The sequence below is a fragment of the Ceratotherium simum genome, chromosome 26 (genome assembly GCF_057802395.1).
Source record: "Ceratotherium simum simum isolate JZ-2026a chromosome 26, ASM5780239v1, whole genome shotgun sequence".
Lineage (NCBI taxonomy): Eukaryota > Metazoa > Chordata > Mammalia > Perissodactyla > Rhinocerotidae > Ceratotherium > Ceratotherium simum.
Window position 1 is genome coordinate 3322348 of NC_141925.1, and position 119675 is coordinate 3442022.

Consider the following 119675-nt stretch of genomic DNA (forward strand, 5'->3'; position numbering starts at 1 on the left):
CCTCTCAGGTGGAGCAGATGCTGGTCAACAAGCTGACTGTCTACAGGGCTTGCCATGAAGTGGCTCTGGGACCCTGGGAAAAATGTTTTTGGAGTCTGCCTGGAAAGGCTGCTTATGGAAACTCAGCTGTCCTCCTGAGTGAGTCAGGAAGGTTGTGATCCAAGAGATAGCATCATGGCTTTGAATGATGAACCTGTTCGTTTGTTTCTTGGCTTTCATCCTTCCTGGTGGGCACTCAGGGCTGCCCCTGGGGAGAGAAGCTTCATTCCGCATGCCCTAAAGGTCTTGGGTGGATGTTTCATCATCTGTAAAATGGAGACAATACCTACCTTTCAGGGTCACTGGGAAAGTAAATGAGGACATTCAGGAAGGACTGTAACGCAGTGCATAGCATATAGCAGACACTTAGCAAATATGCGTTCACTCATTCCATTCTCAAAGTCCCGTTGTCCTGTGTACGTGCCTCTGCTGAAATCTTTATCAAACCATCTTGTAATCACACATCTTTTCAAAGGCAGAGGATGTATCTCAGTCACCATTTGTACCCACAGCTCTTGGTACAGTGCCCAGCTTTCTTGAAGTGAGGGAAGAAGTAAGGAAAAGAATCCAATATCCAAGCTTGGCTCTCATCTCACTCACACTGCTTTTTTTTTTTTTTTTTTAGTAATTTTATTTATTTATTTATTTTCCCCCAAAGCCCCACTAGATAGTTGTATGTCATAGCTGCACATCCTTCTAGTTGCTGTATGTGGGATGCGGCCTCAGCATGGCCAGAGAAGCGGTGCGTTGGTGCGCGCCCGGGATCCGAACCCCGGGCCGCCAGCAGCAGAGCGCACACACTTAACCGCTAAGCCACAGGGCCGGCCCTCACACTGCTTTTTATTTATGAAACTATCATATTGCTTGTTCACGTAAATAAGATTTTTGAGAGGATACCAAGATACTGGTAACAGTCGTTACCCGAAGAACTCTGGTACTCCAAGTCAGAGGGAAACTAACTTTTCACCATATATCCTCTTGTTCTGCTTTTAAAAATTTACCGTGGGCATGCATACTTCTAAAAACATGTGTATGTCAGAAAATCCCCCCAAGTTAAACCAAAATCAAAATATCATGTTAGGAACATCTGTAAAAATCATATAAAGAAGTATAAATGGTTAATAAAAATAGGAAAACGTGATCAAACTTACTAAGAAATACACATTAAAACAATGAGATTTTTTTCACCTAGATTACAGAGAGGTAAGGATGATAATACCCCATATTGGTGAGGATGTGTGGGAAAGGAGCCTTCTCACTCTTGGTGTAAGAATAAACTGGTAAAATCTTTCTGGCAGGCAGCGTGGGGTTTGTTTCCAAATTGAAAATGAGGTCAATTAAAAATAATTTCAGCCAACATTCTGGGACTTTTTCATAGGAAAATAATCTGCGAAGTGTGCAGGCTTCTGTATAAGGTTGTAGGTTGCAATATTGTTTATAATCTGAATGTCTGGGTATTGGTGGGAAAACCTGATGACCAGCCCCTGCTATCCCTCCTCCCAACCCCATTCCATCTACTGATAGAGAGGTGAGTAGGGCCATGGGGGCGAGGGGTCACCCAGGGTTGGTGTAAGAGAGCAGTACCTGACTTTGTTCCTCTGTGGGCTGGAAGAGAGCCTGGAGACCAGAGGGGAGAGGTGAAAATTTAAATGCCTTAATTTCTGGAGAGATCTTGGCCTTGGAGACTCATGGGCTGCAGAGAACATTAATTCTTATTTGTTACAGTATGTATTACTTCCATAATTAGCAGAGTAATTAAGCCAGGGCTCTGGAAGGGCAGAGCCTGCCCATGTAGATGGTAGCTTCCTTTGCTGCTTTATCTCCAAGGCTGGGAGAGAGTTTTGCAGCTGAGGAGACAGGAATTGAGAGCTTTCCTTAAAGCGCTCCATGGAGGACTGCCTCTGGTTGGAAACTTGGAATGTGGCTAGACTACACAAGTAGAGACTGCTGGCTCTCCCCACTGGTAGTGCCACTAGGAATGTCTCTGCTTGACCCATGGCCAAAAAGTGAAGAGTCATGAATAGGCAAGAGAAAAATAATAATAAGCCTGAAGTGACCTTGCAGCCAGAGGAAGGAGGAGCAGGCAGAACTCTGAGAATAGGCAGCTCCTGGTGAAACAGAACTTCTGGAGAAGAAAGATGACAGCTTTACCCAAATACAAAGACTGGAGGAGATTTGATTACAGCAAAACTTTCTGGAACAGAAAAGTGTGTTTTTGTTTTGTTTCGTTTTTTAATTTAAGTTCAGTAAATTAATTGAAGAAGAGGATGCTCATCACAAAGCCAGCCGTCTGTTAGATCAAGTGGAAGAAATATCTCAAAACATATCAAAAACAGAGAAAAAGAAACCAGGAAGGCAATGACTCAGAGGACCAAGAGTACTGAGCTTGGTGCTGATTAGACGTTTCTGAACCAATCCCTGTGCTCAGGAGATGCCCCCTTCCACTTACTGGGTTATCTGAGCCAATCACTGAGCCAAGGGACAATGGGCTGACCTTAATTGATTAAATCAATTAGGGACCTTTTTTGGGGGGGGGGGAACACCACACACACAATGGGAGAGGGTGAGATGTTCTTTTTAAGAGGACAACTACCTTGAATATCCGTTGTAGTAACACACGGTACCTGACTGAAACAATTGTCCTGAGGATGAATAAGATCCTGTGTACGTGCATCCAGGGCACATAGTAAGCCCTACAAAAATAGTTATCATTATTATTTTCTCATTTGTGTTTAAAAAAAGTGTTTTTAAAGTTTGAATGGACATATATGCCCTTCTCAGTTTTGACAGTTCATCTTAAAGGGCTGTACATAGACCCTGGAATCAGCAGAATGTTGTTCCTCTGTCATCACCTAGGAAGTGCTTCTGAACTTTAATGTGCATATAAATCACCTAGGGATCCTGTTGAATGCAGATTCTTAGTTAAATTCAAATTCTGATTCAGTCTATCTGGGTGAGTGAAGCACGAGGTTCTGCATTTTTAGCAAGCTCCTGGGTGATGCTAGTGCTCCTGGACCACAGACTACACTTTGAGTAGCAAGGACCTAGGTAGAATTTTGCCTCTCCTGTGCGATTGAAGGGGCTTACCACTGCATCCATGTGCCATGGATGGGAACATGGGGAAAGGGGAGAGGGAGGACGAAGAAAGCAAGCAATTTCCTCTTTTTAACCTCATCTTTTTATTTTAAAAACCTCAAACCTTCTGAATGTTTGAGAGAATAATGCAGTAAACACCTTCACCTAGCTTCATCAGTTGTTAACGTTTAAGCAATTTCCTTCTAAGGACATGACACAGAAATTGCCTACATCGCTTTCGCTCTTGCCCATTAGTAAAACCTTAGGCATATAGCCTCACCTTGCTGCAAGGGAACTAAGGAAGACAAGCCTAGCTTGACAGCTATTTGCCTGCTATAGGGAGTGGGATTCTGTTACTACAAGAAGATGTGATAAAGCAGTTATTTAAAAAAAGGAGAAGGCTGAGGACAAGAAGAAAAAGTAGAAAAAGGAGGAGAGGAGGAAGGTGTGGGACAATGGACACTAGGGGACAATTAGCCACCTCTGACACACTGACTGGCCAAGTCTTGTAACCAGTTGTTCTCTTCAACATGGATTCTGGAAAGATTGAAACTAAATTTGCAGTCCATCTCTAGAAAGTATGTAGGACTTCAAAGTATACATTTTACACACCCACCTCACTCTTGACTGTCCTACCCTCATTTATCTTGCCATATTGTATGGATCTTTCTAATCAATCTTAAATCTTTTTTTGCAACGAGTTTAATTACAAATAATTTATTTTTTTTTATTTTATTTTTTTTTATTTATTTTTCCCCCAAAGCCCCAGTACATAGTTGTCTGTCATAGCTGCACATCCTTCTAGTTGCTGTATGTGGGACGCGGCCTCAGCATGGCTGGAGGAGTGGTGCCTCGGTGCGCACCCGGGATCTGAACCCGGGCCGCCGGCAGCGGAGCGCACGCACTTAACCGCCAAGCCACGGGGCCGGCCCTACAAATAATTTAATAATGACACACTAAATATATTGTGTAGACTGCTCAAAATGTTCTGAATGGGCCCAAACACGGTTTACCACAGCATCTTTGCTTACAATAGCATGTTTGCAGTACTTAAACCTGTAACTCTATAGAGTTGTAAATAGTATTATATTGATCTTCATTTTGTGCAAATGATTTTTCAGCCTTTTTAAAAAATAGGAACTTACAGAAACTGTTATAAAAAAGGAAATATAAATACAGGTTGCTTTACACAAATCAGGTTTCCACCAGCCACTGCACATCACATTATGTACACAATAGATGATCCTTATTTTATATCGCCTTGTTACACTACTGTTGATCTATTTATACCAATTACCTTTAAAACTTCTGATCTTTTCAGGTAACTTTTCCTTGTCAAAATGTTATTCAAAAGAATACGCTTTTAACATTTCTAAGATAGTCTTATTTAGACTGTTTTAATCTGTGATAATGTTTATTCTCTTGGATATGAATTAAATCCTTTTAGCGTTGATCATTTTGGCCTTTGGCTGTAAGCAGGTCTTTATCCATCCTTTGGCTATGTGGACCATTGTAAGTTATTTGAAAGCAGAGAGTAAACTGCTGCTTTAAAGTTAACATCATTTTCTCATAACCCATTTTCTCAACATGGGTTCCCTAGTAACAAAATTTGAGTTAGATCATGTGACATAAACCCTTCTGCAACTTAAGGGCAACTGACCCCTGCCCACAGGGGTCAACCCTCAGCGACAACCCTCAACTGTCTTTCTGCCAAGCCGGGTGGTGCTGCCCGCCAGCTCGGGGTGGATCACTCAATCACGCTTCCCTGGCTCGACACTAGGACAAGCCCAAGCCCCAGACCCAAACGAGGGGAGTGCTGGCCGAGAACTGGAGGGCTGTGAGCGACGCCCGTCTCTGGGAGCCCGCCGTCTGCGCGTGCGGCGCTCAGCCGAGCCCAAAGAACCCGAGCCGGCCGGCTCCCACCCGGGGCCGCGCCACCCGCGTCCACGCCCGCAGGCTCGGGGGCGCTCAGGGGCTGGTCCGCCTTGACTCGGCGCCTCCGCCGGCTCTCAGAGGCTCACTGGCCCCAGCAGACGAGCTCCCACGCCCATGGCCAGAGTCGCCGGCTCTCTGCGGCCCGGCTCCTCGCGCAGCCTGCCCGCTCCTAAGATGGCGGCGTCGGCGTCAGGAGGCGGCGCCCCACGTGGGGGCCGGTGGCCAATGGGCTTCCGGTCTGCGCCTCCGGCCCGGCGCGGGAGGCGGAAGTGCCGCGGGCCACCGCCTCCGTCCGGGCTGCAGCCCCTGCCGGTTATATAACTCGTTGCGGGCTCCGCGCGGCCTCGCTTCCCGGCTCCCAGCGACCCCAGGATGCGCTGAGCCCCACGACGCCGTCCGCTGCCGCCGGCTCCCGCCCGAGGTGAGGTCACCCGGCTCGGGCCTGCGGTGAGGGCGCCGGGCCCGGCCGGGCACCGGGGTCGGGAGGGCGGAGGGCGCAGCTCGGGCCAGGGCGGGCAGGGGGGCTCGGGGGCCGGGCCGGGGGCGCAGGGGCGAAGCGGCCCTGGCGGGGCGCGGGACGGCCCGTCCGGTCGAGGGAGGGCGGGGCGCGGCCCACGCCAGCCGGTGCCCGGACCTCTCCGCGGTGCTTCAGGCCGGCCAGGGACTCGCGCCTGCCGGGGGTGAGGGGGGCAGCGGCCCTAGACCCCGGAGTGCGGAGGGCGCGGGTCTCAGCGTTTGGGGGGAGCCGGCGCTTCTGCCTGGGGCACCTCAGTGCCAGGCCCCAGGAGGAGTTGGTGGGGAATTTGCAGCCAGAGGGCAGCGTGCCCCTCGCTACCCGCCGGGTCTCGCTCGGGGTTAAGGATCTGGCCTTTTCTCAGTTCAGCGATTCGCCGCCGCCTCTCCCGGCCTGGCCTCGGGTTTGGTACTTGTTGCACGGATTGTAGTTATCAGCCGACTTGTTTGCCCGCCGGTGAACTCCTGAAAGCCGGGGGCTCTGTCTTGGTTGTCTCCACGTCTTACGCCTTCAGCTGTACCTTTTGGTATTACGACAAATCAATTCCTTATGTTTCTGGTAGTTTACAGACTGTCCATGCAGACCCGACAACTTTGACCCACTCGGCCGAATTGGGCACTTCCCAAGGAATAGAGGGAATCTGTAGCTTCTGTGGTTTGTCCCCCTGTGAAAGTTTTCAGGGAGGCTGTGGGCCTTCTCTGGACCACCTGCAACAAATATCTGTGTGCCCAGTAGGTGAGGGAGCCCAGGACCTGGAGATGAGGCAAGGAGTTACTCTGCAATAAATGTGGACATTAGCTGGTTCATTGATCTGTTTTCACTTGCCAAGTCCTTGAGCCTTATGATATTGTTACTCGTTTGTCCTGAAGGAAAAGGATAACAGCCCCACATGTTAGTTCCCTGTGGTACCAGGAGTGGTTATTAATCGGAGTGTCAGAATTGGAGGGAACGTTGTGGGTTGCTGATGTTTTACCAGAGCACTGAAGGCAGAAACCCTCCAGTTAATGCTTAACTGACTGAACCCGGAAACTTATGTGACTCCTGGCCATCTATAGAGATACCACAGTCCCTCTAGTACTTTGTGATGTAGAGATATGTTTTAGAAGTTCTTTGGCCAATAGTACTGGCCTGCGAGGCAGGAAGAGAGGGAGTCTTGAACAGCATTGAATTAAAGGGGCTGAAGCAAAAACATGTATCTTCTCTCCCTCTGTCCCTCTCCCTCTGTCCCTCTCTCTCTCTCCCTCTCTCTCTCACACACACACACACACACACACACCCTGAATTGCTTTAAGCTCAGTTAGAGAAGATGGGATTAAAGACTAGAAGAAACTCAAAGGTCGCTGGAATATGAGTCCCAGTCATCTTTCCAAATGGACAGATCAGTCATGGCAGTGCACATAGGTCTTCATCTCTCCTATTCTAGGATTTTGTAGCCATCAGAATTAATGTGCAAATTGGCTCTTTGAGAATGCAGTGTGCCTGAGCTCCTTCTCTGTTGGGCCATGGTTTGCTGAGTTCCATCCCGCTGAGCTTTCAGACATGCTGGATTTCTGTGAGGGCAGTTAAAACCTGTAAGTAACGAAGTCAAGGCATAGTCTGGTGTCAACAAGCCAGAATAAAAAAATACAGACACTTATTTAAAAGGTCTGAGTGTGTCCTATCTTTAGCCTCTCCCAGTTGTAACTTGCAGTGACTTTGTCACCATGTTTATTTTAACCACACCCACTCATAGACTTCAGATATGACTTGTTGAAGTTGCTTAGCAACAGCGTGCCTCTGTCTGGGTTGGAAGGAAATTCCTGGATGTTAGACGATTTGAGAAATAAAAGATACTTAGACCTGAAAGGAGACTGAGAAGGGTGATGCTGTCATTGCTGACTGGGTGCTGTGTCCTGGAGACTGTCTGAGCCTCAGTGTACCTGTTAGCAGCAGTGTGGCTTCTGGAAGGCTGAGATGTGTTTAGACCAGGTTAATACAGCATTGTTACATTGCAGCAGCAACAGGGAACACAATGTGGAGAGGAATCCTCAGAGCTTGGAATTCAGGACAGTGCATGTCTTTGCTCTGCTAAAATAGCCCAGAAGTCCCACTTTGTTGGTGACAGCTCTCCTACCTGAATAGAAAGCTGGCTGCTTATCAGGCAATGTCTTCTCTTAAGTGCTGGCTTCTCCATTTCTAGATCTTATCTCTCTCATTTCTTTTTTTTTTTTTTTTTTTTTTTTTTTTTGTGAGGAAGATCAGCCCTGAGCTAACATCCATGCCAATCCTCCTCTTTTTGCCCAGGAAAACTGGCCCTGAGCTAACATCCATGCCCATTTTCCTCCACTTTATGTGGGACGCCGCCACAGCGTGCCGACAAGCAGGTGCGTCGGTGGGCGCCGGGGATCCAAATCCGGGCTGCCAGCAGCAGAGCGCGCGCACTTAACCGCTACGCCACGAGGCCGGCCCCTCTCTCATTTCTCTCAACATCTCTTTCTGAAAGGAATCCACAAAGCCCTAATGGTTTATCCATCTTGGTTCCTCGCTTGCAGAAAGCGAGCCTGGGATGTAGACTCTTCATTGAAGCTGATCCTGCTTATGTCCATGTGCCGTGCTTTCAAGTAAAATGCTGATCTGCAAAATGATGCTGGGACTCCTGGGGCTCTTTCTGGCTAAGTTCAAATGCTAAATTTGATTCAGCAAATATTTGTAAGTGCCTTTGATAACTCCAGGATCAGGACTCCTCCCCTAAAGATCATTCTTTTTAGCATGACCTCTGATAGGAGCTGGCTGGCAGGCCAGTTCAGTGTTGTTTGAAGCCCAGATGTCCTACACTGGTGATTAAAGAGAGACCTATGTGTTTGAAAACCCAATGAGCATATAGTAGGGTTAATATGCTGCCACAAACCTTAAGGCATTTGCTCAGTGTCTGTGGGGTGATAGGAAGGGGGTCTGAACAGGGAGCCAGTGCTTTCTGCAGCAAGTGGTTTGGGGTCTCTGTCAACAGTTGAACCAGTGCTTGATGGATCCTAAGTGCCCTGTTGTGGAGGCTGGCAGAAACGTGACAGACACCTTGAGGTGGTCACAGCACCGAGCTGAGATGGTCAGGTAGAGGGGGGAGTAACAGTAAATGAGGGTCAGTCCTAGTTTCATCCTGTCAGCATTTCCGACTCCCGTCTTTTCACCTGAGACCAACTTCCAGCTCACACAGGGCCCACGTGGTACAGAGGGACCAAACGTTCTAAATAATGATGGTGGGAGCCACCTATGAGTGTGACAAAGTAGAGATTTTTAAGTATCTCTTCAAATTATAAGTAGAAGGATCACTCATTTTGCCCCAAAATAAACTCTCTTAGTGACCATGCCCTTGGAATAGCTTGCCATTTTGTGCACTGATGCCAGAAATAAATGTTCTAAACACAAATTCACAGTTGTGAAGAAGCAAAGAGGAGGGGGTTGTGGACGAGAGACACAGAACAAATGTTTGAGAAAGTCTTTGTTCCCTTTGTTTCCACAGGAAGACCAAAGAAAGGTATTTTGTCATCCTTAAAAGACCACATTAAAGAAAGAAATTCTTTTAGTTCTATTTCTTTTTGGATAGTTATTGTTATTAAAAATCAAATTGTGTTCCTCTTTTTTGTTTCCTGCATTCTTGAAATAGAATCTATTTGGGCAGCAATTTATTGAAATTTGAACCCATCTTGAAAATAACTGTGAGAAGAAAGCAAGTTCATTTTATAAAATAGTCTATAGATAATTGTCCCTTAGGTACTGAAAAGAATTCTTATCTGGAAAATATTAATGCAACAATATATCCATAATTTCTCTAGTCTCCATGGGAGTGCTGATGGATACTTTTTTCAAACTTGTTTCTTTTTGGAAGATGACACCTTCTAACTCTAGTTGTAAACTATTCAGAAGGTCTTGCTGGTCAGGTATTTGCTTCTCTTTCTACTCTTAGTTTCAAATGACTTTGCTTCTCCTCTGCCCTCCCATTTTTTTTTTATTTATTTTATTTTTTCCCCCCAAAGCCCAGTGGATAGTTGTATGTCGTAGCTGCACATCCTTCTAGTTGCTGTATGCGGGACTCGGCCTCAGGATGAACGGAGAAGTGGTGCCTCGATGCGCACCCGGGATCCGAACCCGGGCCACCAGCATCGCAGCGCGCGCACTTAACCACCAAGCCACAGGGCCGGCCCATGCCCTCCCATTTTTAACCTTTTCATTGAAATATACATACAGAAAAGTACACTGCTTGGTGAATGGTCATGGCCTGAGTGTACCTGTACACCCGCCACCCCAGAAGACCCTTTGGGCCCCATACCAGGCAAGCCCTCTCCTATTAAAAAATTTTATTTTCTTGCAGGAAACACAAGAAACTATTAACAGTCATTTTATAGGGGGTGAGGTGAGTAGGGGATTCTTAGTTTTTTGTTTATATTGCATGTGAATTCTTATTTTACTGTGTTCATGTGTTCATAGTAAAACAAAAAGGTTTAAAAGAGCATTCCCTTCCCTCAAGAAAAGGGAAATCTTTAAAAATCTTTTTTTAAATGGTTGTCCTGAAACTTATATTTTTAAAAATTGGGTTCTATATAGCCACTCAAATTGCCTTTTTTTTTTTTTATAATTACAAGATTGAAATCTTTTTATTATTTTATTATTATTATTATTATTTTTTTTTTAATGAGGAAGATCAGCCCTGAGCCAACATTCACGCCAATCCTCCTCTTTTTGCTGAGGAAGACTGGCCCTGCGCTAACATCTATTGCCAATCCTCCTCCTTTTTTTCCCTTTTTCTCCCTAAGACCCCACTAGATAGTTGTATGTCACAGCTGCACATCCTTCTAGTTGCTATATGTGGGATGCGGCCTCAGCATGGCCGGAGAAGCGGTGCGTCGGTGCACGCCCGGGATCCGAACCCGGGCCGCCACTAGTGGGGCGCGCTCACTTAACCAATAAGCCACGGGGCTGGCCCCCTCAAATTGCTTTTTAATGATTATACAGGAACCTGTTAAAATGTTTTTACAACTCTGTTCGGTGTCTTTGTCCACAACCACCACATCTTTGCTTCACTACAACTGTGAATCTTTGTTTAGAATATTTATTTCTGTCATCAGTGCACAAAATGCCATGCCATTCCAAGGGTATGGGTTTAAAAGTTGATGCTAAGAGAGTCTGTTTTGGGGCAAAATGGGTAATCATTCTACTTATAATTTGAAGAGACATTGTAAAATTTCCAAGTTGTTACTAATTAAAAACAGTCCATGAGATTTTTTTTTTTTTTTTTTTTTTTTTGTGAGGAGATCAGCCCTGTGCTAACATCTGCCAATCCTCTTCTTTTTTTGCTGAGGAAGACTGGCCCTGGGCTAACATCTGTGCCCATCTTCCTCTACTTTATATGGGACACCGCCACAGCATGGCTTGCCAAGCCATGTGTCGGTGCACACCCAGGATCCGAACCAGCGAACCCCAGGCCACCGCAGCGGAGCTCGGGCACTTAACAGCTTGCGCCACCAGGTCGGCCCCCATGAGATTATTTTAACATAAAAATGTGTTCATTATTCTCACATTCCACGTGAAAGTCTTTATTTTTTTCTGATAATAAAAATAACCCAAGCTCATTGTAAAAAAACTCAAATAATACAGAAATGAGTGCTGTAGAACACAGACATCTGCCATAATTCCAGAGGCAAATGCTGACAGGAGGTTGAATTACTTTTTCAAAATCACTTTTGTTATAAAAGTTAACCTCGTGATCAAATGTTAATTTATACCAAATTTGACCCACTTTCATATTTAACATCTAATTGATTCTGAAGGCTCTTAAATGCAAACCCAGAGAAGCAGAGATTAAAAAACATAGGACAACAAAACCCTGCAGAGAGATGGAAAAATGGAAGGAAGGAGAGAAAGGCTGAGGGGCTGGTTTGCTGAAGGGGCAGCAGCGAGGGGGTGCTCAGGGTTTCTGAAACCCAGCTCCCGTGTTGCTGTACTTTTTCCTTTGAAACTGAGTAGCTGCCATGTCCATTTCACCCACTTCTACCAGGCAGCGCTGAGGGTTGCTTGTGGCCATTGAAGTTCTCTGGGGAGGAGCTCACAGGCTCTTCTCGGGTTTCAGTGCAGATTAAATACACACATTTGACTACCCTTTGATTCCCACCACCAAAAACCTAGTATTTACAGGTAGCTTTGTTGTTGTTTGTTCTGTTTTGTTCTTAAACCAAACTAGTTGACCCACTCACTCGATCTGAACTGAGAATTATATTCTGGGTGTGCCCTGTCAGGCGGCCTCCTACCAAGATCCCAGCTTGAAAAGCCACGGGGTGAAGGCGAGCTTCATCACCAGGAGGTGTTTTGTTTTTTTTTTTTAAGATTTTATTTATTTATTTTCCCCCCAAAGCCCCAGTAGATAGTTGTATGTCATAGCTGCACATCCTTCTAGTTGCTGCATGTGGGACGCGCCCTCAGCATGGCCGGAGAAGCGGTGCGTCGGTGCGTGCCTGGGATCCGAACCGGGCTGCCAACAGTGGAGCGCGCGCACTTAACCGCTAAGCCACGGGGCCGGCCCTTCACCAGGAGGTCTTGATGGCCCATCCAACCCGCCTAGGCCCCAGTTCTCCGACGTATCTCAGCGTGAACATGTGAGCTGGCAGTGGGGGCTCACCTGTGCCCTTGTTTTCTATGCCAGGAAGCTTTCAGGTGAGGGGACCACGAGGGCTGCTCTTGGCTCCACATCTCTGGCCCCTACTTCAGTATCCCCTTTTTCTCCTGAGTCATGTTCTTCTCTATTTTTCCTTTTTATCCTTGTCTCACCCCAAACCTGGGCTGTCTTTCCCCAATTCTGAGACTGACCAAGTGGGGCCACAGAGGGCAGTCCCTTGGCTGCCCACCTCCCCCACAACCTAGTCCTCCCTCTGAGTAGAAATCACCTGCTCTGCTCAACTGCTCCGATGTAGGTCCTTAGAACAACTGGGGATTCTGCCGTGACCAAGATTAGCCTCCACACCTTCGGGAGGAGCGTCAGGGTACAGGTGGCCTACACGCACAGTGGCCCGAGAACATGCCCTCTGCATCTGGTCATTTTACCGTGGACTTGAGGTAAAAAAGCAAAGTGGAAAAATAAATTTAAAACAAAATAAGACCTATTTCATCTTGGGACACAATGTAAAGCTAAAGAGCAGAGCTCCGAAATGCGAGATGCCCTCCCCTGAACTGTGTGGGGACCTTTGTCTTTGCCTTCTCATCCTCCAGAATCTGGAGAAGGGTCGGAGCTTCAACTGCAGGTCCCCCAAGTTTACGGGCCCTGGCAGAGAACTTGGCACCTGACAGTGATGGCTACTTTTGCAGAGGGCTTGCTCTTCGCCAACTGATGCGGACATCTTGTACACTTCCCACTCATCAGATGAGCACTTCAGTCCCACTTTGTAGCCCCGTCTGCGGCTCAGGGCCAGCCCACAGCAAACAGAGCTGGACAATTACTTTGAACCCAGGTCTGTCTGGCCTAGAAGCCTTGCCTTCCCCATGGACCCTGCTGCCTCCTGCCTTACAGGCCCTCAAGAAACTGTGAATCAACAACCCTTTTTGTTTGTTTGCGGTCAGGGCACCATCTGATGTATGTGGGATGTTTCAGGCCTCTTTTTCTTCCATCTCCCAGAACTCTTGATTTGGGAGCTCATTCTAGATGCCCAGACAAAAGCCTTTTTATGGTCTGCTTCCTGGGTGGGGTCCCAGGGGCCACTTTCGCCATGTGTCCTGACTGTGTGCTCCAGGGCTCTCCCACTGCCTGCCCCCAGTGCAGCACAGCTTCTCCTGGCTCACGCTGAGACGATGCTCAGGTCCAGCAACCTCCCTTCTAGAGAAGTCACAGAATCCACGCTTTGTGGAGCCGTGCCTGTGGGAGCCTTTGACTGAAGTCTCCCATTAAGTGGAACTGAAGACTTCCTTCCAAGTTGAAATTTTTAGTGAAGAGGTGCCACTAAGCATAAGAAGTTGCCAGCATTGTTCATAGAGACAGAGAGTGGAATGGTGATTGCTGGGGGCTGGAGGAGAGGGAACAGGGAGTTAGTGTTTATTGGGCACAGAGTTTCAGTTTGGGAAGATGAAAAAGTTCTGGAGGGGGTCGTAGCGGTGCTTGCATAACAGTGTGAATGTACTTAATGCCACTGAACTGTATACTTAAAAATGGTTAAAATGGCAAATTTTATGTTGTGTATATTTTACCACAATAAAAAAAAAAAAAAAATAGGGCCAGCCCGGTGGTGTAGTAGTTCACGCGCTCCACTTCAGCGGCCCAGAGATCACAAGTTTGGATCCCGGGCGTGGACCTACGCACTGCTCATCGAGCCATGCTATGGTGGTGTCCCACATACAAAATAGAAGAAGATTGGCACAGATGTTAGGTCAGGGACAATCTTCCTCAAGCAAAAAGAGGAAGATTGGCAACAGATGTTAGCTCAGGGCCAGTTTTCCTCACCAAAAAAATTAATTAATTAAAAAATTAAAATTAAAAAAAGATAAAAATAATTGTCAACATTTAGACATCTTCCTTTCTCTTTATAGGACCCTGTGCATCTGGGGTGCAGTTTGGGGAGGATGCAAGGGGATAGTTCGCCGCCTTTTCCCTGTGGCATGAGATCATCCCTTCCATGCGGTTGTGTTAACCCCTCCCTACCCAGCCCAGTAGACAGCACTTTTCATGTTCACTGATGTGCTGTTGGCCATGAATTCCTCGAGCAAGAGAAATGGTTTCTGTGAGTATGTAGGTAACGGTGCAGGAAAGCACACACCCTGGCCCCCCTGGTTGCCCCACCCCCAGTATAATCAAATTTCCAACTGTTTGATGCTGCTACCCTAGTACCTAGAGCAGGGCCTGGACTTTCAGTACAATTTTGGTAAATAAATGACTAAATGGATTCTCAGTATAAAATGTAGGGGATGATAGAACCTTTGGCCCAACGGAAAGGTGGTCTGGACCTGGGACCACAGCGGAACCGCCTGTTGTTGTCTTATTTTAAAACTGAGGTATAATTTACCGTGTAGCCACATGCTCAGATCTTAAGTGTGCAGATCCATCGGTGTGACAACCACTGAAAGAGAGGTAGAACCTCGCCATTGCCCCAGCAAGTTGCTATACACCCCTTCTCAGTGTCCCCCCTTAACCACTTTCTGATTTCTGTCACCATTGATTCCTTTAGCCAGTTTTAGAGTTTTGTACAAGTGGAATCCTCCAGTATTATCAATTCTTGTTTGAAGAGATGTGTCTTAAATTGTATGTGACAAATGTCTGGGCTCTCCTCAGAGCATGATGGGTTGGGTTTTAAGAGGGAGGCTGTTTGGAACTAGAGTGCTAGGTGTTTGTTTCTTGTCACCCTGTAAATTATTCATGTTCCTCCCACACTGAGGTTTCCGAAGGAGCCCAGGCTGATGTGGAGATGGCCCGCTCCCCATGGGCAGCTCATTTGAACAGAGGAGCTACGAAGAGTGCTCCCTGTGTCCCTCACTCTCCCCTTTTAGCCCATTAGCCCATTTTACTGACGTGCAAGGCAGCACCCTGTGTTCGTCTCTGGCTTGTTTTTCCTTTTCTCCCGCATCCCCCCTAAAGGCAAGAGCTTGGCGTTCACTGTTGTTAGATCTTTCAAGTTGATAAACCTGGTGTCTGCGGAATTTCACATTCCCTAGGGCCGGATAGTCTTTAATTCTTGTGTGGAGGACGAGTGTGCGCTAATCTTCTCTTGTGCTTCACTTGAGAAGAAGTCTGAAGTGCCAGAGAAAGACCAGGCGGTGCTTTGTCGTAGGAAGAAGGGAGCCGAGGGTTCGAGAAAGGGATGGACCGAGGTGTGAGCTGTAGAGAGTTAGGGGAGGTGATTCTTGAGGGAGGGCTGCTGGGTTTCAGAGAAGGGAAGCTGCTGGTTTGTTTTGACCGGTGGGTGTGCTGGAGCAGAAGCTGGGCTGAAGCGGAGGGGGTGGAAGTGGGAGTGGTCAGGAATAAAGCAAGAAGGTGGTGGCAAATGTGGTATTGCTGCGGGTCATTACGTGGTCAGAGGGGGAAAAAAGGTGGCAAGGGGGCTTGTCCAAGAGAGGTACTTGCAGTGCATTTACGGCCCATCGGAGGGGAGTTTGTGCAAAAGAGAAGATTGAAAATGTTGGGGAAGGGGGTGCTTAGGCCAGGGGTGGAGGAGATGTGGAGCTGGGCCAGGGATTGGGGTGGCCCTTTGGAAGTAGCCATCTCATTTTTCTTCCCAGTGACAGAGAAGAAAGCTGAAGCATGTCGCGGGACAGGGATGCCTCTGTGACATCTGCACTGGGATTTGACCTGGGGTCACAGTGGCTCTAGCATCCCTGCAGGATGGGAGCAGAGATGGCACATCCTGCTCTGGGAGCATGTGGAAGGCACAGCATCCAGAGCATAAGTGGAAGATGGCCTAGCCTCAGCAGCAGGAAGGACCCTTTTGAACCAATGGGAGCAAAAGAAGAGAAGAAAGGGGAGGTTTCAGGGGGAATGGAGGGTGCAGCGTGGTCATGGCTGGCCTGAGCCCTGGAAGTCTGCTGAGGTCAGGGGTAGAGTCCAGAGCACTTCCCAAGCCATTACGAGGGCAGCGTCGAGGGGGTGGGTTAGAAGTGAAATGTGGCTTGTCTGGGATCAAGAAGTAGTGGCTTTGCAGAAGGGAGAGGCCCTGTGGACCTGGGGCGTCAGGACATAGTCTGCAAAGGAGAGGGGTCTCCAGGAAATAGGCCTGTTTCCGGCTTTCTTACTTGGGGGCTGTCTTACTTGGGATGGGAGCATCATGATGGTGCCGGGAAAACCCCTCCAGAAACTGGAACAATTCCATTCCGATTCTTGGCAGTGGAAGGGAGATGGCAAATGCTCCTATGAACGTTGGGGACATCTTGGCAGCTGTTCCTCTGCTTTCATTCTGTCCCTCTGGCTGAGTACTTGGAGGCACTTGGCAAGTATTGTCAGTGAGGGAACCCCCAGGTGTCCAGACACCACCCCCTTCCAGCCACCTCTGAGTCCTCAGGGAAAAGTGGCCTTCAGTACAGGGACCAGAGAGGTCATTTCAGCACCGAAGGAGGATGAGGCTCACAGACAGCCTCACGAGGACGAAGTTTGGGGAAGGAGGAAGGATGGACCGAGAGGTGAGCATTTGGGTCTTGGAGAATCCGGTTTCTGTCCCTCCTTGAATTGCCCCCCCCCCCCCCACAGCGAAGGCCAAGGACAGGTTGCAGACCAGGGAAACCCGTGAGGAGTTCTCACTACAAACCTGACATTTGCAGCTTCATGTTTTAACTTAAAAATTCAAGTGAATTTTGCATTCTCCTGTGCAGTACGTCCCTGCTGTTGTAATATAGACGCATCCGTGCCTTTGCAGGGAAATGAAAGATGGTGTCTGCAGCTTCAGTGCCCATCCCACCAGCACCCCAGGGCTCAGAACGGAACCGAGGGCCTGACTCAGGGGCCTCTGCTGTGGCTTTGCCTGCTGGTCCCTGTCCTCAGTGACTCTTCAGAATCCTTGTCCCTTAAGCCCTAAGGGTAGCAATAGGAGATCAGTACTTGGTTGAAGGTTCCAGATGAACAAGTGGGGTCCCCACAGATGCCAGATGTGGGTCCCCTGGCCTGCTCCCCCAGCAGTGGACCAGCTGCTTGCCATATCAGCCTCTCTACCACTGCCATCTCTAAACTGGCCCTCTCTGACACCATTACTTCCTTTCACAGGCACATGGGCCCCAGATGCTCCTTTTCCTGTGCTTCCTGCCCCCTTCTCCGCCCCCTGTCCATTGTGGGGGACAGATTAGACACTGTCATATGCTGTGTTTTCCCTTAGTTAAATGTGATGGGTTTCTATTTTTATATTAAGGCGACTAAGAACCGGCTTTTGAAAACATGGAAGTACTTTTAATAAGGATTCGAGAATCCACAAATAGCTGTGTGTCTTGGAGCCTAGTGTTTTCCTTGAAAGTCAAACAGGGAACAAATCCTGCCCATTTGGTCAAGAGCCTTGCCCCAAGGATACTAGGGGAAAAATTTATAAATCCCAGGACATAAAAGATGCTCATTTATTATGGATCTCAATGTAGAGTGTTTTTTTAATCTTTTAAAATCAACTTTATTTAAATTTAATATACATACAACAGAATGCACCCAAGGAGTTTTAACATGTGTGTATGTTTTTTTGTGTGTCTATGTGTATATGTGCGTGTGTGGGTGGGTGGGTGGGTGGGTCTGTGTGTGTAACCCCCGCCATCAAGATACAGACATTTGCATCCCCTCAGGAAGTGCCCCACCCCCACGCCCCCAGCCTCTTTGCAGTCGTCTGCCACAGGCAACCATAGGGGTCAAGACCTGGCTTCCTAGCATTTACTCTGCAGCAGCTCCAGCTCCTCAGGTGCCCCCGGTCTGTCTGTGGCCATCCAGACCCCAGCTCTGCTGGCTGGTTTTGCTGGTTGCCTGCACTCATCCTGCCAACTCTGGTGGAGTGACTAGTGAGAGTGAGCTGATGGTGTCCTGTCCTGAAGCTCCTTCCCCAGGGAGCTCAGAGCACGTTTGCTGTTGGTTGAGAAAACAACTGATGAGACACCTGGAGCTCTGCCAAGGGTGATGAGGGCAGGCTGTCATGTCACCCCGTTTCTCAGGCTGGCTTGAGCCCGTCAAGCCCCAGACAAACCATCTGGAGCCGGTTTTCCAGGGAAGAAGATGATGTGGAGTCTTCTGGCACAGGTCAAGCATTGGAGCTTAAAGCTGATTTAAGATTCTTCCAGTGATTTGTGGTTCTTGTTGACTTCCTGGCTGGGCAAAATATGAGCCTGATCTTTTCTTTCTGAAAATCGTCTAAGCAGCTACCCTGTGAGAACTCGTAGACAACACAGACATGCTTGGCTGAGACTTGATAACTTTCTTTGGTCACTTCATACACTTGCCAAGCCAACAACAGATTTTTTTCTTTGAATATAAAATACTAAAATTGGTCCAAATCTGGAGTAAGCTACCAGATCACCCTTGGCGAGCCGGCGGCTCTTCCTCATCTTTATGTCTGTGCCTCCTGCCAGGCTCTCTGATCTTCAGCCTTGTCTTCCCCAGAGCACCCTGACCCCCTACGCTAGCTGGCCTGGCACAGCAGTGGAGCCCCCCAGGAGGCTGGGTCTGGGACAGCCCCACTGAAAGAGCCCCACCCCAGGGCACCATCGTGAGTCCCTGCAGTTGGACTTGCAGGCTGGAAAGCTTATGATTCTTTCTAGAATCTACTATGACTTTCATCAAAAAGAGTCTTTTTTGGGGCCGGCCCGGTGGCACAAGTGGTTAAGTGCACGCGCTCCGCTGTGGCGGCGGCCTGGGGATCGCCGGTTCGGATCCCGGGCGTGCACCAACCCACCACTTGGCAAGCCATGCTGTGGCAGCGTCCCATATAAAGTGGAGGAAAATGGTCACGGATGTTAGCCCAGGGCCAGTCTTCCTCAGCAAAAAAAGAGGAGGATTGGCAGATATTAGCACAGGGCTGATCTTCCTCACAAAAAAAAAAAGAGTCTTTTTTGGGGCCGGCCTGGTGGCATAGCGGTTAAGTTTGCATGCTCCGCTTTGGTGGCCCAGGGTTCGCAGGTTCGGATCCTGGGTGCAGACCTATGCACCACTCATCAAGCCATGCTGAGGCGGCATCCCACATAGAGCAACTAGAAGGATGTACAACTATGACATACAACTACCTACTGGGGCTTTGGGGATAAAAAAGGAAAAAAGGAAGATTGGCAACAGATGTTAGCTCAGGGCCAATCTTCCTCAAAAAAAAAGAAGAATCTTTTTTATCCATTTGCACACCAAAGAATCATTCACTTTCAGGATTAGGGCTGGTTTTTGTTTTGTTTTAAACAGCTTTGTTGGGATATAATCCACAAACCATACAATTCACCCACTTTAGATGTATAATTCAATGTTTTTAGTGTATTCACAGAGCTGTGCATCCATCACCACATTCAATTTCAGAACATTTTCACTACTGCCAAAAGAAACCCCACACTCTTAGCCATCACCCTCTACTCCCAACACTCCTTCCCAACCATAGGCAACCACTAATCTACCTTGTGTCCCTATGGATTTGCCTATTCTGGACATTTCATGTAAATGGAATCATAAGATATGTGGCCTTTTGTTTCTGGCTTCTTTACTCAGCATAATGTTTTCAGTGTTCATCCACGTATAGCACGTGTCAGTACTAAATATTCACTATGTGGCTAGACCACATTTTATTGTCCAGTCATCCACTGATGGACATTGGATTGCTTCCACTTTAGGGCTGTGTTTTGGTGAGCCCGTAGTGGACTCCCGCTCGCATTCCATTGCTCAGTTTAGACTAGGGCTCGTGTCCTCACTAGGGTGCTGAGCAGAATTTTTATAGATCATCCTGTTTGGCCATTTGGATTAGGCAGGTGGTGATGTATTTGGGTTTGTCCACCAGAATTTTCTCTGAAGGTTGTTGCAGCAGGGAGAGGAGGGCCCCTCGGCTCAGGAGCCGTCTCTGGGAAAGCTGCACTGAGGGACAGGGGTTGCTCTTGGATGATGTGAGGTTGTTGACTTTGTCCCAAAGGCTCCAGGTTTTGACAGGGACTTCCTGTGTTTCCCAGTTTTCTTGGCCCTGAAGGGAAAGGGAAGGGGTGTCACCCTAAATTGGCCCTGTGGTTGATACTTAGCATCTTGGGCAGTTTCAAGCACTGCTCCTAAAATGGTGCCCTGTGTCCTTGGGCTACTTGCGAGTGTCTACACTGTCGCTCTTTAAAAACCTCAGTGGAGTTTGAGAGTTGGTTAATTTGAGTCCCAAGCACTATTTCCTGTACCCGTAGCACTCTGAACCAGGCGTCTAACCCACCTGGGGTCCAGAGTGCAGGTCAGTCAACCAGCCACAGCTTGCTGAGAACTTGCGGTTCCCAGTGTGGAAGTGTGCAGAGGCTGCGGCAGCTGCTGCAGGGTGTGGCGGTGCTTTCCATAGCTCCCCGGGCAGAACACCAAAGGCACCTGGAAAGCCAGCCATCCATATCTGAAACTCAGCCTCTGTGGGGAACTTTGGTTGGTTGGTTGTTAATTTTAATTAGGAACATTTTCAGACATCTACTTGGCATACCCATCATCCAATTCAACTATTATTAAGGTTTTGCCACTATTGCTCCAATTAAATTAAATTCCAGAATATTCTGTCATTTCACCCCTACATATCCAGAGTACATCTCTTAAGGAATATGGATATTTTCTGCATAACCACAATGCTGTTCTCAGACCTAACAAGATTAACAACACCTTCAGTTGTACTTCTGGAGGTTTTTTGTGGAATCTGTCCCGTCTGTGGGGGAAGGGAGGGTCGCCGCGCAGTGGGAGTTGTGCAGAAACCTTCAGGGAAGCGGTGCTTTGTACCTGCAAACATGGCGTGCCGGGCTCCATCTCCCTTGGCGAGTGAACCCCTTGAACCCTTACAGTCGTGTTCCATGGAGCAAAATGGCCTCTTACCGGGCATGACGGGAGCCTCGTCCTAGCCAGTGACAGTTAGGATATATTTTGGTCAGAGATGACTCACAAAACTCCAGACTTGCCATTTTTGGTCGACTAGTCCATTTCCCAAGAGGTGGCCGGCCAGTTGAGAGGCATGAGGTCCCTGAGGTCACATTCACCAGAACGTCCTGGGCACCATCGGGGATGAAGGCTGGATCGGGCGGCCACGGAAGGGGGTGCTGAGCACTGGAATGGCCCTGCTTTGTGGGGACCAAGTGGTCAAGCCATTTACAAGAGAAAGGGCTGGACAGTGTCTTGGCTTCTGAAGGCCCATCCCAGTGAAAAGAAAAAGAACGGGTGACATGGGAAGGTCAGAGTTGCTGCACCTGGGGGTATTTTTTGATGTTTGGTTTTGTTTTCTGTTTGGAACTGAGAGCTCAAACAAGCACAGCCCAGCAGCTGTGGTGGCCCTTTCTCAGCAGGCCTCTTACGTTAACTTTTGTGATGGCTGTGTCCCTTCTTTTATCATCTAAAAACAAGGACATAGATGGAGAGAGACTTGTCTGGATAGCTCAGCTCTCAGAGGTTCCATCAGGATCTTGTGTCCAGAGATTCTGTCCCCTTCTAAGTGACTAGTCCTCTCCAGCAGGGCACCCTCTGGGGACACTGCCCCTTTCTAGGGTGCAGGTGGTACCTCAGCTGCTTCCTGATCTAGCCCTCAGGGAGGAACACACCAGTTTCTTGTCCTGACGAGCTTTTCATTCCACCCCCTTCAGAGCCCTTCCACATGCAGGACAGGTGAGAGCAGCCGGTGCTGCGGGGAGGGTCACAAGATGAGCCCCCGCCTTGCAGGCACCACATGGGCAGTGTGCAGGCGCTGGCTTGTAAACATGGAGGAAGGAGGAGAAAGCAGATCTCCTCACATTTCAACTCTTGAGCCAGTGCTCTGCACAAGTCATTCCACAGCCTGAGGGGCTCCTGCCCTTGGCCGGCCCTTGGCCTGACTCCCCAGCAGCACCTGGCCCTGGGGGGCTGCCAGCCCATGGCTGGCCCTTGAAGGAGCCCTTCTTCTTGCTGCGCAGAGTATGCCAGGGTCATGTCCAGGGCTCAGAAGCTGAGCAGCTGCCCCGCTGGCCCTGTGGTCAAGCCTCAGGGTAGATTTCAGCCTCTTGCAGGTGGCAGGTTAGGACACACCCTTCCCGGGGACCCCTGTGGGAATGCCTGAAGTCATTGAGAACCAGGCATGAGTGGGGCTCAGGGGAGCAGGTGACCTTGAAGAATTGCCTCCGGCACTTCACTTGGGCTCCCTCAGCTGTGAGGGCTCAGCATCTGGTGCCTTTGACCTTTGGGCATCACCTGAACTATCATGGTGCCCACTCGCAGAACTGTGGTTTCTAGAGTAAGTTTAGTGAGTGATGAAGTCCTCTTCAGGGCCCCTCCCAACCCCAATGTTTATTATCAAAAATTTCAGGGGCCTGGGGCTGGCCTGGTGGCGTAGTGGTTAAGTTCGGCCCAGGGTTCGCAGGTTCGGATCCCGGTCACGGACCAATGCACCACTTATCAAGCTGTGCTATGGCAGGTGTCCCACATATAAAGTAGAGGAAGATGGACACGGATGTTAGCCCAGGGCCAGTCTTCCTCAGCAAAAAGAGGAGGATTGGCATGGATGTTAGCTCAGGGTTAATCTTCCTCACCCAAAAAAAAAAAAAAAAAAAAAAAAATTTCAGCGGCCAGCCTGGTGGCATAGTGGTTAAGTTTGCATGCCCTGCTTCGGCAGCCCAGGGTTTGCAGGTTCGGATCCTGGGCGTGGACCTACATACCACTCATCAAGCCATGCTGTGGCTGCGTCCCACATAAAAACTAGAGGAAGATGGGCACAGATACTAGCTCAGGGGTGACCTTCCTTACACACACACAAAAAAATTTCAAACATATAGAAAAATTGAATGTATAGACAATAAGTTCCTGTATCATATCTTACCTGCCACCTAGGTTCAACAGTTAATAGCATTTTGTCATATTTGCTTCCTAAGTAGTCGACATTTTTTTGAACCATTTAAAGTTAATTTTAGACTTCATGGGGCCGGCCCAGTCGCTTAGCGGTTAAGTGCGCGCGCTCCGCTGCTGGTGGCCCAGGGTTCGGATCCCAGGTGCGCACCGACGTACTGCTTCTCCGGCCATGCTGAGGCCGCGTCCCACATACAGCAACTAGAAGGATGTGCAACTGTGACATACAACTATCTACTGGGGCTTTGGGGGAAAAAAATAAATAAAAAATAAATAAATAAATAAAATTATAAATTATAGACCTCATGATGCTTCACTTCAAAATATTTCAGCATGCATCTCCTAAGACTTTCTACATAACCACTATACTCTTTCACATCTAAGACAGTTAATAACAATTTCATATCATCATCTGCTGTCCAGCCCATATTATTTATTTATTTATTTTTAAAATTATTTTATTGTGGTCATATTGGCTTATGACATTGTGTAAGTTTCAGGTGTACATGATTATATATCAGTATCTGTATAGATTGCATCGTGCTTACCACCAATAGTCTAGTTTTTATCCGTCACCATACATATGTGCCTTTACCTCTTTCACCTTCTCACCACCCCATTCTCCTCTGGTAACCACTAATCTGTTCTCTTTATCCATATATTTGTTTATCTTCCACATATGAGTCAAATCATATGGTGTTTGTCTTTCTCTGTCTGACTTATTTCTCTTAGCATAGTACCCTCAAGGTCCATCCATGTCATCACAAGTGGCACGATTTTTGTCTTTTTTATGGCTGAGTTGTATTCCTGAGTTGGCTGAGTTATATGTGTATATGTATGTATACCACATCTTTATCCATTCATCTGTTGATGGGCACTTGGGTTGCTTCCATGTCTTAGCTATTGTGACTAATGCTGTGATGAACACAGGGGTGCATAAATATAAATCTCTTTGAATTGTTCACTTCATGTTCTTTGAATTTATTTTTATACTTATTTATTTATTTATTTATTTATTTTTCCCCCAAAGCCCCAGTAGAGAGTTGTATGTCATAGTTGCACATCTTTCTAGTTGCTGTATGTGGGACACGGCCTCAGCATGGCCAGAGAAGTGGTGCGTCGGTGCACACCCAGGATCCAAACCCGGGCCGCCAGCAGCGGAGTGCGCGCACTTAACCGCTAAGCCACGGGGCCGGCCCCACTTCATGTTCTTTGGATAAACACCCAGTAGTGGGATAGCTGGATCATATGGTATTTCTTTTTTTTTTTTTTTTTTTTGTGAGGAAGATCAACCCTGAGCCAACATCCATGCCAATCCTTCTCCTTTTTTTTTTTTTTTTTTTTCCTTTTTCTCCCCAAAGCCCCAGTAGATAGTTGTATGTCATAGTTGCACATCCTTCTAGTTGCTGTATGTGGGACGCGGCCTCAGCATGGCCAGACAGTCAGCACGTCAGCGTGCGCCCGGATCTGAACCCGGGCCGCCAACAGCAGAGCGCACGCACTTAACCGCTAAGCCACGGGGCTGGCCGCCATATGGTATTTCTATTTTTAATTTTTTGAGAAATCTCCATACTGTTTTCCATAGTGCCAGCCCATATTTAAGTTTCTACAAAATGTTGTTTTGACTTTTTATTTTTTCCAGTAGGGATTTACACGTTACATTTGGTTGTAGGTCTCCTTGTGTCCTTTAGTCTACTTTGGTTTTTTTAATGACCCTGACTTTTTGAAGAGACCAGGCCAGTTATCTTGTAGAATGTCACCATTCTGTGTTTGTCAGATGTCACGGTGCCCTTGAACTTATGCCCATGTGCCCTGTGAAGTTAGGTCTGGAGGCTGGGTTGGCCTCAGGCCCAGCATTCTAGGCAGGAACACTGAGGGCTTTGTATTTCGCACTCTGGGCCCATCACTGGGGGAAGTGTGACTGAGGGATCTATAGGGTGAAAGGTTGGTTTTCCTTAGCCATCAGTAAGTCCTGGGGGCACAGGGGCTTTGCCTCCATGCCTCACACCTGCTTCTCAGCTCCCTTCACCACGTGGTGTAACAGCCTTGGATGATTGCTGCTTGCATCAGCAGTTCCAAAGTGGTGACTTTCCAGTTCTATCATTATTTCTACTTTTATTGGCTGTCATTCTTCTGTAAAAAGAACTTTTCCTTGACCATTCAGGATGAACTGCACAGTTCCTCCTCAAAAGATGGGGTAAGTGCAGGATCCTTTGCCTTTTATTACCAGCTTTCAACATAAAAAGGCTCCTGTGTTCCCTTTGTCAGAGCCCACCACTTGGCCTTCCTTCCTGCCTCCCTCCTTCCTTTAACTGAAACAAGAGAAGCTGCTCTGTCAGCAACCTGGATTGAACGTAGTTTCCTGATTTAAGAGTCCTTGGCAACTCATGACCCCTGATTTGAACTTTTGGTGTCTTGCAAAGTCTCTTTTTGTCCTACTCACGAGCCTTCATCTACTGGATAGGGGAGGAGAAGTGACCCACCCAGCAAGCACCACTTCTCCTGGAGATCCAGCAGGTTATCAGCCCCACCCAGGTGGTTCTGAAGGGGAACGAGGCCTGGGGCTGCTGAACCCCACATCATCTGTCATTGGCAGCCACTGGCCCAGGTCGGGAGAAGTTGGGCTGGTGGGTCTGTGTGCTTTCTGCAATGGAGAAACAGCAATGTGAGGGAGACGTGAGACTGGCCACGGAGAAGTGAGGCTGGTGTGGGGCTCTCAAAGGGGCGGAAAGGAGAGAAAAAAGAGACCAGAGGCGAGCTGTCCTCTGCAGGGCTCAGGAGCATCCCATGTGAGTAGCCAGGGGACCTGGGGTCCCCATCCTGCCAGCCCTTCCCGGGCCTTGGTTTCCTTGTCTGTGGGGGCGACTGTGACACCTGGCACACAGAATTATTGTGAGGGACAGAAACACTCCCCGCAGTTACTGAGGAGACCGCTGTCCATGGGGGACCATGTGGTTTTCCTGTCTTGCCTGCCTCCCAGGTTAGTATGAGGAGGAGGAGGAAGTGAATGTGCCCTGAGGTCATTCGGCTGCCCTCCTGACGCCACCTGTCTCCCTCCCTGCAGGTGTGAATGACAGAGGTGGTGCCGTCCAGCGCCCTCAGCGAGGTCAGCCTGCGCCTCCTCTGCCACGATGACATAGACACTGTGAAGCATCTGTGCGGCGACTGGTTCCCTATCGAGTAAGTTGAGCATCGCCTGCTGTCCCCAGCTGCAGGTGGGAGGAGTGGGGGGAATGTGCACAGATCCGTGGGTGCTGAAGCTGGAGGACTTGCTGCGAAGGTGAGGATGGCATAGAGGTGCTGTGGGGCCCGGAGTCACCTCACCTGTCAGTGGACCCCAGGTCCTGCTCCCTAACTGCCGTTGGGCTCTTTCCGCATATGCATACAGTCATATGCTGCATAACAATGCTGACTGCATGTATGATGGTAGTCCCATAACGTTAGTACCACGTAGCCTAGGTGTGTAGTAGGCTGTACTCTCTATTTGTATAAGTACACGCTATGATGTTTGAACAACGATGAAATAACCTAACGATGTGTTTCTCAGAAGTTATCCCCATCGTTAAGCAACACCTGACTATATAGCTTTTGTAGTGAGAAAAATAGGCGCAAACTTGTTAAAATTAAAAATAAACTAAATCCTGCCGACCATCATATTTCCGTGAGTCTTAACCTCAGACTGGTTGTTTAAGCCACTACTGGCAGGAAGGGAGGGAAAGGGCGACCCGTACATCTCGGTGGGAGTGTGAATTGTTGCAGCCTTCTGGGGATGTGAGCTAGCCGAGGCTTCATAGGTTAAAAAGTAAACTCTTCAACTCAGCAGTCCCACTGCTGGAAAGTCATCCAGTAAGTATGTAGATAAGACCCTGCTGAGAGTGACCTGGCCGGGGTGGAGCTGCACTGGGCCATAGCCTCTGTGCCTCCTGAGATGCCCGGCCTACCTGCCTCTCCTCGCAGCTTCCTGGGCCTGAGGCTTCAGGTTCCAAAGACGGTGGAGTGAACTGCAGTCCCATCAGGCTGTGTGGTGGCAGCTCCATGTCCCGGCTGCCACGCCAGCCGAGCACTCCTGGGGTCAGAAGATGAGAGTGTGAAGAGGACTGGGGAGGAGCTCGGGTGATGCTCAGGCCCTGTAGAACCTTCCAGTGGGTGGTCAGTGGCCTCTGCAGAGTAGAGCACCTCTCGACTGTGTCACCCAGAGGGTACACCACCCTCCTCCAGCTCTTGGTCTCAAGAAAGGCATCCCAGGCTACCCTGTTACGTCTGTCCCAAGTGAAGAAACAAACTACACACCCATAAAGCCTCACACGCCCCTGCCCTCCTGAGCATGTCTCCGTGGCTGTGGCTGAATCTGCCTTTTCATTCCTGCATCCTGGGGCTTTGCCCTAAGTGTTCTCTTCCCTGCTCCCCTTGGAGGGGTCTTGGGGAGCAGCCCTGGCCACACCCTGCCCTTGAGGGCTTGTCCCTGCCCCTGTCCAGGGAGGTGCCATGATGCAAGTGCCACTCAGCTGTGAACGTGGCGTTCCCCACACCATTCCCCTGTCTTCAAGAAGTCTCACAGAATTTTTGGAAATTACCCAAGTGTCCGTGGGCTACCAGGGGCCATCAATCTTAACTCATCCAGCTGCCCCTCCAGGCACCGCTGTCCTGGAGACACTATCATCGGAGTTTCCCCCCCCATCATCTCTTATGTCTTATAAAATCATTTTTCCCATCAAATTCCCAGTCCCACCTGGGTAGATTACTGCTTGAAGAAGGCCCTTTGGTGGGGCTGAGTGATGGGCAGACTCCTTATCAACCCGGGAGCAGTAGGCAGAGCAGCCTGGAGTCCCCTGTGGCTCCGCTGTCTGAAGCAGGACATTAGTTGGCCTTGACCTCTGGCGGGTTCACTTGAGTTCGTTCTCCCCCTCAGGTACCCAGACTCATGGTATCGTGATATCACCTCCAACAAGAAGTTCTTTTCCCTCGCTGCCACCTACAGGGGCGCCATCGTGGGCATGATAGTAGCTGAAATAAAAAGTAGGACCAAGATACACAAGGAGGTAAGTCTGTGCGGCGATGACTTGGCAGTCACGTCGATGGACAGGCCTGCGAGGGCTGTGTGGAGTCGCGCTGCCTGCTCTGTGGCCCTTTCTCTTAGGAGCCCAGACCGCACATGACTCATACCCAGTTGTTTTCTTTCTGTGTGTACGTGGTACATTCTTACGTACATTAAATAAAGGACCTAACTGCAGGCTTCATAACAACTGTCATTTTGTAGTAGGGAGGAGCGTAAACGATACACTGAGAATCCGCGAAGTTGTAAGGGACTGCGAAAATAGTTGTGATTTTTATCGGCGGCTGTGTCACAGAAACTACTAATACTGCTGTGGCTTGTTGAAGGAAATGCTAAGTTTCAGTTAGAGGTCAGTGAAAATAAAGATATAATTTCTTTTCATCCAATTTCATGGACCCCTCCAAGATCTGTCTAAGAACGCCTGAGGGTCTGTGACCTTGAGTTAGCAAGCCCTGCTCTAAATATGAAATGTGAGGCCACAGCAACAAATGCATTGTTCCATGTGGTTGACTTGGATCAAGATTGTGCCTAATAATTTTGGTTGTCTTAGTGACTGAGTAGTGTTTACCACGAAGGTGTATACTCTAAAGACAGGAAAAACCCACTGACATCTGGAAAATGGTTCTGTCTGTTCAGCTTCAGGTTATTTCTTTAAAAGTGCAACAAGGACGTCTCCCTTTTAAAGACCTGACACATTCAAGTCTACCCCATTTTGCCTGTAATTAGATTCTGGCAAAGTTGGTTTCTTTTAAGAGTAACTTTTTCTATCCCAGCTTCCTCCTGAGCTTTTTCTTCCAATTTTCAATGCCAACATACAGCAAAAAAGAAAGACATGGTCGTGTTTTCAGAAAGTGTCAGCATCCTTTTGATCTTTCCTCTTGCACGGGACAGACTGGCCCACCGCCCCCCTTCCATGACTTGTTCCCAAAACCCCCTCCATGCAGCTCTTCCTGAGTGCCCTCCAGCAACTGTCCGACCCTACACTCGTGGTGACTAGATCTCTATGCTCCTTTGAATGTGTTGGTTTTCCCATGAGGGCAGAGCTGCTCCCTCCCCAGGCTCTCAGGAGAGGAGAGGGAGCCTTGGCATTTGCACCCTGGTACTTGCTCAGGCCTTGCTGAGAGGCTGAGTGAATTCAGCCCTGGGCTAAAGCAGGGCCTGTTAGAAGACACCAGTCGGGAACGAAGTGCCTGCCTCATCTCCCTTACCCTTCCATGGCTTCAAGTAACAAGAGCAATAATGATGCTCTCCCCTGAGACCACTGGGCAAGTTCACCTGTGTTCTGGTTAACTAGGGGAGCAGGGATAGACCAACACCACACCCGGCACGTGGGAGCCACTCAGTGAACAGTGGATGGGACCAGAAAGGCCAAGTTGCCAAGTGTCCTTTTCATGTCCAGCTACACACACAGCAGCTCCTTCTTGTTCTCTATGAGGTAGAAGAACATAAGAACCTCATGGTGGGCAGATTCATGACTCTTCCTGTCCAGAGTTACATCTCTGGAACCAAGAGACATACATGAGGTGGCATGCTGTGGAGTGTCACTCTGCCTGGCATGGGCACCAGAGGGTGGTGGAGGGGCCACCCAAGTCCCTACCCCTTTACTCCAAGACCACCTGGGGGCAGTGTAGGACCCTTTAACTAAACCTTTTCACACTTGGTGTTTGTCTGGCTGTCTTGTCTCTGATGTATCAGCTTAAGTGCCCACACAGCACACTCGTTTCCTTTTTTCTGCCATAACTTCACTCGTGTGGCATCAGTGTCCTTCCTTGTCACCATCCCCAAGAGAAGTGACTGTGTGTGTTCTTACTTTAGCAGTTTTTTGCCAGAAGGGCCCACACCTTCTCGTTTCCATGGGGAGGCGGGGTGACTCTCCATTATCCTCTGTTCTGTCCCCTCCCACTCCCGTGTCCCCCCAGGTGTCGTGGCCAGGAGTGTGGGGGGGTTGGTGCATGAGAAGTGCCCTACAGTGGGGCCAGGTGTCTCAACTGGTAACCTAACTTTATTTCTGACTTTTTCTTTAGGATGGAGATATTCTAGCCTCCAGCTTCTCTGTTGACACACAAGTTGCGTACATTCTAAGTCTGGGAGTAGTGAAGGAATTCAGAAAGCACGGCATAGGTAAGGGGCAGCAGAGGTCAGGGCTTTGACACGTATACGCCAGCCACCTATGTCCTGTCACTTCCCACGTGCCCTTGATTCTAGCTCATAAACATCCCTCAGTCTCTTCCTCCTTTGTCCCTCGGTCTTGGGTCAGACCTTCATCCTTCCTCCTCACCAACAAGTCTCCCGGCCCCACCCTACCCATTGGCCTTCAACACGTGCTCTTTCCATACATTCACCAGGTCTTTCTGCAATGGCCTCATTCCCAAATCTGACAGGATCAGATTAATAACAGTTCTTAAACATCCTCATTAAGGAATGGGCACCTCTTACCATGCCTATCACCACACACACAGCTTATGTCTGGTCACAAGGTGCTCTTGATTTAGAGTAGAAAACACAATTGAAGAAATAGTCCCAGCTGCCATTTATCGGATGCCCATCACGTGTGGGGGACTATGCCACAGGCATGTCTCCAAGTTCCCCTCCCAGTCAGCCACACAGCCAGCGAGTGGCAGTCTTCATTTCTAACCCAGGCCTGTCTATTCCATGTTTTCCTGGGCTCAGGTTTACACTCTTTGTTGTCTGAAAGGTTAGTGAGTCTCCACTGCAGGTCCTGCCCCTGGGAGGGAAGTACCCAGCCCGCTTCCGTGGTCCCGGACAACTGATGGTCTGCAGCTACCAGGCCCCATCTGGTCATGGGTTTTTAGGGACTTTGATAGTGGGTGATTATGGGAGGTAGGTCTTTGATACAGTGGGCAGAGGGATCTGTAGAGATCTCCAAAAAGGTCACTTCCTCGTCTGCTTCATGCTGCCTTCCCCCCTGCCCTGTCCTGTGTGACCATCGCCTCTTCTCGCACAGGTTCCCTTTTACTTGAGAGTTTAAAGGATCACATATCAACCACCGCCCAGGACCACTGCAAAGCCATCTATCTGCATGTCCTCACCACCAACAATACAGCAATAAACTTCTACGAAAACAGAGACTTCAAGCAGCATCACTATCTCCCCTATTACTACTCCATCCGAGGGGTCCTCAAAGATGGCTTCACCTACGTCCTGTATATCAACGGTGGCCACCCTCCCTGGACCATCCTATATCCTTTCCTTTTCGGGGGCAGGGGATTGTGGCTTCCTAGCTGCTGTGGCAGGGCCTGTGCACCAGTTGGAGCAGTGGGCACCTTCAGATGACGTTCACACAGCCAAGCTCACGGGGTGCATTTCCCTGACCAGATGTTGATGTGGGTAGATTGGGCTTGCACGTGTTGAGAAGTGATGGTCTGTTTGTACATATTGGGAGAGCAGGTGCACTCGGTGTTCCCCAGACTTCGGCTGGTATGAGGCGTGAGTTTTACCCTCTTGGCCCACAAACCATCCATCCATTCAACAAATTGAGAGTCTCATGTTCCAGGAGCATGGGAGATACAGCAGTGAAAAAAACAGACAAGAGCCCCTGCCCTCAGGGGGCCTGCGTGCTGGTGGGGGAGAAAACAAACAAGTGAGATGGAAAGACTTGTTGGCTGGTGTTCAATGCTTCGGTTCAACCTTCCTTATTGGAGACCGTGACCCAGAGGTGTGTCCCTTCTCCACTCCCTCCTCTTTAACTGTCTTTGATCCTTGACAGGTAGGAGGGAGGCCAGGAGACTTCCTAATAGTCACAGAGTGTGGCCCAAAAAATACTGTGTGTGAGAGAGAGAGTGTGTGTGTGAGAGAGAGAGGGAAATTAAATGAATGAGTCTAGGATTTATCCACTTCATAGGGAAATAAATGGGAAAGAGAAGGGTGGCTCAAAAGCCTGCAGGCCTCCTAGCTAGTGTGAAGATGGGGCTCTGTGGGTATCCAAGGGGTCAGCACTGTTGACCCCCCTCCTTGTCACAGGGACGGGGCCCTGCCGCTCTGAGCATTGAGAGTGTGGGGGAGAACCAGAAACACTTGCTCTTCTGCCAGACCCCTCCCCACAGTACCCATTCCCTGTCTGTCAGCCTTAGTCTGGGTGTCCATGTGCCTGAGGCCTCACCCAGAAGGTCCTCTTGTACCCACATGCCGCCCTTTATAATTTTGCACAGTGGAGGCCCTTCCAGCTAATGAGGCTTTCCAGCCCTCTCCAGAGGCTTAGCAGGCTCTTGGCCTCCTTGAAAATGGCATGCCATTTGCACATAGTCCTGCAGGTCACTGTGTGGGCCCCTGCTGACAGTGCCACCCAGGGGTAGGTGGGCAGACCAGTTGGAGTCTTCCTTAACAGAGCCCCACGGACTATATCCAGCACCTGGGCTCTGCGCTAGCGAACCTGAGCCCCTGCTCCATCCCACACAGAATCTACCGCCAGGCCCACAGCCTGCTCTGCAGCTTCCTGCCATGGTCCAGCATCTCCACCAAGGGCGGCATTGAGTATAGCCGGACCATGTGATGCCGGCCAGGCAGCCTCCACCAGGCCCACCCCTCTGCACCCTGCAGAGCCCACCTACCTAGCCATTTGACCTCAGCTGTCCTCTGCAGAGGAACTGGTGGCGACCTGCCGGGCCCGTCGGCCTGCCCCAGCTGCAGGCCCGGTGCTACGCGGGCTCGGGAGCAGAGCGTCACGGGGTGCACCTAGTCCCTGACAGGTACGCCAGAGCAGGTGGTGGGGAAAAGGGGAGCAGAACCCAGAGGATGATGGTACCAAGAAATCAAGGGCCTGGCACTTTCAACAACAAAAACAGAAGGCCCTGGACAGGCACCTACTGTGCAGTGATCTTGGAAAGCAGCACCAAGGGCTGAGGTAGTTCTTGACCAACTCTCAGAAACTTCAGGAAGGAAAGCAGAGTCCCTGAGCCGCTGGCCAGAACTTAATTTTTGCACTTCCTGAACAACATTTAAAAAAATAATGCATTCACATGGTTCAGAAACTGAAAAGGTACCAAAAAATCAGGCCCCTCCTACCTCCACCGCTAGCCACTCAGCTTCCTCTTCCGAGGGGCGTCCAGCACTACTCTGTCTCAGGCTGCTTCCAGAGATCCATCATAGACCAGTGGCATCGTCGGCTCAAACTGAAGCTCCTATGGCCTTGCCCTGTGGTGGGTACCCCGTAGATGAAGGCTTTGCTCAGAAATGGCCGCTTCTGAGTGCCATGAGTGCCACAGGGAGCTGGTGTCTCAGACCTCAGAAAACGTCAGAGCTACAAGGGGTCCTGGGGACTCCAGGGTCCACCTCCTTGTGCATGGTGGACATGGCCCAGTGTGGTTTGGTGGCTTGGGCTGAGCTCACCCAGTGGTGCTCCTGGCCACCTGGAGCCAGAACTCCCAGCAGTGCCTTGATTTGCCCAGCTTTGGGCTCCTGGGCAGACAGTGCAGGATAGGGCAGAGCATCTCTGCAGAGGCCTTCACCCCTGCTCCCCTCTTCTCTTTCCCACAGGCTGTTCCAGCCCTCCTTCTCAGTCTGGAAACCTCTGCCTCTGTTCCGTGCCCTGGTCGTGCCTCCATGTGCGCCCACCAGACCCATGAGAATGAGTGTGGTGATGGTCCCTGTGGTCTGTTTCTTCTGCTGCCCCAGGAAGAAGAGGGCAGGAAGGGGCTTCCCTCACCGCCCCCTCACCGCCCTCTTCCCCTCCACCACCTGTTCCTTCTAGCTCTTTCCTCCAAAGCCAGAATGAACTTCGGCTGGGAGGGAGGAACCCAAGTGTTATGGACAGAGTTGACCGTAAAGACACAGGAGCCTCAGAACAATGAGGGGGTGAAATAAAGGGAATGCCAGAGCCTCGTCCAGAACCAGCCCACAGAAGCCAAAGCCAGGGGCGTGGAAAGCAGTCCCCGCCTCTCCATGAAGGGCTGGTGCACAGAGGGCAGAGCAGAGAGGCTTTTCACCCAAGCTCAGACCTGGGGCTTAGCTCCCTGACAAGAGCTGTCAGATAATGGGACAGATCCCCACCCTTCTGTGGGAGGCTGAGTCCTCCAGCAGCCTCCCGCTGTGGGCTGCATACTGTCCTGGACAGCACGGAACTGCTCATCGGATCGGGGATGCTCCATTCAGCTGAACTGCCACAAGGAGCCAGGCTGAGGACAGGGGCTGGCAAAGTTCCCGGAGTCCTCTCCCCCAGCCCCCCAGGTCCCGTGAGCTGCAGCTCCGAGGCCCGGCCAGATGCAGAAAGGAGGAAGCTGAGCATGACTTTGATCAAGTGGGGCCTGGCCTTTGGGGCTGAAGGCAGTCATGTGACTTGTGGTCCCTCAGCCCCTCAGGGCAGAGACAAGAGAGGCTGTCAGTGCCGGGAAATGTGTTTGCGGACATCGCTTGCTTCTGACATCCCCTCCACCCTCATCCCCCAAAGCTGCTTGCTGCCTGCCCAGCCCTCCAGAGTCAAGGGGGTGGTGCAGAGTCATGCCCAGTATTGCTGCTGTGTCACAGAGCCATCACCACAGAGCACCAGCCTGAGAGCAGGAGGAGAAGGGGGAACAGCCCAGGCAGGGGCCTCAGTGACTGGCATCCTTCCCTCCCTCAGAACATCTGGCCCGGGGCTCCTCTGGCCTCAGGGTTCCTGAAATGAAGGCAAGTCCCAGGCAGGAAAAGCATTCCTTCTCCCTCAGCTGCTGACCGGTCCGCCTTTGCACTGATAATGGCTTCGTGCTGAGGCCCAGATCAGTGTTCTCTTTAATCTGAATCATCGGTGATCATGTGATTTTTATTTCTGCCCTGCGGGGTAAGGGAAGAGTCTTCTAGAAGGTTCTGCCTTGGACATTCATAATGCAGCTCAGAGGCCTTGCCCTGCCCCCACCTCCCTACCCCTGTCTCTTAATCACTGCAGTATCCAGCCCAGTGTTGAATGGATTGTAGTGTTTTGTCTCATTACAAACAATTAAACAGACTTCCATTGGTCACATCCTGTCTTTCCAGCCGGCTCGGCTCGCTGCACTTTGGGCCCTGCCCCTGCAGATTCAGCCGTGGCTGAGGGCGGCCCCGGAGCTGCTTGTCTATTGTCAAGTCCCAAGGATGGCTTCCAGGTAAAAGGGCTCGTGAATGGTGGGCCCGAGAGCCCAACCCAGGGCTGGCCCCCTCCAAAGCCGATGTGTGCTGCTCCCCGATGGCTAGGCATCACCCAGATGGCCCTCCCTGGGGATCAGGGCCTGAGGCACCTGCACAGCTGGGTGTTGGGGAGCCTGTGGGGCCAGAGTGGGGGCTGGTGGCACTGCATGGAGCGGGAGGTTGGGGAGCAGCGAACACCCCCCGCAGGGAGCACCGAGGAGCTTGCCTGGTGCTGGTGAGTCACACCTTGGTTATTTAGGCATGTACCTTGGTCTGTTCACCATGTTGATGGGTCAGCTTCAGGATTAAGGGGTGACTCCTTGGGGCCCTTCGTCAGTTGTGTGGCCAAGTATCAACTTGCCTGAGGGGGCGGGGGTTCTGGTTGAGCCTTGCCCTCCCAGCCCATTGAGCTTCTAGGACACAGTCTCCCAAGAGCTGAGACTGACTCCTAGTGGCCCAGTTCCAAGCCTACAGGCCATTCAGGGAATGGGATTGGGGGGCCCCAGGGTGGTCAGTGCACATTTCTGTGAGCATCTGCTTTATATCAACACCCTGTCCCCAGCTCGCCATGACAGTGGCTTGTCTGCTTCTCAGCCTCTTTGGAGTGCTTTTCAAGAAAGCTTTGGGAGGTTTAGGGAGGGACCATTTAGAGGCCAGCTCAGCCAGTTTTGGAGCGGACACGTACAACAGGTGACCTTCGTGGGGGAAAGACCTGGGCTGTGGCTCGTCTGCCCTCCACGCATCAGCTAGGGGCAGCTCAACAGGGGCCGAGGGATCCATATCTGAGATGGCCTGGAGCTCAGCCGAGGCCTCCCCTGGGCTGGATTCGTTTCCCACGAAACGTTTCCCACGTGTGGGGCTCCTTATGTGGGACCTGACTTTCCCCAGCCCCTGTACTGGAAACTACTAGGCCTCCTTCAAGCCCAGAAGTGACACTGTCACTTCCGCCACATTCTGTTGGTAAAGCAAGACCCAGAGCCAGTCCTGAGTCAAGGCGGGGTGACTACACAAGGGCCAGAATACCAGGACGTGGCTTATTGGAGGCTACTGGTGGCCACTGACCACAGCCTGGGGCAGTCTGTGCTCCTCTCTGAGCCTCAGAACTTAATTCAAAAGGGAAGGAATTGGGCCCCTAACTGTCTCCAAGGACAGCATATTGCAGCTTCTGGCATGGCCTCACTTCTGCCCGGTGCCCTCAGCTGGTGCCTAGAGCAGCCTCCTTAGCGTCTGTCTTGAGCAGTGGTCCTTCAGGTCCACCCGGCCTCAGCCTCCGGGGGGAGTGACAGTTGTGGCAGAGGGAGAAGGTGGCTGCCGTTTCTGTCACCCATGTGGCTCATCTGGTGGACCAGCTGGGTGGCTGTGTCCCTCCCACACCTGGCCATTCGCAGCTGGAGTGTTCAAACCCCTGCTTTCTCATCGCTCCTCCTCCTGGGGCTGCTCTCCAGCTGTTGCAACCTCAGGCTCCCACTGCCCAGGGCCACACCCACACTTATAACAACCTGAAAACCATCCAGGGACCAACGTCTCCAGAATCTGCCATCCCAGGGACCTATGAAATGCCTGAGGGTGGAAGCAGGGCATGGGGGCAGGGAAGGGGCCTGAGAGTATTCCCCATGTCTGGGAGGAACCCAGCTGTCCTGGTGTACGGAGTGTCCTTGACACCATTACGTATGGTCTGGAGGAAGCCCATGGGAGAGGCAGCTCAGCCCTAGCCTGACCCGGGCTGCCAGGATTGTGAGGGTCATTGAGGCAAACCCAGGTCTTCCCATCCTGTCCCCACAGGGCTGAGGCCCAGTGATGTAGAGCAGGGGGTCTCAACCAGACTGATTCTGCCCCCCAGAGGACATTGGACACTGAAGATGCTTTTGGTTGTCACAACTGAGAGGAGGGAGCTACCAGCATCTAGTGGGTGGAGGCCAGGGGTGCTGCTAAATATCCTACAACACACAGGACAGCCCCACAACTAAGAATGATCTGGCCCCAAATGTCCACAGTGCCGAGGTTGAGACGCCTCAGCATAGAGAAGCCAAAGCCGGGGTGCCTGGAGTTGACCCGAGCTGGGAGGAGAAGGGTTGTGCCCATTCTGCCGGGAGGGACAGGACAGCCAGGGGTCACCATGGAGCAGTGACCTCGACCAAGCCCTGAGTGAGGGGTGGCGTGGGGTCCAGGCCCACATTTCTGCTCAGGTTGGGAACTTGCTGTCCTCTCTAAACCCGGTCTACCTTCCTCTGTCCTCAGCCACCTTGGCCAGAATGCCATGCCCTGCGTTTAGGCCTGCTGAGACTCTGTCCACCCAGGAAGCCTTCTGGGAGTTTCACCAGGAGGAGGACAGCTCCCTCCTCAACTAAGGGTGGGAGTGCCTCGGATCCACCCTGAGATCTACACCTTGCTCTCAGAACACAGGCGCCAAGAGGCTGTTTCTCTCTGACTGCATTGCCCTGATGACAGACAGACTGAGAGACAGAAGGTGCAGGGCTTGGCTTTTATTGAGATTAGACCTGCGGGCTCTGGCCAAGTCTCGGCTCAACCCGGCCTCCCGGGTACAAGTGACCGACTTGAGTTGGAGCAGGCTACAAGAGCACACCCAGGCTTCTATTTTTTCTGTCCCTCCTGCCAGGCCTCCGCCTCCCTCCCGCCTCGAGTTTTCCCCAGGCTGGCCCAGGCTCTGGTGCTGGGCAGCTGCCAGGGTGTCTCGGTATGGGGGTGCTGCTGTGGGAGCTAAGCCACTCCTCTCTGGACCTGCCTCCCCATCCTCCTGGGCTATCCTTTCCCCTCCTGTCCCGATCTAGGAGAACCAGCCCTGGCACTCAGATCCTATGGCCTCTCCAGAGCCTCAGAGCGGGTTCTCTTGCACAAGGGGCATGTAGACTCCTCTGAGGTCCCCCAGGACCTCTTGGGCCTGAGCCCCAAGACTTTGGGGGGACCAGGCTGGGAGGATGCACCCTTGGCTGGGTCCGTGCTGGAACTGGAAGCTGAGGAAAGGGGGGAGAGAGAAGTCACTCAGAGGAACCCAGGGGAGGCGGCCTGCCCATCCCATGACCCCCAGAACCTGGCAAGGAGGGGAGGAGGTGGTTCTTCTTAAAGAGAACCCATGAGAGAGGGAAGAGGAAGAAGGAAACAGATGGTTCAAGCTGGAAGGATCCTCATCTAACCCAAGCCCCTCATTTTACAAATGGGGAAACTGAGGCTGGGGGAAGGGAGCTATCCAAAGTCCCTCATCAAGTGCAGAGCTGAGACAGGAACCCAGGAGGCTTGGGAGTAGAGAAGGGCCCATCTGAGTCTATCTGAGTCCCCAGTACAACCCTTCCCTGGGTCTTCCCCTCCTGTCCCCAGTTCTGCCTCACCTGGACAGGTGCTCACCTGTATTTCCCAGGCTATCCCTGGACAGTTGAGCTTCCAGAAGGGCTGAGCAGTGGCTATTACCTGGGCCCAGAGTCTGCTGCATGCCCTCGGGCTGTGGGAGGCAGCCCCCAGCCATGAGCCGGCCCAGCCAGTGGCTCTCACACTGGCTGGCGAGCTGCATGTGACCCGGCAGGTAGAGAGCCAGGCCCCGGAGGTGGCGCAGCCGGAAGTTCTTGGGCTTGCTTCCCTGGGCACTGGGGCACTGCTGCTGCTGGGCCCCCAGTCCCCCCTCATAGATGTTGGGTGGCGTGTCGGGGTGGCTGGGGTGTCCTTGGGCCCAACTCACTGCATCTGTGGAGGGGAGAGCAGGACGGTGGTGGCTGCCGGGCCACAGCAGATGTGAGGGGAGAACGCAGTCACAGGCTCATGTGATGGGCTCCATACCTGGCCTGCTGAGCCTCAGCTTACCTGTCTGTCAAATAGGCTCAATCCCCCCCTACCGCCTCCTGTGACCCAACATATTACTCCTCTTTTCTCTCCCAACCAACAGGGAGGTCTGAGAAGCCTGAGCCTTGGCACCAAATTCTCTTTCAAGCCTTTCCTGCCACCTCTTTTTGCCCCCTACCCTAGACAGAGCATTCTGGTGCCAGGATAGAAATTGCACAGTGGGTCCAGGATCACACAGCCCACAGTCACACTGTCTGGACCAGTGGCCATTCCCCTCTCCCAAGCATGCATGTTGCTGAGGCCACCCTGGTGGCTCTGGGCCCAGGTGGGGACAGGAGGCAGCTCTCCTCCTGCCACTACTCCCCACAGCCCGGCACCTTCTCTTATGCGCAGCTCAGAGAACGCACAGACCAAGGCTTCCATGGAGGGCCAGCGTGGTGGAGGAGGAGCTGCTGGGCCTCCTGTGCAGCAGGGCTCTCTCCTCTCCCCTGCCTAGGGGGTGGGTCTGCAGGTATCCCTTGGCAACCAGCTCTATGATGTCAGAGGGAAGGCTCCCAGCCTTCCTGGGACCCCTGAGTTTGGGGAAGGATGATGCCCAGGGCAGTGTCAGGGTGGGAGGAGAGCAAGGGAAGGAGGCAGAACCCTAGGGGAGGTCCCCAGTCCCTCTGGCTTGGGACAGGCCCCAGAGAACAGACGCAGCTCTTGCAGGCTGGAGGGTCACTCCCAGGGGCGACCGCTTGGGGTCTCAGTTTCCTCATCTGTGAGTGGAAAATGAGGGTTTAGGGGTGCAGACTTGGTGAGACCTGGGTCAGTGCTTTGAGCATACTGATAAGGTAGTTATGGGTGACTGGAAAAGTCACTTAACTTTTCTAACTGTCCATTTTCCCTGAAGTAAATGATGGAGTATTGTGTGGACCAAGTGTGAGGAAGGATGTGGAGGAACTGGAGCTCTCAGATACCACTGGTGGGAATGCAAAATGGTACCACCACTTTGGGAAACAGTTTCTTAAAAAGTTTAAACTTTCAATTCTCTCTATTCACAGATGACATGATCTTATATATAGAAAAAATTAATTCACACTCAAAACTATTTGAGCTAATAAAACTATTAGAGCTAGTGAAGTTCAGCAAAGTTGTGAGATAGAAGATCAACACACAAAAATTAATTGTATTTCTATGCAGTAGCAAAGAACAAAAAGAAAAAAACAGTTAGGAATAAATTTAACCAAGGAGGTGCAAGACAACACATTGCCGAATAAAATAAAGACGACTCAAATAAATGGAAAAATATCCCTGTTCAAGGATTGAAGACTTAATAATGTTAAGACAGCAATACTCCCTAAAGTGATCTACAGATCCCTTCAAAATCCCAGTGGCCTTTCATGCAGAAACATAAAAACTGATCCTAAAATTCATGTGGAATTACAAGGGAGCCCAAATAACCAAAAACAATCTCAAAAAAGAAGAAGTTTGAAGACTTAAATTTTCTGATTTCAAAACTTATTTCAATGATACAGTAACCAAAACAATGTGGAACTGTCATAAAGATAGACATCTAGACCAATGGAATAGAATAGAGAGCCCAAAATTAAACCCATATATCTATGGTCGATTGATTTTCAACAAGAGTGCCAAGACTATTCAATGGGGAAAAGTCTCTTCAACAAATGTCTCTTCAACAAATGATGCTGAGACAACTGGATAGCCACATGCAAAAGAATGAAGTTGAATCCCTACCACACACAATATACAAAAATTAACTCAAAATGTATCAAAGACCTAAATGTAAGAGGTAAAACCATATAATTCTTAGGAGAAAATGTAGGGGTAAATCTTTCTGACCTTGGATTTGGCAACTGATTCTTAGATTTGACAACAAAAGCACAAGCAACAAATTAAAAAAATAGGCAAATTGGACTTCATCAAAATTTAAAACTTTTGTGCTGCAAAAGGCACTATCAGGAAGTGAAAAGACAGCCTACAAAATGAGAGAAAATATTTGAAAATCATATATCTGATAAGAGCGTAGTATCCAGAATATATAAAGAACTATCACAACTCAACAACAAAAAGACAAGCAACCCAATTTAAAAATGGGTGAAGAACTGGAATAGACATTTCTCCAAAGAAGATATACAAATAGGCAACAAGCACATGAACATCATGAGTCAATAGGGAAATGCAAATTTTTTTTTAAATATGCGTCATTCTTTTTTTTTTTTTTTTTTTTTTGTGAGGAAGATCAGCCCTGAGCTAACATCTGCCAATCCTCCTCTTCTTGCTGAAGACGACTGGCCCTGGGCTAACATCCGTGCCTATCTTCCTCCACTTTATATGGGACGCCGCCACAGCATGGCTTGACAAGCAGTGAGTTGGTCCTCGCCCGGGATCCGAACCCCAGGCCACCGCAGCGGAGCACGTGCACTTAACCGCTACGCCACCGGGCCAGCCCCAGGGAAGTGCAAATTTAAACCACAGTGAGATACTATTTCACACTCACGAGGATGGATATAATAAAAAAAAAAAACAGAAAATGACAAATGTTAACGAGGATGTGGAGAAACTGGAACCCTTCTACACGCTGGTGGGAAAGTAAAATGATGCAGCCACTATGGAAAACAGTTTGGCAGTTCCTCAACAAGTTATGGAATTACCATATGACCCAGCAATTCCACTCCTAGGTATATACCCAAAAGAATTGAAAACATATTCAAACAAATACTTGTACATAAATGTTCATAGCAGCATTATCCATAGTAGCCAAAAAGTAGAAACAATCCAAATGTCCATCAGCCAATGAATGGATAAACACACTATGGTATGTCCATACAAGAAAATATTCTTCAGCCATAAAAAGGAATGAAGTACTGACACATGTTACAACATGGATGAACCTCAGAAACATTATGCTCATTGAATGAAGTCAGACTTAAAAGGCCACATATTATATGATTCCATTTATATAAAATGTCCAGAATAAGTAAATCCATAGACAGAAAGCAGATTAGTGATTGCCAGGGATTGAGAGGAAGGAGAAATGGGGAGTGACTGCTTAATTGGTACGAAGTTTCCTTTAAAATGTTTTGGCACTAAATAGAGGTGATGGTTGAACAACATTGTGAATGTACTTAATGCTACTGAATTGTACACTTAAAAGGGTAAATTTTATCTTATGTATATTTTGCCACAATAGAATAAAAATAACTGAACAGTCCTCCTCATAAGTGTCAAGGTCATCAAAAACAAGAAAAGTTTGAGAAACTGTCATAGTCTAGAGGAACCTAAGGAGACATGACAAGTAAATGGAAGCAGTGTCCTGAATTGAATCCTGGAACAGAAAAAGGATATCAGGTAAAAAGTAAGGAAATCTGAATAGAGTATGCACTTCAGTTAATAATAATGTATCAATATTGGTTCATTAGTTGTGACAAATGTATCATACTAATGTAAGATGTTAACAATAGTGTAAACTGGGGGATAAGGGATAGATGGAAGATACGGGAACTCTCTGTTCTATCTTCAAAACTTCTTTGTAAATCTAAACTATTGTAATACAGTCACGTGTCCCTTAACGACAGGGATATCTTCTGAGAAATGCATAGTTAGGCAATTTCGTCATTGTGCAAACATTATAGAGTGTACTTACACAAACCTAGATGATATACCCTACTACCCACCTAGGCTATATGATACCAATCTTATGGGATTACCGTCATATACACAGTCCGTCGTTGACCAAAACATCGTTATGCCGTGCACGACTGTATTAAAAGTGTATTTAAAAAGAAAAAATGTTAAAATTTACTTGCAGGGGCCGGCCTGGTGGCGCAAGCAGTTAAGTGCACACGCTCCACTGCGGTGGCCTGGGGTTCGCCAGTTCGGATCCTGGGCGCGCACCGATGCACTGCTTGTCGAGCCATGCTGTGGCAGCATCGCATATAAAGTAGAGGAAGATGGGCACGGATGTTAGCTCAGGGCCAATCCTCCTCAGCAAAAAGAGGAGGATTGGTATCAGATGTTAGCTCAGGGCTGATCTTCCTCACGAAAAAAAAATTCACTTGCCTTATGACTCTGACATGCCAATCCTAGGTATTCACCCAAGAGAAAAGAAAGTATATGTCCATACAAGGATTTCTACATGAGTATTCATACCAGCTTTATTTGTACTAGCCAAAAACTGGAAATGTCCATTAACAAGTGATGAATAAATAAACTGTGGTGTGTCCATACAATGGATATAATACTCAACAGTAAAAAGGAATGAATTATTAATACATGCTACAACTTGGATGAATCTCAAAATAATAATGCCAAGTGAAAGAAGCCAGACAAACAGGAGCATATTTTGTATGGTTCCGTTTATATAAAACTCTAGAAATATGCAAATCTACAATGACAGAAAGCAGAACAATGGTTGCCTGGGGTAGGTGGAATGGCAGGAGGGAGATATTACAAAGGGCTGGAGCATAAGAAAATAGGACTGATGCATTTGTTCTCTATCTTGATTGTGGTGATGGTTTCTTGCATGTATACACTTGTCAAAACTTACTAAATTGCACACTTTAAATATGTGTACTTTATCATATGTCAGTAAAGCTGTTAAAAACCAAGGAAGGAGGCTCTGGCTCCCTTCTCAGTGTTCCCTCCGTGCTCTGCCAACTATAGTGCAGTCTGCCCCAAACCGCCCACCACATCTCATTTAATCCTGGAAGCAACCCTATCAGGCATTATTACCTCCATTTTAACATTGAAGAATCTGAGTCGCCAAGAGGTTAAGTAACTTGTCCCAGGTCACACAGCTGACTGCTTTGCTTTAGGGACAGTGCTGGGAACTTGTGCACACCAGTTTGCCCTAATTGAAAGCAAAACTGGTGGACTTCCAGTGGCCTATTGTAAGCACACAAATCAGGAGCCAACAAGCACCTGGCCCAGAGCCAGCCTGGAACTGGGCATCCCAGCCAGCACAGAGCATGGAGGGAGGGCAGGGGACAAGAAACAGACGACAGGGCCTTTCCTCCAAGACCATTCACTTCACTGGAGTAAGCCGATGTACTCTCACTCATTCATTCATTCAGCAAGCCAGTCAGTCAGTCAGGTATTTAACAAATATATTCTGAGAGCCTACGTAGTGCCAAACACTACTGTAGTCTTGGGGAGAGAGTCCAGAGTAGGACAGGACAGGTATCTGCTTTCATGGAGCTTACATGTCCAGATCAGAGACACAGAAGATAAGCAAACGAGATGTTTCCAGATCATGCTAGGAAGAAAATAAAACAGGGTGATGTGACAGGGAGGGGCTGGGAAGGGTCTGCTTTGGTGTAGGTGGTCCAAGAGGACTCTTCACAAAGATCTGAAGTTGGGAGAGCACTCTAGGCAGAGGGAACTGCGTGTGCAAAGACCTGAAGGCAGGAAGAAGATGGGCATGTTTAAGGGAAAGCAGCCCAGGATAGATGGAGGGAAGGGAGTGAGGGGAACAGAAGAGGTGCAGCTAAGGAGTTTGAGTTTTATTCAAACTGCAACGGGAAGCCATTGGATAGGGTTTTTTTTTAAAGGCTTTTTTGCTTTTAGTCATGCTTATTGAGATACAATTTTAGATATGGTAAAATTCACCCTTTTTAGTGCACAGTTCTATGAGTTTTGACAAACACCTGCTGTCATGTAATTGCCACCACAATCAAGATATGGAACAGTTCCATCGCCCCCACACCAAATTCCTTTACACCTAACTCCTCCTGGCAACCACTGATTTTTCTCTTCTTTTCTTTTTCTTTCTTTTTTTTTTTTTTTTTGTGAGAAAGATCAGCCCTGAGCTAACAGCCGTCGCCAATCCGCCTCTTTTTGCTGAGGAAGATTGGCCCTGGGCTAACATCCATGCCCATCCTCCTCTACCTTATATGAGACGCCACCACAGCATGGCCTGACAAGCGGTGCATCGGTGCATGCCTGGGATCCGAACCTGCAAACCCCAGGCCTCTGAAGCAGAGCACGAACACTTAATGCTAAGCCACAGGGCCGGCCCCAGTCTGTCTCTATATTTTCGTCTTACCCAGATTGTCATATAAGTAGAATCATACAGTATGTACCCTTTTGAGTCTGGCTTCTTCCACTTAGCATAAGGCACTGGAGATTCTCATTGTCTTTGTGTATATCAGCAGTTTGTTTCTTTTTTTATTGTAATCCATTGTATGGATGTACCACAATTTGTTTATCCATTCAGAAATTGAGAGACACTTGACTGGTTTCCAGTTTGGGGTGATTATGAATAAAGCTGCTATTAACATTTGTGTACAGGTTTTTGTGTGAAGGTAAGTTTCTGTTTCTCTTGGGCAAATACTTAGGAGTGGGATTTCTGAGCCATATGTTAAGTGTATGTTTATAAGAAACTACCAACTGTTTTATATAGCAGCTGTACTCTTTTACATTCTCACCAAAAATGTATGAAAGTTCAAGTTGCTCCACATCCTTTCCAGCTCTTGGCACTGTCAGGGTTTTTGTTGTTTTAGCCCTTCTAATAACTGCCTAGTGATATCTCATTGTGGTTTACTGTATGTTTCCCTAATGACTAATAATCTTGAGCACCTTTTCATTTGCTTATTTGCCATATATCTTCTTTTGTGACATATCTGTTTAAATTAGTCTACTTTCTAATTGGATTTTCTTATTATCGAGTTTTGAGAGTTCATTATGTTTTCTGGATACAAGTTATCAGTTGTGTTTTGTGACTATTTTCTTCTAAACTGTGGATTATCTTCATTTTCTTAAAAGTGTCTTGAAGAGCAGTTTTAAATTTTGATGAAGTCCAATTTATTAAAAAACATTTTTTTAAGGATCATACTTTTGGGGTATCTAAGAAATCTTGCTTAATCCAGTCACAAAGCTTTTCCCCTAAGTTTTCTTCTAGAAAAGTTATAGTTTTTAGGTTTTACATTTAAGGGTGGTGGGGCATTTATTTGCGTATGGATTTCCAATTGTTCCAAAACCATTTGTTGAAAGACTACTTTTTCTCCACCGAAGTGCTTCGTTACCTTTGTCGTACTGACCACGTATAGATCTATTTCGGGACTCGCTTTAAGGTCCGGGCGTTTACGACGTGTCTGTTACCTCACCAACACCAACGCAGGGGCGGAGGGCGTCCCAGTGGTTGGCAGTCCCTCCTCTTCGCCCACCCTTCACCTCAGCTCAGTTCACCTCCCCAGCCCTTCCTTGTCGCCTGGCCCCCACCGTGGCAGCCCGGGAGGGAGGGCTCCCAGGTGAGCCTGCAACTGACCTGGCCACGAGTTGAAAGCGACGCTCACTACGGAGACACCCCACGCCTCAACCAGGAGTAGGAACACTTCCTCGCCGGAAAAAGTTACGGTTGCCCGGACAACCGCCGGCGCGCGAGGGCACGGGCCGATTTCCGGCCTGTCGTGAAGCCCGAGCCAGCGGCGTGTGCGCGGCTCCCAGCCAGGTCACCTCCCCCCGCCCCACGGACAACTCAGGCCTCTGCTCCGCAGCCTGGGGCCCCGCCCCTTGACGCCGCCGACTCTTCTGACTCGGGCGCGGCCCGTTTACACATGCCGGGGAGAAGCGTGCTGGGCACCGGAACCAGGAGGGAGACTGGCTTCATGACGTTATCGTACATTGTTTCTAGGGGAGTCGGGGAGGAAATGAGTAGCAGTATGTAGAGCGCCTAGCACAGTGTCAGGCACATAGTGGGTGCTCAAAACGTGTCAGCCAGTGCCAAATGTTTGTGTGCAACGTGTGTGAAAGGGGCCCCTATACCGCAGGCCCTGTAGCTCCCCACCAGGACCGGGATCCAACGTTAACTCCCTCAGCATCCCTGGGACGGCCCCCTGTCGTACGCATGCGCACGCAGCTCGGCCGTTTCGCATCTGATCCTTTTTGGTCCAGGCCGCGCGCTGTCCAGGGTTCCGTGCGTTGCCATAGAAACCGTGAGCGCTGAGGGGCTAGCGGCGAAGAGGTGGGGCTACGTGGGACTCGAGCGTTATGTCTTTCCGCGACCTCCGCAGTAAGGCAGCCCTGTCCCCTGTCACCTGCGATCCTCCCGAGACTCGGGGCTCGGGGTCGCCGGGTCCCCTGTCCGCGCTCCCGCCAAGGCTTGCGCTGTGGGAGCCCCCCTCTAGGGCCTCTGTGCCGTAGGGGTGTCCCCGGCCCGCGGCAGCCCCCATGCTGAGCGCCCCGCCGTGCTCATAGCGCTTTCTGTAACGATTGGAAGTTCTGTATCTGCCACCGGCTACATGTGGCTGAGGGACCGAAGTTATCTTTTGTCTAATTTTAATAGTTTTTTTTTTTTTTGGTGGGGGGAAGATTGTCCCTGAGCTAATATCCCTCGCCAATCCTTTTTTTTGATTGGGGAAGATTGGCCCTGAGCTAACATCCCTCGCCAGTCCTTTTTTTTGATGGGGGAAGATTGGTCCTGAGCTAACAGCTGTTCCAGTCTTCCTCTGTTTTGTATGTGGGTCGCCGCCATGCATGGCTTGAGGAGCGGTGTAGGTCTGTGCCCGGATCCAAGCTACGAATCTGGGCCACCTACCGGAGGGCCCCGAACTTAACCACTATGCCGCTGGGCTGGCCCTTGGATATTATAGCCACGTGAGGCTGTCGCTACCATACTGGAAAACAGAGTGTTTTTGAGTTGGGTTTGCTTAGAGCTCAAAGAAACGAACAACAAAACCGAGGAGGAGGTGGTGAATCATGATGATTGCAGCTAGTGTTGTTTGAGTTTTTGCGATCTGCCACGTAGTTGCTGTTCTGTGTGTGTGTCATTTCATTTACTCCTCTGAGCAGCTCAGTGCACCTGTGTTTAGAGATGAGGAAATGGGCGCGGAGAGGTCAAGTAAGTTGGTCCAGGGACACAGGTGGTAAGAGCTGGTGCTGGAGTTTGAATTCGGATTGTCTAACCTCTGAAGGCTATATTCTTTCTAAAGGGGCTGGTGAGAAGGGAACTCGAATGCCTTTGATAGGAGGGTGGGGAAGTGGAAGAATGGGGGTAAGAGAATTAGTTACTACCGTTCTGGGAACACCTGTTGCACACCAGGCGTTTTACATTCAGTGTCTCATCTTAGTCCTCACTTTAACAGTGAAGTAGGTGGTATAATTCCTGGATGAAATGCTTTCAGGCACAGAGAGGTAAAGTAGCTTGCTTTAGGTCACACAGCTAGAACTGGGTGGAACCAAGCATCGAGATGTAGGACTTTGTGAATCAAAAATCTCTTGCCTTTTATATACTATCATTTCCTGAATCTGAAGCAGTTAGCTAACTGGCTCCACCTGCATATGTGTAGCAGGTGATTGCCAAGTTGATGTGATCTAAGGGGCCTCTATAAGGCCAATTTTCTTTTTCCTTTCCTTTTTTTTTTTTTTGGTGAGGAAGATTGGCCCTGAGCTAAGATCTGTGCCAATCGTCCTCTGTTTTTTATATGTGGGATGCCGCCACAGCATGGCTTGATGAGTGGTGTGTAGGTCCACGTCTGGGATCTGAGCCCATGAACCCCCCAGCCACCGAACTGGAGCACATGAACGTAATCACTATGCCACCGGGCTCGCCCCTGTAAGGCCAATTTCCTAACTTAATTGCTGGTGTCTGAAATTTCACCATTAAAGATTACCCCTTTCAGTTATGAATTGCTCTTTTTCTACAAGGTAAGTATACAGGAAGAGGCATCAAGGCATCATATTTTATGATCCAACTATAGCCCTGTAGTGTGAATTATGTCCTCTGGGATTTGAAGGTTCTTAGTGACTTATGTTGTCGAGACAGGTTTCTCCTCTCGTAGTTCAGAGAGGCCAGCACTCTGCTAGGGGACGTTAAATGGAGCTGTGTTGGGAAGAAGGGGATTACTGAACATTTTGACCTTAAATGAATGCCATGCAATCTGTAGTAAGAATCTTTCTCAAATTGTCTCCACTTTGATAATAGTACTGCAGAATTAACAGAACTTGACTACTACTTATCGAGAAGAAGTATTTAGGCAATGCCTGACTGATGGGAAGGTTGCTGCTTTATTTTCCATCACTCTATTCAAATTTCCCCAAAACTGTGACTGAGGCCCTCTGTGCCCTTGCTGTTTCCTCTGCTCATACTTTCTCTTCTATTATCTGCTGAAATCCAACCTAATCTCCAATGCCCTGGTAGCTTATTTGTGAATGTCGTTGGGACATTTTGAATATCCACTTTTGAGAAGAGTGAGGACAGAAATTACATAGTCAGAAGCACACTGAATATACATCTTGGCACATCGTGGGAACTCAAAAAATGTTTGTTGTGTTCGTTTCCAAGACCTGCTTGAAGCTTAGTGACCGCAACCTCCATTATCAACAAATATTAGTATTAGTGTGTCTTAATCTGTTTTGTAATAAATATAAATATTGCTCTATAGTTCAACCATTCTCTTTAAGATTTCTCTAAATACAATGCAAGTAATCTTAAAATTTGTATTATAAGGTCCTGTATGCTCATTAAAAACAAAAAACTTCATGAACACGAACTTCACTCTACCACCATCACCCCCAGAAATAACCACTGTTATCATTTAAAAATATTTTTTCTTGGGCCCGGCCCAGTGGCGCAAGCGGTTAAGTGCACACGCTCTGCTGTGGCTGCCCCGGGTTCGCCGGTTCAGATCCCGGGCATGCACCGACGCACCGCTTGTCAAGCTATGCTGTGGCGGCGTCCCATATAAAGTGGAGGAAGATGGGCACGGATGTTAGCCCAGGGCCAGTCTTCCTCAGCAAAAAAAGAGGAGGATTGGCAGATGTTAGCCCAGGGCTGATCTTCCTCACAAAAAAAAAAAATTTTTTTCTTTATGACATTTTATAAGGCTGAGTATTTCTCATTTTGAGTAGTAAAGAGGAAGATATTCGAGAGAAATGAGATATCAAAGAGATTAAATTCACAGTCAATCCCTAAGCCTTATTTTAACATACAGCTTCCACTTCGTCTCCTCTTGAACTTAAATAAATGTTTTTGAGGAAGAAGATTAGGTGTTTTAACTTTTAGCTCTTTTTTTCTTTCCTTTTAGAGAGTTGATAAATAGTTCATAAAACTGTTGAGAATAGATTGGGAATAAGGGAAAGCAAAGAACGTATCTAAGTTAATAAGTAGTTGCTGTTTGATGGGGAACTGACTGAATTGCATTTTGCATTGGACAGATTTTACAGAGATGATGAGAGCCTTGGGATACCCTCGACATATTTCTATGGAAAATTTCCGCACACCAAATTTTGGACTTGTATCTGAAGTGCTTCTCTGGCTTGTGAAAAGGTTAGAACTGCACTTTATTAAGGTCTAAGAATGAATGCCAGATTTTATTCATTAGCTACCTAGAAACAGGATATGGTTGTGAAGCAGAAGGAAGAGTTCAATAAAATTTGAGTTCGACAGACTCAGTTGAAACCTGTTAGAAATCAGTTGAGTTTAAAGAACACCACATGTGGGAGAAGGGAATACACCGGGCAGTGGTAAAAGGAGAATATTTCTCAGTAGGAAGTGGACACTGGGGCGCTGGTCCAAGTTCCTCTTTATCCCTCACCTTCATCAGGGACTGACAGGGACACCCCTACTCACTCTAATGAGTACACTGGATTAGAAATAATTTAGATTTCATTTTGTGTGAAAAATCTAATATGATTCAGGGTTGGCAAACTTTTTTGTTAAGGAGAAAAGTAAATATTTTAGGCGTTGCAGGTTACCTTAGATCTCTGTTGGGTAGCCTACCTTGTGTTTTGTTTTTTATAACCCTTTAAAAAGGTAAAAAGCCTTCTTAGCTTGCAGGCTGTACAGAATGAAGCCAAGGGCTGCAGTCTGCTGACCCCTGGTGGGTCATCAATAACTCGAAGAAAGTAACGCCAACAACTCTGCTGCTTCTCAAAGCTAACTAATAGGCCCTGGGTCAAGGGCTGTCAGCCAGAGTAATAGTTCTGATTGTTTTAATTCAATTTTGAAGGGTCTGAGAGAGATTTAGTTTTGTAAGCTGTAAGATAGATTTAATTTTGTAAGTTGATTTTTTTTTTTGAGGAAGATTGGTCCTGAGCTAACATCTGTTGCCAATCTTCCTCTTTTTCTTTTTTCTCCCCAAAACCCCAGTACATAGTCGTATATCCTAGTTGTATGTCCTTCTAGTTCTTCTGTGTGGGATGCCGCCTCAGCATGCCTTGATGAGCGGTGAGTAGGTGCGCGCCCAGGATCCGAACCGGCAAACCTCGGGCCGCCGAAGCAGCACATGCAAACCCAACCACTATGCCACCGGCCTGGCCCCCAGATTTGATTTTTGAAATCAGTTAAACCTGTTCTTAGGTGAGGATTTGCTCCATCAGATGTTTGGGTTTTGTGTTGCCTTTGAAGTCTTTCTTAATCTCACTACTTTAGCTGGGGACTCGGAGAGCTTCCTGTTCCAGATCCACTGTCCTCTCAGTTGTCCTCTTTCTCTTTGGTCATCTTTTTCCTTAATTGTGTCTTCTCTCTCTCTGTGATAGGTATGAACCTCAGACTGACATCCCTTCTGATGTTGAGACTGAACAAGACCGAGTTTTCTTCATTAAGGCGATTGCCCAGTTCATGGTTAGTTCATGGTTATTTGATGGAGTTGTAAAATTAAATACATTAGAAAGAGATGAGTCCTAGTTAGGACTGCTTTTAAGTTTCTAAACCCATTCCCTTACTGGGTTTCTGTGGAGCCATTTACCAGCAAAATTTTTTGTTTTTAATTCATCATTTGTTAAGAATTTTATTTATTTTTGAATAGGTAATATATTTTCATGGTTCAAAATTTTTTTTTTTTATAATTTTATTTATTTATTTTTCCCCCAAAGCCCCAGTTGATAGTTGTATGTCATAGTTGTACATCCTTCCAGTTGCTGCATGTGGGACGCGGCCCCAGCATGGCCAGAGGAGCGGTGCCTCTGTGCGCACCTGGGATCCGAACCCAGGCCGCCAGTAGCGGAGTGTGGGCACTTAACCACTAAGCCACGGGGCTGGCCCAAAGATTTTTTTTTTTTTTTTAAATCATGAAACGATACAGAATAAAATAACTTTCTATCCTGTCTGCCATTGGCCCAGTTCCATTACCAGTAATCACTGTTTTTAGTATCTTCTAAAAGTTTTTATGCATATATAAGCAAATAGAAGATATATCCTTTCTCCTTCCTTTTACACAAATGGTGGCATCCTCTACACCACTGTTTAGAATCTTGCTTTCTTCACTTAACAAGTACATTTTAGAGAACTTTCCAAATACATGCAGAGTTTCTTTATTCTCTCTTATACTTGAGTAGTATTGCTTGCATGGATATGCCATAATTTATGTAATTTATATAGGTAGGCATTTAGGTTGTTTTTAACTTTTGCTCTTTGGAAAAATGCTCTAACAAATAACCTATGCATATTATTTTGTTTGTGAGTATATCCCTAGGATAAGTTCTTAGGACTGGAATTGGTAGGTCAAAAGATAATTGGTAATTTTATTGTTGTTTACCAAATTGCTCTTCTTCAAGATTGTATCAATTTACACACCCACTCGCAATCTTTCAGTCACTTGAAAGTTTCACTCTTAATATGATCAGGTTATATCCTAATTGTTGGCAGGGACGTTTTCAAATTACCTGCATGGGATTTGGTTTAGATTTTATATGGAAAGGACCTTAAGTTTTTTTTTTGTCTGAAAATAGGCCACCAAGGCACATATAAAACTCAATACTAAGAAGCTTTATCAAGCAGATGGGTATGCAGTGAAAGAACTATTGAAGATCACCTCCGTCCTTTATAATGCTATGAAGACCAAAGGGATGGAGGGCTCTGAAATAGGAGAGGAAGATATCAGCAAATTCAAGTTTGATCTTGGCTCAAAGGTAAGGACAACGAAAGGCTTGTAGTGAAGGACAGAATATTTATTTCTCAAACTCTAAAACGAAACATGTCAGATACTCACAGCACCACTTCTTTCCTTACTCCTTAACTGAGGGCAGTTTGTCAGTTTTGTGCTCATTAGCATTTGGATAAAAGAGGAAGTCACAATAAATTAATTCAACTATTTCTTGAAAGCCTACTCTCTGCCAGGCACTGTTCAAGTACTGGGGTTATAGGCATGAACAACAAGGACAGAAATCCTCTGTTCCTACCGCTCAGTTGGGGCAGTCAGATTGCAAACCACAAAGCACAAGGAATGGCAGGTCAGATGTGATAAATGTATGGAGAACAGTGAGGCAGGGAAGGGGCTGGGGAATGCTGGGAGAGGTATCTTAAATAGGGAGGTAGGACGGCCTCAAGGACTAGATGAGGTTTTCAGCAGAGATCTGAAGGAGGGAAGGAGCAAACCATGCAGTGGAGGGGGAAAAGTGTCCTCTGATCAAAGCGTGCTTTGTGTGTTTGAGGAAATGCAAGGGGGCCATGTGCCAAGAGCCAGGAGGAGAGGCAGTAACACACCCTTGGTGCCTGGAAAGTCACTGTAGAGACTTTGATTTTTACTCTGAGGTGGAAAATCATTGAGTTTTGAACAGAGAAGTACATGCTTTGAAACTTCGTGTTAAAAGGGTCACTCTGGCTGCTGGGTTGAGATCAGACTGAAGGGGGAGGCAAGAGTTTGGAAGCAGAGAGACCTGTTAGAAAGCAAATGATGATGGTGACTTTGTTTTTTGTTGTTGTTGTTTTTTGTTGAGGAAAATTTGCCCTGAGCTAACATCTGTGCCAATCTTCCTCTGCTTTGTGTGTGGGACACCACCACAGCATGGCTGAGTGGAGTAGATCCACGCCCAGGATCTGAACGAAATGAACCTGGGCCGCCAAAGTGGAGCGTGTAGAACTTTAACCATTTGGCCACAGGGCTAGGCCCTAGATGATGGTGACTGAGCAGAGTGGTTGTGGGAGAGGTAGATGTCAGGAGCTCAGCCAAGCTTGGGGAGAGATAACTGAGCTGCCTGATATCAGAGAACTTGATTAAAGCAACAAGCCAAAAATGAAAGCTGTCTTTAATCGCTTACTGTGATGGTATAAGCAAGAGGCTAAAACCAGAGGAAAACCCTAGGAATGAAAATGCCAGGGCTAAGAATGCAGATATTTATAGGAACATGGCCAGCCAGAGGGCCTGAGTGCAACTGAGGCCTTGACTGGGACTCCCTTCAGAGACTGCAGTGTACTGGTGTGCCCCAAGTCTGGTGGGTGGTGGGGGTGGGGGTCGTGGCAGCTTTCCGCTTGAGGCCTGCCAGGTCAAGCATTTGTAATTGCCTGTGGTCAGGCCTGAAAAATCACACATAGGTTTTTAACCGCAAGCCAGGCTCCTCAGTGGAAGGAAGTGGCGAGAGGTTAGAACATATTATGAATATGATAATACAAGGAAGATCCTAAAGCAGCACTCTCCGGTAGAAGTTTCTGTGATAATGGACATGTTCTGTATCTATGCCATACTGTACAGTAGCCACTAGCCATATATGGTTAGCACAACTGAGGAACTGAGTTTTAAATTTTATTTAATTTTAAATAATTTAACATTGAAAATGGCCACATGTGGCTAGTGGATACTGTATTAGAGGTCATAGCTCTAAAGTTTTTGGTCTGCATACCTACAAGGATGAAGTTGCCATTTACTGAAATGGAGAAGAGTTTGGAAGGAGCAGGTTTGGCAGGAGAGGTTTTAGGAGTTTGGTTTGGGACATGTTTAATTTGCGATGTCCATGTGCTGTCTGAGTGGAGATGTTGAGCCTCAGCTCATAGATGGTATTAAAGCTGCGAGCCTAGGAGGGAGTGTGAAAAGAAAAGAGGTCAGGGGACTAACTCTGGCACACACCAGTGCTGAGAAGTGGGGAAGATGATGAGACTCCTGCAAAGAAAATTGTAAATTTACTGCTAGTAAGGTAGAAGCAGCTAGTGCTAGTGGGAGTGGAATCATGGAGGACTAAGGAAATGGGAAGAAACTCGTCAGCTATGAATGAAGAGGGAGAATTGTTGCTGGTGGTTTGAAAATAAAAGAGAATTAGTTGTTAAGGAGAGAGGAAGAGTGAGCAGAGCAGGAAAATGTTTGGGCTCTTTGGAAAATGTAGCATCTTCATGGAAGAGAGTGTGACACGCATGTCCTAAGAAAGGAGCTTGTGCACAGGGCTAGATGCTAAATCATCATCATCTTCATAGCAATAGCTGCCACCCTTGTGGGAGCCGGTATGGTTGTAGGGACCTCAGGCAGACTAACTCATTTGAGCCTCACAGCAGCCCTGCGAAGTGCAGTCTAAAGGCAGAGAATGAGGGGACAGGGAGAGTTAAACATAGGGCATCAGAATTCTGCAATAGGAAGTGTGTCCTTCAGGGCTCCCCTCCTTGGTCACCCTCCTACTGTCAGGGTCCCCTATTGTGACCTAGTCCAAATAGGAAACACATCAACTTTCACCCTCCTACCTGGTTGCAGATTACATTTGACTTGACATTTGGGTTTTCAGAGACACCCAGGTGTCCTGGAATTGGTCTAATTTGTACATAGATCAGTGTTTCCTAAACTGGTGTCCTGGCAGCTCTCTTCCACAGGATGTCAATATGCATCTTGTGGAAAATGTGTTCTACAGTCAGGTATCTTGATCGGAGGAAGGAATTGATATTAATAGACTGGTTGTTTCTGAATTCCTATTAAAAACCTGTCCCTGAGGTTTCCATTTTTGATATTTTCCTTCAGATTGCAGATTTGAAAGCAGCCAGGCAGCTTGCTTCTGAAATCACCTCCAAAGGAGCATCTCTGTATGACTTGCTGGGCAAGGAGGTAGAGTTGAGGGTAAGCAGCATTCAGATAACTTAATTACTTACTCAGCTAAGCAAATTTTCAAGATTTTCTTTTCCAGTTCTGTTTTTTCCCTGTTATTCTGATTTTATTAAACTGTACCTGATTAAAGAAAGAATGTGTAAGAAAGGCATACACAGTGTTAGCTGCTATTCCTGCTTCTGGTGGGCACTGGTCTGTTTTTAATACCTTTGGCTTCTAGTTCAGGAATGGCAAATATGTGGCATGTTGCTGAAGTTTTCCTCCTTGTGCTCATGGCAGACTTTATTGATCATGATGCTTTTTCCCCTAGTGAACTTCAGCTGCCCAGTGGAATCACTTGGAATCTTTAAGAACTACTGATGCTTGGCTTCCATTCTGATGTCATTGTCATGGAATGTGACTTGGGCATTGGGAGTGGTGATTCTAACATACAGTGAAGTTTGGGAACCAGTGATCTAGGCAGTCACAATCAATCAGTTGAAGTTGATGTTACAATTGAAATTTATTTGCAATCCTTGTTCTGGCCAATGCCGGTCAAGGAGTACACTCTATCCACTGTGTTTAAGGAGCTGTTTAAGAGTGTGGTTCCATGGGCCGGCCCCGTGGCTTAGCGGTTAAGTGCGCGCGCTCTGCTGCTGGCGGCCTGGGTTTGGATCCCGGGCGTGCACCAACACACCACTTCTCCGGCCATGCTGAGGCCACGTCCCACATACAGCAACTAGAAGGATGTGCAGCTATGACATACAACTATCTACTGGGGCTTTGGGGGGAAAAATAAATAAATAAATAAAATTATTTAAAAAAAAAAAAGAGTGTGGTTCCTAAACTCCCATAGAGCTGAATCATCTATGGAGCTTTTAAGTCATCCAGGTTGGTAAGTCAACCCATACCAGTGAATCAGAATGTCTGGGGATGTGAGCCAGACACCCGATTTTTAAAGCTCTCCAAGTGATTCCAGTGTGCAGCAGAGTTTGGGACCCACTGGTTTAAGAAGAATTGGAGTATTGTTTAATTCTTACCTGTAACGATTTATGGCATTTGAAGCATACATGCTTACGTCTAATATTTTTAAATTAAATGCATTCATTGCATTCCTATCAAGTATGTCATCCATGACCACTCTCTTGCCTGTGTTCTGGCATTGCTGTTACAGTGTCATGGTTTTTTTCCTTTCACTTTTCATTTTTGCCCTGGGAGCAGACTAGAAGTGGGGGAGTTGGGTGCCAGGTCACTATCGCTCCTCTTGATGTACTGACCTGGTGGTTGCCACCTGGTGAAGTGTAGCTGGCAGAACAAAACTGCCACTAACATCTAATAGCTAACTGAGATAACTAATGAGGCAACTCCAGGCTTTCCGTGTTTTCTGTTTATAGTGCAGTAGTGCACGTGTTTATGCACGTTCCTAACAGACCCAGAGACAAGAGCTGGTCACTTGCTATTTGCCAGTGGAGCTGTGGCTTCATTGTGAGACTTCACCAGGATTCCACTGGGGACTCTCTTAGCACCGTCCTGTAAATAGTTAATGAAACAATCAGTGGTTGAACTGTTGCCGTGGAAGCTATGAGACCATGAATATACTACTTCTCAAATTCTGTGTACAGTCATGATCTGAGGAAGAGCCCCTGTCCAATATTTGTTTTTCATACCATCAACAAACATTCATTGAGGACCAACACCAACCACAGGCAAGGCACTGTGCTCTGTGTCCTTCAGTAAGTCATAGTCCCTGCCCTCGATAGTTTTCCACCAGCGGGGGAGATAAGGTGTACCATGGAATAAAGGAAACACAAGTCAGAGTTTGATAAAGTGCTCCAGAAACCTCTAACTGCATCCATGTTAAAATCCCATGTCTCAGAAGTTTCCAGTATTGATATGATAGGCACAAATGCCTCCGTTGATTGGTTGATGGTTAATGCTAGGGGCAGGGCCAAGGTGACTCTTCTCATAGGTTGCAGTTGTCAATGATAGGCAACTTAGACTTAGTCACAAGAAAGATTGTAGAGGCTGGCAGGGGGGTTCAGACAGCAAGTTGAGCTGCACTTGGTTTGGGAGTTGCCTGAACAGAATGCATTTAAAGAAGCAAATTTGGGAGAAAAGATGGCAGATGGTAAGTTCAGTTTTGCCCATAGTGTTAGGGGGACATGGGGCCTGTAGCTGAAAAGCAGGGCCGTGAGCGCTGGACAGAAGCCAGGTGGGCAGCACGATTACGGAAGACATTTGGAGGAGGTGATGGCAGAAGTGTTTAGCATCGGAGATCCACGGTGTAATGAAACTTTTGAGAACCAGTCCATAAGCCGTATCTAGATCTGAGTATTGGTTCTGAGAATTCTGCTTTTGAAAATATATGTAATTTCATTTTCATTGTTTCTCATAGGAACTGAGAACAGAAGCAATTGCCAGACCTCTGGAAATAAACGAGACTGAAAAAGTGATGAGAATTGCAATAAAAGATATTTTGGTAAGATTACTTTGCTTTCATTTAATGTTTTTGTGCCTGGGACTGAAAAATATTGATTTCCTGCCTCTACAAGACAGAGCAAGCTAAGCCTAGTAACAAAGAAGAGATATGTTAGTGGGGAAATGAAAAATTGAGAGGACATTCTAGAATGCCTAGGTCACTCACTATTGTTTTTCCCCTCGTTATAAGTATGAACAATTTCTCATATTATTAAAAATTAATTTTAATAATTCTCTTAAATTCTTCAATAATTTTAGTAAATAATGCTCTGTTTTATGGACTTTTTGTACTTTAAGCAATTCCTCACTCGTGGGCGTTTACGTGATTTCCAGGTTTTCTTAATTCTAAGCAGCACTATAATAAATAGAATGATCATCATCCTTTACTACTCACCCACAATCAATTATTATTTGCTCATCTCATCTAAAGCATTTGTTTAGACAGCAGATAGTGAGGGGCAGATAGTCTAGTGCTAGACTCAGACTGCTTGGGTTTGAATCCCACTGTGGGATCTTAGGCAAGTTACTTAACCTCTCTGTGCCTCACTTTCCTCATCTGTAAAATGGGGAGAATGGCAGTGCCCACCATACATGCTCCTTATGAGCATTCATTATGACACTGTGTGTCATACATAGTCTCTGGCACATAGTAGGTATTCAGTTATTACTAGTGATTCATTTTATTCAGTAGACACAGGCAAGGAGGACTTATGTAAATTAGGAATAGGCATAAAACAAGAATTTGCTGGGAGTTATACAAAAGTCTAAGATTGTTAGGTTTTTATAATACCTGTGTCATGAAACAGTAATACTCTCTGGGCAACCCAGCACAGGGAGCCAGAGCCTCAGCAGGACGAGAAGGGCAGGGCAGCTGAGATGGGAGATTGGTTACATACAGGCAAGTTGATCAAATAAGTAGATATATTAAAGATCACGGAAGCCAAGGTTCTCACCGTTGGAGAAGGGAGTTACAAATATGAAAAGGGAGAAAATTAGAATGAACCCTGAAGTTGGAGATGTTGGTTAAATGCATATTTTTCTAGATAGATAGATAAGGAATGAATTTTGATATACATGTATACGTGTAGGACATGTATTTCTGTGTACATAAATATGTTATGTACACACACATACACATGCATACCCAGATACACATTCATACATTTCTTAGCTCTGAGCACACCTAGCACCCAGATCTTGGCTTCTAATGTCATTTTCCACTAAAATGATCCAGGGCTCTTGGGGAGAAATGGCTGATTCCAGAGCTGGGACAGGAAAATACAAGATCTTCTTGTGCCAGAAAGCAAGAAAGTGCTCAAAGAATGAAAGGGATCTGTCAAAATGACACAGAAGCCAACTTGAGTGGGCTTCCCTTGGCCAAACCAAGGGCAGTTTAAGCATCAAAATAAATAAATTACAGTAATGGATTATAGACCATTGAATGAAATGGGAGACCATGAGTTCTCACTGATAGAAAAAATAAATGACTATATTGAAAGCTGATGAAGGGCAGGTTTTTCACAGCGTGTAGCTCCCCCACAGAATACTTATTCATTACAAAGGGGAAAAGGATAACTTCACGTGGGAAGCCTGGCAGACACCCCCTTAATCAAGTGATCAAAGTGAACATCACCAGTAATGGAACAAATCAAAATCATGCATACCTGATAGCATGCAGTCATCTCTGTGCTATTGCTGCTAAAGATGCATACTCTAAAGCTAATCAGCTAAAGGCAAATTGAGGGACATTCTATAAATTACCTGGCCTGTGTTCTTCAACAGTGAGAAGGTCATGAAAGTCCAGGAAAGGCTGAGGAGACATGATGATTGAATGCCAGGGTGACTCCTGTCTGCTGTTAAGGACTCCCGGGAACAAGTGGGGAAACCTGAATGGGTGTGAGGATGAGATGGTAGTAGTGCATCAGTGTCCATTTCCTGCTGTGATGATTGTGTTGTGGTTGTGTAGGAGAAAGTCCTTATTCGTAGAAAATACACACCAAAGTACTTAGAGGTGGTGGGACATCAGGTCAGCAACTCGCACCGAGGTCAGGAAAAAATGCTTTGTATATACTCCAGCTCTTTGTAAGTTTGTGACTGTTTCTAAATTTAAAATTTTTTTTAAATGATAATACTCTTGTACTTGTCAATATTCTGGCTGACTCAAGTTAACACGGCATGAATATGCCTTTAGTACTAAGTATATATTAAAGAAAAGAACAGCCAAATAAGGCACAGTTCATTTTTTGGTGACTCTTTTAAGATATCTTTTCATTGTTGGAAAATATGCATGATATTTGATCATTCTAAAAACAAAACCAAAATAACAACATAGATAAGTGTTATGAAATATAGACCATTTATTTCAGAAAGCTAGGGAAAACTGTTTATCACATTGATTTTTTTTATTTGAGGAACAGATACCTTTTAAAAAATCATTTTTATTTTTGAGGTCAGATAAATTCACTATGTTTCAATCTGACTTTGATTCAGAGAAATTGTTGTCATCAACTTGGGTTGTTTGTTCAGAAAGGAGACACCTTGTCTTCCTGTGAGAGTGAACTCACACCCCTGCTGGGGTTTTTAAAGCACTTGCAGCAAATGGATAGTTAGTGATTATCTTCATGAAAGCATCTTGGAAATGGTTAGTGTACTTAGACAAAAAACAATTAAACCATAAATTCATTGTCATTGAAAGTGGTTGCTTCCAAATATGCACTGTCTCTGAGAGTCGCAGAGAGTGTCTGGGCTCCTTCGATGATTTCTTTGTGGACCCCATAGCGTTTCAGAGACCTGTAGGTAAACAGTCAGTAAGCCTTTGTGGGACACTACACACGTGCGAAGTACTGGAGGGGAGAGCCCCGTCTTGGCTTCAGGAGCTTAAAAGCAGAGTTGGAGAGTCTGAACTTGGAGGGGCAGTTCCACACTCAGCTGGTTGCATTCTAGATGTTATTCCTCACGTGGCAGATTGTGACTGAGCCACAGGCCCCGACCTGGCCGGCTTCCCAGACAACACGAGTGTGAAAACACAGTGTCTAACTACCCCTCCTTCAAACAAACTTGCTCTTACGAGCAGGTGGGGAGGCCTGCGGGTTTCATCAGTGACTTCTCATCCCCCTCGCTTTCTTACTCAGCCCCTCCTTGCCCAAGGGGCTCTGTTTCACTGCTGCCCAGACTCCCTCTCGGCTGGTTCACACCTGGAGCCACTGAGGGAGCGGCTTTCTCACTGACTTCACAAACAGAGTGGTTTCACTGTTAATTTTAGTCTGTAGTCAAGGTTCAGTTGCCAGGGAGAGGGAAGAGAGGAACCTTCTCTCTCAATCCCAGCAGGCAGCGGGTTAGGGCTGGGACCTGCTAATGTTTTTTTTTTTGTCCTCTCCTAAATAAACCCATACTTGTGTGTGCATATATTCTATAAGTCAGATATTTGTGACTAGGGGAGTAGCCTAAATGTGTAGATAAAGGCAGACTAACAATTCAGAGTGACATGTAGCCAGTCTAAACAAGCGTGCTGGACAAGAGGTCTTGGGTCTCTCTCCCCTCTGCTCAGGACACTGTTCTTTCCATCTTCATTTGTTTCCCTGGGCAGAAACACCCTCTTCTTGTGAAAAAAAAAAAAAAGGATAATTTTTTTCTGAGCCTTTGTGACGTTCCCCCTGGAAATAGTGGGTTAAATGAGTGATAGCTTTGGTCTGTTTGCTTAGTTTTCTTTCTGTTTCTTACACTGTTTCTGTGCATGAATTTGCTGTGCCTGAGGCGTTGAGAAATTCCTTTTCCAAGAGTCAAGTTGGAGGTCCTGTTAGAACACTGTCTCATTCATTTCATTTCCTATTAAATGTAGGCACAGGTTCAGAAGACTAAAGACCTGCTCAATAATGTGGCCTCTGATGAAGCTAATTTAGAAGCTAAAATTGAAAAGAGGAAATTAGAACTGGAAAGAAATCAGAAGCGACTCCAGACTCTGCAGAGTGTCAGGTAGATATGAACACCTGAAGAATGAGTAGAAAGCTGTCTGTGAAAGTTAAAATAGACTGAGAGAGTATATTGTCAGTGATATTAACCCTTGAAGCTGTGGAAAAGCCTTGCATAAGGATATCTCTCCTTCAGAATGTGCGTGTGTTGCTTGTTCTAACAAGCACACTCCTAACCTCATTTTCTTTACTGCTTTCAGTATGTCTGGAAAACTGCTTAGTTCTTGAACCTTCCTTCAAACTTTTATAGCTTCTTGCAATGCAAGGCAAAGTAAGTAAATCCAGATCGTGCAAGTTACACAAGGCTTGGTCTCCTAAGAGCTGTGCCGTGCCATAGATTAGGTGGAAAGAGAAACATACTCCCATTTTTTGGTTGGAGTAGATTTTAGACTTTTATAATTCCTCACCAGTAATTCATCTTTCTTCTGACTTCCCCTCACTGAAAATACCTTTTCCAGGGAATAGGGATGGATAATAGTGACACAAAACACCTTCTAGGTCATTAGAGCATTTCGCGTGTGTGCCTCACGTTTTCTTGGAGCTCACTCGCTCTCTCTTCACTCTCTCTCTCTCTGTACCCTCCTGCCCTTGCTCTGTTTCTTTGTTGTTCTTTCTCCTGTGCCACTACTCTGTCTCCCTTTTCATTCTCCCTTTATTTTTCTCTCTTTATTCCTTCCTCTGTCCAGTTACTACATCTGCTCTGAATGTGTCTTGCTTTTTTGAGATACTGGTGCCTGGCCCACACACTAGCTACTGTCCTTATCTGGGGGACGGCATCATCTGGGAATAGTAGTCACCCAGGGAGCATCAAGGCTTCCTCCCAGCCAAAGGCAAGACCTCATCCCTTCCACCTCTGGAATCAAGGCTGCCAGATAGATGTCTCATTAAAAATTCTGCCTTTCAAGCATAAATTCATTTTTTTTAAGCCTCATATCCTTTTAATAGAAATATGTCTGTGTTTTATTCTAGTCCAAAAGATTATAAATTATTTTTTAGTTTATCTGTTTATATTTTTAAAAGAACAGAGTTTTCCCTTTAAGATCAATAATAAGAGAAATGTAAATTCAGCAAACCAGTTGAAACAGCTTTTTATGTTATGGTTTTGTTTTTAAATTTTATATTGTTTAAAAACTTAGCTTTAATTTGTAGCAACCTATGTTTCCCTTTTTAGGGGACTGATTAAATTTTGGAACATCCAGACGGCAGAATGTTAAGCCCAACTAAGATGATCTATATTTAATTTATTGATTTTAGAGATGTGTATGATATATGATTATTTTTTAACTCTTTATTGAAATCTGTGGCATATTGAGTGAGAAAAAAAGACTGCAGAGCTTCATTTAAGGTAATATACTTAATGTTTGTTCAAAAAATGCATTCCTATATGTATCTATGCGTAGAAAAGTCTGAAAGAATATATGTAAATTATTAAGTGCTTATACTTGATAATGGGATTATGAGTACTTTTTACTTTATTCCTCATACTTTCAGGATTATTTAAAGTTTTTACAAAGGGCATTTGAAAAAAAAGTATGTTTATTTTGGTGATAGGTAAGAGAAAAGGGGAAATTAGCTTTAAGTAATTACAAGAGTGAAGAACCTTTTCCAATTAAAGGCTTTCCAAAGAAAACTATGATGGAATCTGAAACTCTGAATATCAGTTTCAAACTACTGTATATTGATTAATCTCTCACTTTTTATTTCATTCGGTTGTTCTAGGCCAGCCTTTATGGATGAATATGAGAAGATTGAGGAAGAACTGCAAAAGCAGTATGACATTTATCTAGAGAAATTTCGAAATCTTGCTTATCTGGAACAACAGCTAGAGGATCATCATAGGATGGAGCAAGAGAGGTTTGAGGTAAGTGCTTAGTGCATTCTTCTGTACAGACTGTTCCTTTGGGTGTGTTATTTTGTGCTTGTTGATATCTCAGTTTGTAAATATCATTGTGAAAAAAGTAGCAGTGAATATTTTTTCTCCCTGATCAGTCTGAGGATTGCTCACGTAATTCTTCTGTTTTGCTGGTAGTGTAGCCTGGACTCCAGGATTGTCAAATTTTTAATTTTAGGTTGTCATCAGGGTTTGGTGAATTAGGACTACAGACAAGGCTGACACGTGACCTGTGCAGTCGCATAAGACTCTGAGCTTAGAAGAACCTGTGCTTGCTTTAACTCTCTGCTGCCATCATCTTGAAATTCTTAATAGTTTTTAAGTGCATTTTATTTTGCACTGAGTCCCACAAATTATGTAACTAGTCTTGAGTACAGATCTAAAAACTTGCTTGGTCAGTTCCCTTAAATATTTCAAGCCCTGGTTAATTGAATCACCCAAACTAGCTTATTGGAGACTGCTTCATAAAGAGAAATTGCAGTTTATTGATTATTGTGGGAAATATATATGATCCAGAACCTTACCAGCTGTTTTACAAGTTCCTCTCATCCCAGGCCATTTAGGAAAGAGTGTTTCAGATCCCAGCTTGAGTTGATAAATATGGAATTCAGAGCAAAGGAAGTTGGACCAAGTTTCTGTCACTTTTGAATTGCCCTTAGCCCTTAGGGGTATTTCTGCTTAACCCAAGAATAGTCATTTGGAATCTATGTTCATGGTGAAATTGGTCTACAATCTCCCTTTGTCACACTGTCCTTGACAGGTTTTGGTATAAAGGTTGTGCTAGCCTTTTTACAAACCTGGGCATTTGAATTAGGTGAAGCTATTCTATTGTCCAGGAGAGCTGGCTGCAAGTCACTAATGCATTCTTATGGACACGTTTGTCTTGATGAGGAACCTGTTGCCACCATTGCTAGATGGCAGAGGCAGGCTGTGGAGGAATGGGGTACGTGACAGGCATGTTTTGAGGGCAATGAAGAGCCTGGAGTTCAGGACATTTTAAACATTGGGTACCTGGGAAGAACAGTAAAGAGCCAGTGACAATAAACTGACCATTTTGTACTGTTGTCTGGGGCCACCCCTGGCTTCAGAGAATGTACCAAAGACCATGCCTTGGGATGCAAGTTCTTCCTTCCTTCAATAAGTACTTCCCTCTTTTTCTCCTATGCTTGTACTTACTCTCTATGCTTCTAATATCTCATGCAGGAAACGCAGTGCTTTCTTTTTAATGTTTAGAACAGCAACAAAATTTTAAAAGCCAATTTCCTCTCCCATTCTCTCTTTTGACAATAATCAGGGCCACACTTTGCAACCTAACTGAAGTGTTTGTTTGTTTGTTTGTTTGTTTTTTAATCCCCTAGGAATTCAGACTATTTCCTTCTTTCTTTTCCCATCCTAATTAGTCCCACCATTTAGTGTCTTTTCCGGCTGATATTGTGCAGGGCAGAAAAACTATAAAATTCATGCTTTATTCTTTAAAGAGCAAGAGGCCTGTACTGTCCCATAGTTGATGCATCTGTTCCTGTGCCAGCATCCCATGTAGGCACGCATGATGGGCATTTCATTGTCATTCAATTTTCATCAGAGGCAGTGAGGTGTAGTGGGAGGAGCATAGGTTTGGGGGCCAGTCAGGCCCATTTCAGGCCAGTTGTGTCACTTCTGGGAGCCTCCTTTCCATAGGGCTGCTAGGGTGATTACGGAGAGAAGGGGTGTCAAGTTTCCCGATTGTAGTAGTTTCTCAGGCAGTGTTGGTTCTCTTCCCCTTCCTTTAGTCTAGATCTTTTCTGGTTCTGTATCACAGACTTAGCAGTACTTATTCAAATGGTGAAGAATAATACAGCAGTCCCCCAAAGGATTGTCTCTTCTGAATCTTGTTTTTCCTGTTCCATAGGAAGCTGAAAATACTCTCCGTCTGATGCAGAACAAGCTAAAGGAAGAAGAAAAGCGACTGCTCAAGAGTGGAAGTAAGTCTGCACTTTTTAAATAGATGTCTTTATTCTGGACTAGCAGTTTTAGCCTTGAACAATTTATATGTGTGTTTTGTTTATTTACAAAAGGAATTTTCTCACAACTTTTATATCAGGTACCATTTTAATTCACTCGAGCTCAAGAGACTGATTTAAATTATATAGCATTTAAAACACATTAGGTTTTCATGCCAAATAAAACAGTGTTTTCTTTTGTTTAAATGATACAGTTAGTTTGAATTATATACAATATATAATTATAGATGAAAATTCAGTCTTGGAGGTCTGTAGGGTTCCTTACTTAGGACAGACTGATGGAAAGTAAGTATCGTAATGCAGTGCAAGTGAATGGGTCACTTGCTTAAGGATGGTCTCCCCCACCACACACACCCATCATATATCTCCCAATAACTGTACAATAATTAACAATGCAGAATTGTTCAGCAAGGCTATCATCTATAGAGAAATGAAGGTTACCTACGTATAAGACCTAGATTCTAGGAAGGAATGTTCTCCATGACTGGTTAGCACACTTCATCCATGAGCTTCACCAAGGTGTCAAGTCAGCCTTGGGAGCAGTAGCAGCACATGATCCTTATGCTGAATTGATGGCTTTATCTCATAGAGTTACTTCTCTTCTTGCTTATTGCTGTCTTTTTTCATGATGATATATTTCATTCTCTCATGCTTGAGGGTAGTATACCTAGGACATCAGGCCTGTGCTCTCTCTTTGTCTTTTCCCTTTGTATCTCTTTCCTTTTGTACTTGTTCTATGCCTCTCTCTCCTGAATCTCAGGAAACTCTGGAAGGAGTATAGGGACTGCTGGAAAATCCCCTAAGGGCAAGCTTAGGGAATTCTAAGGGCCTCTCTAGCCAAAGCAGCCCCTCACCTTTATGGTTCCAGGTCAGCCAGCAGAGCCAGAAGCAGTCCTAAGTGATAAGCCTGCATGGAGTTTATTCCTTCCCAAGAGGCCTGGCACAGGTAAGAGCCCCGGTTGGTTGGCTACATCACGCTCTGCCCCTGGCCCAGCACATTAAGACCTTTCTCACTGATCCTGCTTTATTCTTTTGAACTCAGACTTTAATTTTGTGATCTGTAGGTTTGGGATCTCTTGAAGGACAAGATTCTTATGAGCGTGTGTGATTTAGTGTTTCTGGAACTTGGGGTAGGCAAAGAAGTTAGGAAAATATTTATGAAGGACCGTTCTCAGTTCTATTCATCCTAAGGTTCTTAAGATGCCCTGTCTTTCTTTGCTTTTCTGCATATGTGGGAACATTGCCCCAGAGTATTGGGATCAGGGAGGAGATATATAAAGGAAGACTTTCTGAATTTTTCTCCATCTATGAAAGACTCCTCTGAACAGAACAATCTAATAGTACACAGAAGTGAATCAGGGGCAAGAATTAACAAAATCCAGGAGCTGGAAGAGATCATCTTGTTCAGGCCCTTCTGCAGGCAGCTAACTGAACCCAGCAAAGCATTATTGAGTATCTGTTCTAGGTGCTAAGGATACATCAGTGGACAAAAGACAGGGATCCTTGCCTTAACCCATCTTAGATGCTAGCGACATGCTAGCGTGCTAGAAAACAAACAATAAGCAAGCTGTTTGTGGAAGGTGAAAATGCCATGGAAGAAAACAGAGCAGGTAAGGGGGAGGGGGAGGGTGTGACAGAAATGCAGTTTTAAATAGGGGTCAGGGTAGACCTCATTGAGGAGACGCTATTTAAGCAAAGCCCTAAATCAATAGAGCTGGGGAGAGAGGAGATACCGGATGAGGAGAGTCCCAGAAGGGCTGGGAGCCAGAGCCCACGTAAGGGGATGAGTTTTGCTGAGTGAGGAAATGAATGAACACAATAGGACTGGAGTTCAGGCAGGTTAGATGAGCTGGAAGGTGGGTCATATGCTTGAAGAGCTCACATCTGATGGATACCATCTTCTCTGTTAAGCAGGAGGTAAAGTCATCTCAGATTTGGCTTTGGGGGTTTGGAGTATGGGACTTGAGGAAAAGAAAGTTTGAGTGATTAGAGATGGGAGAATGCCATAGGGACCCCAGAGATTAAAAAGGCAAAGTACTTTGTTCAGATGCTCTGTAATAAAAGTCAAGGGCGGCTCTTCATCTCCCACCATCCTTTTAAATCTCATTGCTGGTGGTAAATTTATAATTGTCTCCTCTGTAGGATTCAGCACTGTAGCATGAGAAACTTAAAGAGTTCTCTGAATTTATAAAATGACCCAGAAATTTCTAGAAAGCACTTGAGTAACCTTGCTGTGATTCCATTTTTATGGTGTAGTGGAGAGCAGATGTTCACGCATTCAGCACGTATTTACTGCCTGACACACGGTGCAGTGATGGATGAGGCACACACGGAGGTCCATGTGTAGAACTGTGCCATCCAGTACCTAGGCACGAGCCACATGTGGCTCTTAAGCACTTGAAATGTGGTTAGTCCAAATTGAGATGTGCTGTTTGTGGAGAATGTACACTAGATTTTGAAGACTTAGTATGAAAGAAAAGTAAAATTACTCTAATAATTTTTTACATTGGTTATTTATTGAAATGACATTTTAGATATATCAGGTTAAATAAAAAATCATTAAAATTAATTCACCTATTTCTTTTTATGTTAGTGTAGTTACTGGAAAATTTAAAATTACATCTGTGGCTGGCATATTTCTATTGGACATTGCTGATCTAAAAGGAGAAACTTACAAAGAAACTGCCTATGGTTTAAGTGGGTATGAAGTGGTATCTCACTGTGGTTTTGGTTTGAATTTCTCCGATAGCTAATGAAGTGGAGCATCTTTTCATGTGCTTATTGGCTATATATCTTCTTTGGAGAGATGTCTATTCAAGTCCTTTGCACATTTTTAAATTGGGTTATTTATCTTTCTATTATTGAGTTGTAAGAGTTCTTTATATATTCTGGATACTAGACCCTTATGTGATTTTTAATTTGCAAATATTTTCTCTCATTCTCTGGGCTGTCTTTTCACTTTCTTGATGATGTCTTTTGCTGTACAAAGTTTTAATGAAGTCCATTTTATCAATTTTTTCTTTCGTTGGTTGTGCTTTTAGTGTCATATCTAAGAAACCATTGCCTAATTCAAGGTTACCAAGATTTATCCCAATTTTTTCTTTTAGGAGTTTTATAATTGTAACTCTTCTTTTTTTTTTTTTTTTTCCGTCCCTATGTGTTTGTTTATTGTTGTTATTATCTACTACTTAATGAAGGAAATCATACGGTATTTGACCTTCTCCCTCTGACTTATTTCACTTTGCATATAATTGTAACTCTTACATTTAGATCTCTGATCTGTTTTGAGTTGATTTCTGTATATGGTGTGAGGTAGGGGGTCCAGCCTCGTTCTTTTGCATGTGGTTATCCAGTTGTCCCAGCACTATTTGTTGGAAATACTCTTCTTTCCCTGCAGAATCCATCCTGGCACGCTTGTCAACTGTACTTAATTTTAATGTGTCACTGACAACTTGGTGATTTCAGTGTCAACACTCATTAACTTTAGTTTACCTGGTCAATCCTCAGTCTGTTGTTTTGAGTTATCAGAAGAAATCGTATTGCACCTGAGTTACTTATATTAATATTGTTTTAAAATTCATGATATCATTTGATTTATATTGCATGACGTAGAGATTTAATGTTGATTTTCCTGGATGAAGTAAAAAGTGAACTAAGCTGAATAATTTCATTTTACAGTCATAATTTAATAATTAGATGCAACTGCCATTTATTACCCTTTTATAGCAGGGGCTAAGCGAAGCCTGTTTGTAGATGAACAGTTACTGTGCTTCCAAACTGACTTATGAGTCAGTGATCAGAACAGCAACTGCAAACTCCTCCACTTCCACCCTTCCAAATCCCATGTTGCTTCCTGGGCACAGAGAGATTAGGGGCTGGGTGGTGAAAGCTTTTTCTCCCCACTGTGGAAATTCTCCTGTAGGTTTCCATTAGGAAATGTTCAATCTGTGTAAGACTCCAGAAGAGTATTTAAGAAATTAATGTAGGGGCCGGCCCAGTGGCATAGGGGTTAAGTTCACATGCTCTGCTTTGGCAGCCTGGGGTTTGCAGGTTCAGGTCCTGGATGTGGACCTACACACTGCTCATCAAGCCATGCTGTGGTGGCATCCCACATACATAACAGAGGAAGATTGGCACAGGTGTTAGCTCAAGGACAATGTTCCTCACCAAAAACAAAAAAGAAATTAATGTAAAAGGCTGTTGCGTTGAGAATGACACTTCTTTATATATCCTTATAATGGAATTTTCTCCAGTAAAGTATCATGAGGACCCATTTTTGTTGCTGGTCACTAGGTGGCGTCTTTCTCAGGCCAGCAAGGCTGTTCCTGCCTGGGCTTCTTCCTGCCTCGTCTTGTTTTAGTGTTTCACTGGCCTTTTCAGTGGGCTCTGCTTCATCTTTGTTATCCTCAGGGAGCTCAAGTTCTGGTAACATAACCTAAGACTGAACAGAGAATGGTTTTTTCCCTCAACTAACCAAGAACTTCCAGCTACCTTGACACCTGGCTATTCGGTTTTTTAGTTTCACATACTGGAATAGTGTTTCTATCTAATATATTCTACCCACTTATTTTCTTGCTTTGGAAAATTGTTTAAAAAAAAAAAAAACCAACCTGTCATTGTCTGCATTAACTCTTCACTAAGTATCTACAGGCAAATCCTGAGAGTCTCGTAAAATCTAATGCATCGAAAGAAAGGCTGAGGGGGCCAGCCCTGTGACCTAGTGGTTAAGTTTGGTGCGCTCCACTTCAGTGGCCCGGGTTCAGTTCCCGTGCGCGGACCTATACCACTTGGCAGGGGCCATGCCATGGTGGCAACCCACATACAAAACAGAGGAAGATTGGCACAGATGTTAGCTGAGGGCGAATCTTCCTCAGCAAAAAAAAAAAGCTAAGAAGTGCAGATGGCTTTTACACAAGAGCCTTACTAGACAGAGGCTGTTTTATTTATTTATTTTTTTAATAATTTTATTGATTTATTTATTTTTCCCCAAAGCCCCAGTGGATAGTTGTATGTCATAGTTGCACATCCTTCTAGTTGCTATATGTGGGGCGTGGCCTCAGCATGGCCGGAGAAGCAGTGCATCGGTGCACGCCCGGGATCTGAACCCGGCCCGCCAGCAGCGGAGCGCGTGCACTTAACCGCTAAGCCACGGGGCCGGCCCAAGAGGCTGTTTTAGAGGTAACGATGGAGCCACCCTTTTGTTTTGCCTGTTTGTGTTCCTGCCAGGTAACGATGACTCGGACATTGACATCCAGGAAGATGATGAATCTGACAGTGAACTGGAAGAGAGACAGCTGTCCAAGCCACGGACAGCCATGGAGGTGCTCATGCAAGGTACCATGGCTTCTGTTGCTTGCCCTCCTCCCTGCGCCCTGTCACAGAACACCACAGCCAGGATTGGGTTGGGGCTGCTTGGTGTTGAGGCCTATAAGCACACTGTGAGTGGCCCTTGCTCCAGGGTTTATCCTGCCCTGTTGTTTATCAGGATTTGGCTTTTAAACTGCTCAGTGGTCATCTTTGCTGCTAATACTCTTACCTGTGGTCCCAAGAATGGGCATTTCTTGGTATTTCTTGGCTTGGTATTTCTCAGAGAGGCCACAGGAACACACTGCCTCTGCCACTGAGCTGCATTCTGTCCTTTTTGGGTCCAGACCACTCTCAGTGCAGTTATATCCCTTATAGTCAGAGAATTATGTACGAAGAAGGGACTTACATGAGCATCTCTGCCTTTTGAAAAATGTTCTAATTTCTGCTTTCTCACTGCAAAAGATTCAAGCAATAAAATGTGGGTGCTCCCCTGGGGTCTTCCTCATGTCCACTCTCCACCCTAGAGAGTTCATGGCCAGTGGCCTGGGAGTGTGTCCTTCTAAATTGCCTTTCCACACATGCACAACACACACACACTCAAACATAGACACAAAGATCACCTGAAACATTTTTTAACTTGAATTGGACCAGACTCTGTGTATGGTTCTGCAACTGGCTATTTTTTTAAATTAAATATATTGAGACTCTTCTCTTGTCAGTAAAATAAAAATCTGCTTCATTCTTTTTGACGGCTGCATAGTGTTCCACAGTATGGCTGTGCCCTTAATTTACTTGGGCATTCCCATATTGGTATTTAAATTATTTCTACTCTTTCTCTTGTATATACATCTTTCTGCATATCTGCAAGTGTTTGTTTAGGTTGCATCATTAAAAGTGGAATTCTTAGGTCAACGGTTATGGAAATTTTAATTTTGATAGATATTACTAAATTGCCCTATATTTGCCTTTAAAAACATTTTTTATCTACCACCTGTTAATTTTTGGAGCACAGTTGCATTTTTATGTACATAATACATTTAAGTGGTAAATCATCTTCATCATTTCATATTAACTTCTGTTGTTAACTGCTTTGTCTTATTCTAGGCTCGGCTGTCTTTATTAATTACATTTCCCTTTTTTCATAGGATAATTAGAGGCTCTGATTTCCTTTTTCTTTCTTTTATTTTTAAACATCTTCATGACATAGAGGTTAGAGGTTGTGACTCCCATTCTACAGATGGGAGCCAAGGCTCTAAGAAGGTATGTGATTGGCTCAGTAGAACGTGGTAAAGGCACTGGGCTCCTAAATTCTACTGCTGACAACTCAGCCTGTAGAAGTAAAATTGCAGGGTCCATTTCCAAAAACTGTAAATAAGTTCTTCAAACAAAACAAGATTTGCGTTTTATCTGACCAAGTTTCTGTAAACAGCTATTGGTGGTCGTCTCCAGGCCTGTCCTGAGTGAGCTCCTCTCTGAGCTGCCCTTGCTGCCTTTCTCCCAAGGCCTGGACTTGGGGTCCTGGTGATCTTTTCTCCCCATGGGGAGCTCTCTGCCTTAACCTAGCAAAGGACGGCTCCTGCATAGTTTTTGCAGAAGTCACATCTAGACAACATTGACTTCCAGAGGAGTGGATGATTGCTTAGATAATGATGGTGTTTTGAAAGATGAACTAATTGCGATACTTAACTTTTTCTTTCTGAAGCTCAGACAGAGATCCAAGTACAAGTAATGCTGGTCCATAAAGGGAGAATATATTTCTTTTTTCAACAGATAGTATATACCTGTTCCACTGCATATAAACTAATAGTGGGATTCAGTGATTTTTCCTATAACGTTTACAGGATGCAAATTTATTTTTCTGATTTATGATTTGTGCTTATATTTTATTCCCCTTTTCCTTTTTTAAAAGTGGAAATGCAGAAAATCCATTACCATTTGTTGATAGTTCTCATTAGTTAGATGCTACTTAAACAAATTTTTTAGTGTGATTCTTCTTTTTCCTAATTTTCTTTTTCTTTTCTTTTTTTTTGGTAAGATCAGCCCTGAGCTAACATCCGATGCCCATCTTTCTCTTTTTTTGCTGAGGAAGATTGGCTCTGAGCTAACGTCCGTGCCCGTCTTCCTCTACTTTCTATGGGACGCCACCACAGCAGGGCTTGACAAATGGTGTGTTAGTGCGCGCCTGGGATCCGAACCCACGAACCCCAGGCCACCAAAGTGGAGCGCGCACACTTAACCTGTTGTGCCACCGGGCCAGCCCCTTTCCCAATGTTCTAAAAGAAAGCAAATCTCGAATGCCATTTCTTGCCTTACTTTACAAGGTTTTCATAATTTCTTCCTGCTTTTGTTCTCCCCAGGAAGACCCAGCAAACGCATCGTGGGCACAATGCAAGGTGGAGACTCTGATGACAACGTGAGTCCTGGCCAGCCCCCTTTAGCAGTTCTTTCGGGTTTTGGAAAGAACTCGTAGACTAGCTTAGCTGAGGAGCTAGCACATCTGACCACCTTAGCGTGCGCTGCTGCTTCTCGACCCGGCCCATTGTGGGATTTGTGGCAGTTGGGCCTTCCGAGGAGCTGGACTCTCTTCCTTGCTTGTTGACAGCTCATTTCTTTTCAAATGAACGTGCTTGCCCTGCTTTTTGTTTTCTTTCTCACTATTCTTTCCATTCTCGCTTTCCAAAGATGGAAGCAGCACCAGCTTTCTTAGGTAAATGCAAGACTTCCAGCTCCAAGAAGCAGGTTGGTTTTCTTATTTACCTCATCCATTTGTGTGTGTGTGTGTCAGCCCACTCAGGGCCAGCACCGAGCCTTCCCCACGAGTGATGCCTCTGTGTCCTGGACAAGAAGCCACTCAAAATGGGTCCCACAGTCAATGGTGAAATTACCCAAAGGTCCCCATGCTAAGGAGGAGAGGCGAGCGCTGAGCCAAGAGACAAGAAAGATCCTGGTTGGAGGAGTCATCAGGCCCTTGAACCAAAACCTAGAAAGAAAGGGATGCTGCTGATGGCCAGGGGTCAAGACTAGCCCTCTCCTCAGCTCCATTCTGGGGAGGGAACATGAAAAGGAGGCTCTCCTGAGACCAGGGCCTCAGAGAAGCTGGGCAAGAGGCTGCGACATCAGGCTGCTGGGGCTTGAGCATTACTGAGTGGATAACTGACTGGGAAATGAATCAGAATGAGGAACCCAGGGGTCCTGGCCAGGGTCCAGCTGTTGGGGCTGCACTGTCCATCACTGTGGGTCTTCCTTCTTTGTTGTAGTCCCTGTGAGGCCCAGGAGGCAAAGGGTGACTAGACTGACACGGATCATAGGCCTTCCCATCAGGTTGAATGCCACTGTGTCTAGAGTGTGGCACTAGTGGCTGCACAGAGACAGAAGCATGGGCCTTATGTTCTTGTACAAAAGATCCATTTATTTAATACCAACAGTGTATACTGTTATAGAAATTCACAGGAGGGAGAGGTCACTCAGGTTTGCTGGGTAACGCAGAGAAGATAGAGCCTTGAATTCATAGAAAATGGTCTTTAGAGAAGCAGAGAAACCACCTCAAAAAAATTTTAACAAAGTAGGGGACGGATGGTTAAACAGCTTCTATCCATCCGACTTACCCATCCAAGACAGAAATAGAAGTCTGGCCTGGGAGCTGGTGATGCCTGGAGAGCACTGGCTGACCTCTTTTCTTTGCTGGATCATTGTTTAGCTTTATACTTTTAAGAATGAATGCGTTAGTTGTAGCTTAGATCTCCTCTGTGCCTGTTGTTGTCACTTGTTTATTTCAAGGAGGCTGTTTACACCCATACCCCTTGGTCTAGGGGTTTATCCTTTGTGTGTTGACTCAGTCACTTGAGAGATATTTATTGAGTGCCTGTTATGTGTCAGGTGCTGTTATGGATTCTGAGGAATACAGCAGTGAATAGAAATAAGGCCCATGCCTTCATGAAGCTTACATTCCAACAGTAATCAGGCAGATAAATCAGGGGTCATAGTGGTAGGAAGGAAAATAAAGCAGGTTCAGGGGACAGAGTGACAAGGATAAAAGGGGGAGATGTCTTTTTTTTTTTTGTAATTTCATTTATTTATTTTTTCCCCCAAAGCCCCAGTAGATAGTTGTATGTCATAGCTGCACATCCTTCTAGTTGCTGTATGTGGGACGCGGCCTCAGCATGGCCGGAGAAGCAGTGCGTCGGTGCGCGCCCGGGATCTGAACCCGGGCCGCCAGCAGCGGAGCGCGCGTACCTAACCACTAAGCCACGGGGCCAGCCTGGGAGATGTCTTTTGATTTGTCAGAGAAGGTCTCTCTGATAAGGTGACATTTGGGCAGAGGTCTGAATGGAAGGAGGGACGTGGTGCTGGGGAGGGGCATCCAAGTCCCAGGGGGTGTGGTTCCTATATTCAAGGACCAGAGGTAATGGTGTGACTGGGATAGAGTGAACTGGGGGCAGAAGTGGTAGGAAAGGCAGCAGGGGCCATGCAGAGCTTTGCAGGATGTGACGAGGACTCGGCATTTTCTCTGAGTACAATGGGAAGGCGCCGGAGAATCGTGAGCCCAGGAGTGCCAAGAGCTGACTCGCATCTGAGAGAACCCAGTTAGGAGGCATTTGCAATAGTCTAGTTCAGAGGTGTTAGTGGCCTAGCCTAAGGTGGTAGCAGCGGAGGCGTTGAGAAGTGGTCAGATTCTGGATATGTTTCTAATGTGAGAACCATTGGGTTTTGTCACTTGGACATGAGGTGTTAAAGAGAAATGAAGGGTGCCTTGGTTGTGGCATACTCAGGTGAAAGCACAGAGTTTTCATTTCCTGGGATGAGGCAGACCCCGGGAAGGGGTTTGGAGAGCAGATCAAGAGTTTGGTTTTGGACCTTCTAAGTGTGAGCTGCCTACTAGACATCCACATGCCAGTGTTGAGTAGCCAGTTGAAATTCAAGTCTGGAGTTCAAGGGTCAGGTCTGGGCTGGAGATTGAATTTGGGGAGCCATCCATATTTAGGTGGTCTTTAAGTACGAGGATACATGTGTTGCTTGGGGAGACAGAGTAAAAAGAGAAGAGAGGAGGCCCAAGGACCCGAGCCAACCCCACACTGCAGGGAGATGAAGAGGGTTGGCAAATGAGACTGAGAAGACACCGGAGTGAGGTAGGGCGAGCACCCAGAGAGAAGGGTGCCCTGGAGGACAGAAGAGTGGATTCCGAGGAAGAAGGAGCAATTCTGTCAGATGCAGCCCATAGGTCAAACGAGAGGACTGAGCATTACCCATTGCCTTTGAATCCATTGGATGTTTCAGTCTTGACAAGAGCAATTTGGGGGGATTGGGGAGGTGAGAGCCAGACTAGGGTGTGCCTGAGAGACAGTGAGAGGGGAACAGGTATGGACAGGGAGCTCAAAACTTGTTTTTTTTTGCAGTGAGGGAACTGGGGAAATAGGGCCGAGTAGCTGAAGAGGAAGGTAGGATTAAGTCTTGGGATTTTTTGTTTGTTTTTTTAAGAAGAAAATAGCAGCATGTATCTATGCTGGTGGTAAGGATCTAGAGAGAGTGACCAACCATCCTGGTTTACCTGGAATGCAGGACTTGCAGTTCTTTTACCTGCCTGTGTTGGTAACGCTAGATCTAGATGATGAAGGAGAGAGTGTTTCTTTTAATTTGCTCCTTGTACCCATTTCCTGTGTGGCTTTCCATCCCCAATCTGACCAAAGCCAAAATAAGCCCCCCTTCCCTCTCTCCAAGTCCCCACCCTCCGTGCTATCCACTAGTGGGCCTCTGAGCCTGCACGAGCAAGGCAGCATCCAGTGAGCCTCGCTCGGTGCAGACGTCAGTGGGAAAACCAACCCCTGCAGTGTCAACCTTGGATTGCATATTGGTATTTGAAGGTTACTGGTTAGATGATACATTTATGTATGTATTTCAGCCAGCAATATCTAGACATTGGTCCCATTCTTCTGACCCTACAACCTGACTCCTTGCTTCTCTGCCATGCTCTTCCTTCACATGGGGATGTTGCTAGTTATTATTAGTGCTATCGAGTCAATTCTGACTCCTAGGGACCTTTGTGTACAGGAGAGCTGAACCCTGCCAGCTCTGTCTTTTTGCACCATTGTCTCACCTTCTGGTGCTGTATCAGACAGTGCTCTGCTGCTGTTCACAAGGTTTTCATGGTCAAGTTTTTTGGAAGTGGGTGGCTAGATCCTTCTTCCTAGTCTGTCTTAGTCTGGAAGCTCCACTGAAACCTGTCCACTGTGGGTGGCTCTGCTGGTATATGAAATACTGGTGGCATAGCTTTCAGCATCACAGCAACACACAGCCACCCCAGTGTGACAACTGAGAGATGGGTGTTGTGGTTCCCTGACTGGGAAATGAATCCGGGCTGCAGTGGTGAGAGCACCAAATGTTAACCACTAGACCACCAGGCCTGGCTTGCTAGTTATTTGAGCTACTAGTAAAAGGTGAAGTAGGGTCTTTGCTGACAAGACATCAGTAATGAGATGGGACCCTTAGTTGTATTTACTGTCTTTTTCCTATAGGAAGACTCAGAGGACAGTGAAATTGACATGGAAGATGATGAAGACGATGATGATGATTTGGAAGATGAGAGCATCGCTCTCTCACCAGCTAAGCCCAGTCGAAGGGTTCGGAAACCTGAGCCCCTGGATGAGAGTGACAATGACTTCTGAAGTTCTTGCTAAGGGACCCACCCAGGCAGATTAAAATGCTCAGATTTGTAGGTAACTGGGAAATTAGAAGGTTAGAAAGGGAACATATATTCTGTTCACTAAGCCAGCTGGACTCATTATCAATGAAGCAATACCTATTTCTGCTTTAGCCTCCTATGTGTTACTCCACAAAGCTTAAACAAGAACTGAAGCAAATCCCAAAGGTGATTTTTTTTTTTGCCTTATTTATCTCCTAAAACTTGAGAAATGCATGTTAGTGATTCACATCCACAGGATAAAAACTCAAGGAGAAGTGAGGGCCAGCATGGTCTTGGCTATTGTTGTTGTCACACATTTCCTCTGAGAGTCAGTAGGACAGACCTGGGGCTGGGACTGGGCACATGGACTCATTTTAGGAATCATAGGGGGGTGTCTGACTATTAATCACTTATACAGTTTAGAACATCTACTGTATATCAGCTTTTAATGCTAGCCTTTATTTCATTTTATAGTCTTATTTTCCTTCTGCATGCTCACAATACCAAGCTTTAAATGTATTTTACTAAAATTTTATGAATAAAAGTTAGCTAAGTTAGATGAAACTTTCCTTGAATCTCAGGCAACAGAGAGAGGCTCCAGATTATAAATATTCCATTTTCTCAAAGAAGGCTGACATTCCTCCTTAGGAAAGCAAATTAAGGAAAAAGTGTTAATACGTATTTGTATTTCTGACTTAAAAAAAAAAAACAGAATTGAATTAGGTGGAGTAGCACTAGAAGAGTTTCCCCGTTGTGAAATGAAAAGTGACAGATGGAGTTGTTTTGTTTTGTTTTTTTAATATGGAAAGCACAGAGCAGTTTTCATTTATTTTTCATTATATAGTCAGAAGACTTCTGAAGTTACTTATCCCTTAATAAATGTATTTAATACCATATTTTTATATTATTAAATAAGTTTTACTTGTAAGTATAATTATTTTGTTTATTTGCACCTGTAACATATAAATACTTATTCAAGAAAAGTTCACAAGTTAATGTGGTACATGAAAATTTTAGGAGACTATGTGACAATTATTTCTATCATCTTTGCTTTTTTCTCTATCTTTTCCTAAATTTGATGTATGAGATTACTCCTTTTTTAAACATTCAGCATTCAGTTAATTCACCAGTAATCTGAGATGTGCCATCTTTGAAACAATAAGCTAAAAAGGAAATAGGTGTGTCAGGAGCCGTGCTAACCACCTCAGGTGCCATGGCTTCTCAGGTTTAAAAAAAGGAGTGACTGCATCTTCTTGGATGTTTTAGCTTTGGTTTACCTGAGTCTGAGCCGACTTATATTTTAAAAAAGCAAAAGATGTATTTCTGTTTTCCTTATGTGATGCTTTCTTCTGATGGGCATTAACATGGGAGTCCAGCCCAAGCTACAGATAACACATCCACAGATAGAGGCAACAGCTGCAGTGGGCAATTCATTGTTTCACTTGCTTCTTGGTCATCCTTTATCCCTTGGTTAACTGACTTTGTGCAGAGTCTCACTATGGTATGCCACTTCTTTACTTGAGCAGTTTCTGTTAACAGAGAGGCTTCAAGTACTTGATCATAGTTATTGATGTATTTCTGTCACTGTAATGGATCCAGGAGTCAAATATGTGCAAGTGCCTTATGACCTGGTGTTATTTGGTTTTGCCAAGCAGCAGAGCAGACTCAGGCCCCAAAGAAGATTATGTGATCCGGTCAATGAAAAACTAGCATTTAGATCACTGCCGACAGTTTTTTTTCCTGTGTGATTAAAGGACCTCTTAAAATGCTTTAAAATGTGTGTATTGACAGAAAATATAAAGATATTTTTTAAGTCCTCAGTTTTTCTTGGTGGCAGCCATCAAGAACAAAGTCCAAAGAACTGTTTCCCTTTTAGCTGGGACAGGAAGAAGAAATGCAAGATCTCTTTCATTAGCATTTTAAATGATAATATCAGGGTCAAACATCTGAAAGGAGGACATATCCCCTCAGGTTAGCAGCACATTCCATAAATATCACAGCTCTTAGATTGGCCCAGAGGACTCTTGGGTGCTAGAGTCCAGCACTGGCTGAACTGGAAGAGAACTAAAAAGTTCTACCTCTTACCCAGAACAGAAGGCCTCTCAGCAAGGATGTGACTGGATCAGGAAGGCAAAGGGCTCAAGAAGGGATGTCACTAGGGAAAAATGGAACTGATGGAATAACCAATGTGTCTATAAGAAATAGTATTCAGATTTTACACTTCTGTTGGACAGTTTGGAAAGAATTAAGCAGTAGTGACATAGAAAATTAAGTAAATTTTTTAAATGATGCAACTGTTAATTCTAGAAAGAACAATAAATTATATAGGAAGAAAATGACTCAGCAGTGATCGATACTAATAAAGCCATAAGATAAACACTAAATAATGATTTAACCAAAAATCTGCTGTAACTATGTTGGAAGGATGAAGAAACCAAATGTGGGCACATGAGGTGATGTACATACAAGTGCCATTTCCCATAATAGAAAGCCAATAGATAATCTCTAAAATGATAAAGCAAGAAATAGTGTATGTAGGATATTTAGTTTGGGGAATAGGGGTATTCGGGAAGGGGAGGAACAGGACAGGAAACTGCTGTTTTCCATTTTAAGCCTAGTAATACTCTTTGGCTTTTTAAACTATGTCTATTACTATGTATGTTGCTTTGATGAAAATGAATTTTTAAAAAGATAAATAGACAGGAAAGGGGTAAGGGCTGGAGATTCAGGTTTGAGAATCATTTACATAGAAGATTCCTCAGGGGAGAGCATGTGGCATGAGAAGAGAGCTAAGGGTAGAAGCCTGAGAAACACCTGTGTCTAAAGGGAAGCGTCCATGAGGAACCTGAAAAAAAGACCGGGAAAGTATTTTCTAAAGTGACTATATTTTACTTTAATAATTAGGAAAAAATGTTTAATTTTTCAAAGAGTGTTGAAGAAGAGTGGTAACAAGAAGGTAGGATTGGAAGGTCCTGATGTTATCGAAGCCAAGGCAGGGGAGAATTTCCAAAGAAGGGAGGGGTGAACAAGTGCTAGATCCTTGTTGTAAATGAGCTTGAATCAGAGAGACCATTGAACTTGGCATTTAGGAAATTTCTGGTGACCTTAGCCAGGAGAAGTCAGATAGCAAGTGACAGGTTAAAGAGAGGTTGGAATTTGGAGCCAACACAGTGAGTATTGATGACTATTCAGAAAGGTGGACGATCACAAGTGAAAAGAAAGGGCAGAGCAGAGGGAGAAAAGTAGGGTCAAAGAACATTTTGGAGGAGCAGAGGGCTATTTTTTGTGTGTGTGGGAGGGGTTTGAGAGGAAAATTTGAGCGTGATCTTTTAGCTGAAGGAACTAGCTCGTGGAATGGGAGGGGTTGAATCTATGAGAGAGAGAGAGAGAGAATGTAATTGATGAAGCAAAATCTGCATTAGGAGCCATTCTGCTTAAATTTGTACTATATATGGAAAAAAGATACACACCAGATAACCAGTTGGATTGATGGAGTCAGAAGGCTAAGGTTGATTTCATCATCTTTTACACCTGGATTTCTATAGTGTCTATTGTAGATAAGGCCCAAAACAGGTTTTTTGACTTGGGCATCAGAAAGAGTACCCAGAATACTGAGGCATTGGCCTGAGAAGTGGGCCAAAGTAGCCCTAGACTAAAGGATGGCCGATCCTGGCTAACAAAGCTTAAAAGCAAGTTTTGAAAGGATCCAACTGTTTCTTAGTAATTGTATCCCAGAATAAAGCTCAAGAATATTTTAAGGAATATAAAAATAGCACCCAATGAGATAACATTTCCAATGTCTGGTGTCCAATCAAAAATTACGAGACATAATGAGAAAAATCAAGAAACAGACCAAGAAATGACAGATGATAGAATTAGTAGAAAAGGACATTCAAACATTTATAACCATATTTCATATATTCAAATGGTAGCAGAAAGCCTGAGCATATTAAAGAGAGATACGGAAGATATAAAGAAAGTCTCAAAACTTCTAGAGATTAAAAAAATGAGATAAAAAATATGCACACTGGGATTAAGAGCAGAGTAGACACTGCAGAAGAAAACATTACTGACCCTAGAGACAGTAATAGAAACTGTCCAAAGTGAAAAACAAAAAAGACAAAAACCCACTGTGTTGGTTATCAGTTTATTGCCTCAGCTCCAAATTCACCTTTTGGCCTCAGTGATAATGGAGCTGTTCCTTGTAAATATCTCTCCTTTGCCAGCCAGCAAGATGATAAGCCTTGTCTGCAGGGTGTAGACAGACTTTGCAGGAGGAAGAGGCTTTCCTTCCAGTTCTAGTGTAGCTTTCTCTCCAAGTCCCTGGAGGTTCCGCCATGCTTTTTTCTCCACTGCTTTGGCCCCTGAGGTTTCTCCAGTGCCAGGTTCCTGCAAGGCACAGCTTTCTCCAGCATTTGGCTACTGCAGCTCTTGCTCTGTTGAGTTCTCAACTCAGCCAGAAACAGTGCAAACCAGAAAACAGTATAGCAACATCTTGAAAGTAAGAAAGAAAAAACTCAATCTAGAATTTGCTGGGTATAGAATTCCCGGAAAAATGTCTTTCAAAAAACAGTAATCCAATAAATACTACATAAGACCCATGTTCAAATGTCCCCAATTTCCAAATAATGTTCTTTATAGCTGATTTTTTTCCTTCCAGTCTAGGATCGAATCAAAGATCTTGCATTAAGTTGTTACATCTCTTTAATCTTCTTCAATTTAAAACAGTCCCCAGTCTTTTGTATTTTTTATGACGTTGACATTTTTGAAGAGGTCAGGCTAGTTTTTTTGCAGAATACCTCTCAGTTTGGATTTTGTCTGACTGTTCCTTCATTATTAGCTTCAGGTAAACATTTTTGGCAAGAATACATCAGTGATGTGTCCTTCTCAGTGCATCACATTGGGGGCGCATGATGTCCATTTGTCCTATTATTGGTGATGTTAAGTTTAATCACTTTTTTGAGGCAGCATTTGCAAAATTTCTCTATCTTTAAGGTACCTTTTTCCCTTTGTAAATACCTTTTGTAGGGTAATAAATTTGAGACTGTGGGGCTGTCTTCTTGCTCAATAGGCTTTCATCCATGGTATTAGTATCCATTGATGATTCTTGCCTGAATACTCATTTTTTTTTAAATAATTTTATTTATTTTTCCCCCAAAGCCCCAGTAGATATTCGTATGTCATAGCTGCACATCCTTCTAGTTGCTGTATGTGGGATGTGGCCTCAGCATGGCCGGAGAAGTGGTGCGTCGGTGCGCGCCCGGGATCTGAACCCGGGCCACCAGCAGCGGAGTGCACGCACTTAACCGCTAAGCCATGGGGCTGGCCCTGAATACTCATTTTTAAAGAAACATTTGGAACAACAATGCTTCCTGTTCAAATTTAAAAATAATTACTTTATAATCATTTTCCTTGGTTATTTAGTTGATGAGAGCCATTTGGGATCTTTTTCCTTTCGACACAGACATCTGAGGGAATTGATGCCACATGGAAGCTCAGCTTGCTTGCCTTCCTAGGGAAGCTGTAGCCACAGTACTGGTTTTGGAAGCCCAGTATAGAATAACATTATTAAGGCATCAACATTTAACATGCTATTGATAACCAGTGTGCCAGACTCCAAATAACATGCCAGAAATAATCCATGCCTGTAAGAGATTTTGTAATGGATAAAAGATGGCAAAAACCATGGAGAATGTTTTTTTGTCTCTGTCTCCAGAATCCTATAATTAAAGCCTTCATTTCTCTTCAAAAAAATTCCCCTAATTTTTCCATGTGTCTCTAAGGATCATACTGTGTGTGTGTGTGTGTGTGTGTGTGTGTGTGTGTGTGTGTGTGTGTGTGTGTGTGTGTGTGTGTGTGTGTGTGTGTGTGTGTGTGTGTGTGTGTGTGTGTGTGTGTGTGTGGAGGATCAGCCCTGAGCTAACATCCATGCTAATCCTCCTCTTTTTGCTGAGGACGACCAGCTCTGAGCTAACATCTATTGCCTATCCTCCTCCTTTTTTTTTCCCCCCCAAAGCCCCAGTAGATAGTTGTATGTTATAGTTGCACATCCTTCTAGTTGCTGTATGTGGGACGCAGCCTCAGCATGGCCGGACAAGCGGTGCATCGGTGCGCGCCCGGGATCCAAACCCGGGCCGCCAGTAGCGGAGCGCGCGCACTTAACCACTAAGCCACGGGGCCAGCCCAGGATCATACTTCTAAAACCTTCTTTTCTTCTTGAGAAAAGAAAAAGCAGTTCCCTCTGTCACCAATGCCAAATTGATACTCTTAATGGGCTTGAAGATGGCAACTCATTTCAGAGTGAGGGGGATGATTTTAACGAGGGCAGTGGAAAGGGCAGTAGTAATAAGAAATGGGCATGTGATGACTTCAGGGTATAAATAAGCTCAGACCGGCTTCTTCCTTGCTGAGCTTTGAGGCCTACATCCGTGAGTCCCTCGGTGGAAGACCCTTCCCTCTATGCTGTAACAGAGTGTCCATCTCGCCCCCGCCTGGACTGACCCTGGACCGGGAGAGGTGCTTTCAGCTTTGGCAGCACCTTTCCCGCCTCCTTGCAGGAAACCAGCTCTCATGCAACTCAGCATCATTCCCAGACCACAGGAAGGCACCCTGGAAAATGGTCTTTTTGTTCGAAAGCTTCCAGCTGTGTCTGTCTGTCCTCCTGCCCAGTTCACCAGGAACTTGTTTTGCTCACATTTCAACAGTGCATGAGGGAGCATTTGTCTTGATAGCCTCTGAGATCATCCTGGCACCGGATTCCCCAATGTGATTTCCCTGGAGACTAAAAGAGAAGGATTAGGACAGGGGTTGAGAAATTGACTGAAGGGCGAGGGGCCTACAGGTTCTCTTTAGTAAAGAGCAGATGGTCACTACATAAAATGCAGAACTCCGTGCAAAACCTTTGTGCTTCCAGGATCCCTCCCATGGACAAGGCTCAGAATGGCTCGCTCTTGTACCAAGTTTCCCTGAAGAGCTGCTGAGGGGCTGCTTGGGAGTCAGGTGGCTCTGAGAAACAGGTGGAAGGCAGGGCCTGACCTGGGAGCAGTTCTAATGGTGAGGGAGAATAGCAGGAAAGGGCAGATGCTGCCGAGGCCCACTCACTTGATGTGCTGGAGGCCGTGGTTTCCAGACAGTGCAGTGGCAACGCATATTGCCCCGTCCATCCCCAAGGAATTCTCTTGAAGACTAGGCAGAGAAAAGAGAGAGATACTACAGTGAGCCATCTGGGACAGAAGAACACGCCCCAGAAAGCAGCACTGCATCATCTTGGGGGGCAGTTCTGGGGCTGATTTGTCCATAGGCGCAATAGCAACAGCGAGGTGGCATTTAACCCTAAGACCTTTGTCTACAAGTAGGCAGGTTGTCCCACCCAAGTGCCATAGAGGAGGTAAGAGCAAAAATGCAGATGTTAAATGACTTACCTCTGGCTCAAGCTAGGCAGAATGAACAAACCCATCCTCAATTTGGACTATAGTAAACAGAACAGTCTGAGCTATTTGTATTCGGAAGGAAGACGCTACAGAGGAGATCAAGAGCATCTTATCCCATGGGGGAGGTTCCAGAAGAGAAGTCTGCTCCTCTGGGGTGCAGGTAAGTCTCTACAACCACTCACTTGAGTCTTCGGAGACTTGAGTTGACCTTCAGAGAATTCGCCAGGGCTTTGGCTCCAGCCACTCCAATGGCATTTCCTCTTAAGCTGTCAGGAAAGACAGGAAACCTAAGGCATAGTGACAGCTAAGAGGCAAAAATGATACCTCTTCAGATGAGGGCTACTGCATAGAGACGGCGTAGACTCAGCGCCCACAGGGGTTGGGTTGCTTCTTCCTCACTCCCGGGCTCAGAATGGAGATGAGCCCTGGGGAGCAGGACACACAAGGAGGGGTGAGGCCAGCCCAACCTGGTGGTTTTGCTGGAGCCCTCATCCTGCTTTTCCATTCCAAAGAAAGGAGAGCTGGGCTGAGACATGAGAGGCAACACTCCATCCAGCAGTCCCCATGTGCTCAGCTTCACGGAACCGTAAGAGCAGGGATAACCTGGACGCACCTGAGGGCCCCACAGAACTTGAGGCCTGCCCCCCGGGAGTTTGAATCTTCTCATAGACCAAGATCAGTGGCCACTGGCCATCCCAGGGGCCCGTATACAGGGCCGTGGGACATGTTCAGCCTGGGCAAGGCCAAGGAAAGCAGATAGGTAAGGAGAGGAGGACCAACAATAGTGACCCCAGGAAGGTATGAAGTGGGAACAGAGGAAGCTGGGGCAAGCTTGATCTAAGTGAAGACATTAACTGATTTGTGAGTTTCCATGTAAATTGACTTTTTTCCTTCCATATCTATTTTGAATCAACAGCTTGGTTTCTTTGGGCAAGAGACTGTAGCCAGACACTGGAATACTTACTCAAGAATCTCCAAGGTTCTGTTCACAGCCAGGGCCTCCCCTAGCGCCTGGGCCCCCGGGGCACCAATGGAGGCTACCTGGAGACTGTAAGAGGAAATGCAGTCAACGCGACAGGCAGGGCCTCTCCAGCCCTCACGCCTGCCCCAGCCCGCCTTCTGTCCATATTCAACCTTCATTTTCACTACCTCTAGATTTAGGACTGGAAGTGGTGAAATAGCACTGAAAATTGTTGGCCTGTGGTCTGTCCAAAGAACACCGTGTCTCCTATCTACACTGTCGGATGCCTAGGACAGAGATCTGGATGCTATGGATATAGGAAGTAGAGGTAGTCTCCTGGAGCGTTTGGGGGAGAACACTCCCTGAACCACTAATTCTAGATGTTTGATGTCCCGATTGCTAATATTAGGAAAATCAAACACACCGTCCTTGACGGGGAAACAAAACTAGTGCTTAGCATGAAAGGACGGTGAGGGGGCCGGCTTCCCAGCTGCCGTGCACTTCGGGACTTACTAGAGAGCAGTGAGGGCCGTGTTTGCCTTCAGCGCACTGGCCACCGCAGAGGAGCCTTCGTCCCCGATGGCGTTCTCCTGTAAACTGAACACAGAGCGTGACCCGTGGGGCACAGGGCCAGCACTCTAGCATGATGTGCTGAGCTTGGACCTTCTCGATTTAATTCAGACCACACACACCATAGACTATACTCCCAGGGTCGCCCTGGGGATAACTGCCCCTCCTGTGCAGCCACTACAGCACTATGGCCTCCTAATTAACATGCAGAGGGGTCTGGGGTCTTCACGAGTCTAGACCATCAGAGGCAAACAAGAAAAGGGACACGTGGAAATACCGTCAACAAGGGCTCGGACAAAAGGGTGTGCTTTTCAAAGTCAACCAGAAAAATTTTTTTTTTTTTAATTTTTGTCTTATTTTTTTTCCCCCAAAGCCCCAGTAGATAGTTGTATGTCACAGTTGCACAGCCTTCTAGTTGCTATATGTGGGACACGGCCTCATTGTGACCGGAGAAGCGGTGCGTCGGTGCCCGCCCGGGATCCGAACCCGGGCCGCCAGCAGCGGAGCGCACACACTTAACCGCTAAGCCATGGGGCTGGCCCCAACCAGAAAATTAAATTGAAATCCTCCATTCCCGGGCCATTCTTGCTAGTCAGCGTTTACATTTTTTTTTCCTCCCACATTGGAGGGAAGTAGCAGGCCCTGGAGCAGTAAATGGTTAAGAGTTTAGTTCAAGTGGACATTGGCATGTTTAAAGGAGCAGTTTGCACTGATAATTTTAGCAAACATTTGAGTGTATTGTGTAATAGAAAGCCCAATTCTGCCCTCTTAGAACTCAGCTGGGGAGACATGATTAAATGAGCAGTCATCATAGGCCAACTGCAGGCTGCAGGGAGGACCCCTCAGGGTCTCCCACCCCAGTGTGGTCTGGAGGCTGCCCAGAAGAAACAGGTCTAAACCAAAACCTAAAGGATGAGAGATGGGGGAGAGGGTGTGGCACACGTAAGGGACCCAAAGAAATCTAGTTGAGTTGCTGGAGTGCGAAACGAGGCTGAGGAGGTGCAAAGGAAGCAGATCTTTGGGGGCCTTGGAAGCCACGGTAAGGGTTGGATTTCACTCTGCAGGCACTGGGCAGCCGCTTAAACATCTTACCCAGAGCAGGGACAGATTGATGTTTTGGAATAATCTTTGTCCAGCAGTGTGAGAGGGACAGGATGTGGAGGATGCTACAGTGATGCAGGTGAGTGATGCTGGTGGCCTGGATAGTGGATATGTGGGCAGAGGGGAATTGCTGGGATGTTGGCAGGACTTGGAAATGAATTGCAAGTGGGAAGGGTGAGTAAAGGCAATGTTTCTAGTTTGCACAATTGGTGGCTGGTTCCATTCATGAAATGGGGAACCAAGAAGCTGGCTTGTGGGAGAGAGAATTTGAGCATTTGGAAGTACCTGTGAGACAGCCAAGGGGAGGTGCAGAGTGGGCAGTGGATACATGGGTCTGGAGCTCAGGAGAAAGGTTGGAATATAGATGTGGGGGCCACCAGGACTTGGAAGGTAATTGGAGCCCTGGGAGAAGAAGAGAACTTCCAGAAAAAAGATATCGTTCGAGGGAAGATGGCTTAGGACACAGCCCTGAGGAAAACCAGTATTTCAGAGTCCAACAGAAAAAAAGAATGAGGAGGACCAGCCAGAGATGGGAAATCCTGGAAGCTGAGGGAGAAGAACTGGTCAGTGTCTAAAGCAGATGAGGCTTAAAGGTTAAACATAGAGTTACCATCGACCCAGCAATTCTGCTCCCAGGTATAGACCCAAGAGAAATGAAAACACGTCCACACAAAATCTTGCTCATGAATGTTCACACAGCATTATTCATAATAGCTAAAAAGTGGAAGCAACTGAAATGTCCATCAACTAATGAATGGATAAACAAAACGTGGTCTATCCATACAGTGGAATGTTATTCAGCCACAAAAAGGGATGAAGTAATGATCCATGCTATAACATGGATAAACCTTGAAAACATTATACTAAGTGAAAGATGTCGGTCACAGAGACCACATATTGTATGATTCCATTTATGTGAAATGACCAGAATAGATAAATCCGTAGAGACAGTAGATTAGTGGTTGCCAGCGGCTGGTGGCAGGGGAGAATGGGGAGTGACTGCTAATGGGTATGGGGTTTCTTTTGGGGTGATGGAAGTGTTTTAAAATTTATTGTGGTGATGGTTGCACAACTCTGTGAATATACTAGAAACCAGTGAATAGTACTCTTTAAATGGGTGGATTTTATGGTATGTGGATTATATATATCAATAAAGTTGTTATTTAAAAAAAAAAAAAAAAGCAGATGAGGACAGAAACGTGCCCCCCTGGCCGTAGGGCAGAGGAGGCTGTGTGCTGGAGGCCATCTGCACCAACCCTGCGCCTGGTGGGCACTGGGGTTTCAGATTCCTCTGCTCCCCTGCCTTCCCCATGGCCTCTGTGAAGGCCCCACTTACTCAAGGCTGGTCAGGCTCCTGTTGAGCTGTAGTGCTTGTCCCAGGGCCTTGGCAGCACCAGCTTGGATGAAGTTCCACTGCAGGCTGGACAGACACAGACATGTGACCCCGTGGCCCAGGGTAGAGCCCAGGAGGTCCTGGAGGCTCCAGAAAGGGGAGGCTTCTCCCAGGAGAGTCTGACGGTAGTGACAGAGTCCCTGCAGGACAGGGTCCTGGCCGCTGATGGGCAGAACTCCTGCAGCCCTCCTCAGGCTTAGTCCCCAAGGGGTCAGTGAGCACTCCCCAGTTTGGGGTGGGAACAGGGAAAGGCTCAAAAGGCCCCTGCATGAAGCATGTGACACACAGAAGCACAGCCATGGGCACCCACCTCCCACCATTGGCCTCTCAGTGGATCAACTTCAGGAAGCAGAGCAGGGGGCAGGGCACAGCCTACTTGAGGCCCCTGAGACCATGTGGGGGGGCCCCAAAAGCTGGACTTGGTCTGCTGCATCAGCTGGTTTGAGTGTGGCCCTGCAGCTCTGTGGAGGAGCGGGGTAGGTGGAGGTGCCATAGACTCACTGAAGGGACGTGAGGGCACGATTTTCTCTCACTGCCACCGCGATGGCCTGGGCACCTTCGTCGTGCAGGAGGTTGGCTGTCAGGCTGGGAGGAGGGGAACAGGGGCAAGTGAGTGGGAGCCGGCTATGAAGCTCCCTGTCTTCACTCACCAAGGAATCCAGGTTGCTCCCCTGCCTGCATTGAGGACTGCGTCGAGTCTGCTAGGATTGCCTAGCTCATGTTTGTCGGGTACGTTTCTGTGCCAGGCACTGTGCCAAGCACCTGCCCTAGAGTATTGTACCGAATCCTGACAACTCCATGAGAGGGTGGGCCCAGGCTTGGCTCACTGAGGTTCTGTGACAGGTCACCTGCCAGGAGATGGTGGAGCTGCGAGGGACTCACTCATGACCCCTGTACTGTGCTGCCGCTCACAACCTGGCCGCTCCTACATGGTCCATCATCACAGGGGTGGGGGGCAGGCAGTGTCCCCACTAACCTCATCTCGTGTAATTTATGACATGGAGTGGGGGGCTCGTGCCAGGGCTGCCACCAGATGTCAGGTCTCCTGGCTACCCCCTCCCAAGCAGATCCTTCACCAGCCTTGTACATTGGCAAGGGCAACAAGGGTCTGGCCCATCAGTCCCCCTGCTCTGGGTGGGCAAGGCCTGGGGCATAAAGGAGCCTTAGGAAGCACAGCCTGCCCCCCACTCACGTACTCCAGGTTCTTCAGGGTGCTGTTGGTGCAGAGAGCATGCGCCACGTCCTGAGCTCCCTCTGGGCTGATGGAGTTTTCTCGAAGGCTGAGGAAAGAGAAGACCCTGAGCTGCTGACTAGACAGATGAGGCCTCCAGGGGAGATAAGCCCAGGCGTTCAGGCTTTTTGAACCTAAGAAACCTCAGGTGGGACCTGGGCCTCCTGAGTGATCTGGGGTGACGTGTGAAGAGCCTGCTCCAGGAAGCTCAGAGCTCTGACGGCTAGTCAGCCAGGTGTCCTCACTTTAGGACTGTCAACAGTAGGACGGTCCAGGAGGAAGGGGATAAGACGACGGGACCTCATGAGTGTGAGGGGCAGGGGCAGGCGAGATGCTTGGGTGCCTAAAGCGCTTGTGTATAGGAAAGAAGCAGCAGAGCTTGCCAGCTGAGGGGCCCTGCCCTCCTGAGAGAGCAGCAAGAGTGCAGGAGGCTAGGTTCCAGAACCAAGCTGTCCAACCACAGATCTTCCCCATAACAGGCCCACAGGGGTAGGTGTGGGCTTCCCAGTCCCAAAGTCGCTTCAGACCCCCTGGTTAGAGAGGGAGGCTAGGACTTACTTGAGGCTGAGAAGGGTCTGGTTGACGCAGAGGGCCCCCATCAGCGCTGCCACTCCTGTGTCACTGATGGAATTGCTCTGCAGGCTGCAAACAGAGGATGGGACATAGTTAGTGTGGCTGGCCCAGGACCCAGAGGGAGCTACCAGTCCAGCCTGGGACTGCAGGCACTGGTTCAACAGGGAGTTGGGGGATCCTGAGAACAGGTGTCACCCCACACTGCTCTTCTCATCATTCCTCTTTGCTCTCCCATCCCCCACATTCCAGCCCCTGCTAAGTCAGGGAAGGTGAGTCTAGCACAACCAGCCCCAAAATCTAGACTCTGCCTTGATTGGATGGCTCCAAACAGCTTCTAAGGAGGGTGTGTTGTGTCTGCAGCCCCCAGAGTAAGTGGCGCTGCCAAGTCTCCCCAGTGGGGGCAGCGCTGAGCTCCCCCATCCCCCACCAAGACCACTGCAGCAGACTGCCTCTTCAGCCACCTGCACCAGCTTGTCAAGGGCATTCGGTGCTTGTCACTCTGAAAACTCCAGAACCAACACTGACCCCTACTGTCTAGGGGAATGGAGCTTGTGGGGTGGGATGGGACAAGTAGGGTGGGCATGGAGGGAGAGACACTAAGATCACAGTATGCCCAGGGTTGGTGGTTGGCTGGGTTCTGGCAGGGAAGTGGCCCTGACTGACAGCTCTCCTCCAGGACCCACCCACCTTCTGGATGGGAAACCCCAGGGGGAGTCACCCCTCTGCCCACAATCACCCCTGGGGGGTAATCAGGCAGACTCACTCCAGGCTCTCCAGGCTCTGGTTCACCTTCAGGGCCTCAGCCAGGGCCTTGGCGCCTCCATCACCAATGCTGTTACTGGAGAACCTGCAAGAGACGGGACATGGGTGAGCTGGCCTCCTGGAGCAGCCTGGTAGGGTGGGGCCCAGGGCCTCCTTTCCAGAGTAGGGCTGTCTGTGTTGTCTCAAGAGTGCCCAGTGCACAGTTTGTTTTGCCTGAGGCCAGTTGGGTAGTAGCTCTGCAAGTGACCACCAGCTGCCTGTAAGAGATGAAGATACCAATGTCCTTCTTGACTCCCTGGCAGGGGGCTGGGCCAATGCTTTAGTGAGAGGTATTTGTGGTACTTTATGTGAAGGTGGCCAGGAAATTCGGTTTTCTTCTGCCAGCTGGGAAGGCAGTAAATGTGAGCCTGAGACAGTTGGGGCTCACACCGTTCTGGGAATCTGGGTCTCCATTCTCCTGGTCCAGTGCTTTGGAGTCCAAAGCCAGCTATCCTGCACCCACACATTCATCCATCCATTCACTCATACACTCACCCACCCATCCATCCACTCCTCCATCTATCCATCCATCCACTCCTCCATCCACCCATCCATCCACTCATCCACCAATCCATCCATCCACTCACCCACTCATCTATCCATCCATCCACTCATCCACTCATCCATCTATCCATCTATCCCCATGCTCACAAATATTTATGATGGGTTGGGCATTGTGCCAGGCACTGAGGATACCAATTTGGCCCTTCTGCATTTCTCACATGAGCTCCTTCAGACTCCTGTTCTGCTTCAGGGCATCTGCCATCCGCTGGGCTCCCATGGGCCCGATGGTGTTCTTCTGCAGGCTGTAGGAAAGGAGAGGGGTCCTTCAGCAAAGCTGGCCACAGCCAGTCCAAGGCCAAGGACAGTCTTGTTCAAAGTGCAAGGTCAGAGACTACTCAAGTGCCCTCTCCATTTATCACAGTAGTGAGGAGCAGTCTCCAGGAAAGGTCTGTGGATTGTTGCCAGTGATGCCAATAGACACTATGTGGAGAGGAAGAGGCAAGAGCAGCTGGGCCCTCCCTTGTCAGAGGTTGGAAAGCGGTGACCAGTGGATGCTGATAATATCCAGCAACCTCCCAAGTGCAGAATTCCGCATACAAGCCCCACTGGCCCCTCACCCAACTAATCCTCTCAACACTCAACAGTCGACCTCCATCTAGACCAGCCAGCAGCCTGTCTCCCAGCCCTATAAACTTTCCTAGGACAGACCCTCCATTTAGGTTCCTTTTCTCTAAAAGCTACTTCCTCTTATACTAAATCTGGAGGAGGGAGATGTTATAGAATAACCCCTGTGCTCATCCTAGAAGGACAGTCAGGGCAGGACCTCTTCTGTGTGAGGCTAAATACAATCTAAACAAAAGGGACTTCTCCCTGGTTCTGGAAGGGAAAGAGACCTTCCCCTGTCTCTTTTCGTAGAGTATTTCCTTGAGAAAACTTGCAATTATAAATCCTTTCTCTGTCCCTTTGAGAAGTATGTACATCCTTTTGAAAGCTAAATAAACCTCTTGCCAGGTTACAGCCAAGAAATGTTTTTTGTAAGAGCCGTGGAGCCGTCTCTCTGAAATATACCCATCAAGGAGATAGCACTGGCTCCAAGTTTTAAGTTCCAGCTTGTCATAAAGATAGGGGAAGTTTTATTTTTCCCTTGGATAAAGGCAATTAGCAAACCCAGATCTACCAGGCGAATTTAGGATAAACTATGTGCGACAAATGATGCTGTCCAGTCCTCTTACTTGAGGACAAGTTGTTGTTTATCTTGAAAAAGCATTTGTAATGGGTCGTATCTGCTTGGCTATAGAAAAGGGTGAAATTATCTTCTATATTTGCAATCTCGTTGGTGGATTGCCTATGATGCACACTGCAGTCTAGTAGAATGCTTATTCAAATAATAAAGCTGTTTTCTTTCCTACATTTATGGCGAGGATTTTCTGGGTTGGCAGAGGGCTTTATTTTTAATTATTTCCCCAACACCTGTTCTCTGGAAAAGCAGTGGACATCAAGTTTTCCAGGGGCCATCCAGATGGATCAGAAAACCGCAGATCTTGCCCCATCCATCCCTTCTTACAGAAAACAGGCAGAGAGGCCCTTGGAGGAGGAAAGGAGAGAGGAGGCTTCTGCCAGCCAGCAAGTCCACTCACTGCAGCACGGAGAGGGTCCTGTTGGCAGCCAAGGCCTCAGCTATGGACCTGGCACCATCATCCTTGATCATGTTGCTCTGGAGGCTGTGGAGGCAAAGAAGAGGCGCATTACCAATGGAGCACACGAGGGCACCCAAGGGTGGCTTGAACATCCACCACAGTGTCACCAAGGCCTAAGCAAGAGCCAGCAGTTGACCTCGGTGAGAAGGGGCTCTGACCATTACATGCTCTCACTGCCCACCACACAGGAACTGGGGAGTAATCAGCCCTTCCTGCTGCTGCTCGGGCCTTAGGTTTCCCTCTAGGTCTCTAAGCACTTGCCTGCTGACGGGGGACAAGGTACCCGTGGTATCTGGATAACAATAACTAGGTCATCAATAGTCCTAAGTACAGCTAAAAGCCACAGCACCCAAGTGTTGTCAAGGATGTAGAGAAACTGTAACCCCCATCCACTGCTGGTGGGAATGTAAAAAGGTGTGGCCACTGGGGAAAACAGTCTGGCAGTTCCTTAGAAGGTTAAACATAGAGTTACCACGTGACTCAGCAAATTCCATTCGTAGATACCTACCCAAATTATTGAAAACAGGTACTCAAATAATTGTACACAAATGTGTACAGCATCAGTATTCACACAGCCAAAAGGTGAAAATAACCAAAATGTCCATCAACTGATGAATGGATAAATAAATTATGGTCTGTCCATATAATGGAATGTTATTCAGCCTTAAAACCAGCCCTGGTGATCCAGCGAGTGGTTAAGATTCAGCACTCTCACTGCTGCGGCCTGGCTTCATTTCACTATCAGGGAACCATATGGCCCGTCTGTCAGTTGTCATACTGTGGTGGCTGCATGTTGCTGCGATGCTGAAAGCTATGCCACCGATATTTCAAATACCATCAGGGTCACCCCTGGTGGACAGGTTTCAATGGAGCTTCCAGACTAAGACAGACTAGGAAGAAGGACCTGACCACCCATTTCCAAGAAACCTGGCCATGAAAACTCTATGAATAGCAGTGGAGCATCATCTGATATAGTGCCAGAAGGTGAGAGAATGGTGCAAAAAGACTGGACAGGGTTCTGCTCTGCTGTACGCAGGGTCGTTAGAGTTGGAATCTACTTGATGGCACTAACAAAAAAGTCACCCATAAAATGGAATGAAGCACTGATACATGCTACAATGTGGATGAACCTTGAAAACATTATGCTCAGAGAAAGAAGACAGACACAAAAGGCCTTATTGTATGATTCCATTTGTATGAAATATCCAGAATAGGCATATCCATATAGACAGAAAGCAGATTGCTGTTTGCGGGGGCCTGGGAGAAGGGGAGAATGGGAAGTGACTGCTCATGGTGACAAGGTCTCCTTTTAGGGTGATGAACATATTTTGAAACTAGATAGAGGTGATGGTTGCCCAATTGTGAATCTACTAAGTGCCATTGAAGGTATACTTTAAAATGGTGCATTTTATGTGAATTTCACCTCAATAAAAGTAAATAAATGAAAAAACCAAAACAAAATGATGGTACACACTCAACTAAGAATGGATACAAGCACAGGCCCCTAAAAGGAGCACACCAAACCATAGGAACCGTCTGGAAGATGGGCTTTTTAATGTGTTGGAAAACACCTCAGGGGAACATTCTAACACCATGGCCTTGGGGATTTCTCAATGGAGGAAAGAGGTTTTCCTCATAGATTATTTTGCCCTTCCACCTCTACATGCCCCCCCCGCCCCCCACCCCCACCCCCCGTCCTCTATCCCCTGCTCAGGCCATAAACACAAGCACAATTACTAGGGAAGAACTGGAACTTGGAAACTTGCTTAGGATCTAAGATCCCGTCGTATCCAATGAGATGGGAGCTAGTATCTCATACCCACCATTTCGAATTGCCTCCCACTCTGTGGGTGGCATCAAAGGAGAGGGTTTTCTGGGCCCTCCTTGGGGGCAGCAGGACAGGGAGCCAATGACACATACCTCAGAGAGGCCAGAGTGCGGTTGATCTTCAGAGCATCGGCCAGAGCCTTGGCCCCTTGAGGTCCAATGGAGTTACTGCGGAGGCTAGTGGAAGGAAGAGAGAGGAAGAACCATTCTCTTTCATCCAATTCCCAGGGAGGCAAGGAGGAACAGAAGTTAACACTGACCTTTAAATCTATGATCCTTGAAAGAAATGTATCATGGTTAGGATTTCATGTTTGGTGGAACTGGGGCAGAGATCCTTATTTAGTTGAAAAAGGAAGGAGTTTCCCAAGATGGCCCCAGGTGATGGGAAGAAGAAAGCAGGATCTGATGGACTAGTGGCCTTGGGCCAAGTGTGGAGAAGAAAAGAATGATAATACCAGGTTCAGGGCTGAAATTCTGGTGACTCACTGGGTGAGTCCTAACAGCTGAGGAGGAGCCATGACTTTGCTTGCTCAACTGTCCTTCCAACCCACCCAGGGTAGAGTGTGGTCTAGGGTGCTGCCTACAGGGGCTCAAAGACCTTGGAACCTGCTCTGAGGGAAATATGAGTATTATGCCCAAAGGCTACCTATGGGCTGAATCAGGGCAGCATCGATGGGACCCCAATCATTTCACAGGAAGGGACTTCACAAGATGGCTTATAAGCTCTCCCTGTCCCAATGGTGAAAGGTTGGTCTTTGGTGTCCTACTTACTCCAGAGTAGTCAGACTTCTGTTGACCAGGAGGGATCTGGCCAGAGCTTTGGCCCCTTTGTTACTGATCTGGTTCTCAGCCAAACTGCCCAAGGAGAGAGAGAGGAGTGGTTATTGCAGGTCCATGAGTCTTGTCGCCTATTCGTCACCACCAGGCCCATGACACAAACCCTTGGCCTCCTCAGCATTGCTGGGGCCTGGACCCAAGTGGAGATGAGGTGAGCTCTGGAGCAGAATGCCAGGCCCAGAAAAACTGGGCAAAGTAAGGCCAGAGTGGGCAGACAGACCCTCATGCTGGCATAGGGTCCCAGGGAAAAGTTTAGCCAGAATCTAGCACAACAGCTTCTATACAAACAGCACAGCAAAAAGTATGGGCAATTATAGAGGTCTACCACATGGATCCCAGCCAGTGGTGTGCTAGAAAACTGGCTCTCAGGAAAAAACAAAACACAGAAATCCTGATTCGTAGCATTGGCCAATTTCCATGGTGTAAATACTCCCACCATGGCCAATTTCAAGCACTCCCAGCTTGCAAAAATTCCTGAAAATTTAACAATCAGCTCTCATGAACTACTGCTGAACTCATAGTTCCACCACACCACTGGCCTCAGCGCTTTCTCTAATGCAAGAAAGGAAAATGGTAGAGTTACTACAGAACTAACTTAAAAGTAAAAGTAAAAATATTCTCCTTGAACGGGTGATTCCAGGAATATACTGGTGGATCAACTTAATGTTGCTTCATGTACACAGTTTCAGAAATGGTAGCTGTTGAGTTTCTTTATAGTTTCTTGGGCACTTAAAACTGTGGGGCGGCCAAAGGATCCAATTAGAACCCTTGGTACTTTTCAAGCTATGTTTCAAGGGCCCCAAGGGTTCCTCAGAAAAACTTCAGGAGCCACCAGGAGGCTGAGGGGAACCAAATGCTGGGCTCTGGGCCCCCCATCCCCTCTTCTTTCATTGCCAGCAGCTCCCCTCTTTTGTCTCTCTTCTGCCTATGTCACTTTTAAAAAGGGTTTTATTGCTTAAAAAAGTTTGAAGACCATTCATCCAGACCACCTTCTATATAAATGTTCTCAAAATCTAGGGAGACTCTGTCCACCCCCCGACTAGGGCTTTTATATTTTATAACTAATATTTCATGAACCGTGTGTGTTTTCTGAAGGATGTCTTGGACATTTCAAAGAGGGATGTGGCACTGAGGACCAACTGCAGAGAGGTGAAGAAGGGCATGTGGCTACAGAAGGAATTTTTGGCTTTATTCAGAAAAATTTCTGAGCACTATCTAGACTCCTTTAAGCAAAACACTGAAAGTTGACTGTTTTGCTGGAGGCTCCCATGAAGGAAAAGATATTAATATTGGGAAGTTGTCTTTATCATGTTTCTTTCAAGAGGATTACATTTATATCTCTGACTAACAAGACAAAGGTAATCCTGCCAATAAAAGCTGACCCTTATACAGTGCTTCCTCTGTGCTGGCCTGTCCTAAGCACTTTCCTTGAATTAACTCATTGAAGCCTCACAACAGCTCTAAGAGGTAGCGTGCAGTAAAGGATTAACCTTGCCCCCGGCTCCTGAGAGGTGACCTCTAAGCCTTTGGAACATCCTGCCTGACATTGACCTATTGACCTGGGGCCCTTGGGCCTTGCTGGGGTTTATCTCATAGTGTGATTTATGGTGGGGCCTTGGGCCCTGCAGTGTCATCTTGACCTCTGGAGGGGCTGGAGACTAAGGTCAGCCGTGTGGGTGGTCAGGTATGTCTTCATGACAGACCCCCAGTAAAAACTCTGGACACCTCACTCAGGTGGGCTTCTCTGGTTGGAATGCTTTGTGTGTGTTGTCACATGTCGTCACTGGGAGCCTGACCGTACTGGGAGGGGACAGGTGGAGTCTCGGGCCTGGCCTCTTCGGGACCCTGCCCCGTGGACCTTTTCCCTTTGCAGATTTTAACCTGTATTGTTTCAGTGTAATGAACCATAACTGTGGATCTGATGGCTTTTCTGAGTTCTGTGAGTCCACTGAACCTGAGGATGGTCATGGGGACCCCTGAACTCACAGGTGGATACCTTTTAAACCCCATTTTTACCCTCCATAGGCACAGAGGTGACTATACAAGGTCACACAGAGCCCACCATTCTAACCACTCTCCTCAGTGACTTAGTTTTTCTCCCAACTCATCCTACACTTCTATTTCCTCGCATAAAGGTTATGTCAGAACTCAGAAGCTTGTGTGAGGATGAAAAACTACTCTCTGGGTCGTATTCTCCAAACTCCCCTCCCTAGTTCTCCAGAAGCCACCCTCAGGTCATCATATCCATTCAGCTACAAACCAGGGTGTTACTCAGACTTGGAAATGTTATTACAGGAGAAACTTCATAAGCACATAGATTTGTTTGACAGTCAGTATATAAACTTTCATCTAATTAAACATTAAAGATGCAATGTTTAAATTTTAAATTTTTAAAATTGTTTTGAATTTTAACTCATTTTCTTAATTTAAAAAAATTTACATTTTATTTAAAGATGCAATTCTGTGTCCAGAATACTGTTTGAGAGCAAACTTTGAGACAACCTGAGAGAAAATTGGGCCTGGCACCACATCAGCACATATGGTGCTTGGAGAAATGCTTCTGTGTCCCTCATCTGATGCTCATCGTATTTTTCCCTCTTCTTACAGGAGGTACCTGAGCCTCTGGAACTTCCTGGAATGGTTGGAAACAAGCAGCCTGCATCCTGAGCCACAAGCTTCAAAGATACCTCTCCCTGAAAGCACCACTGGCTGATTGAGCAGAGAGGAAGATGGGAAAGGAGCCCCAGACCCTGAGAGACAAGTGGGCACCCTTGGCAGGATCTCCTGGGTCAGCGTTACCTGATCCTCTGAATGCGACAGTCCTTTCCACTCAGCACACTGCCCAGCAGCTCCATCACGGAATCCTGGAACTGGTTGGTATCCAGCCTGGTCAGGAGGAACAGCGATAGTGAATGGTACCACCACCCACAGGCAGCTGGGATGAGGCCCCTGGCAAAGGGCTGGCATCGGGGCAGTGAAGACACTCAGGCTTGATGTGTCTGGAAAGGCTGGATCCTTTCCCTCTCCCTCCTCTCCATCCCAATGCAGGCCACTCCATGTGGCTCAGAGATCTGTTCCAGCACACCCACCATGCTCAGAGTTTTCCTACGAGGGTGAACTGGGAGGCTCAGTGGCATGAGCCCTGGGGTTCCTACCCAGAGAGGTGTCTTCCCAGCAGCCCCGCATGCCATGTGCATCTGCGGGACACTGGTTGCTAGCACTCCTCCTTCTGAGTATGCGGAAGCTGCTCTCAGGTCCTGAATGGCCCTGGTCCTATAACCTTCCCTCCTCACTCCCCCTGCCAAGGTCCAGAGCAGAGGACAGAGGATGGACTGAGGGCAGAGTGAGTGTATCTCATTTCCATCAGCACTGGGATGGTTTACAGAGTGTTGTAGGTTCAATTGTGTCCCCCACAAAAGATATGTTGGCATTCTAACCCCCCCAGTGCCTCAAGAATGCAATCTTATTTGGAAATAGGGTCATTGCAAAAGTAATTAGTTAAGATGAGGTCATATTGGAGTAGGGTGGGCCTGTAATCCAACATGACGGGTGTCCTTACAAGAGAGGAGAGCACTATGTGAAGACAGAGGCACAGGGAGAAGGTGGCCTTGTGATGACAGAGGCAGAGACTAGAGTGATGCGTCTACAAACCAAGGGATGCCGGCAAACACCACAAGCTAGAGAGGCAGGAAAGATTCTCCCCTATAGGCTTCAGAGGGAGGACAGCCCTCACAACACCTTGATTTTGGACCCTGGCCTCCAGAACTGTGAGAGAATAAGTTTCTGTTGTTTTAAGTTGTGGTCCTTTGTTATGGCAGCCCCAGAACATTGATACAGAGGGGCATGGTGGAGGAGAGGAACCTTCTAGGTCCTCTGCTCTCTCTTCTGCCCACACACCCTGCACCCCGCCCGGGCGCCCACCTCAGGCTCCGGCAGTAGAGCAGCTGGGGCAGCAGGCTTTGGAGGACGCCTTGGCTGAGGCATAGGGACAGGTTGGCCTCCTGGGCACAAGTGTCCGACACCTGCAGGAGGTAGGCCAGGGCGGTACGGTGATGGGGGCTGGTCAGCCTGGCCAGGCCCCCACTCTCCATGGCCTCCTCCACACCCCGGGCCAGCTCCGTGTGCTGTAGCTCATGCAGGCAGTGCAGGACATTGATCGCCCGGGCGCAGACCGCGGTGTCGCGGCGCAGGCAGCCCTGGAGGACCTCAGCCACCTGGGCCCGGTAGCCCTGGTGCTCACCCTGGGCCAGCAGGGAGCCAGCCAGCAGGGCATTGACCCTTGGAGACAAGAGGCCCGAGAGGAAGCGCAGGAACACGTCCAGCCGCCCATCCTCAGCCTGCATGGCCCGCTGGGCCGTGCTTCTGAAATGCGTGAGGAAGCCGAGCCGGGGCCAGGACACGCCACCCTCGGTGAAAAGGTCGAAGATGGCCCTCTTGGATGCGCTATAGTAGTACGCGGCCGCCACAAACTCCTGCAGGGACAGATGGGTGAAGCAGTAGGCTGCCGAGGAGGCCAAGGTCTCCTCCCGCTGCAGGAAGCAGCTGCACAGGGTGCTCTGCAGCAGAGCCAGGTCCACGCCAAATGCCTTCAGGTCCGGCTCGTAGAACACGTACTTCTTCTTGACCAGCCCATGGAAGGCCAGCCGGCCCAGTGTCCCCACCATCTTGCGGCCACTGTGGGCCAGCTGCTCAATGCGAGGGCTCGCCTTGCCCTTCTCCTGCCCCTCCCCACCAAGGGCCATCCTGAAGTACCAAGAGTAGAGCTCACACAGGGTCCTTGGAGGCCACAGCTCTGCGTCCTGGGGCCCCGGCCTGTTGTGGCACAAGTGGCCCAGTGCCAAACCCGTGAGCCGGCAGAAGGCTGGGATGGTGCACATCAGGTAGAGGGCCCTGTCGGCCTGCACCTGGCTCAGGACCCAGCCCGAGAGGACCTGGTCCTCAGGGAACAGCTGCTCCAAACACACCTTTATTTCCTCCTCGTTAAAGCCCCGGATCTCGGTCATCCGGTCCACCAGGCCCCCAGGAATCTGGCCAGCCGCACTGGGGCGGGAGGTGACCCAGACAGAAACTTCTGGGAAGAGGTTGCCCCGGATGATGTTGGTGATCAGGTGGTCCACCTGGATCTCCTTCTTGGGGTCAGTGCAGGCCACAGTATTGGAGAAGTCCAGAGGTGTCTTACACTCGTCCAGGCCGTCCAGGATCAGGAGGGCCCTAGTTAGGGCTGCTGCTGCCAGGCCAGCCTCCCCAACATGCGGGAAGACAGAGCGGACGAGTCTGTCTGCAGACAGCTTCTCGTGGGTGTTGAGATCCCGGAAGGTCAAAGGCAGCACCAGTGAGAAGTCCTTACCGACCTGCCCCCGGGCCCAGAGGCAGACAAAGTCCCTCACCAAGGTGGTCTTGCCCACACCGGCCACTCCAATGGTGATGGAGATCCGAGGCGGGATGGACACCCGAGACAGAGGTAGGAAGAGCCTGTCCAGGGCAATGGTCTTGGTGGAGCACCAGCCCCCGCGTGTGGCCTCCACCTGCGTGAAGTCGTGTTCCTTCAGCTGCAGGTCCGTCAGGCCCTCCACCAGGAGGAGGCTGGTCAGCCTGGGCGAGGGGCTGCCCAGCTCCTGGCCACCTCTCACCGTGCTCAGCAGGGCCTCGCGGTACTTCTGTATTCTCAAGTCTGCAGGATAGAGGCCAGAGGGGAGGGTTGGGAAGGGCGAGGGAAGGGGGGATGGAAAAAGTGCCCAGGGATACCCCTCTGTCTACCTACCATTGCTGTGGGGGCCCAGAGGGGAGTCCAGTGCTCTGTCGGGGGTCTGTGGGGCCAGGGAGCCCTGACCGCCCTTCCCTGCCAGCAGGTCCACGAGAGCTTTCACCTGCTCAGCTGGGGAGCCAGCGCCGTGGCCCTGGCCAGCCTCCCCGCCTGTCCGCACCTCCTGCTTCCTCATGGAGTCCGAGATTGCTGCCAGGAGCTGTGAAGAGAGAGCCTGAACCTGCTACCTGCTGTGTCCCCACCGAGCAGCCTGGGACAGGTGAGCAGGCCTCCAGGGATTGGTAGGGACCCACCCTTTCTCCTTCCCCAGACTGTGGGTGGCCCTCAGTTTGGCCTCCAGGAAGGGGTTGGAAGGGCTGTCTGTTCCTGGCTGGTGAGAGTAGTCCCTGAGCATCGCTCAGATGCAGGGGGCCAAATGGATAAGAGCCAGGGCCCTAGACTTGAACCTGAGCTCTGCCACTTACTGGCTGTGTGACACTGGGCAGGCCGCCTGAGCTCTCTGTGCTGTGGTGTCCTCATTTGCAACCTGGAAATGGTGATGAGGTTATGAGCAGCTCCACTCACAAGAAGGGGAGAATGAAAGAAGCCAGTCCGGAAAGGCTGCATGCTGTATGATTCTAACTCTATAACATTACCGAAAAGACAGAACTATGGAGATAGTACAAAGATCAGTGGTTGCCAGGGGTTTGGGGCAAGGAGGGAGAAATGAATCGGCGGAGCATAGAGGATTTTAGGGCAGTGAAACTACTCTGTGTGACACTACAGTGGTGGATACATGTCATTATACATTTGTCCAAACGCATAGAATGTACTACACCAAGAGTAAACCCTAATGTAAACTCTGGGCTCTGGGTAATAATGACGTGTCAATGTAGATTCATTGGTTGTAACAAATGTGCCACTCTGGTGGGGGATGTTCATAGCTGGGGTGGGTGTGCATAAGTGGGGGAAGGGGGTATATGGAAATCTCTGTACTTTCCACTCAATTTTTCTGTGACCTAAAACTGCTCTAAAAACTAAAGTCTATTAATTAAAAAAGGATGGAAGGAGGAAGGGAAGGAGGAAGGGAGAAGGGAGGAGGAAGGAGGAGTCGAAAAGGAGGAGAAAGTGGGTTCTCAGAGCAATTGCTCAGCTACTTTTCTTACTCTGTTTTCTTGGGGTCTCCTGACCCACAGGCAGCACTGTTTTCTTCTGGGGACAGTGATGCTAAGAGGCAAAGCCATGCCCCAGTCCCACCTGCTCACATTCCTTTTCCTCTCCAGGGACTTGAGTGGCTCCCATTGTCAAGGCTGGCTGCCCCGCTATGTGTCCCTCCCTAAGCTAAGACGGATGCTTGAGGACCCTGAGCCCACCCTACCCCTGCTTCCCTCATCACCTGTAGGGGCAGGATGTCCAGCCCACGGCAGCATTTCCGGCAGGGCCCCAGGAACTCAGGGGGTGAGGGTCCGCCATCCCTCATCCACGGATCTAAGAGAGAAAACAGGATGTGGGGCTGGGCAGAGGTCACGCCTACTGCTTTGGGTGGCAGCAGCTCATTGAAATGGGTCCAACCCATGCCTTCCAGCCCTGTGGTTCTCTGGGTCTCAATGTTATTCACTTAAGAGGAGATCACTGGCTACAGCCCCAAGGCTGACCTTGGATTTGCCTTGGGGTTCCTGGGCACTTTAACTCAAGGTGAACCTTTTCACATAGAAAATGCTAAAAGAAGCTCAGTGACAAGTAAAATCGCATTTTCCAGCCATTCAGTTCATAATGATGTTGGAGAGTTGAGTGCAATGAATTTGAGGTAGATGTTGCCCAACCCGACCTAACTAATCTGGGAACATGAGAAGTAGGCCAGGGCGAGGCCACTCCCCTCTACTTCTTCAGAATCTTTCTGACTGTTGTCACTCTCTTATTGTTTTAAATGTCAAAATTAAGGGGAAAAAAAAGATGGGATTTTGATTAAAGTCACATTAATGTGTACAGGTTAACGTGGGTGTTATTGAGGTCTTCCTTTAGATCTTTTAGTAAAAGATCTTGCCCATTTCTTATTTGTATCTAGGTATTTTTAAACAGTTTTTGTTGTTATTATGAATTTTGTTGGTATCAAAGAAAACAATTTTTTGTGTATTTTATCCCATATATTAGGTACCATATCCCATCAACATATTATCCCATATCCCATCAACATATCAGACAGTCACATTAATTCTCATCATTTTTCAGTTAATTCTTTTTGGACTTTTGAATTACTGCAATACAAATAATTTCATCTCTTTTCTAAAATTATAACTCTTATTTTGAACAATTTTTCTAGATTGGCCAGACCCACTGCTTGCTTTGCACAATGTTGAATGACAGCAGTTGTAGCAGGCATCCTTGTCTTACTCCTGACCCTACCAGGAGTGGTTCTAGCCCAAACTGTTAAGCCTGATGTTTGTGACAGATTTCTATTTTCAGGTTACATATTTCAGATGTTCCTCTTGGAAAATATTCTTCGAATCTTAATTTCCTATTACCATTCAAATAACATTATATAATACTTATTGAAGGCTTACTGTGTTCCAGACATTCTGTTAAGCACTGTATTTACATCATTTCATTTACTTCTTATAACAACTCTCATTACCATTATTTCTCCCATTTTATAGATGAGGTCACTGAGGCCAGAGAGGTTAAATGACTTGTCCAAGGATACACAACTGCAAAGCAGTTGAGTTGGGATAGAAACCAAGGCTTCACTGACACCAAGGCATGTGCTGTATGATCTACTGCCTCTTATGTATGTTTACACATTTAAAAAAAAATTTTAGGTGTGTCTGTTAAATTAGCAAATGACGTTTTAGCAATATTGATATAATCACATGATTTATTTCCATTCATTCATTCAACTAGCAGATATTTAGTGAGAGCCTGTTGTGTGTTCCAGGCACTGGGGATGTGAAAGAGAACAAGTTAGACGAAGTCCCTACCCTGTGAGTGTAGTAGGGATGGGGGATAACGACAATAAAGAAGAAAACAAGTGAATAAGGAAGGCAATTCTGATGGTGGTTAGTGCTGTGAGTGAAATAAACAGTGTGAGTGATAGAGACTTGGTGGTCTAGGGAGAGGGGATGCTTTAGTCATGGTGGCCAGGGAGCGCCTCTGTGAGAAAGCTACATATAAGCAGAGATCTTAAGGGTGAGAAACAGTTAGTCATGCAAAGAGCTCAAGGAACAACAAGTGCAAATACCCTGGTGTTAGAAGAGCAGAAAATGGCCAGAGTGCTGGAGCCCAGTGAATGAGACAGTGAGCTCAGAAAAGGGGTTAGGAGACAAGGTCAGAGGGGGAAGTTTGGATTGTCATAGGGGGGTTGTATTTGTTCTAAGTGTGGTGGGAAGCCACTGGAGGGAGTGATGTGACTAATGTACATCAGATCTCTCCTTTAATCTGTGAGCTACACTAATAGATTTTCTAATATTGAACCAACCTTGCCTTCTTGAATACAATCTTCCATTTATATTAAGCTGTATAAAACAGGGTGGGCTAGCACCAGAATAGATACATAAGTCAATAGAACAAAAAATAGAGTCCAGGAACAAATACATATTTATATTATTTAAGTATGAAGGAGTTTGGTAATATGACAAAAACAGCATTTCACATCAGTGGAAATGGTGTTGGGGCAATTAGCCAGCCTATGAAAAAAGTTTTTTGAGCTTTACTTCACAATGAACACAGAATTTAATTTCAGTTTGGATTAAAGAGTTAAAATTATAAATAGAAAAGCATATGAAGAAAATGTGAGAGAATATTTTAAAATATTTTTTGGGTAAGGGAGGCTTTTTAATGCAAGAAATAAAATCCAGGAGTCATAAAAGGGAATAAAATTGTCATAAATTTGAAAGTCATAAAACTGAAAGAAAACCTCAAGCCAGGAGTCAACATATGCAACATACATGAAAGAGCATTAATATCCTTAATATATAAAGAACTCTTTAAATCAATAAGAAAGAAATAACCAAATAGAATTATAGACACAGATAGATAATTATGGACACAGAAAGAAATAGAAAAAAGGACACAGATAATTCATAGAAGTATAAATGACCAAGGCTGAAAAGTTGCTCAATCTCACTAATGATCAAGAAAAAACAAAACAATGAGCTATAATTTTTCATCTATCTTATTAGCACAGATTATAAAAACATAACAGTCTGCATTGGTGAGAATATGGGAGTAGTAGGAATCTTAATACGTAGTTGGTGGGATTGTATTAATACAATGATTCTGGATCATAATTTGCCATTATCTATTGCCATTTAATATCTTTGACCCAGAAGTTCCACTTTGGGGAATTTATCCTAAAGAAATAATTGGACGAGTGCACAAAGATGTGACTACAAGGATAATCCTGAAAAATTGTTTATAACAATGGGAAATTGAAGGAGAAAAACTGAATTTCTATCCAAAGAGGATTGGTAAAATTATTATGGTCCAGTTATACAGTAGGAAACTATGTGGCCATAAAAAATAATAAGGTCAAACTGGAAAAATGTCCACAGTGTATTTTTTTGTCTCTTAATGTCATAAGGTTTTAATCACTTTTTTGGGATATAATTTATACACAATAAAATGCACCCATTTCAAGTGTACAGTTAGATGAGTTCTGACAAATGTATACCCCCATATAACAACTACCACAATTAAGATATTGAACATTTCTTTCTCCAAAAAATTGTTCCTTCATGCCCCTTTGCAGTCTATCCCAACCACACCCCTCAGGCCCTAAGCCATTGGTCTGATTTTTTTCACTATAGTTTAGTTTTGCCTTTTCTAGAATTTCATATAAATAGAATCATACAGGATCTATAATTTTTTTTTTTTACTTTTTAAAAATTGTGGTAAAACACACATAGCATGTTTACTATCTTAACCATTTTTAAGTGTACAGTTCAGTGGTATTAAATACATTCATGTTGTTGTGCAACCATCACCACCATCATCCCCATAACTCTTTTCCTCTTGTAAAACTGAGACTTTAGACCTATTAAAAAACCAACTCCCCATTCTCCCCTCAGCCCAGCCCTGGCAACCACCATTATACTTTCCGTCTTTATGATTTTGACTACTCTAAGTACTTCATACAAGTGGAATCATACAGTATTTTTCCTTTTGTGTCTGGCCTCTTTCACTGAGCATAATGTTTTCCAGGTTCGTCTATGTTGTAACATGTATCAGAATTTCATTCCCTTTTATGGCTGAATAATATTCCATTGTATGTATATACCACATTTTGCTTATCCATTCACCTGTCAGTGGATACTTGGATTGCTTTTATGTTTTAGCTATTGCGAATAATGCTGCTATGAATATGGGTGTACAAATATCTCTTTGAGACCTTACTTTTAATTCTTTTGGGTATATACCCAGAAGCGGAATTGCTGGGTCATGTGGTAATTCCATTTTTAGTTTTTTGAGAAACTGCCACACTGGTTTGCATGGCGGCTTTACCATTTTACATTCCCATCAACAGTGCACAAGTGTTCCAATTTCTCCACATTCTTGCCAGTACTTGCTGTTTTCTGATTTTTTGATAGTATCCATACTAATGGGTGTGAGATAGCATCTCATTGTAGTCTTGATTTGCATTTCCCTAATGATTAGTGATGTTGAGCTTCTTTTTACATACTTATTGGCCATTTGTATATCTTCTTTGGAGAAATATCTATTCAAATATTTTGCCCATTTTTAATCAGGTTGTTTGCTTTTTGTTGTTGTTGAGTTTTAGGAGTTCTCTATACATTCTAAATATTAATCCCTTATCAGATATATGATTTGCAAATATTTTCTCCCCTCCTGTGGGTTGCCTTTTTACTCTGTGGTTAGTGTCTTTTGATACACAAATTGTTTAGTTTAATAAAGTCCAATTTGTCTATTTTTTCTTTTTTTACCTGTGCCTTTGGTGTCATATTCAAGAAATCATTGCTAAATCCAATGTCATGAAGCTTTGTCCTATGTTTTCTTCTAAGAGTTTTATTGTTTTAGGTCTTCCATGTAGGTCCTTGATCCACTTTGAGTTAATTTTCGTATATGGTCTTAGGTAAGGGTCCAACTTCATTCTTTTGCCTATGGATATCCAGTTTTCACAGCACCGTTTGTTGAAAAGACTGTCCTTTCCTTGGTTAATGGTCTTTATGCCCTTGTCAAAAATCATTTGACCACATATGTGAGGGTTTGTTTCTGGGCTCTCTACTCTATTCCATTGACTATATGTCTGTCTTTATGCCAATATCGTACTGTTTTGATTACTGTAGCTTTGTAGTAAGTTTTGGAATTAAGAAGTGTGAGCCCTCCAATTTTATTCTTCTTTTTCAAGATTGTTTTGGCTAGGAACAACAAAAGATCCCCAATAGCCAAACCAATCCTAAGAAAAAAGAACAAAGCTGGAGGTATCACAATCTCTGACTTCAAAATATACTACAAAGCTATAGTAATCAAAACAGCATAGTACTGGTCCAAAAACAGACACACAGATCAATGGAACAGAATTGAAAGCCCAGAAATAAAACCACACATCTATGGACAGCTAATCTTCAACAAAGGAGCCAAGAACATACAATGGAGAAAGGAAAGTCTCTTCAATAAATGGTGCTGGGAAAACTGGACAGCCACAGGCAAAACAATGAAAGTAGACCATTATCTTACACTATACATAAAAATTAACTCAAAATGGGTTAAAGACTTGAATGTAAGACCTGAAACCATAAAACTCCTAGAAGAAAATATAGGCAGTAAACTCTTTGACATGGGTCTTAACAGTATCTTTTCGAATACTGTTTCTTCTCAGGCAAGGGAAACAAAAGAAAAAATAAACAAATGGGACTACATCAGACTAAAAAGCTTCTGCAAGGCAAAGGAAACCATGAGCAAAATGAAAAGACAACCCACCAACTGGGAGAAAATGCTTGCAAATCATATATCCGACAAGAGGTTAATTTCCAAAATATATAAAAAACTCACACAACTCAACAAGAAAACAAACAACCCGATCAAAAAGTGGGCAGAGGATATGAACAGACATTTTTCCAAAGAAGATATACAGATGGCCAACAGGCACATGAAAAGATGTTCAATATCACTAATCATTAGGGAAATGCAAATCCAAACTATAGTGAGATATCACCTTATACCTGTCAGAATGGCTATAATTAACAAGACAAAAAAATAACAAATGTTGGAGAGGATGTGGAGAAAAGGGAACCCTCATACACTGCTGGTGGGAATGCAAACTGGTGCAGCCACTATGGAAAACAGTATGGAGATTTCTCAAAAAATTAAAAATAGATATACCATATGATCCAGCGATCTCACTACTGGGTATTTATGCAAAGAACATGAAATCAACAATTCAAAGAGATTCATGCATCCCTATGTTCATTGCAGAATTATTCACAATAGCCAAGATGTGGAAGCATCCCAAATGCCCATCAATGAATGAATGGATAAAGAAGATGTGGTAAATACATACAGTGGAATACTGCTCAGTAAATCAGCCAAAATCGTGCCATTTGGGACAACATGGATGGACCTCGAGCGTATTATACTAAGAGAAATAAGCCAGACAGAGAAAGACAAACACCATATGATTTGACTTGTATGTGGAAGATAAACAAACACATGGATAGGGAGAACATATTAGTGGTTACCAGAGGGGAAGGAGGTGGGGAAGGGCAGAAGGGGGAACGGGGCACATATGTATGGTGATGGATAAAAACTAGACTATTGGTGGTGAACACGATGCCGTCTATACAGAAACTAATAAATAATAATGTACACTTGAAATTTACCCAATGTTATAAGCCAATATGACCTCAATAAAATAATTTTTTTTTAAAAAAAAGATTGTTTTGGCTATTTAGGGTGCCTTGAGATTCCATAGGAATTTTAGGATGGGTTTTTCTATTTCTGCAAAACAATGTCCTTGAGATTTTGATAGGGATTGCATTGAATCTGTAGATAGCTTTGGGCAGTATTGACATTTTAACAATATTATGTCTTCTAGTTCATGAGCATGGGATATGTTTCCATTTATTTATGTCTTATTTAATTTTTTTCAGCAATGTTTTGTAGTTTTCATTGTACAAGTCTTTTACCTCCTTGGTTAAGTTAATTCATAAGCATTTTATTCTTTTTGATGCTATTGTGAATTGAATTGTTTTTGTAAATTCCTTTTCAGGTTGTTCATTGTTCACGTATAGAAATGCAACAGATTTTGTATCCTGCTGGATTCATTTATTAGTTCTAACAATTGTTTTGTGGAATCTTTAGTGGCTTCTACATAAAAGATCCTATAGTCTGCAAGCAGAGATAATTTTATTTCTTCCTCTCCAGTTTCAATGCCTTTTATGTCTTTTTCTTGCCTAATGGCTCTGGCTAGAACTTCCAGTACAGTTGTCCCTCGGTAGGCACAGGGGATTGGTTCCAGGACCCCCTGCAGATACCAAAATCCTGGGATTCTCAAGTCTTTTATATAATATGGCATAGTATTTGCATATAACATATGCACATTCCCCTGTATACTTTAAATCATCTCTAGATTACTTATAATACTTAATAAATGTAAATTCAATGTAAATAGTTGTTATACTGCATTGTTTAGGGAATAATGACAAGGAAAAAAAAGTCTATACATGTTCAGTACAGACACAACCATCGTAGGCCTTTCCATCCATGGGTGGTTGAATCTGTAGGTGCAGAACCCGTGGATGGGAGGGCTGACTGTACTATGTTGAATAGAAACGGTGAAAGCAGGCATCCTTACTTTGTTGCTGATCCTAGAGGAAACGCTTTCAGTCTTTCATCATGGAGTATGATTATCGCTGTGGCTTTTTCATATATGGCTTTTATTATGTGGAGGTAGATTCTTTCTATTCCTAGTTTGTTGAGTGTTTTTCTCATGAAAGGGAGTTTAATTTTGTCAAATACTTTTTCTGCATCAATTGAAATGATCATTTTTTTCCCTTCATTCTGTTGATGTGGCATATTACATTGATCAATTTTCCTGTGTTGAACCATCCTTGCATTCCAGGAATAAATTCCAGTAGGTTTCTGTCGAGGATTTTTGCATCAATGTTAATAAGGTATATTGGTCTGCAGTTTTCTTTTCTTGTATTGTCTTTGGCTTTGGTATCAGGATAATGCTGGCCTCGTAGAATGAGTTAGAAAGTGTTCCCTTCGCTTTAGTTTTTTGGAAAAGTTTAAGAAGGATTGGTGTTACTTCTTCTTTAAATGATTGGTAGAATTCACTAGTGAAGCCATCAGGTCTGGGGCTTTTCTTTCTTGTGAGATTTTTGATTATTGATTACTCCTTACTTATAGGTCTCCTTACCAGTTATAGATCTATTCAGATTTTCTATTTCTTTGTGACTTAGTTTTAGTAGGTTTTGTGTTTCTAGGAATTTGTCCATTTCAACTAGGTTATTGAATTTGTTGGCATGTAGTTGTTCATAGTACTTTCTTGTAATCCTTTTTATTTCTGTAGAATGGGTAGTAATTTTCCCACTTTCATTGCTGATTTTAGTAATTTGAGTCTTCTCTCTTTTTTCTTAGTCCATCTAGCTAAAGGCTTATAAATTTTGTTGATCTTTTTGAAGAACCAACTTTTGGTGTCATTGATTTTCCTTTATTGTTTTTCTGTTCTCTATTTTGTTTATCCCTAATCTTTATTATTTCCTTCCTTCTGCTAGCTTTGGGTTTCGTTTGTTCTTCTTTTTCTAGTTTCTTAAGTTGTAAAGTTAGGTTGTTCATTTGAGATCTTTCTTGTTTTTTAAATTAAGTGTTTATAGCTATCAATCTCTGCCTTAGCACTGCTTTCACTGTGTCCCATAAGTTTGGTATGTTGTGTTTTCATTTTCATTCATCTCTGAGTATTTTCTAATTTCCCTTGTGATTTATTCTTTAACGCATTAGTTATTTAAAAGTGTGTTGTTTAATTTCCACAATTTTGTGTATTTTCCAGTTTTCCTTTTGTTATTGATTTCTAACTCCATCTGGTTGTGGTTGGAGAAGATACTTTGTATGATATCTATGTTTTAAAATATATTAAAACTTAATTTGTGGCCTAACGTATGATCTGTCCTGGAAAATGTTCTGTGTGCACTTGAGAAGAATGTGTATTCTGTTACTGTTGGGTAGAGTGTTGTGTGTACGACTGTTAGATCTAGTTGGTTTATTGTGTTAAGTCTTCTACTTCCTTATTTGTCTTCTGTCTGTTTGTTCTATCCATTAGTGTGAGTGGGGTATTGAAGTCTCCAACTATTACTGTAGACCTGTCTATTTCTCCCTTCAATTCTGTCAGTTTTTGCTTCATATATTTTAATGGTCTGTCGATAGGTGCATAATGTTTATAATTATTGTGTCTTCTTGCTGTTTTGAACCTTTTATTAATATTTAATGTCCTTCTTTGTCTCTTGTAACCTTTTTTTGATTTAAAGTCTGTTTTATCTGGTATCAGTATAGCCACCCCTGCTCTCTTTTGGTTACTATTTTCATGGAATATCTTTTTCTACCCTTTTACTTTCAACCTATTTGTGTGTTTGGATCTCAACTGAGCCTGTTGTAGACAGCATATATTTGGATCATGTGTTTTTATCCATTCTGCCAATGTCTGTCTTTTGATTGGAGAGTTTAATCCATTTACATTTAAAGTAATTACTGACGGATCTGGCCCCGTGGTGTAGTGATTAAGTTCCACATGTTCCACTTCAGCAGCCCAGGTTCCTGGATTCGGATCCTGAGTGCGGACCTACATCACTCCTCAGCCATGCTGTGGTGGTGACCCACATATAAAGTAGAGGAAGACTGGCACAGATGTTACCTCAGGGCTAATCTTCCTCAAGCAAAACAAAAACAAAAACGAGGAAGATCAGCAACAGATTTTAGCTCAGTGCTAATCTTCCTCAGCAAAAATAAATATATATATAAAGTAATTACTGATAAGGAGGAACTTACGTCTGTCATTGAGCTATTTGTTTTCTTTATGCCTTACAGTTTTTTTTCTCATTTCTTGCGTTACTTTCCTCTTTTGTGTTTAGTTGATTTTTTGTAGTGAAATGTTTAAATTCTCTTCTCCTTTCCTTTTGTGTATATATTATAGCTATTTTCTTTGAGGTTAGCATGGGATTACATTTAACATCCTAAAGTTATAACACTAATTTCAATTTATACCAGCTTAACTTCAATAACACATAAAAACTTTTCTCCTTTACAGCTCCATCACCACCCCTTTCAGTTGTTGATCTCCCAGTATTACATCTTTATACATTGTGTGCCCCAAAATATAAACTTATGATTTTTTTAACTTGTTAGTCCTAAATTATGTAGAAAACAATATTTGGAGTTACAAACCAAAGTTACAGTAATATTAACTTGTACACTAATAATTGTTTATTTTCCTTTTAAATGTATTAGTCTCTTAAATCATGTAGAAAACAAAAAGTGCAGTTACAAAACATTGCTACAATAGTACTAGTGTTTATAATTGCCCATGTATTTACTTTTATTGAGATCTTTATTTCTTCATCTGGCTTTCAATTACTACTGTTTAGTGTCCTTTCATTTCACCCTGCAGGACTCCTGTGAGCATTTCTTACAGGTCAGGTCTAGTGGTCACAAACTCCCTCAGCTTTTGTTTATCTGGGAATGTCTTAATTTCTACCTTACTTTTTGTGTGTGTGTGAGGAAGATCAGCCCTGAGCTAACACCCATGCCAATATTCCTCTTTTTGCTGAGGAAGACTGGCCCTGGGCTAACATCTGTGCCCATCTTCCTCCACTTTATATGGGATGCCACCACAACACGGCCTGACAAGCAGTGCATCGGTGCACGCCTGGGATCCGAACCCAGGCTGCCAGCAGCGGAACGCACGCACTTAACTGCTATGCCACTGAGCCGGCCCCTCTACCTTACTTATAAAGGACAGTTTTGCATGATATAGGACTCTTAGTTGAGAGGTTTTTTTCTTTGAACACTTTGAATATACCAACCTACTGTTTTCTGGCCTCCAAAGTTTCTGATGAGGTCTGCTGATAATCTTATTGAGGATCCCTTATAAGTGATGATTTGCTTCTCTCCTGCTGATTTCAAGATTCTCTTTTTGGCTTTGTCTTTTGAAAGTTTGATTATAATGTGTCTTAGCTGGGTCTCTTTGAGTTAATCTTACTTGGAGTCTATTGAGTTTCCTGGATGTTTTACAATGTATTTTTATGTGAGCAAAAATCAAGATACAGAGGAGAATTATGATAGGATACTTTTTTTTTTCTGGTATAGAATACCATTTTTGTCTGGCTATAGAAAAGCTGGAAATATATGATAGTGGGATTAAGGAATTGTTTCTTATTTTGTGAATTTCAATTGCTTAGATTTTGCTAAAAACATATATTGCTTCCCCACCTCATTTAAAAGATTGCTTACAGAATTACAAACGTAATATGTGCTCATTAAAGACATTTAAATAATACAAAAGTAGGTAAAGTATATACCTCACTTCCATTCCCCAGGGGTAACCTCTTCTGGTTGATGGTTTTTGTTTTTGTTTTTGTTTTTAATTAGGTGCCAGTGCAATAGGGCAAATGAAAGAAATAAAAGGTATCAACATTGGAAAAGGAAAAAATAAAACTGTTACTATTCACAGTTAACATGATTGTATACATTGAAAATCTACACTCAAACTATTAGAACTAATAGGTGAACTTAGCAAGGTTTCTGGACACGAGATCAATACATAAAAAGATCAGTTATATTTCTACTTACTAGCAACAATTAAATCAAAAATAAAATTTTTAAATACCATTTAAAATGTCAAATATCTAGGAATAAATCTAGCAAAAAATTTGCAAGACCTCTACACTGAAAACTATAAAACATTACTATAAGAAATTAAAGAAAACCCAAAGGAGGGATTTACCAGGTTTATGCATTGGAAGACTCAATATTATTAAGATGTCAATTCTTTCCAAATTGATCTATAGATTGAATGACATCCCAATCAAAATCCCAACAGGATTTTTTTGGGGGAAAGGGAGGATGGAAATTGGCAAGCCAATTCTAAAACATATATGTAAAATGTAAAAGACCCTGAATGGCCAAAATAATTTTGAAAAAGAAGAACAAAGCTGGAGGACTTACACTACTTAAGACTTAGTATAGAGCTATAGGTATTGGCACAAGGGCAGACAAATAGACCAATGCAATAGAACGGAGGGCCTAGAAACAGACCCACACATATGTGGTCACCTGATTTACAACAAGATCTTCACTGCAATTCAGTAGGGAAAGGATGGGCTTTGCATTCAATTGTGCTGGCTAATGGGATATTCACATGGGAAAAATGAACCTTGACCCCTACCTCACACCACACACAAAAATTAATTCAAGCTGGATCATAGATCTAAATGTGAATGCTAACACAATCAAACCTTTAAAAAAAATACAGGAGAATATCCTTATGAACTTGGGCTAGGTAAAGACTAAGTGGAACACAAAAAGCAGTAAGCATGAAAGAAAAGAATGATTTATTGGGATTCATTAAAATTAGGAATGTCTGTTCATTAGAAGACGGCATTAAAAGGGTGAAAAAACAAACCACTGACTAGCAGATGTCCCAAACGTATAAATCAGTAAGAAAAAAACAGCCCAATTAAAAAGTGAGCCAAAAAATTGAAGACACATCACAAAAGAGAGTATCATTAGTCATTATAGAAATGCAAATTAAAATCACTTTGGAGGGGCCGGCCTGGTGGCTTAGCAGTTAAGTGCGCGCGCTCCGCTACTGGCGGCCTGGGTTCGGATCCCGGGCTCGCACCGACGCACCGCTTCTCCGGCCATGCTGAGGCTGCGTCCCACATACAGCAACTAGAAGGATGTGCAACTATGACATACAACTATCTACTGGGGCTTTGGGGGAAAAAAAAGGAGGAGGATTGGCAATAGATGTTAGCTCAGAGCCAGTCTTCCTCAGCAAAAAAAGAGGAGGATTAGCACGGATGTTAGCTCAGGGCTGATCTTCCTCACAAAAAAAAAAAAATCACTTTGGAAAAATGGTAGTAATACGGCTAAATATGCATATTTCTGTGACCCAGCAATTCTCCTCCTGGGTATATACCCGACAGAAACAAGTGTTTATGTTTGCCAAAACACAGTACCAGTATGTTCATAGCAGCTTTATTCATAATGTCCAAAAAAGTAGAAACAATTAATGTCCATCAATAATAGAATGTGATTTTTGTTTGTTTGTTCATACAATTAAATCCTACATAGTAAGAAAAAGAATAAACTACTGACATACTCAACAGCATGGCTGACTCTCACAGACATGTTGAATGAAAGAAGTCTGACACCAAAGAGAACATACTCTGTGATTCCATTTATGGGGAGTTTCAAGTCAGGCCCAAACAATCTGAAATAATAGAAGTCAAAATAGTGGTTACCTTTGGGGGTGGTTCTGAGTGGACAGGGGCATGAGGGAGCCTTCTAGGGTGCTGGAAACTTCTATATATTGATCTGGATGGTGAACATACAGGTGTATACATATATAAAAATCCATTGAGCACACTTTACTATAAGTTATACCTCAATTTAAAAAAAGCTATGCTAGCAGCTATCTAAAAATTCAAATGCACGTAAACCAAAATGAAGCAATGCTACTATGACCTCTTAGTGCATGGGGCCAAGACACCAAGGTCTCTGTCCTGCTCTCTGACAGAGTGAGGTCAGGGCACGGCCCAGGGTGGACACAGCCTCCTCTCATTGGATGTCCAGGTGCACCACCAGGTGAAAACTGTGCTGCTGCTGGGGGTGAGGTGGTGGCCAGGAGTACAAGGGGACCACGTTGAAGAAGGGCCAGGCTCAGTGCTTCTCAGCTCTGGCAGGACATTGCCTGGAGCGCTATTTTCTTTAATTTAGTTTTTTTATTGTGGTAAAATATGCATAACATAAAATTTACCATTTTAACCATTTTTAAGTGTACAATTCAGGAACATTAAGTACATTAACAATGTTGTGCAGCCATCACCACCATCCATCTCCAGAACTTTTTCATCCTCCCAAATGGAAACTCTCTACTCATTAAACACTAACTCCCCATTCCCCCTTCCCCAGCCCCTAGTAACCACCCTTCTACTTTCTGTCTCTATGAATTTGACTATTCCAGGTACCTCAGATAAGTGGAATCATATAGTATTTGTCCTTTTGCGTCTGGCCTCTTTCACGGAGCATAATGTTTTCCAGGTTCATCTATGTTGTAACGTGTATCAGAATTACATTCCTTTTTAAGGCTGAATAACATTCCATTTTACGGATAGACCACATTTTGTTTATTCATTCATCCATCAATGGACAGTTGGCTTGTTTCCACATTTTGGCTCATGTGAATAATGCTACTATGAATATGGATATACAAATATCTGTTCGAGTCCCTGATGTCTTTTTTTTTTTTTTTCTGATTCATTCAAAGGAAGGAATAAAGCTAACCCATCTTGCTCACACTGCCCAGCAATACCAAAACTGGAAATAGAAAGCCTCTTGATTCCCTCCATCTTGATCCCTTTCTTCTCTTCTGGGTTTCTTGGTTTATCTCCTGGGATCCTTCCAGATACTAATCTTCCAGGAGCATTCCCTGACCCTCACCACCACCATGCCCGAGGGTCAGGTGCTCCTCGAGTCCCTGCTTTCAATTCTTTGGGGCCTATATATCCAGAAGTGGAATTGCTGGATCATATGGTCGTTCTGTGGAGCACTATTTTTAAAAAGCCACTGCTCAGCCCAACCACCCAGAGATTTAATTGGTCTCGGGTAGAGCCCCAACATGGATAGATTTTAAAGCTACCCAGGTGATTCTAATGAGCAACCAGAGTTGAGAACCACTGGACCAGAGAGAGGCTGGGAAAGTGACAAAAGGAGGAAGAGGCAGGGCCTGCGTGTGCCTGGGGAGGGGGGAAGGGCAAGCTCCCTCGCCTCTGCGGTCCCATTAGCTTCTCAGTGTTGAGGGTCGACACTCCCTCCTGATCAGACACCCATCTTTCTTGCCCTGCTGACCTTGGGCCTAGGGTTGCCAGATTTAGCAAATTAAGATACAGGACACCCACTGAAATTTGAATTTCAGTTAAACAACAAACAATTCTTTTAGTATAAGTATATCCCTTATAATACTTAAAAAACACCTCATTGTTTATCTGAAATTCAAATTTAACTGGGTGTCCTGTATTTTATCAGGCACCCTTACTCAAGCCCCACTCAGATAAGACCCCCCTCCTCAAGCTGGCCTTCACCTTTGGACACCTTGTCCCCACAAGGACAGAGAAGACCCCAGCAGCTGCACCAGGAAGCACCCCATTCCCATGACCTCTCAAGGCCAGCATCAGAGGCTGATGAGAGGTCTCCCCCAGTGGGGTGGCTACCTGGCCACCTGTGTGGACAGGCCGTGCATGCAGCCCCAGACACTACCCCTGCAGGGTGGAACCTACCACAGGCCTGTGAGCGGGGTGAGGTCTGGTGGCCACACGCACCACCGGGGACAATCAGGTAGACTCTGCCCAGTGCAGACAGTCTCCTTTGAGAGTGGCAGGAGGCCCTGTGAGCCCAGATTAAAGAGGGGAAGACTGAGAGTGGGGGGCCTTGGGTCACCTGGGGGTTCCGAAAGCCAGAGGTCAGCCAGTCTGCAGAGGTTCTGACCTGTAGTGGGCAGGGCGAGGCCAGATGGACGATAGGGGGACCACAGACACCTCCCTGCTACAGGGCCTCCCTACTCCCATGTGTCCTCCGGAGCTTCATCCATGGGGCAGGGTGCAGCGAAGGACCTGTGTTCCCTGCTGTTGGTGTTGCTCAGACCCCGTCCCTCAGGCTCAACAACTGGGCTCCTGCCTCATCCCTGAGAAGACCCAGGTCCCAGTTTACTCGTTGTCTCTGCCAGCGAGTCCCATCTTGCCCTACACTCCCCTCAGTCCTAGCTGTCTGCTTGGCTTGTGCGTGAACAGCC

General features: G+C 46.0%; 4 protein-coding genes across 10 annotated transcripts; 2 read left to right on the top strand and 2 right to left on the bottom strand.

Moving 5' to 3' along the window:
• The first annotated feature begins 5324 nt into the window (after positions 1–5324).
• Positions 5325–32767, top strand: NAA60 (N-alpha-acetyltransferase 60, NatF catalytic subunit). Of its 2 annotated transcripts, none has more exons than XM_004438132.3 (6): positions 5325–5470; positions 26083–26198; positions 27928–28057; positions 30096–30192; positions 31037–31271; positions 32425–32767. In XM_004438132.3, the coding sequence occupies exons 2-6, from the start codon at positions 26089–26091 to the stop codon at positions 32579–32581; spliced, it is 729 nt and encodes a 242-aa protein (XP_004438189.1). In that variant the 5' UTR covers positions 5325–5470; positions 26083–26088; the 3' UTR covers positions 32582–32767. The 2 variants fall into 2 exon arrangements, with proteins under 2 accessions (XP_004438189.1, XP_087305663.1); XM_087449537.1 differs by lacking the exon at positions 5325–5470 and adding an exon at positions 14125–14295.
• A 4783-nt stretch (positions 32768–37550) lies between these two features.
• On the bottom strand, positions 37551–38799 carry C26H16orf90 (chromosome 26 C16orf90 homolog). Its single transcript, XM_004438131.3, has 2 exons — positions 38527–38799; positions 37551–38138 (listed from the first exon to the last, which is right to left on the bottom strand). The coding sequence occupies exons 1-2, from the start codon at positions 38687–38689 to the stop codon at positions 37981–37983; spliced, it is 321 nt and encodes a 106-aa protein (XP_004438188.2). The 5' UTR covers positions 38690–38799; the 3' UTR covers positions 37551–37980.
• Positions 38800–46896: 8097 nt separating this feature from the next.
• Positions 46897–78886, top strand: IFT38 (intraflagellar transport 38). Of its 6 annotated transcripts, XM_014793495.2 has the most exons (14): positions 46897–46966; positions 50110–50221; positions 51433–51517; positions 52624–52803; positions 55608–55703; positions 58066–58149; positions 61987–62120; positions 63836–63977; positions 65896–65968; positions 66876–66953; positions 71234–71341; positions 73672–73727; positions 73997–74053; positions 77824–78886. In XM_014793495.2, exons 1-14 carry the CDS (start codon positions 46945–46947, stop codon positions 77971–77973), a joined length of 1377 nt encoding a protein of 458 aa, XP_014648981.1. In that variant the 5' UTR covers positions 46897–46944; the 3' UTR covers positions 77974–78886. The 6 variants fall into 6 exon arrangements, with proteins under 6 accessions (XP_014648981.1, XP_014648982.1, XP_004438186.1 ...); XM_014793496.2 differs by lacking the exon at positions 73997–74053; XM_004438129.3 differs by lacking the exon at positions 66876–66953.
• A 5099-nt stretch (positions 78887–83985) lies between these two features.
• On the bottom strand, positions 83986–102875 carry NLRC3 (NLR family CARD domain containing 3). The gene is made up of 17 exons (XM_004438128.3): positions 102677–102875; positions 100837–102586; positions 99715–99801; positions 96850–96933; positions 96172–96255; positions 94192–94275; positions 92773–92856; positions 92013–92096; positions 91235–91318; positions 90642–90725; positions 89947–90030; positions 89389–89472; positions 86895–86978; positions 86385–86468; positions 85603–85686; positions 85092–85175; positions 83986–84771 (listed from the first exon to the last, which is right to left on the bottom strand). Exons 1-17 carry the CDS (start codon positions 102852–102854, stop codon positions 84681–84683), a joined length of 3198 nt encoding a protein of 1065 aa, XP_004438185.1. The 5' UTR covers positions 102855–102875; the 3' UTR covers positions 83986–84680.
• Positions 102876–119675: the final 16800 nt, after the last annotated feature.

Bases quoted from the DNA above. Each gene is read 5' to 3' on its own strand.
- NAA60 (XM_004438132.3), top strand. From the start codon at position 26,089: ATGACAGAGGTGGTGCCGTCCAGCGCCCTCAGCGAGGTCAGCCTGCGC. The intron at 26,199-27,927 runs GTAAGTTGAGCA...TCTCCCCCTCAG, and splicing joins GGCGACTGGTTCCCTATCGA to GTACCCAGACTCATGGTATC. The intron at 31,272-32,424 runs ATATCCTTTCCT...ACAGAGCCCCAC, and splicing joins CACCCTCCCTGGACCATCCT to GGACTATATCCAGCACCTGG.
- C26H16orf90 (XM_004438131.3), bottom strand. From the start codon at position 38,689: ATGCAGCTCGCCAGCCAGTGTGAGAGCCACTGGCTGGGCCGGCTCATG. The intron at 38,139-38,526 runs GTGAGCACCTGT...CCCTTTCCTCAG, and splicing joins GGATAGCCTGGGAAATACAG to CTTCCAGTTCCAGCACGGAC.
- IFT38 (XM_014793495.2), top strand. From the start codon at position 46,945: ATGTCTTTCCGCGACCTCCGCA. The intron at 50,222-51,432 runs GTTAGAACTGCA...TCTCTGTGATAG, and splicing joins CTTCTCTGGCTTGTGAAAAG to GTATGAACCTCAGACTGACA. The intron at 62,121-63,835 runs GTAGATATGAAC...CGGTTGTTCTAG, and splicing joins CAGACTCTGCAGAGTGTCAG to GCCAGCCTTTATGGATGAAT.
- NLRC3 (XM_004438128.3), bottom strand. From the start codon at position 102,854: ATGAGGAAGCAGGAGGTGCGGACAGGCGGGGAGGCTGGCCAGGGCCAC. The intron at 91,319-92,012 runs GTGAGTCTGCCT...CTCTGTTTGCAG, and splicing joins CAGAGCCTGGAGAGCCTGGA to CCTGCAGAGCAATTCCATCA. The intron at 84,772-85,091 runs GTGAGTGGGCCT...CTTCTCTTTTAG, and splicing joins CACGGCCTCCAGCACATCAA to TCTCCAGGGAAATCACATTG.